The 138,272-nt window shown below is 48.2% G+C and overlaps 1 protein-coding gene, 1 long non-coding RNA gene and 1 pseudogene across 4 annotated transcripts; 1 reads left to right on the forward strand and 2 right to left on the reverse strand.

Moving 5' to 3' along the window:
* The first annotated feature begins 69,071 nt into the window (after window positions 1–69,071).
* Window positions 69,072–119,936, forward strand: MOCS1 (molybdenum cofactor synthesis 1). Of its 3 annotated transcripts, none has more exons than XM_040351840.1 (11): window positions 69,072–69,224; window positions 88,713–88,845; window positions 90,969–91,136; window positions 97,954–98,118; window positions 102,210–102,271; window positions 102,732–102,843; window positions 104,652–104,764; window positions 106,824–106,934; window positions 109,434–109,554; window positions 111,080–111,127; window positions 119,026–119,936. In XM_040351840.1, exons 1-11 carry the CDS (start codon window positions 69,117–69,119, stop codon window positions 119,820–119,822), a joined length of 1,938 nt encoding a protein of 645 aa, XP_040207774.1. In that variant the 5' UTR covers window positions 69,072–69,116; the 3' UTR covers window positions 119,823–119,936. The 3 variants fall into 3 exon arrangements, with proteins under 3 accessions (XP_040207774.1, XP_040207776.1, XP_040207775.1); XM_040351842.1 differs by having other exon boundaries at window positions 111,080–111,143; window positions 119,026–119,115; XM_040351841.1 differs by lacking the exon at window positions 111,080–111,127.
* Window positions 118,523–118,655, reverse strand: LOC120938741 (annotated as a pseudogene).
* A 13,358-nt stretch (window positions 119,937–133,294) lies between the features above and the next one.
* On the reverse strand, window positions 133,295–136,153 carry LOC120938124. Its single transcript, XR_005748784.1, has 2 exons — window positions 136,039–136,153; window positions 133,295–135,595 (listed from the first exon to the last, which is right to left on the reverse strand). It is a non-coding gene; the product is annotated as an uncharacterized LOC120938124 (long non-coding RNA).
* Window positions 136,154–138,272: the final 2,119 nt, after the last annotated feature.

The following is a 138,272-nucleotide window of genomic DNA, read 5'->3' on the forward strand; positions in this document are numbered from 1 at the left end:
GTACTTTCGTAAATATATTGCGGGATTCGCGGCACTTTCAACACGCGGCTGATCCATATTAACTATTGTTAAGCCCCATACACTTGGTCAGACTTTTTTAACAACAAACATAAAAACGATCGTTTTACCGAACGTTCGTTCGTTTTTAACCACTTGCCCACCAGGTAAATTCTGGAACTTCTCTCCTTCATGTGAAAATCACAATTTTTTTGCTAGAAAATTAATCAGAACCCCCAAACATTATGTATTTTTTTTTAGCAGACATCCTAGGGAATAAAATGGCAGTCATTGCAATACTTTTTGTCACACCGTATTTGCGCAGCGGTCTTACAAGCGCACTTTTTTTGGATAAAAATCACTTTTTTGAATTAAAAAATAAGACAACAATACATTTTGCCCAATTTTTTTATATATTGTGAAAGATAATGTTACGCCGAGTAAAATGATACCCAACATGTCACGCTTAAAAATTGCGCCCGCTCGTGTCATGGCGTCAAACTTTTACCCTTAAAAATCTCGATAGGCGACGTTTAAAAAATTCTACAGGTTGCATTTTTTGAGTTGCAGAGTAGGTCTAGGGCTAGAATTATTGCTCTCACTCTAACGATCGCGGCGATACCTCACTTGTGTGGTTTGAATACCGTTTTCATATGCGGGCGCTACTCGCGTATGCGTTTGCTTCTGCGCGCGAGCTCGTCGGGACGGGGCGCTTTAAAAAAATTTTTTTTGGTTTTCTTATTTATTTTTATTTAGTTTTATAATTTTTTACACTGAAAAAAAAAAAAAAAAAAATTGATCACTTTTATTCCTATTACAAGGAATGTAAACATCCCTTGTAATAGAAAAAAGCATGACAGGTCCTCTTAAATATGAGATCTGGGGTCAAAAAGACCTCAGATCTCATAATTAGACTTAAATGCAAAAAAAAAAATTAAAAAAAAAAAATGTCATTTTTTCAAATGACAAAAAAAAAAATGTTTCTTTAAGAGGCTGGGCGGGACTGACGTTTTGACGTCACTTCCGCCCAGCAGAGCTAGGAGGACGGGTGAAGGAGATTTCTCCTTCAGTCCCGTCCCCGCTCAGCTGCCGGACACATCGGATCCCCTCCGCCGCTACCGACGGCTCCGGTAAGCGGCGGAGGGCGCGGGAGAGCGGCGGGAGGGGGGGGGCCCCTCTCCCGCCACCGATAACGGCGATCTCGCGGCGAATCCGCCGCGGAGACCGCCGTTATCGTGTACACCACCGCCCCCTGAAAAGATGAATATCTCGGTTGTGGCAGCAGCTGCTGCCGTTATCGAGATATTCAACTTCAAAAAGGAGGACGTCTTTTTGACATGGGGCGGTGGTCAAGAGGTTAAACTCCATCAGAAAACCATTTTTGGGTTCCAGGTTCAAAAGTCTGGCCAACTGATCTCCCTTCAGACGAAAATCCACAGAAAAGTTTATTTGGCTTTACTGTACTCAGCACAAAAGAGAAGCTTCTTCACTAACTAACTACACTCACTGTCCATTCAAAAAAACTAAAATTACATCTATAACAAAAGATTTGCATTCTGTATTTTGAAACCAAATTATGAACAGAAAAAAGGAATTCAGAATACAGAATACAAATCTTTTGTTATAAGATGTCATATGAACATACAAACAGAAAAAGGATTCAAACAAAATACAGAATGAAAATCTTTTGTTAGATGTCATATGAACATACGGCTGAAAATCAAAATACGAACAGAACAAGGATTCAAACAAAATATCATTTTCGTTCTTTTGCTGTTTTCGTTTTGTCGTATTTTCGTCGGATCGTTTGTTCGTATTTGCGGTTGTTCGTTATGCAGCTCATTCGTAATCCCGTTGTTTTCGTATTTTGGTGCTTTAATTTTTTCGTATGTACACATTATTTTGCGGGTACGAAAATGAACATTCGTACGAACGGGAATGCACATATCTATAAAAGAGCAGTGTGTGACAGACAGCCCAGAAATCTCAAAGAACTGGAAGACTTTTGTAAGGAAGAATGGGCAAAGATCCCTCAAACAAGAATGGAAAGACTCTTGGCTGGCTACAAAAAGCGTTTACAAGCTGTGATACTTGCCAAAGGGGGCAGTACAAGATATTAACTCTGCAGGGTGCCCTTTTTTTTGTTTTCTGTAATTTTGAAAGTGTAAATGATGGAAATAAAATCTAACTTTTTCTGACATATTATCATGCCGCGTACACACCATCACTTTATGTGATGAAAAAAACCGACGTTTTTAAAAACGTCACTTTAATTGACCGTGTGTGGGGGAAAACGTCATTTTATGTCTTGTAAAAAACGACCAAAAAAAATTGAAGCATGCTTCAATTTTATGTGTCGTTTTTCAAAACGTCATTTTTTACTTCACAGAAATTGATCTTGTGTAGTAAAAAACGTCATTTAAAATGATTTTTTTTCACCCGCGCATGCCCAGAAGCTATTTATGAAGCGAGCTTCAATGGAAAACGTGGTGGAACGTAACCTCACTTTGCAAGAACATTGTGAGAAAACGATGGTGTGTAGGCAACTTCGTCTTTGAAAATTGAAGTTTCAAAAACGTCATTTTTTACTTCACAGAAAATGTTGTTTTTTTTTCATCACATAAAGTGATGGTGTGTACGCGGCATAAGAATGTCTATTCTGTAATTTGATGCCTTTTGGAGATTTTTCCATCTTTCCTTGGCTTCGTTATGCACATTAACACAAATTTTTATCTGGGGTGCCCAAACTTTCCATCCCCACTGTAATGGTCCGGGGCTGAAGTGGTTAAACTTGCAAACAAAAAGTGCTGGAAAAGGCCCAATCAGCAAGCAGCGTTCACTTACCGTATTTTCCGGCGTTTAAGACGACTTTTTGGATGCAAAAAAATGCATCCAAAGTCAGGGGTCATCTTATACGCCGGGTACGGTCTCCGTGCAGCTGCGATCGTCATAATTTCAAAGCTGCGCGCCATCTTCTCAGCGCGTCCTCGCTGTCCTGTGATAGGCGTTACAGAAATCTTCCCAGCAGCGCCTCTGTTCTGTTTTCCGCCTATCACGGATGCCTTCTCATCCTCGGACGAGATGAGAAGGCATCCGTGATTGGCGGAACATAGAACAGAGGCGCTACTGGGAAAATTTGTGTTCTGCCAATCACAGGACACGCTGAGAAGACGGCGCGCGGCTTTGAAATCATGGACGCTCGCAGCAGACGGAGACTGTCACCGGCCTGCAAAACGTGAGTGATGGCACAGTGGGGGGGAAAGTGGGGGCATGCAATGTGATGGCACTGTGGGGGCATGCAATGTGATGGCAATGTGGGGGCATGCAATGTGATGGCACTGTGGGGGAAAGTAATGTGATGGCACTGTGGTGGCATGTAATGTGATGGCACTGTGGGGGCATGTAATGTGATGGCACAGTGGGGGCATGTAATGGCACAGTGGGGGCATGTAATGGCACAGTGGGGGCATGTAATGGCACAGTGGGGGCATGTAATGGCACAGTGGGGCTTGGAAAAAAAGGGCGTAGTCTTATACAGTGAGTATATCCCAAAACCAAAATTTTTCCTGGAAAATTAGGGGGTCGTCTTATACGCCAACTCGTCTTATACGCCGGAAAATACGGTATTTTTTTTTTTTGCATGGAATTCCTAATATAAAACTCTGTGTGATCCGGGAAGACTGCAGGTGTGGAGGAGACCTGAAGCGCACTCACACCGTCCAATGATGCTTCTTGCCCTGGGGGGGGGGGGGTTTAATCCTTTCCGCTAATTTCCTTTTTTTTACAGAAGCGTAGAGAGATGGCCGCCCCCGCCGTCTGCAGGATTTGTAATGATCTCTGCTGAATCGTCTGTTTTCCGCCGCGCGTCCAGAATTATAATTGAGGTGCGTCCATTTTGGATGTGATGTTTGGATAAGACGGACCAATACCGTGCCAGCAAAGCATCTGTTTATTATGATGTGAAAGCCGATCCACATCTATTGATCAGACGCGATCAGTCTTCGTGGTCTTCGTTTTCCAGATCGGCCAACCGCTCAATCTTTGAAAGTTAAACAATAAATTACCATTTTTTAATATATAGATAAATAAAAATAAAAAAAAGTTGTCCCCTCAAAACAATACTTTTAATATTTGGTTTTATATATACAGTAAAACCTTGGTTTGAGAGTAACTTGGTTTGAGAGCGTTTTGCAAGACAAGCAAAATGTTTTTTATAAATTTTGCCTTGATATACAAGCGATGTCTTGATATAAGAGTAGCGTCATGTCACAACTGAGTATAAAAGAGAAGAGAGGAGCCTCTAAGTGTAGCAATATGGTTACATTTAATGAAGGGACAACATTTAGCAACTTATTGCTACACTTAGAGGCGCCTCCCTTCTCACTGTATATTGTTTATTTGTGTGTATACTGCAGATTGTGTGGATTTGCCCACTTACATAGAAATGAAGGGCCAGATTCACGTAGAGCGGCGCATATATAGACCAGCGTAGCGCATCTCATTTACGTTACGCTGGCTCAACTTAGAGACGCAAGTACCGTATCCACAGAGTATTTGCGCCCAAATATGCGCCGGCGTAACGTAAATTCCAAGGCGTAAGGCGGGGTAATTGAAAGTGGGAAGGAAGTGGGCGTGCTCCATTGAAATGAGCCGTGACCCCATGCAAATGAAGGGCCGGCCGTACTGCGAATGCGCATGACGCCGACTATGCTCAGAGCCTCTCTGCGCATGCTCAGAACTTGGCCCGGCGTAATCAGTTAGATAGGAACTAGGCCCGGCGTACTTAGTGAGATACGCCCAGTGCATAAATAGGCCCAGACATACGCCCTTCCATTGCAAAAGTACATCCATGTGTTTCCCTTCCTGAAGCAAGGTGCTTTTGCTCTGTTGTCTGTGGCTGTTTGTTGGTTTGTGTTGGAGTGTTCTTGGAAAGTTTTAGTGGAGATTGTTATAGGAGATTGTATTTGCTGTTTGTTTGTGCTGTCTGTTTTTTCTGTCTGTTTTTTCTGTCTGTTTTTTCTGTCTGTTTGTGCTGTCTGTTATTGGTGTCTGTTTTTTGTGTCTGTTTTTGGTGTCTGTTTTTTGTGTCTGTTATTGGTGTCTGTTATTGGTGTCTGTTAATGGTGTCTGTTATTGGTGTCTGTTTTTGGTGTCTGTTTTTTCTGTCTGTTTGTGGTGTCTGTTTTTTGTGTCTGTTTTTGGTGTCTGTTTTTGGTGTCTGTTTTCTGTGTCTGTTATTGGTGTCTGTTATTGGTGTCTGTTATTGGTGTCTGTTATTGGTGTCTGTTTTTGGTGTCTGTTTTTGGTGTCTGTTTTTGGTGTCTGTTTGTGCTGTCTGTTTTTGGTGTCTGTTATTGGTGTCTGTTTTTGGTGTCTGTTTGTGGTGTCTGTTTGTGGTGTCTGTTTGTGGTGTCTGTTTTTTGTGTCTGTTTTTGGTGTCTGTTTTTTGTGTCTGTTATTGGTGTCTGTTATTGGTGTCTGTTATTGGTGTCTGTTATTGGTGTCTGTTTTTGGTGTCTGTTTTTTCTGTCTGTTTGTGGTGTCTGTTTTTTGTGTCTGTTTTTGGTGTCTGTTTTTTGTGTCTGTTATTGGTGTCTGTTATTGGTGTCTGTTATTGGTGTCTGTTTTGGTGTCTGTTTTTGGTGTCTGTTTTTGGTGTCTGTTTGTGATGTCTGTTTTTGGTGTCTGTTATTGGTGTCTGTTATTGGTGTCTGTTTTTGGTGTCTGTTTTTGGTGTCTGTTTTTGGTGTCTGTTTTTGGTGTCTGTTTTTGGTGTCTGTTTTTGGTGTCTGTTGGTGCTGAGTGTTTGGTGCTGAGATGGCACCAAAGAAGAGAAAATTGAACTTCTCTGTTAGGGAGAAGGAAATTCTCACCAGGGCCATCACCCTACATAGGCGATATTTGCATGGCCCTGAGAGTCGTGACACCACCCCGGCCAGGAAGAAGCAGATCCTCCAGGAGATAGTTGATGATATCAATGTGCTGGGGGGGTGAGACCCGGACCCTCAGTGGGATCACCAAAAAGATCAACGATCTCAGGAGACTGGTCCGTGGGAAGCTGGCCAAGCTAACGGCACATTCCAGGGGCACTGGAGGGGGACCACCATGCACCATCCGGCTGACTGCTGAGGAGCGTGCGGTGACCCAGTGCTTTCAGAGGCAGCAAGTGGTGGGCCTGCCTGGCTTTGACTCCGATGAGGCCGTGAGGACAGGAACGTTTTTTTTTTTTTTTCTATCTGGTGAGTAGCATGTGTGGGGGGGGGGGGGGGAAGGGAATATGTGACAAGTGTGTGGATCCTCCAACCTGTGAATGTTTTGTGTCATCCACAGATGGGCAGGAGGGTGCTGGGCCATCTGGCCAGTCTGCACCATCCCCCGGACATCAGGCTGCTGAAGACCCCCAGGAAAGCCAGGAGGCCTCAGGGGAGGGGACTGGCCACAGCTCATCTCATGAGGAGGATGAGGAGGAGAAGGTTGAGGGGGAGGAGGTCACCTCTGGGAATGAGGTACTACTCCATTTGGAGGAGTCTCCCCCTAGGGCTGGCAGCAGTCAGGCCTCCATCATGGGTAGCCCCTCCCACTCCTCCCCCAACAGGGCCCCCCCCAAGGGGCTCCCCTACTCCCAGGCCACCAGCCTCATCTGGAGGCAGGAAGGCCACACTCAAGACTAGGGGGGGGTGGCAGAGCTTCTGCCGGCTAATCTGCGGGGGACCAGGCCCTTCAGACCCGCCATCTGGGTCAGGTCACCCAGACTTTGGCCCGGATGGAGGAGAGCCTGGCCTCCATAATGGACTCAGTCATGGACGTGAGCTGTAACTCCCTGGCTATAATAAACTGCTTCACTTACCTGCAGACCACCACAGCAGGCGTGGGTCAGGAGGTGTGTGCCCTGACCCAGGCAGTCCAGGCCAATATGGCAGCCCTCACTGTGGGCCTCAACAGAATAGCCGTGGCCTTGGAGGGCAGGTGGGCAGAGACCAGGGGAGGCTCCTCCTTCCCCTGATTCCCCCCCCCATGAGTCTCCCCTGAGGGGCCGGGGCCGTGGCCGGCCCAGGCGTGGGTCACGCCAACGTCGTTGATTTTTTGTGTATTTTTCTTTTTAGTGTTTTATTTTATTTTTTTGTTTTTACTGTGATTATGATTTGTTTTATGTTTGTGAATGATATAGGATTGTGGGGGTGACATTCCTGTCGGAAAAAGGATACACCCTCAGTTGTGGTGGAGTATGGTTCCCCAGGACCAGGGAGAAGTGATCCCAGGTCCGTGTGAATGGTGTATGAATGTACAGTGACATAATTGGAGCCTTGGCGTGGCGTTGCTGCTCCCTAGTACCGTGCGGTGTACTTTGGTCTAATCCAATTAGATGAGGATGTGGGGTGTGTGTGTGAGCTAGTCCCTAACTGTGTTGCTTTAGCTGACCTGCACACGTCTGGTGCAAAGTTACACCTGCTTTTATAAGGGGTAACTTTAGACCGGACATCCAGCTGATGCGCACAGCGCGTAGTTTGCGCCGCACAAATGTACTTTTGTGGATTGCCGTATCTCCCTCATTTGCATATTTGCATAGCAAAACAATGGTGTGTCTAGCGTATTTTTACGCCCCACGATGCGCCGGTGTAATCTTTTTACGTCGGAAAAAGCTGCTTTTCAGGCGTAACTCGTTTTGGGGATACGGCGCATAGATACGCACGGCGCATTTTTACACTTACGCCGCGCATCTCGAGATACGCCGGCGGAACTGCTTCGTGAATCTGGCCCGAAGGGTCTATAATTTTTATCATAGGTGTATTTTATATGATAGAGACAGAATATCAACCAAACATCCAGAAAAAAAACAAAGGATACAAATGTTATAAATGGAGTTGCAGTTCAGTGAGTACAATAAGTATTTGATCCCCGACCAACCAACCCCTGCCTGGGAACCCGAAAACTGGCACAGTGGGAAACCAGTCTTCCCTCCCCCCAGTAATCAGACAGTACATTGTAATGTTGTAGAAGAAAGAGGAGGCATTTCCTCAGTCTCCCCTGCCCACAGTGATCAGACTGTAGATTGTAACTTTGTAGAAGGAGGAGGAGGCATTTCCTCGCCTTTCCTCTCTCCGCCCCCTCATTTATTTTTTTATAGTGGGTGGAGCCTGTCTGGCCCCTCCCACAGCTCTGCTCTCTCTTATTGTACAGGTGGACTGGTCTTGTCCCCATCCTCTACTGTAGTTCCCTGCAGTGGGTGGAGCCTGTCGGGCCCCTCCCACAGCTCTGCTCTCTCTCCTTGTACAGGGTGACTGGTTTTGTCTCCGCCCCCTCCTGTAGTTCCCTGCAGTGGGTGGAGCCTGTCTGGCCCCTCCCACAGCTCTGCTCTCTCTTATTGTACAGGTGGACTGGTCTTGTCCCCATCCTCTACTGTAGTTCCCTGCAGTGGGTGGAGCCTGTCGGGCCCCTCCCACAGCTCTGCTCTCTCTCCTTGTACAGGAGGACTGCTCATGTCTCCGCCCTCTCCTGTAGTTCCCTGCAATGGGTGGAGCCTGTCGGGCCCCTCCCACAGCTCTGCTCTCTCTCCTTGTACAGGGGGACTGGTCTTGTCTCCGCCCCCTCCTGTAGTTCCCTGCAGTGGGTGGAGCCTACTGGGCCCCTCCCACAGCCCTGCTCTCTGCACAGACTATGTACAGCAAAGCGATGATGTCACTGCTAGATTTACAAGACAATACCTGGGTTTGCATAGGTAGTTGGTGAACACAAAGTGGTTTTATATCCTGTTTGGCTGCTAATGAACATATCTGGATGAAAGTTTTTCTACCCGGAGTTCCGCTTTAACAACGTTGCCCTCTTGGCTCCCAAACAAAAAGATTTGTTCCCAATGAAAATCCCGGGAAGATCTGCTCCCCTCCCCCCCCCCCCTCCCTTCCAGTGATTTAATATTCAGGTTTGCAGCTGCAGCAAAGGAGCAAAATCCCCCGATTAATCTATAAAAGCGATCACATCTGCTGTACGGAGATCCGGGGTGCCCTCGGGCTCCGCCATCGCGGCCCGCGTGTGTGTGTGTGTCAGGCATCACCACCAATGTAATTAAAATAAATAACACGGAAGCACAAAGCTGTCTGGGTGATCGATGGGCAGAAGACGCTAATAGATGGCGCAGAGCGATCGTCAGCTACAAATGTCATATTAGGAATATTCACAACGTTTAAAAATCTAATTATTTCCCGCGATGGCGGCCGGGGGAACAATAACCGCCAGCGTGTGATTTATCCCTCGGGGGGGGGGGGCGGAGAACGGGCACCTGGAGTCAGGGTGTCCTTATATAATCCCACAGCTTGATTCTTCACGGAGGATCGCAGTCATGTGACTGTGGCTGCGGGTGGAATAAATAAATCTGCGACTGAAGCGCCAACTTGTGGTTGTGTAATTAGAATCGGCCAATGACCAGAGGCATGACCAGTGGCGGCTGGTGCTCGAAATGTTTTGGGGGGGGGGGCGCAAACAAACAAAAAAAACAATTGCAGCCTCACTGTGCCCATCAAAGGCAGTCACTGTGCCATGCCATCAATTGTCGCCACTGTGCCATCATTTATCGCCACTGTGCCCATCAATTGTCACCACTGTGCCATCAATTGCTACCACTGTGCCATGCCATCAAACGCAGCCACTGTGCCATCAATTGCCACCACTGTGCCATGCCATCAAACAGCCACTGTGCCATCATTTATCGCCACTGTGGCCATCAATTGTCACCACTGTGCCATGCCATCGAACGCAGCCACTGTGCCATCAATTGCTGCCACTGTGCCATGCCATCAAACGCAGCCACTGTGCCATCATTTATCGCCACTGTGGCCATCAATTGTCACCACTGTGCCATGCCAACGCAGCCACTGTGCCATCAATTGTCGTCACTGTGCCATGCCATCAAACGCAGCCACTGTGCCATCAATGGTTACCACCGTGCCATCAATTGTTACCACTGTGCCATCAATTGTCACCACTGTGCCATGCCATCAAACGCAGCCACTGTGCCATCAATTGTTACCACTGTGCCATGCCATCAAACGCAGCCACTGTGCCATCAATTGTTACCACTGTGCCATCAATTGTCACCACTGTGCCATGCCATCAAATGCAGCCACTGTGCCATCAATTGTCACCACTGTGCCATGCCATCAAACACAGCCACTGTGCTCATCAATTGTTACCACTGTGCCATCAATTGTCACCACTGTGCCCATCAATTGTCACCACTGTGCCTTGTAAAATGCTGCCAGATTGACCCCCCCCCCACCCGGCACTTACTTGGAATAAAGCGCCACACCGTCATCATCGCCAGAGACAACTTGTGGTTGTGTAATTAGAATCGGCCAATGACCAGGGGCATGACCAGTGGCGGCTGGTGCTCAAATTGTTTTGGGGGGCGCAAACAAACAAAAAAACTATTGCAGCCTCACTGTGCCCATCAAAGGCAGCCACTGTGCCATGCCATCAATTGTCGCCACTGTGCTATCATTTATCGCCACTGTGCCATGCCATCAAACGCAGCCACTGTGCCATCAATTGTTACCACTGTGCCCATTAATTGTCGCCACTGTGCCCTGTAAAATGCTGCCAGATTGCCCCCCCTGCATGGCACTTACCTTTCTGTGGTCAGCCATCCTCCTTTCACGTCCCTCGATCTCTTCTCCCGCCCTCGATGATGCTTCAGCCAATCAGATTAGCGGTAACCAGAACCGGTGAACCCGATTGGCTCAGATGCCTGTCAGTGTTAGCCAGAGAACGCACCCCGCCCCCCCGGTTTACTATTTGGAAGCTGTAATCGGAAAGCCTATCAGAGCCGCTGGCTTTGATAGGCACTTCCAAAGCCAACCAGCTGCCGTTATTCAGATGGCCGGCTCTCACCAGTGGGCCGGCAATCTGAATAGTGGGCGGCAGCAACAATACATGGATTCATGCAAAGCATGAATCTATATATTGTTGATTAGTGGCGGTGCAGGAGAGAGAGGGAGCGGCGCTCCTGCGCCCTCTATGGACGCACCGCCACTGGGCATGACCCTTACTGACTGCATGCAGGACGAGCTCCTGGAGGATACAACCAACATTACAATAAAGAGAGATACGCCGTCGTAACTGCTCTCTGAATCCGGGCCATTGTTTCTTTTTTTTTCAAAATTGTCGTTCTTTTTTTGTTTATAGCGCAAAAAATAAAAACCGCAGAGGTGATCAAATACCACCAAAAGAAAGCTCTATTTGTGGGGGGAAAAAAAAGGACGTCAATTTTGTTTGGGAGCCACGTCGGTCGACCGCGCAATTGTCAGTAAAAACGACGCAGCGCCGAATCGCAAAAAGTGGCCCGGTCATTGGGCAGCCAAATCCTCCGGGGGTTAAGTGGTTAAAGTGTGACATGTTAGGTGTCTATTTACTCGACGTAACATAATATTTTTATATGTTACCAAAAATGTAATTAAATATATATATTTGTTTGCAATTAAAATTCATTCAACTGTATTATTTCCCAAAAAATTGCATTTGAAAAACCGCTGCCCAAAAAAAACGTGCGACATGCAAAATTGCAACTATCGTCGTTTTATTCTCTAGAGATATGGAACTGCAGAGATTTCCCGACCCCCCCATTCCTCAAGTAGCCCCCAACAGGTCATGTTTTGTGAATTTCCCTTTGAATGAATGAATGAGTAACTTGTTCGGCGCTAACAAACGCGAACGATATCGCCTCGAAGCGATTTGATAAAATTGTTGTCATAATCATCACACCGGTGACATTCATTTAAAGCCCAAACTCCAGGGAAATAAAAAATCCACTTTTGCAATTCCCCTCCCCCCACCCCCATCTACACAGCAGGGCAAGGGTCTCCAAACTATGGTACACGGGTCACAACAAGCCCGCCACAGGATTTTATTAGGGTGCAGCGCGGCGGCAATAACACGCGCGCATTTCACGTGCGATGTAAAGAACGTGTAATGAAGTAATTCAAAGACAGTTCATAATAAAAGCTGGAACAACCGGGAACACTGCCGAAAAAATAGTTATTTTTTTCATTTTTGTTTTATTCGTTTTTTTTGCTTTTACTAGCAAAATACGCGAATTCCCGAACGTACGTGCGGTCGACGCAGTGAAGATACGACGTTTACGTTAGATTTGCGACGCGTAAAGTTGCCCCTGGGTATATGAGGCGCAGTCAATGTTAAGTATGGCCGTCGTTCCCGCGTCGAAATTTTAAAATTTACGTTGTTTGCGTAAGTCGTCCGTGAATAGGGCTGGAAACCAATGACGTCCTTGCGACGTCATTTAGCGCAATGCACGTCGGGAAATTTTAGGTTCGGGGCGGGAACGCGCCTAGTTTAAATGATCCACGCCCCCTACCCGAATCATTTGACTTAGGCGGGCTTGTGCCGGGGGATTTACGCTACGCCGCCGCAACTTTACAGGCAAGTGCTTTGTGAATCAAGCACTTGCCCGTAAAACTTGCGGCGGCGTAACGTAAATGAGATACGTTACGCCGCCGCAGAGATGCGACGATCTACGAGAATCTCCCCCTTTATTCCTAACAAATTCTTCCACATCCCCCCCCCCCAAAAAAATTATTAATATGATTATAAAAAGGGTGATATAAAAATTCCACTGGTGACCTCCCCATGGTGGAAGAAAGCCATAAACCTTCTCTGGAAGTAGACGTTGTACATGGCTGAGCCGAGTTACTGAGAAATAGAAGCTAATTATTTACACAGAACATTAACCCAAAGAGATATTAATTCCATGCTTAATCTACCACTGATCGCAGGCCCATAAAACCAGGTAGGGTGTAATTAAAGATCAGAGCGATGTAATAACTGTAAATATAAACCTAAACTAAAATTCCAGAATAAAACGAATGAATAATTGTAAAAGAAAACAACGATGAAGAAACACACGCAGTCATTAGAATTAAAAACTTTCCATTGAGATTGTTTGAAAAATTAGACATGTGCACACTGAAATATTTTGTTTCGTAGTTTCGTTTTCGTCCGAAAAATTCATTTATTTAGTTGAATAAAGACAACAGTCCATCCAGTTCAACCTGTGTAGGTGGGGACAGAGTTCTGGATTGCTTTGCATGTTGTTGTTTGTAATTTAAATTGTATTTGTTGGATGAGCGGAAGCCAGTAAAACGATTGGCATAGAGGGATGGAGGACACTGAATGGAAGCCAGTGGAGGGATTGGCAGAGAGGGGTGGAGGACACTGAATGGAAGCCAGTGGAGGGATTGGCAGAGAGGGGTGGAGGACACTGAATGGAAGCCAGTGGAGGGATTGGCAGAGAGGGGTGGAGGACACTGAATGGAATCCAGTGGAGGGATTGGCAGAGAGGGGTGGAGGACACTGAATGGAATCCAGTGGAGGGATTGGCAGAGAGGGGTGGAGGACACTGAATGGAATCCAGTAAAACGATTGGCAGAGAGGAGTGGAGGACACTGAATGGAAGCCAGTGGGGGGATTTGTAGAGAGGAGTGGAGGACACTGAATGGAAGCCAGTGGAAGTATTGGCATAGAGGGGTGGAGGACACTGAATGGAAGCCAGTGGAGGGATTGGCAGAGAGGGGTGGAGGACACTGAATGAAGGTCAGTGGAGGGATTGGTAGAGAGGGGTGGAGGACACTGAATGAAGGCCAGTGGAGGGATTGACATAAATGGATGGAGGACACTGAATGGAAGCCAGTGGAGGGATTGACAGAGAGGGGTGGAGGACACTGAATGGAAGCCAGTGGAGGGATTGGCATAGAGGGGTGGAGGACACTTGAATGGAAGCCAATGGAGGGATTGGCATAGAGGGGTGGAAGACACTGATTGGAAGCCAATGTAGGGATTGGCATAGAGGGGTGGAGGACACTGAATGGAAGCCAATGGAGAGATTGGCATAGAGGGGTGAGAACACTGAATGGAAGCCAGTGGAGGGATTGGCATAGAGGGGTGGAGGACACTGATTGGAAGCCAATGGAGGGATTGGCATAGAGGGGTGGAGGACACTGAATGGAAGCCAATGGAGGGATTGGCATAGAGGGGCAGAGGACACTGATTGGAAGCCAATGGAGGTATTGGCATAGAGGGGTGGTGGACACTTGAATGGAAGCCAATGGAGGGATTGGCATAGAGGGGTGGAGGGCACTGAATTGAAGCCAATGGACTGATTTGTAGAGAGGGGGGGTAGACACTTAGCAGGCGGTGAGGTGGATAAATCTGACAGCAGCATTTATGACAGACTGAAGTTGGGATAACCCATGCTTATGTTATTTTACTTCATGACTTTCTGTTGATTGACAACTGGTGCCAGCATAGGCAGATACTATACTGGGTCAGCCTTGCAATTATTATTACTTTTCAGTACTCTATTTCAAGCCATGTGTTGGGGAGTAGGCATGTGCAAAAGGGAAAATTTCGTTTCGTTTCGTTTCGTTTTAATTCGTTATTTAATTAATTTCGTTAAGTTAGGTTTGTTACATGTGTTAAATTCGTTTTCGGAACTCGTTCGTTTTCGACCGAATTTCGAAAAATCCGGTCGAATTCGAAAATTCTCTCTTCGAATATAATTTCGAAATTCGATCGGAATTGGAAAAAAAAAAATTCGAATTCCAAATCGAAAACCCGCGGACGAAATTCGATCGGAATTCGAAAAAAAAAAAAAAATTTCGAATTCCAAATCGAAAACCCGCGGACGAAATTCGATCGGAATTAAAAAAAAAAAAAAAAAAAAATTTCCAAATCCAAATCGAAAACCCGCGGACGAAATTCGATCAGAATTCGGAAAAAAATAATAATTCGAATTCCGATCGAATTTCGTCCGCGGGTTTTCGATTCGGAATCGAAAACGTTCGTTCGGATTCGGTAAATTCATTAATATTGCAATTCGGGAATTCGTATGCATCCGAATGTCCGAATAATGAAAAATTCGTCCGAATTTCGATTCGGAACGAAACGAAATGCACATGCCTATTGGGGAGTGTTTCCACTACTCCCGGGAGTTGCGACGCATACCGGGGCTTTCCGCCATTGCCGCGATCCTTGTGACTGCGGGGTTGGGGGCGTGCACCCGCTATGCGTCGACGCCACGCCCATAGGCCGTACCTGTGACGTCATTCCTTGACGCCGCACATCGGCGTCTCTGTCTCCATCTGGCGTGTACCACGAGGGAATCTAGGCGCCTACTTAACAAGCGCTAGTCGCTTGATTTGGGCTGCCTTCTCTCTCTGTGCACGTCCTGCGTGACGTTGGTGGAGCTTTGTCGACAGATGGGCCACTTTTTCATTATCACACCACCATGGAGCACCTCCCTCAGTGTCCCTACATCACTCCACCTCTCAGGTACATTCATGCCCGGGTCTTTTCTTCTTTGGTGATTGGACTTTTCTATATGCACTATTGTTTTTTTAATATATTTCTCTCTGCACTTCACCTGGGTACCTATTGGTGGTTTCCTTGCGTCCTCCACCCTAACATTCTTGCTCCTTTCTGTGCTCTTTTTAGCCAGTCTATACTTACCACACGTTAATACCATTATCATTGTTTTTTCCAGACGCCGCCGCAAGTTTTACGTGCAAGTGCTTGATTCGCAAAGCACTTGCCTGTAAAGTTGCGGCGGCGTAGCGTAATTTCCCCGGCGCAAGCCCGCCTAATTCAAATCAGCCGGGTAGGGGGAGTAGAGCATTTAACCTCCCTGGCGGTATGATTCTGTCTGGAATTACGTACCAAAAGCGGTACAATTATTTGCAAGGAAAGTTGGCGTTTTATACTGTAGGCTTGTAATTCTTAGGAATAGCTCACTTAAATCTGACCAAACAAGAGTCTAGTAGGCATCCCGGGTATGACATTTTTTTAAAAACAAAATTATAAATTATAATATAATAAATACTTATAAATAATTATAACAAATAATAATATAATTATAATAAAAATTATTCAATAATGTAATCAACTCAAAATCACTGAAATTTGCTCAGTTGCAGAATTGTCGCTGTCATTACTTTTATTTTTTCGCACATTTTTTGCACAATTCTGCAAGTGTTTATAATTTATTATCGCTGTTTTCTAGCTGCTCTAAAACCATTTTTGACATAAAGGGACACTTTTGGTTGCTATGGACAATCTACAGTTTCCAGGCAGAAAGAATAGTTTTTATTATATAAAAGTACATGTAGGGCACTGGGCAGACCACTAGGGACAAGGGGGGTGTATTTTTTACATACAGTACTGTAATCTATAAGATCACAGTATACTGTATGTAAGGTGTTTGTTTACGTTTTTGAATTTGGCGCCGTTCTCCGCCCCCGTGCGTCGTAACGTCGCAGGGAACGGAGATCGGCGGCACAGGAGGACGCTGTGTGAATCAAGCGAGGTCCCGCTCGCTCACACAGCGCGGCGGCATCGCTGGATCCAGGGACAAGGTAAGTAAACACAGTCTGTGGATCCAGCGAGGCGAGCCCGAGTCTGACTCGGGGTTACCGTTCGCAGCACAGAAATCTAACCCCGAGTCAGACTCGGGAACACCGCCAGGAGGGTTAAATTAGGCGCGTTCCCGCGCCGAACCTAATGCGCATGCGCCGTCCCTAAAATTTCCCGACGTGCATTGCGCTAAATGACGTCGCAAGGACGTCATTGGTTTCGCCCTGAACGTAATTGACGTCCAGCCCTATTCGCGGACGAGTTACGCAAACGACGTTAAATTTCAAAATTTCGACGCGGGAACGACGGCCATACTTAACATAGGATACGCCACCTAGGGGGCATGTTTATCTTTACGCCGCGTAACTCTTACAGTGCCTAATTTAACCCTCCTGGCGGTGTTCCCGAGTCTGACTCGGGGTTAGATTTCTGTGCTGCAATCGGTAACCCCCGAGTCAGACTCGGGCTTGCCTCGCTGGATCCACAGTATCTTTACTGCGACGGGCAAGCGTACGTTCGTGAATCGGCGTAACTACTCATTAGCATATTCTACGCCGACCTCAATGGACGCGCCACCTAGCGGCCAGCGTAAATATTGCACCCTAAGATACGACGGCGCAGGCTGTCGTATCTTAGGCATGTTTAAGTGTATCTCAGTTTGAGAATACATTTAGACATACGACGGGCTTAGATTCGGAGTTACGTCGGAGTATCTGCTGATATCTACTGATATGCCGGCGTAACTCTTTGAGAATCTGCCCCTTTGCTTTTAAAAATAGAACCTAAATAAATTGAACTTTTTGAGTTTCACGCCTTGTGATGTGCTGGCTGTCCATGCAAAATGACTTGGCAGATGGGGGAGGGGTGTCAAGTTATTTGGAGTTCTTCCTCTTTACAACACAGGCTATTCACAGCAAAGCAGTAAAGCCTGCTAGGCTAGATAAAGGGAAACAACCTTCAGTCCCATCACTAGAAGTAAGTGGCAGATGCAAAATTCTAAAGCAGTTTTTTATATCTGAGTAGAAAAGGGAAATGTGACCATTATAAAGAAAGAAACTATTTATAAACTAAAAGACCGTAATGTTGTGTTCAGATACTTTACAGAAATGAGCACTTCACCTACACAGAGCTTCTTTCCATGTCAGTTGTTTTTCCGACTATTTCTGTAAAATTCAACCACTTAGATTGTCACCTCTGCCGCCCGTCTTGCTTTGCCACTTCATGTTTCAGCGACGGACCTGAATCTGTGTTTCTGTTTACTGAAAGAAGATTAGGGGCCAGATTCAGAAAGCCGCGCGCAAAGTTGCGGCGGCGTAACTTTTCTTATTTACGCTGAGCCGCCGCAACTTAACACGCAAGTGCTGTATTCACAAAGCACTTGCGTGTTAAGTTGCGGCGGCGTATCGTAAATTGGGCGGCCTAATTCAAAATAGGCGGGTAGGGGGCGTCTCCTATTTAAATTAGGTGCGTCCACGCGCCGAACGTACTGCGCTTGCGCCGGCCTTAGAAAAATCCCAGTGCGCATGCTACGAATTATGACGGTGTTTTCGACGTGAACGTAATCGACGTAAATCCCCAGTCACGGACGAGTTACGCAAACGACGTAAAAAATTTCAAATTTCCCGCGGTCACGACGTCCATACTTAACATAGGATGCGCCTGCTTTGGGCAGCTTTATCTTTACGCCGGGAAAACCCTTACGTAAACGACGTAAAGTGACTGCGTCGGGCCCGCGTACGTTCGTGAATTGGTGTATCTCGCTGATTTACATATTCTCTGCGTAAATCAGCGAGTAAGCCCCCAGCGGCCATTTTAAAATTGCAGTTAAGATCCGACGGTGTAAGACAATTACGCCTGTCAGATCTTTGCTGCAAACCGGCTTATCTTGTTTTCTGCATACAGAAAAACAGATAAGCCGGCGCAAAGTGTGAGTTATGCCGGCGTATCACTGATACGCCGGCATAACTCTTTCTGAATCTGGCCCTAGAAGTTTATGGATATCTGTGAAAAATTCTCCTCTGTTTTGCTGCATTTGTTGTTGCTAAAGATCTAGGGCCAGATTCACGTAGCTCAGCGGATCTTTAGATCCGCTCGATCTACGTGATTTTAGATCCGCTCCCGCAACTTTGAGAGGAAAGTGGCTAATTCACAAACCACTTACCTCCAAACTTGCGACGGTGGATCCTAAATCCCCCGGCGGAATTCAAATTCCGCGGCTAGGGGAGTGTACTATTTAAATCAGGCGCGTTCCCGCGCCGATTTAAATGCGCATGCGCCGTCCGGGGAATTTCCCGGCGTGCATTGCTCCCACTGACGTCGCTAGGACGTCAGTGGTTTCGACGCTTACGTAAACGACGTCCATCCGTATTCTAGAACGACTTACGCAAACGACGTTAAAATTTTTTAATTCGACGCGGGAACGCCGGCTATACTTAACATTGGCTGCGCCTGATGAAAGCAGGGGTAAGTATACGACGGGTACGCCGCTACGGAAACGACGTAAGAACACTGCGACGGGTCCGCGTACGTTCGTGAATTTGCGTATCTCGCTGATTTACATATTATTTATCGTAAATCAGCGGGAACGCCCCTGGCGCCATTTTTAAATGGTAAAAAAGATCCGACAGTGTAACACAGTGTAACACTGTCGGATCTTAGCCCTATCTATGCGTATCTGATTCTATGAATCAGGCGCATAGATAGGACCAGTGTAAGTCAGAGATACGATGGGGGATCTGTAGATATCTGTAGATACAACGTCGTATCTCTTTGTGAATCTGGCCCATTGTGTTCATTATTGGGCCAGATTCACAAAAGAGATACGATGGAGTATCTCAGATACACCATCATATCTCGGATTTTTACTGGTCCTATCTATGCGCCTGATTCATAGAATCAGTTACGCATAGATAGGGCTGAGATCCGACAGTGTCACACTGTGTTACACTGTCGGATCTTTTTTTTTATTTAAAAATGGCGCCGGGGGCGTTCCCGCTGATTTACACTGAATAATATGTAAATCAGCGAGATACGCGAAATTCACGACCGTACGCGGACCCGACGCGGTGTTCTTACGTCGTTTCCGTAGCGCGGTACCCGTCGTATACTTACCCATGCTAAAAGCAGGGGTAAGTATTGTTAAGTATGGCCGTCGTTCCCGCGTCGATTTTGAAATTCCCTACGTCGTTTGCGTACGCCGATTCACGAACACGCGCGTCGCAAGTCCCGCTCACGTCGCAACCACTGACGTCCTATTGACGTCAGTGGGAGCAATGCACGCCGGGAAATTCCCCGGACGACGCATGCGTATTTAAATCGGCGCGGGAGCGCGCCTGATTTAAATATGACACTCCCCTAGCCGCGGAATTTGAATTCCGCCGGGGGAGTTAGGATCCGCCGCCGCAAGTTTGGAGGTAAGTGTTTTGTGAATTTGACACTTTCCTCACAAACTTGCGAGGGCGGATCTTAAAACACATAGGTTACACGGATCTAAAGATCCGCTAACCTTTGTGAATCTGGCCCATCAAGTTCAGATTGGATCAAGGTACTCAAATGTTTGTCTGCAAGATCTTCCACTGTGGCTATATCTACTACACAGTGCTTAACCCAGGGCTCGACAAATCCCGGGCGCCAGGTCGCCATGGCGACTAGAAATAGGGTCCTGGCGACTTGAATTGGAAGGGGGCAAAAAAAAAAAAAAAAAAAAATTTTTTTTTTTTTTTTTTTTTTTTTGAGCTGGGGCCATCTGGTGGTGAGCCGTTGGTATTACAAGTTATTACCACCAGATGTGAGCTGGCGCCATCTGGTGGTGGCCGTTGGTATTACAAGTTAAGCATTACAAGTTAAACAGCAATTCTAATGTTGTTTTTCACTATTTTCACTGCCATCTTCTTCCCTCTAATTAGAACCCCCAAACATTATATATAGGGTTGTCCAGATACCGATACCAGTATCGGTATCGGGACCGATACCGAGTATTTGCGGGAGTACTCGTACTCGCGCAAATACCCCCGATACCTAAATAGAATACTTTCCCCCCCCTTTCCCCCCCCGCCGCTGCCGCCGCATCGTGCTGCCGCATCGAGGGACATGGCTAGAGGGACATTGCTGCATATGTGAGGGACATGGCTAGAGGGACATTGCTGCATATGTGAGGGACATGGCTAGAGGGACATGGCTGCATATGTGAGGGACATGGCTAGAGGGACATGGCTGCATATGTGAGGGACATGGCTAGAGGGACATTGCTGCATATGTGAGGGACATGGCTAGAGGGACATTGCTGCATATGTGAGGGACATGGCTAGAGGGACATTGCTGCATATGTGAGGGACATGGCTAGAGGGACATGGCTGCATATGTGAGGGACATGGCTGCATCTGTGGGGGACATGGCTGCATATGGGGGGGACATGGCTGCATTTGGGGACACATTTAAAAAAAGTATCGGCATTCGGTATCGGCGACTACTTGAAAAAAAGTATCGGTACTTGTACTCGGTCCTAAAAAAGTGGTATCGGGACAACCCTAATTATATATATTTTTTATCCTAACACCCTAGAGAATAAAATGGCGATCGTTGCAATACTTTCTGTCACGCCGTGTTTGCGCAGCGGTCTTACAAGCGCACTTTTTTTGTGAAAAAATTACACTTTTTTTCATAAAAAAATAAGACAACAGTAAAGTTATCCCCATTTTTTTTTTTATATTATGAAAGATAATGTTACTCCAAGTAAATTCATACCCAACATGTCACGCTTCAAAATTGCGTCCACTCGTGGAATGCCGACAAACTTTTACCCTTTAAAATCTCCATAGGCGAGGTTTAAAAAAAAATCTACAGCTTGCATGTTTTGAGTTACAGAGGAGGTCTAGGGCTAGAATTATTGCTCTCGCTCTACCAATCGCAGCGATACCTCACGTGTGGTTTGAACACCGTTTACATATGCGGGCGCTGCTCACGTATGTGTTCGCTTCTGCGCGCAAGCTCGTCGGGACGGGGCGTGTTTTCTGGCTCCTAACTTTTTTACCTGGCTCCTAGATTCCAAGCAAATTTGTCAACCCCTGGCTTAACCGATCCAGGATTGCCTCTTGTAGCCACCCCGAAGGTGTTCTATCATCATGATTGACGTGCCTGAGAAAAACTCCCCTCGGCGGATAAGGCGCGTCACGACTTTCCGAAAGTAGCCGAACCGAGAGTCGGCTCTACACGGCGCCTGCGCAGTCAGCTCTACACGGCTCCTAGTCGGTGCGCAGGCGCCGTATAAAGCCGACACGCGGTTCGGCTACTTTCGGAAAGTCGTGACGCTCTTTATCCGCCGGGGGGAGTTTTTCTCAGGCACGTCAATCATATGGGCGAAGTCCCAGATGACATTGCGGCACTGCACAGGAACGCCCACTCCCGCGGGAGCGAGTACCCGGAAGCCGGGAGGAAAATACAGATAATACCGTATGTACACCCCCCCCCCCAAAAAAACCTAAAAAACGGCATACTGTACATGTTTGAAATATACTTGGCCGGATTCAGATACCTGAGCGTATCTGTCTGGCCGGCGTAACGTATCTCCGATACGTTACGCTGCTCTAACTTTGGGCGCGAGTTCTTTATTCAGAAAGAACTTGCGCCCTTAGTTACGGCGGCGTAACGTATGTGTTGCGGCGTAAGGCCGCGTAATTCAAATGGGGATGTTGGGGGCGTGTATTATTTAAATTTGTCTTGACTCCGCGTTTTTTACGTTTTATTTGAACGGCGCATGCGCTGTCCGTAAAATATCCCAGTGTGCATTGCTCTAAATGGCGTCGCAAGGACGTCATTGGTTTCGACGTGAACGTAAATTACGCCCAGCTGTATTCGCGAACGACTTACGCAAACGACGTAAAAATTCAAAACTCGGCACGGGAACGACGGCCATACTTAACATTAACTACGCCTCATATAGCAGGGGTAACTATACGCCGGAAAAAGCCGAACGCAAACGACGTAAAAAAAAAGCGCCGGGCGGTCGTTCGTTTCTGAATCGGCGTAAATCCTAATTTGCATATTCCTTGCGTAAAAAATACGGAAGCGCCACCTAGCGGCCGGCCTGAAATTGCAGCCTAAGATCCGACGGTGTAAGACACTTGCACCTGTCGGATCTTAGGCCGGGTACACACGAACAAACATGTATGGTGAAAGCGGTCCGTCGGACCGTTTTCACCGTACATGCCTGCCAGAGGGCTTCTGTACGATGGTTGTACACACCATCGTACAGAAGTCCGCGCGTAAACAATACGCGGGGCGTGTCCGCGTCGTCGCCGCGACGATGACACGGAGACGTGGGCGGGCCTGCCATTTAAAGGCTTCCACGCATGCGTCAAAGTCATTCGACGCATGCGAGGGACGGCGGGCGCCTGGACATGTACGGTAGGTCTGTACTGACGACCGTACATGTCCGAGCGGACAGGATTCCAGCGGACGGTTTTAAAACACGTCCAGGAATATTTGTCTGCTGGGAAAAGGCCCGGCGGGCAAATGTTTGCTGGAATTCGGCCCGCTCGCGCCCACACACGACCGAACATGTATGCTGAAACTGGCCCGCGGACCAGTTTCAGCATACATGTTTGGTCGTGTGTACGGGGCCTTAGGGATGTCTATGCGTAACCTGATTCTATGAATCAGTCGCATAGATACGACCAAGCGCAATCAGAGATACGACGGCGTATCAGGAGATACGCCGCCATATCTCTTTCTGAATCTGGCCCACTGAATGTAATGTTATATACTTGTTTTTTGGGTGAACCTCCGCTTTAAGTACCCCTCCCCAGCACGCACAGCGGGACGATCAACCCCCACTGATTGGCTGCTGAGGGGAGACACCCAATATCACCCTGACTTAGCTGCTGCCACCCTTGGCCTGGGGTGGTAACAACACCCCAGGCGAACACCGGTGGTGACTCCCAGCACAGCCACGGCTGGAACAGAGGCAACATTTTGCCAAAATGATATGTGTCTGAGTCAACTAACACTCAGACTCCCTTCTAAATGTAAAGCAGTGCCAGCCCAACCGGAGCATTCCGCTACACAGGTCTCTTCCCAGGATGATAGTTGGAATAGTTGGTTCCTGAGCTGTGCTTTGGAAGGCGTCTCTGATACTTACCTACAACAAGGTAACCTTTTTGCCGCCTTTGGAACTGGAAATGGCTGAAGGTCACCTAATGGGCAGCAGTAAATCTCATACATTGGACGGGCTCTTGTATGCGGTGTGTTCCCCGTAGTGTATGAAATCCATTTTTATTAACATCGTTGACCCCTCACACTAAACCGGAAAGCGCAGTTGTCCCAAATCACACCGAGCTATACAGAACACTCAATACAATTTATAGCTTCGTCTCTTCCCCTGAGCTCCTCTACCAGGATAATAATTCTCTATAAATATCAGATCCGTACTCCCTGCCCTCCCCTCCTCCCGGAACATCCAATGGTGGAAGGCAAAAAAAAAATTGGGGTAGATTCAGGTAGCAATTACGCCTGCGTATCCATAGATACGCCGCGTAATTGCTAAGTTGCGCCAGCGTATCTACTTTCTGTATTCAGAAAGCAAGATACGCCGACTTTAGCCTAAGATACGACTGACATAAGTCTCTTACACCGTCGTATCTTAGGGTGCATTCTGACGCTGGCCGCTAGGTGGCGCTCCCGTAGTTTATGCAAATTGCCTACTTACGCCGTTTCACAAACGTACGCGCGCCCTGCATTCGTTTTTTACGTCGTTTGCGTTAAGACTTTTCCGGCGTAACGTTGTTCCTGCTATTAGGAGGCGCAGCCAATGTTAAGTATGGAGGTCGTTCCCGCTTCGAAATTTGAATTTTTTACGTCGTTTGCGTAAGTCGTTCGCGAATAGGGCTGGACGTAAATTACGTTCACGTCGAAACCAATACGTCGTTGCGGCGTACTTGGAAGCAATGCACACTGGGATATGTTCACGGTCGGGTCATCAAAAATTTAAATAAAACACGCCCCCCCTTCCACATTTGAATTACGCGCGCTTTCGCCGGCCCCTTTTACGCTACGCCGCCGCTACTTACGGAGCAAGTGCTTTGTGAATACAGCACTTGCTCCTGTAAGTTACGGCGGCGTAGCGTAAATACGAAACGCTGCGCCGCCGTAACTATGCGCGCCCGTACGTGAATCTACCCCAGTGAGTTTACTTTAAGCTGAACTGCGAGGCTTCCATTACTGGGATCTTAATCTAAAAAAATGCTATTTGCTTGGCTGGCATGATGTGGGCGGTGCGTCCATAGAGGGCGCAGGACCGCCGCCCCCTCTTGCTCCTGCACCGCCACTGAAAAACAATACATAGATTCGTGCATTGCTTGTATCTATGTTTTGTGCTGTTGCCCATTATTTAGATGGCCGGCCCCCCTGGTGAGCGCCGGCCATCTGAATAACGGCAGCTGGTTGGCTGTGGAAGTGTCCATCAGAGCCAGCGGCTTTCCGATTACAGCCTATCGGCTTCCAAATAGTTAACCAGGGGGGGGCGTTCCCTGGTTAACACTGACACGCATCTCAGCCAATCAGGTTCACCGGATCTGGTTACCGGTAACCTGATTGGCTGAAGCGACATCGAGGACGGCACTACATCGATGGATCGTGGAAGAGGATCCGAGGATGGCTGACCTAGAAAGGTAAGTGCCAGGTGGAGGGGGGGGGGCAATCTGGCGGCATTTTAAGGGCAAACTGGTGGCAATTGATGGGCACAGTGGAGACAATGGCATGGCACAGTGGCTGCGTTTGGCATGGCACAGTGGTGAAAAATGATAGGCACAGTGGCGAAAATGGCGTGGCACAGTGGCGACAATTGATGGGCACAGTGGCGACAATTGATGGGCACAGTGGCGACAATTGATGGCACAGTGGCGACAATTGATGGCACAGTGGCGACAATTGATGGCACAGTGGCGACAATTGATGGGCACAGTGGTGACAAATTGATGGCACAGTGGCTGCGTTGGATGGCATGGCACAGTGGCGACAATTGATGGGCACAGTGGCTGCGTTTGATGGCATGGCACAGTGGCTGCGTTTGATGGCATGGCACAGTGGCAACAATTGATGGGCACAGTGGCTGCGTTTGATGGCATGGCACAGTGGCGACAATTGATGGGCACAGTGGCTGCGTTTTATGGGCACAGTGGTGGCAATTGATGGGCACAGTGAGGCTGCAATTGATGTTTTTTTTTCTTCTGTTTGCGCCTCCCCAAAAACTACTCCTGCTGCAGCAGGGGCTGATCTGCGTCAAGTATTTGTGAACACATCATAAACTGCATAGACAGCAGAAATTTACATCACGTGTGTAAAAAACACAAGGCCTGCAGGCCAAGTACGACTCACCAGGCCTTGTCACGTTGCCCTCCCACCCAGTCTTGCAGCCGGAACGTAGCAGAAGCTCCATGTCGCCACCTCTGACTCTCGCCCTCCGCTCCCGCTTCCCACTGTCACTCGTAAACACGGAAGTCTTCTCTGTTTACAAGGTAAAGTTTTTCTCTCAGCCGCTCCCAGATGGTACAGATCCCTGCAAGGTGAGGCAGAACCGCCTACACAGGGAGGTACTAGAGCCGCCTACAGAGGGAGGTACTAGAGCCGCCTACACAGGGAGGTACTAGAACCGCCTACACAGGGAGGTACTAGAGCCGCCTACACAGGGAGGTACTAGAACCGCCTACACAGGGAGGTACTAGAACCGCCTACACAGGGAGGTACTAGAGCCGCCTACACAGGGAGGTACTAGAACCGCCTACACAGGGAGGTACTAGAACCGCCTACACAGGGAGGTACTAGAGCCGCCTACACAGGGAGGTACTAGAACCGCCTACACAGGGAGGTACTAGAGCCGCCTAGACAGGGAGGTACTAGAGCCGCCTAGACAGGGAGGTACTAGAGCCGCCTACAGAGGGAGGTACTAGAGCCGCCTACACAGGGAGGTACTAGAGCCGCCTACACAGGGAGGTACTAGAACCGCCTACACAGGGAGGTACTAGAGCCGCCTAGACAGGGAGGTACTAGAGCCGCCTAGACAGGGAGGTACTAGAGCCGCCTACAGAGGGAGGTACTAGAGCCGCCTACACAGGGAGGTACTAGAGCCACCTACACAGGGAGGTACTAGAGCCGCCTACACAGGGAGGTACTAGAACCGCCTACACAGGGAGGTACTAGAACCGCCTACACAGGGAGGTACTAGAGCCGCCTACACAGGGAGGTACTAGAACCGCCTACACAGGGAGGTACTAGAACCGCCTACACAGGGAGGTACTAGAGCCGCCTACACAGGGAGGTACTAGAACCGCCTACACAGGGAGGTACTAGAACCGCCTACACAGGGAGGTACTAGAGCCGCCTACACAGGGAGGTACTAGAACCGCCTACACAGGGAGGTACTAGAACCGCCTACACAGGGAGGTACTAGAGCCGCCTACACAGGGAGGTACTAGAACCGCCTACACAGGGAGGTACTAGAACCGCCTACACAGGGAGGTACTAGAGCCGCCTACACAGGGAGGTACTAGAACCGCCTACACAGGGAGGTACTAGAACCGCCTACACAGGGAGGTACTAGAGCCACCTACACAAGGGAGGTACTAGAGCCGCCTACACAGGGAGGTACTAGAACTGCCTACACAGGGAGGTACTAGAGCCGCCTACACAGGGAGGTACTAGAGCCACCTACACAAGGGAGGTACTAGAGCCGCCTACACATGGAGGTACTAGAGCCGCCTACACAGGGAGGTACTAGAACCGCCTACACAGGGAGGTACTAGAGCCGCCTACACAAGGGAGGTACTAGAACCGCCTACACAGGGAGGTACTAGAACCGCCTACACAGGGAGGTACTAGAGCCGCCTACACAGGGAGGTACTAGAGCCGCCTACACAGGGAGGTACTAGAGCCGCCTACACAGGGAGGTACTAGAGCCGCCTACACAGGGAGGTACTAGAGCCGCCTACACAGGGAGGTACTAGAGCCGCCTACACAGGGAGGTACTAGAGCCGCCTACACAGGGAGGTACTAGAGCCGCCTACACAGAGAGGTACTAGAGCCACCTACACAGGGAGGTACTAGAACCGCCTACACAAGGGAGGTACTAGAGCCGCCTACACAGGGAGGTACTAGAGCCACCTACACAGGGAGGTACTAGAGCCACCTACACAAGGGAGGTACTAGAACTGCCTACACAGGGAGGTACTAGAGCCATCTACACGGGGAGGTACTAGAGCAGCCTACACAGGGAGGTACTAGAGCCACCTACACAGGGAGGTACTAGAGCCGCCTACACAGGGAGGTACTAGAGCCGCCTACACAGGGAGGTACTAGAGCCGCCTACACAGGGAGGTACTAGAGCCGCCTACACAGGGAGGTACTAGAGTTGCCTACACAGGGAGGTACTAGAGTTGCCTACACAGGGAGGTACTAGAGCCGCCTACACAGGAAGGTACTAGAGCCGCCTACAAAGGGAGGTACTAGAGCCGTCTACACAGGGAGGTACTAGAGCCGCCTACACAGGGAGGTACTAAAACCGCCTACACAGGGAGGTACTAGAGCCGCCTACACAGGGAGGTACTAGAGACGCCTACACAGGGAGGTACTAGAGCCGGGCCAGGTAGGAGGGAGTAAAGATGTGAGGAAGCTTTGGTGGGAGGAGGGGGGTTGGAATTGGGATTCTACACTGTTTACTGGGAATAGCGCACCCCTAAACCTTGTACTCTGTACTCAGCACACCCTTGAACTCTGCACTCTGTACACAGATTACCCCTGAACTCTACACTCTGTACACAGAGTACCATTGAACTCTTCACTCTGTATACAGCACACCCTTGAACTCTGCACTCTGTACATATCACACTCCTGAACTCTGCACTCTGTACACAGCGCACCCCTGAACTCTGCACTCTGTAAAAACAATGTAAGCAAGAGAAAACAAAAATGTCACTCTAAAGAGTTAAGTTCCAATTTAATACGTATTGGGGCCCCTTGACTGTGCAATCTGTTGTCTGGAGAAGGTGATCTTAGCTGTTATATTGTAACAAATCGGCAGCCCGACATCCAATAACAAAGCAGCGCGAGGCTCCTAATGTCACATAATATCATTTCCCCCTCATACATTGTAGCGTTTATGAGTCTTATTTACCAGCCATGGAAAAGGTCATAGAGAAAGAAATGATAAAAGAGAAAAGTGGGAACATTCCGGGGAACAGATTGTCCTTCTGGGAGGAGAAATGGCAACAAACATTCAATGGAATAAAAAGTCGATCGTCCTTCCATTGTCATATCATAAGCACACCGGGGATTACAACTTGTGCCGCGTACAGACGAGCGGACATTCCGACAACAAAACCGCGGATTGGTTTTTTTCGACGGAATGTTCCGGAATGCTCAAACTTGTCTTGCATACACACGGTCGCACAAACGCTAGCTTTGAATCTGCCGCCAACAGGCTCCGTGACCGTGCCCGCGGGACCCGTTGTCTCGATGTCCGCCGGTTGCCCTGCGATCGTGTCACGGAGCGGCAAAACAGGGGGGGGTGCCTATGTAAACAAGGCATTTCCCTGTTCTGCCTAGTGATAGGAGACTGATCGTCTGCTCCCTGTCATCGGGATCAGTGGGGTAAATTCAACAAGCAATTGCGTCTGCGTATCCATAGATACGCAGCGCAATTGCTTAGTTGCGCCGGCGTATCGACTGCTCCTGATTCAGGAACCTCGATACGCCGACTGCAGCCTAAGATATGACTGGCATAAGGCTCTTAGCGGCCAGGCTGCATTCTTACGCAGGCCGCTAGGTGGCGTTCCCGTTGTGGTCAGCGTAGAGTATGCAAATTGCATACTCACGCCGATTCACAACCGTACGCGCGCCCGGCGTACACATTTTACGTCGTTTGCGTACGTCGGTTTCTGCGTAAGGCTGCCCATGCTATTAGCAGGGGCAGCCAACGCTACGTATGCCCGTCGTTCCCGCGTCGCGTTTTTGAAAAATAAGTGAATCGTGAATGGCGCCGGACGCCATTTACGTTCACGTTGAAGCAAATGACGTCCTTGCGACGTCATTTACCGCAATGCACGTCGGGAAAGTTTCCCGACGGAGCATGCGCACTACGTTCGGCGCGGGAACGCGCCAAATTTAAATGATCCACGCCCCCTATGGGATCATTTAAATTACGCGCGCTTACGCCGGGCAGTTTTCCGGAGCGCACACGCAAATTACGGAGCTACTGCTCCGTGAATCAAGCGTAGCGCAGGTAATTTACGGAGGCGCAGCGTAAAAACGGTACGCTGCGCCTCCGTAGTAGTGCGCGCCCATACCTGAATCCACCCCAGTGTCGTGTCGCAGGTAGCCCACCCCCACCCACACAGTTAGAATCACTCCCTAGGTCACACTTAACCCCTTCATCGCCCCCTAATGGTTAACCCATTCACTGCCAGTGCCATTTACACAGTAATCAGTGCATTTTTTATAGCGCTGTTCGCTGTATAAATGACAATGGTCCCAAAAGTGTCCGATGTGTTCGCCGCAATATCACAGTCACGATAAAAATCGCAGATCGCCGCCATTACTAGTAAAAAAAAAAATCCCAATAAAAATGCTATAAAACTATCCCCTATTTTGTAGACACTATGGCCCGGGTTCAGGTAACATTTACGCTGACGTATCTTGAGATACGCCGCGTAAGTGCACGGATGCGCCGTCGTATCTCTGCGCCTGACTCTTAACCACTTCCCGACCGCCGCATGTAAATGTACGTCCACAGAATGGCACGTACAGGCAAATGGGCGTACATGTACGTCCTTGCCTTCTAGCGGGTGGGGGCTCCGATCGGGACCCCCCCCCCCCCCCGCTACATGCGTCGGTCGGATTCCCGCGGGGAGCGATCCGGGACGACGCCGCGGCTATTCGTTTATAGCCGCTCCGTCGCGATCGCTCCCCGGAGCTGAAGAACGGGGAGAGCCGTATGTAAACACGGCTTCCCCCTGCTTCACTGTGGCGGCTGCATCGATCGAGTGATCCCTTTTATAGGGAGACTCGATCGATGACGTCAGACCTACAGCCACACCCCCCTACAGTTGTAAACACACACTAGGTGAACCCTAACTCCTACAGCGTCCCCTGTGGTTAACTCCCAAACTGCAATTGTCATTTTCACAATAAACAATGCAATTTAAATGCATTTTTTGCTGTGAAGATGACAATGGTCCCAAAAATGTGTCAAAGTTGTCCGAAGTGTCCGCCATAATGTCGCAGTCACGGAAAAAAATCGCTGATCGCCGCCATTAGTAGTAAAAAAAAAAATTAATAAAAATGCAATAAAACTTTCCCCTATTTTGTAAACGCTATAAATTTTGCGCAAACAAATCGATAAACGCCTATTGCGATTTTTTTTACCAAAAATAGGTAGAAGAATACGTATCGGCCTAAACTGAGGAAAAAAACATTTTTATATATTTTTTGGGGGGATATTTATTATAGCAAAAAGTAAAAAATATTGATTTGTTTTCAAAATTGTCGCTCTATTTTTGTTTCTAGCGCAAAAAATAAAAACCACAGAGGTGATCAAATACCACCAAAAGAAAGCTCTATTTGTGGGGGAAAAAAAGGATGCCAATTTTGTTTGGGAGCCACGTCGCACGACCGCGCAATTGTCTGTTAAAGCGACGCAGTGCCGAATCGCAAAACCTGGCCTGGGCATTTAGCTGCCTAAAGGTCCGGGGCTTAAGTGGTTAATGGAAGATAAGAGGGGAAGGTCTCTATGAGAAGTGTCAGAACTGGCCGGGCTTTGAAGTAGTTAAAGATATTCCTTCCTAACTTTCCATTTAGATGATATTTTCCCTCCGCCAAACTCCTCCCCCCTCACGTCGCCTCCTTCTGGACCAACAGCTGAAAATTGATGTCTCAGAATTGCGCCATAAAGCAGAAGCGCTGAGGTGTTCCAGATAAACACGACCACAACAACATAAAACTACAAGCTAATGAAAAGAAAAAAAAATTAAAATAATACAAAACCAAATACAATTTTATAAGCTAATCAAAAAAATCTTTCTTCGCAAACCCACTGAACGGTCCGCCGACGCCAAAACGAAATATTTAGCAGGTGGTCGGCCGTTAAAAAAGTCAGGCTCTTAATAAATTTTATTTTATTAGACGTCGATAAATTTTTTTAAGGTAGCGTTGGACTGGGTGGAAGTGACAGGAAAATCGCCCTGATTTGCATAATTAGATTTTTCTTTCTTTCCACAAAGTAACATAACTGTTATGTCTGAAAACAATTGCGCGGCCGCCGTTCTGAGCGACGGATTGCGAGATCTGTTTCGGTTTGATGAGCAGATGTCCGGAAAACCCGACGTGATTTGTAGACCTTTTATGAGGTTTCCTCCGGCAATAAAAATTGAAAAAAACCCCGGATATAAAAAGCGAAGGACGGACTTTTCACATCTTTCTGAGAACTTTATCAGAATTAATTAGACTGACAGTTGGCTGGAAAGAAATCCAACCGCCAAACTTTTTATAATGTCAGTGGCCTAGATTCAAGAAGCAATTGCGTCTGCGTAACCATAGTTACGCAGCGCAATTGCTTACTTGCGCCGGCGTTACAAATGCTCCTGATTCAGGAACCTCGTTACGCCGACGGCAGCCTAAGATATGCGCGGCATAAGGCTTCTTATGCCATCGTATCGTAGGCTGCATTCTTACGATGGCCGCTAGGGGGCGTTCCCGTAGTGGTCAGCGTATAGTATGCAAATTGCATACTCACGCCGATTCACAACGTTACGCGAGCCCTGCGTACGCAGTTTACGTCGTTTCCATCCGTCGGGTTTCGCGTAAGGCTGCTCCTGCTAATAGCAGGGGCAGCCAATGCTACGTATAGCCGTCGTTCCCGCGTCGAGAAGTTTACATTTTACGTTGTTTGCGTAAGTGAATCGTGAATGGCGCTGGACGCCATTCACGTTCACTTTGAAGCAAATGACGTCCTTGCGACGTCATTTGCCGCAATGCACGTCGGGAAAGTTTCCCGACGGAGCATGCGCATTACGCTCGGCGCGGGAACGCGCCTAATTTAAATGATCCACGCCCCTCACGGGATGATTTAAATTACGCGCCCTTACGCCGGGCAATTTTAAAGAGCGCACACGCAATTTACGGAGCTACTGCTCCGTGAATCGCGCGTAAGGGGAAAGAAATTTACGGTGGCGCAGTGTTAAAACGGTACACTGCGCCTACGTAAGAAAGGGGCAAGATGTACCTGAATCTACCCCAATGATTAGTGGGAATGCTCTCCAAGCGTTCCCAGTATTGTTATTTGTTTTTTATTATTCTTAATTTTAATTTTATTTTTAATTTTAATCCGTACGTTTTTTGGCTCTGCCTAACTTCTGCATACTTTCAGCTAGGGTTGTCCCGATACCGATACTGGTATCGGTATCGGGACCGATACCGAGCATTTGCCCGAGTACTTGCTCCTCCTTGTACATGCTCCTCCCTGCGGAGCGTGACCTAGGGGATCCCAGGGGTCGGGACCTGGATCCAGCTGCGCCAAAGGCCCTTCCTCACCACTAGAGGCTCTGGTAAACACAAAGCTGGGTCTAAGGCTGCATTCACACCTAGGCGTTTTCACGCCCGACGCTATTGCAGCCTGCAATACGCTGGAGGGGTGATTTTACATTGTCGGCTATGTAGATGGTTCACATCTCCACGCCGAACACCGAAACGCCTGAAGCTCAAAACAAGTCCCGGACCCTTTTTTTCGGGCGGCTTTGGCGTTCGGGCATAGCCGACAATGTTAAAATCACCCCTTCAGCAAAAAACAAGGCTAAAAACGCGGGACAAAACGCCTATTTTATGTCGCCGCAATACGCCGCATATCGCCTACGCAAAGGTGTGAATGCAGCCTTAGACTCTGCTCCCTGGGCGATCTTGGGTTCACACTTCCTCTCTTATCGCAGCAGTCGGTCATAGGTTTCACTACCCTGTGGTGCATCCCTGACCCCCACGGGGTGCACTTGTCACCTGGCCACAGGTGACCTGACACTGGGGTAGATTCAGATAGATCAGCGGATCTTTAGATCTGCGTAATCTATCTGATTTACGATCCGCCAGCGCAAGTTTTTGAGGAAAGTGCTGTATTCAGAAAGCACTTGCCTCTAAAGTTGCGCCGGCGGATCGTAAATCCCACCGGCGGAATTCTGCGGCTAGGGGGAGTTTACTATTTAAATCAGGCGCGTCTCCGCGCCGATCGTACTGCGCATGCGCCGCCGGCTAAATTTCCCACCGTGCATTGCTCCAAATGACGTCGCTAGGACGTCATTGGTTTCCACATGTACGGAAATTATGTCCATCCGTATTCGCGAACGACTTACGCAAACGTCGTAAAAAAAATCAAAACTCGGCGCGGGAACGACGGCCATACTTAACATAGGATACGCCGCATATAGCAGGGGTAACTATCCGCCGGAAAAAGCCGAACGCAAACGACGTAAAAAAAAAAACGACGGGCGGGCGTTCGTTTCTGAATCGGTGGATCTTTTCATTTGCATATTCCTCACGGATACAAACGGAATCGCCACCTAGCAGGCCAGCGGGAGATTGCAGCCTAAGATCCGACGGTGTAAGACACTTACACCTGGCGGATCTTAGGGAGATCTATGCGGAACCTGATTCTATGAATCAGGCGCATAGATACGACGGACGGAACTCAGAGATACGACGGCGTATCAGGAGATACGCCATCGTATCTCTATCTGAATCTGCCCCACTGTGTTTTCCCTTTTCCTTTGGCATATAATTGGGATGTGGTGCCTTTTCAGGCCCTTCACTACACTTAACGTTTGTTGAAGTTTCAAACATTGGGGTAGATTCAGGTACATTTGCGCAATAAATTGGAACTATAAATACCTATTGGGCGCACCTACCTTGATGCTTGCTCCGCTTGTCATCCCTCATATATAAGCGACCCCTTTCTCTCTATTGACGTCAGGCAGGATTACATGCCGGCGCGCGCCCATGGCGGTGCGCAGCGCGGTGATCGGTGATGCGGGGTGTCAGTCTGACACCCTGCATCTCAGATCTCGTTAAAGAGCCTCCCGCGGAGGTTCTTTGCCACGTGATCAGCCGTGTCCAATCACGGCTGATCACGATGTAAACAGGAAGAGCCGTTGATCGGCTCTTCCCCACTCGCGTCTGACAGACACGAGTAGAGGAGAGCCGATCGGCGGCTCTCCTGACAGGGGGGGTTCGCGCTGATTGTTTATCAGCGCAGCCCCCCCTCGGATGCCCACACTGTACCACCAGGAAGTGCCCCCGGTGCTCAATAGAGAAGAAAAAAACAAAAAAAAAACACTGTGACGGTATCGGTATGATATCCCCGTCAAGCATTCCCTCCTCTCCATACAGAACATCACAGGATCCCCCACACATGAGTCAAGACTGGATGCTGGAACCAAGACTGATTTATTGGCAGCTTGCTGCTGGTTATAAATACAGTTTTACAAGCTAAATCCTTAATCAAGGAACAATGGGAGCTCCACCCCCTTTTCACCCACTCTGGAGTTCTCATACAGAATATAGCCAGACAATTCGGAGCCGACCTGAAAACACATTTTCTTTAGATAAGGACATCAGCGGAGTTAATTACTAGGTGTAACAGCCTGACCACAATGAAGCAATCAGAATAATTAACATGAGCCACTTATCTAATCATTGTAAACAGTAAGGCCGGTCTCCTTCCCACACACAATAAATCAATTACCATTTGAACTAGGGAGCTGGCTGAGGAAGGGTCATTAACATATCAATCAGCCTGTAACACATGAACCCTTTTTACCTCTAACGCACACAATGGGCCTGATTTACTAAGCTATGTGCGCTGCGCTGGTTCATGCATTAATTAGTACTCCGGGTGGAGGCTTAATCAGGCGCATGAACCAGCGTAGCAGCCGGCGCATTGAAACTAATATGTAAAGCCGCGCCGAACTCCCTATAGAAGTCTATGGGAGAAATCAAAAGTGTTCATTTTAAAGGCTAATCTGCAAGTTTTGTCCTAAAAAGTGTTTGGGGACCTCAGTCCTGCCCCAGGGAACATGTATCAATGCTTTTTTTATTTTTTAAAACGGCCGTTTTTTCGGGAGCAGTGAAATTAATAATTCTTAAAGTGAAACAATAAAAGTGAAATATTCCTTTAAATTTCGTACCTAGGGGGGGTGTAATGTCAGCATGTGAAATAGCGCATTTTTCCCGCACTTAGAACTCCCCCTGCACAAAGTGACATTCTGAAGGAAAAAAGTCATTTAAAAATTCACACGCGGCTATAATGAATTGTCGGCTCTGACAATTCTAAAGGGATTCATTCATAAAACAAACAAAAAAATGTGTAGGGGTTCCCCCAAATTAAATTACCAGGCCCTTCAGGTCTGGAATGGATATTAAGGGGAACCCCGCCGTAAAAAACAAAAAAAAAAAAGACGTGCGGTTCCCGGCAAATATCCATTCCAGACCCTTCAGGTCTGGTGTGGATTTTAAGGGGAACTCCACCCCAAATTGAAAAAAAAAATGGCGTGGAGTCACCCTAAAAATCCACACCAGACCCTTATCCGAGCACGTTGACCTGGCCGGCCGCAGAAAAGAGGGGGGGACAGAGTGCGGCCCCCCCCCTCTCCTGAACCGCACCAGGCCACATGCCCTCAACATGGGGAGGATGTCCCCATGTTGATGGGGACAAGGGTCTCATCCCCACAACCCTTGCCCGGTGGTTGTGGGGGTATGCGGGCGGGAGGTTTATCAGAATCTGGAAGACCCCTTTAACAAAGGGGACCCCCAGATCCTGACCCCCCCCCTGTGTGAAATGGTAATGGGGTACATTGTACCTCTACCATTTCACCCCAAAAAAAATGTCAAAGTGATAAAAATGACAGTAGCCGGTTTTTGACAAATCTTTTAATAAAGTCTTCTTTTCTTCTTTCCTTCGGGGTTCTTCCGCTGCTTCTTCTCGTCCACATCTTGCCCGACATCTTCTTCTATCTTCTCCGTCCGTCCTTCCGCCTTCTGGTACCGCATCTTGCCCGTTGTCTTCTCCGTCCGCCTCCTCGTCCGCATCTTGGGTCTTCTGCGGTCTTCTTCTCGGTCCGCCACCTTCTCGTCCCCTGCGTTTGAATTGTAATTGGCCGCCGTTTTCCCGCTCCTGGGACCCGCCCCCCTCTGACGCCACAAGTAAACTCCTTAGAAGGTCATGTGCGTCAGAGGGGGGCGGGGTCACATGAGTGTGACACGGCGGGAACTTCTTCTCCGGGCGGCGCGATTGAAATTGAATTCCCCCGCTGTGTGACGCTCTGCGACCCCGCCCCCCTCTGACGCACATGACCTTCTAAGGAGTTTACTTGTGGCGTCAGAGGGGGGCGGGTCCCAGGAGCGGGAAAACGGCGGCCAATTACAATTCAAACGCAGGGGACGAGAAGGTGGCGGACCGAGAAGAAGACCGCAGAAGACCCAAGATGCGGACGAGGAGGCGGACGGAGAAGACAACGGGCAAGATGCGGTACCAGAAGGCGGAAGGACGGACGGAGAAGATAGAAGAAGATGTCGGGCAAGATGTGGACGAGAAGAAGCAGCGGAAGAACCCCGAAGGAAAGAAGAAAAGAAGACTTTATTAAAAGATTTGTCAAAAACCGGCTACTGTCATTTTTATCACTTTGACATTTTTTTTGGGGTGAAATGGTAGAGGTACAATGTACCCCATTACCATTTCACACAGGGGGGGGGTCAGGATCTGGGGGTCCCCTTTGTTAAAGGGGTCTTCCAGATTCTGATAAACCTCCCGCCCGCATACCCCCACAACCACCGGGCAAGGGTTGTGGGGATGAGACCCTTGTCCCCATCAACATGGGGACATCCTCCCCATGTTGAGGGCATGTGGCCTGGTGCGGTTCAGGAGAGGGGGGGGGCCGCACTCTGTCCCCCCCTCTTTTCTGCGGCCGGCCAGGTCAACGTGCTCGGATAAGGGTCTGGTGTGGATTTTTAGGGGGACTCCACGCCATTTTTTTTTTCAATTTGGGGTGGAGTTCCCCTTAAAATCCACACCAGACCTGAAGGGTCTGGAATGGATATTTGCCGGGAACCGCACGTCTTTTTTTTTGGGGGTTTTTACGGCGGGGTTCCCCTTAATATCCATTCCAGACCTGAAGGGCCTGGTAATTTAATTTGGAGGGACCCCCTTTTTTTTTTTTTTTTTAATGAGCAATGACTCTATTCTTTATAGCCATGAGTACTTTAACCACTTGCCCACCGGGTTAATTCTGGCACTTCTCTCCTTCATGTGAAAATCACAATTTTTTGGCTAGAAAATTAATCAGAACCCCCAAACATTATATATTTTTTTTTAGCAGACATCCTAGGGAATAAAATGGCAGTCATTGCAATACTTTTTGTCACACCGTATTTGCGCAGCGGTCTTACAAGCGCACTTTTTTTGGATAAAAATCACTTTTTTGAATTAAAAAATAAGACAACAATACATTTTGCCCAATTTTTTTCTATATTGTGAAAGATAATGTTACGCCGAGTAAAATGATACCCAACATGTCACGCTTAAAAATTGCGCCCGCTCGTGGCATGGCGTCAAACTTTTACCCTTTAAAAAACTCGATAGGCGACGTTTAAAAAATTCTACAGGTTGCATTTTTTGAGTTGCAGAGTAGGTCTAGGGCTAGAATTATTGCTCTCACTCTAACGATCGCGGCGATACCTCACTTGTGTGGTTTGAATACTGTTTTCATATGCGGGCGCTACTCGCGTATGCGTTTGCTTCTGTGCGCGAGCTCGTCGCGACGGGGCGCTTTAAAATTTTTTTTTGGGGTTTTCTTATTTATTTTTATTTAGTTTTATAATGTTTTACACTGAAATAAAAAAATAAAAAAAAAATTATCAGTTTTCTTCCTATTACAAGGAATGTAAACATCCCTTGTAATAGGACTAGTGTGTGACAGGTCCTCTTTATGGAGAGAGGCGGGGTCAATAAGGCTGGAAAGCATGGTATTGAAAAAAAAAAAAAAAGATCTCATGCTTTCAGCTGCAATCATGTTCGTTCACCACAGTGGTGTAGTGTATAGCACTTTGACCTAGCAGCAAAAGAGTCGTTGGTTCGAATCCCGCCCGTGACAGCATCTGCATGGAGTTTGCATGTTCTCCCTGTGCCTGCGTGGGTTTCCTCCCACAATATAAAAACACGCTGTAAATCGGTTCCGGTCTAAATAAGCCCTAATATGCAGTAGTATATTAAGGTTTGGTTCTGCCCTAGGCCTGACTACATATCTGCACCTCCTAATAGAAAAATGACCCACCCCTTCCTGTCAAGGTCACACCCTGTTTTTGTATAACCCCGCCCAGTAATTTTCAGGGGACCCACACACTAGTTCTGGGGGGGCACTGGATTCCCTTAACCACTTCCATACCAGGCACTTACGCACCTTCCCGCCCAAGCCAATTTTCAGCTTTCAACACTGTCGCACTTTGAATGGCAATTGCGCGGTCATACAACACTGTACCCAAACAAAATTGGCGTCCTTTTTTCCCCACAAATAGAGCTTTCTTTTGTTGTTATTTGATCACCTCTGCGTTTTTTTTTTGCGCAACAACTAAAAAAAGACTGCAAATTTTGAAACAAAAAAACCTTTTTCTTTTTTTAGGTTAATTTTTTTGTAAATAAGTTTTTCTCTTTCAATTACGGGCACTGATATGGCGGCACTGATGGGCCCCGATGAGATGGCACTGATGGACATCGATGAGGTAGTACTGACGGCACAGATGAGGTGGCATTGATTGGCGGCGCTGCTATGCGGCACTGATGGGCACTCATAGGCGGCACTGATGGGCACTCATGGGCGGCACAGATGGGCGGCACTTATGGGTGGCACTGATGGATACTTATGGGCGGCACTTATGGGTGGCACTGATGGATACTTATGGGTGGCACAGGTGGGCACTGATAGGTGGGCACTGTGCATGGATGGGCACTGTGGGGTGGCACTGATTTTCCCAGTCAGTGCCCATTTGTGGGCACTGATTGGCATCTTTTTTCTTATTTTTTAATGCTTTTTGTTTTTTTGTTCTATATTTTTTTTGTTTTTGCACACCCTGGTGGTCCAGGGTGGGCATCCCTGGTGGTCCAGTGTGGTGATCCGAGGGGGGGCTGCGCTGATAAACAATCAGCGCGAACGCCCCCTGTCAGGAGAGCCGCCGATCGGCTCTCCTATACTCGCGTCTGTAAGACGCGAGTGAGGAAGAGCCATCGATGGCTCTTCCTGTTTACATCGTGATCAGCCGTGATTGGACACGGCTGATCACGTGGTAAAGAGTCTCCGTCTCCGTGAGAGACTCTTTACCGAGATCGGAGATGCAGGGTGTCAGACTGACACCCCGCATCACCGATCGCCGCGCTGCGTGCCCCCACAGGCGCGTGCGGCATGAAATCCTGCAGGACGTCCTGTCAGGATTGTGTAACCACTTCCCGGACGTAAATCGGCCATAGGCTGGGCGGGAAGTGGTTAATTTGCATAGTTTTTCTCTCACTTCCTGTTTGGCTATGGGGCAGGAAGTGAAGGCAAATCTCCCCAATTGGACACAGATAATACAAAATAAACTGACAGGGCCTATAACCCTCCCTCACTCTATCCAAAATGAAAGAAAATAAAACTTGTTGATTATAGTTCTTGTCAGGGGCGGACTGACCATTGAGTCACTCGGGCACTGCCCGAGGGCCCCATGCCACTAGGGGGCCCCATCCGGGTTGCCAGGCTCAGTAAAACCAGGGACAGTATGTAAAAATCTGTGTTTTTTTTAGATCTGTCCCTGATATGTCCGAAAATGACATGCTTTTAATGTGAATATCCCAAGATTTTAGCTGCCCGCCTCTGCACTACCTCCTGGCGTGGTGGTCATCTGTAAGCCAGAGGGGCCCCATAATCTTCTATTGCCCGGGGGCCCCATGAGTTGTCAGTCCGCCCCTGGTTCTAGTTTAAGCACAAATTTCATAGAGTTTTATTGAGAGCCCTAAGAAAATATAACCATGCCAATAGGCCAGGATAGAGCGTTGCTAATATGTAGGAATGTGTGTGTTAGAGCACCCCACCCAATGTTAACTAAAAAATTATTAATTTGCAAATAAGTATTATCTGCTCATTTTTTTGGGGATGTCTGCACCCCTGATAGTGACAACATTTGTGAGGTGTCTTCACCCTTTCTAATTCATTCACTTCCTGTCACATAGCCAAACAGGAAGTGAGGGTAAAACCTTACTAATATATTTTCTTGTGGACACAGATCAATCTAAATAGTTTCCCATTATGTAAATTGCACTCTAGCATTTTGCTGTGTACACCCCAAATTATTAGGGATCTTGGACTTTGGGGTCCATTTACTAAAGGCAAATCCACTCCTACAAGTGCAAAGCAAGGAAGAAAGAAAACAAAACAACTTTGCTTCTACAGGATTGGATGTTAAAACCATCAGTGCTTCCTCTCTGATTTTCAGCAACTATGCTTGTACTGCAGAGTGGCTTTGCCTTTACTAAACCCCAAACTAAATAATCATTTGGGGCAGGGATCCTCAAACTACGGCCCTCCAGCTGTTGTAGAAATACACATCCCATGAGGCCTTGTAATGCACTGACATTCACAGACATGACTAGGCATGATGGGAATTGTAGTTCCTGAACAACTGGAGGGCCGTAGTTTGAAGACCCATGATTTGGGGTGTACACAGCAGTGCTGGAGTGCAATTTGCTTAATGGGGACACTAGTTAGATTGACCGGTGTCCCCAAGAAATGACACTGGTAGGGTTTTAACCTCACTTCCTGTTCAGCTGTGTGACAGGAAGTGAAGCCAATTTTAAGAAAAGGGACACAAAGCTCAACACAAAAATAAAAAAACACAAAGCAGGGGTTCTAACACTCACTTGGCTTCCCTCAAACACCCACAATTTGAATAGGATTGCCTTGCGCTAGATTTAAGCACAGTGCTGTAAATCAGCACGTCAAGCCTGTCCACCAATAGCAAACCCCCCCCCCCCACAGGCCATGTTTGCAGGTTTTCCTTCATCTTGCACATGTGCTTTAAAATAGTCTGGACAGCAATTCTTGATAAGAGAAATCCCCAAAACATGTCCTGTCGGGGGTACTTGAGGGCTGAGGACCACTGCAGAATAAATAAAATACTTACCAGTTTTTGTCTTTAAAGTCAGGGAGAATAAACATGGCAAACATTTCATGATTACACTCCAGGAAAGAAGCTTAGACAAAAATCACACATAATTTGTTAGGCCCAAACCTAGTTCAGCTGCAGCTGTCAACATATGTAGCATGAAAAAGTAACAAAAGACAAACTTAACAATTTTAAAGTAATTTTTATTGGTCAACAAAACAAGGAAAGCAAAAAAAGACAAACAAAAATACATTTCAAAATTCTAATTAACCATAGCTTTACACATTTTTCATAAAATAAGGCCACATAGACAAATACATCAAAGTGAACATTATTTAAAAATAAACCAAAACCATTGGCAAAATAAAACAAAACCCATGCAACAAACCACATTTGTGTTTAGCAACAGCATCCTGCCCCTTCTGAGGGCAGCTGAGGACTGATCGATCCAAGCTTTTTATAACAGTGCTAGTAATGAATCAATTGAAATCACATGAACAAATTGCAGTCTCTAGTTTGGGTGAGCTTGTAATTGGGCACACCTGCAATTAATCCAAACCACGCTCTATGAGCATCCAATGAGTGTTTTTCACCTTTTAAAAAGAAAGGATATTTTTTTTCTAAGTGTTTGAGCATGCTCAGTTCATCACACATGTAGGAACCAAGCTGCAATGGAATGAGAGCTTTTTTTTTTTGTTTCCCCTGATCTGATGCTTTCCAGCCTGAAGGGGAGGTGTTAAAGACAGAAGTAAACACGCACATTTAATAATCTATTTGTGTGAAAAAAAAGGTTGCCAATTTTGTTTGGGAGCCACGTCGCACGACTGCGCAATTGTCAGTTAAAGCGACGCCGCGCCGAATCACAAAAACTTGCCCGGTCATTGACCAGAAATATGGTCCGGGCTCAAGTGGTTAAAATTTAACAAAACACAAAAGTGAGCCCAATTTTTGGGGATAATGTGAAAGATGATGTTACACTGAGTAAATAGATACCTTACATGTCACGCTTTACTATTGGAAACACTCCTGCAATGGGGCCAAAATGAATTCCGTGAATATCCCCATAGGCGACCTTTTATATTTTTTTCCATGTTACCAGTTTATAGTTACAAAGAAAGTCTAGTGGTAAAAGTATTGCTCTCGCTCTAACGCACGCGTCAATACCTCACATGTGTGGTTTGAACGATGTTTATATATGTGGGCGGGACTTGCGTAAGTCCCGCCCACATATGTAAAAAATATTTTTACTTTTTGCTATAATAAATATCCCCAAAAATATATATTCAAAAAACTAAAAAACCCCTCAGTTTAGGCCGATACGTATTCTACATCTTTTTGGTTCCAAAAATTCGCAAATAGCGTTTAGTGTTTGGTTTTTGCAAAAGGTATAGCGTCTACAAATTTATTTTTTTTGTTGTTTTAACTAGTTATTGGGGCGATCAGCGATTTTTATCGGTACTGCGACATTATGGCGGACACATCGAACACTTTTTTGGAACCATTGGCATTTTTCTAGCGATCAGTGCTGTAAAAAATGCATTGCTTACTCAAAAAATGCCACTGGCAGGGAAGGGGTTAACACTAGGTGCGAGGGAGGGGTTAAATATGTTCCCTGGGTGTGTTCTAACTGTAGGGGGGGGGGGATGGGACTGACATGTGTAAATGACAGATCGCTGTTCATGAAGGGGAACTCCAGACCCCCCCAAAAAAAATAAGGTGGGTTCCCTCCAGGTGCATACCAGGCTCTTAGGCTTGGTCTGGAACATAAGGGGTTAAACCGGGGCCCAAAAAAATAGCGTGGGCCCCCCCCCCCCAAGATCCAAACCAAGCCCTTATACCAGGCACGCAGTCTGGTCAGACAGGAATGGGGGTGGGGACGAGCGAGCGCCCCCCTCCCTCCTGAGCCATACCAGACCACATGCCCTCAACATGGGGGAGTGTGTGCTGTGGGGGAGGGGGGCACTGCCCCCCCCACCCCAAAGCACTCTTGCCCCCATGTCGATAGGGACAAGAGCCTCTTCCCGACAACCCTGGCCGTTGGTTGTCGGGGTATGCGGGCGGAGAGCTTATCAGAATCTGAGAGACCCCTTTAATAAAGGGGTCCCCAGATTCCGGCCCCCCACCCTATGTGAATGAGTATGGGGTACATCGTACCTCTACCCATTCACATGGGGGAAATGTAAAGTAAAAAAAAAACACCACACAGAATAAAATATTTTATTAATCTGCTCCGGAGCCCCCCCTTTCTTCTTTAGCTCTCTTAGAAGGGGGGGTTTCTTCTCTCCCGATCTTCCGCCGGGACCCTGGGCTTCGGTGATTTCTGCCGGGGGAGGGCGCCATCCCTCGGTCCTCTCCGGAGCCTTCCGCCGGATGCCCCCACCCCATATAAGCTCTTTTTCATTAGGGAGGGGCATCCGGACTTCGGGGTCTTCTGCCGGGGGATGGCGCCTATCCCCCGGTCTTTCCGGTGCCTTCCGCCAGGGTTCCGGTCTTCCTGGTCTTCTGCCGGGGGTGCGCCAACTCCCCGGTCTTTTCTCTTCTGTCTTCTCTGCTCCCTCTTCTGCCTGGCTCCCCCGCGGAGCCAGGGCTTTCTTCCGTCTTCTTTCTTCTCTCTTCCTTCTTCTGCCTGTCTCCTCCGGGAGCCCAGGGCTTGTCTCCGCTGTCTTCTTCCTTCTCTTCCATTCGATGTTGACACGACGAGGTTCCGCGCTGACATGCCGTGTCAGCGGCGGGCATGGACTTATATAGGGTAATGCCACCATGTGACCTCAACCCATGTGACATCACATTCCCTGGGCATGATGGGAATGTGATGTCACATGGGTTGAGGTCACATGGTGGCATTGCCCTATATAAGTCCATGCCCACTGCTCAGACGGCATTCCAGCGCCGGACCTCGTCGTGTCAACATCCAATGGAAGAGAAGGGAGAAGACAGCGGAGACAAGCCCTGGGCTCCCGGAGGAGACAGGCAGAAGAAGGAAGAGAGAAGAAAGAAGACGGAAGAAAGCCCTGGCTCCGCGGGGGAGCCAGGCAGAAGAGGGAGCAGAGAAGACAGAAGAGAAAAGACCGGGGAGTTGGCGCACCCCCGGCAGAAGACCAGGAAGACCGGAACCCTGGCGGAAGGCACCGGAAAGACCGGGGGATAGGCGCCATCCCCCGGCAGAAGACCCCGAAGTCCGGATGCCCCTCCCTAATGAAAAAGAGCTTAAATGGGGTGGGGGCATCCGGCGGAAGGCTCCGGAGAGGACCGAGGGATGGCGCCCTCCCCCGGCAGAAATCACCGAAGCCCAGGGTCCCGGCGGAAGATCGGGAGAGAAGAAACCCCCCCTTCTAAGAGAGCTAAAGAAGAAAGGGGGGGCTCCGGAGCAGATTAATAAAATATTTTATTCTGTGTGGTGTTTTTTTTTTACTTTACATTTCCCCCATGTGAATGGGTAGAGGTACGATGTACCCCATACTCATTCACATAGGGTGGGGGGCCGGCATCTGGGGGCCCCCTTATTAAAGGGAGCTCACAGATTCCGATTAGCCCCGCCCGCATACCCCGACAACCAATGGCAAGGGTTGTCGGGAAGAGGCTCTTGTCCCTATCGACATGGGGGCAAGAGTGCTTTGGGGTGGGGGGGCAGTGCCCCCCTCCCCCACAGCACACACTCCCCCATGTTGAGGGCATGCGGTCTGGTACGGCTCAGGAGGGGGGGGGGCCGCTCGCTCGTCCCCTCCCCCATTCCTGTCCGGGCCAGACTGCATGCTTGGGATGAGGGCTTGGTTTGGATCTGGGGGGGACCCCCGCGCCGAATCGGCGCGGGTTTAACCCCTCACGTTCCGGACCAAGCCTAAGAGCCTAATGTAGCCCTGAAGGGGGACCCGCGCCGATTTCAAGTTTGAAATTTGGCGCCGAGTTCCCCTTCAGGGCTGAAAACAGCTCGGAGATTCCCGTGCGCCGCGTCACGCAGCGCATTCACGGGTACGCCGCTTGGTATTTACCAAGATTTTCACGGCGTACTGACAGGGCGCACGGGAATCCCTGACTTTTCTCTCTGCGCATGCCCAGTATGCAAATGAACCTCCCGAGGTTCAGGCGCACTGTGCAAGCGTACGGGGATCTGTTTTCAAAAAACACTTTCCCTTTCAATTCGGCCCGCCAAACACTTCAAAACACATGTCACTTCACTTCCCCTGCATCCCCCCACCTCCCCCCTTAATAAACTCCCGCCCGAACCCCCGCAATTTATAGTTTAATGTGCCGTGCGCCAGGTCTGTACTGGTGCACAATGCACCCTCTCCTGGGCGCACGGAGCACATTAGTAACTAGGGAAATACACTGCACTAGCAGCGTATTTCTTTAGTAAATGGCCAAACGGCTGCTACTCCTGCTTTTACTCCATGAGTCATGGAGTAAAGGCTTGGTAAATCAGGCCCATTATCTCTAAAACAAGCAGGGAGAATTACATGCTTCACAATGGCCCCCCTTTTTCTCCCTGCTCCGGCAAACCCGGTTGGACCTTCCCTGGTCCAGTAGGGTTGACGGGTTCAGAGCTTTTAGTCCGAGGTTAACTCCGTTTGGCGTGACTGACCTCCCTTGGCAACTGCTTCCGACTCAGGTATGTCACCGGGTCGTCGGATCACACGCCGGTCAGTCCCCAAGTCTTTGTGCGATCTGCAGAGTCACCAGAAGTCAGTGTGAAGATGGCGAATGGGTCTGTGCGCCGCCATCTAGGTGTCCCGCTATGGGAGGGGCAGGTTATGGCTCTGAAGTGACAATCACAGGAGATTCATAAAAAGAAAAAGTTATATTTGTTGAAATGCTGTAGCACTGGTGCTCAGAGTCCGGGGGGGGGGGGGAGGGGACTCAGAGCCCCATAAGGTCAGCCACCCCCTGCTCCCTCCGCATCCGCCGGTTCTCCTCTTTGAGCTTCTCCAGCTCCATCTCCAGTTCATGGAGCCTGGGGGGGTCAGCCCGCTGTGACCTCAGGTGGTTGTTCTCCTCCTCCATGCGGCTTATGCACTCCTCCAGCTCTATGTACTCACGGATCAGATCCTGCTTGCTCATGTCCTGCAGGCTCTCCACGTGGTCCTTCATCATCAGGAACTGGGTGGTGGTGTAAGGGGCCACAGGTGGGCCCTTGGCGAACATCTCGGCCCGCATCTGGGGCGCCCGCTGCGATTCCATCTCCTCCAGTCGCTTCTTCTCCTCCCAGGTCCGCTGGTTATATGACTTCCAGGACCTCTTCTTCTTGGAGGGTAGCTGGCGGTGCCTCTTTCTGCCCAGCTCCCTCCAAGGCCCCTCCGGCTCATGGCTGTCGCCCATGACCAGCTGACAATGGTGTTCCCTGTTGTCCGTAATAACAGATTGTACCATGAGGGCTTCGTAAGGGGTGCCCAATGGTTCTTCCTGACCCAGCTCCTGGGGATCCCAAGCCGAGTCTACACAATGGGCTTCTGCTGGTGGGCGGTACCCAGGTTGAGACCAATTTGACCTGGTGTTGTCACTCATGGGGCAATTCTGCTTGAAGTGACCGAGCTGTTTGCACCGGAAGCAGCGTTGTTCGTTGTCCTCCTGGCGTGGATAGCGAGGGCTCGATGTCATCGGTCTGTTAGGCGGTTGGTATCTAGCGGCTGGTGGGTGTGAGGGCGCCGTTGGTCGTGGAGGTTGTACCCGTGGTGTGACCTGGTTTGTCTTGCGAGTATCCGCATATTCATCCGCCAACTTCGCGGCCTCTGGTAGAGTCATGGGCCTGCGATCTCTCACCCAATCCTTGACGTCCGTCTGGATGTGATTGTAAAATTGCTCCAGGAGCATTAGTTGCAAAATGTCCTCTGCGGTGGTGGCCTGGCTGCTGTTAACCCAGTTAGAGGCCGACAGGGACAACTGGCATGCCCATTCTGCGTAAGAGTCGTTCGTGGTTTTGCGTGAGTCCCTGAACTTCTGTCGGTGGGACTCTGGGGTTACTGCATAACGAGCCAGGAGCGCTTCTTTAACCCTGGCGTAGCTATGGATATCCTGATCTGGCACGGTCCGGAAAGCATCAGAAGCTTTGCCTGACAGTTTGCCTGACAATATTGCAACCCACTCTCTTCTAGCTATTCGGTGCAGGTTACATTGTCGCTCAAAATCCGCCAGGTAGTTATCAATCTCACAGTCCTTTTCATCAAAAGCTTTAAAAGCGCTAAACGGAATCTTCCTTGTGTCTGCTGTGCTGTACTCACTGTTCGGAGAAGGTGCGGCTGCTTGTTGGACTGCTGCCAGTTTTAACTGTAGTTCTGCGTCTCTTATTTGTTTATCCTTCTGTAGTTCTGCGTCTCTTATTTGTTTATCCTTCTGTAGTTCTGCGTCCCTTATTTGTTTATCCTTCTGTAGCTCTGCGTCTCTTATTTGTTTAGCCTTCTGTAGCTCTGCGTTTACTAACAGGTCCATCACTTTCAGCACCACATCTGGCGTTGGGTTCGGGCCAAACCACGCTAGCTTCTCTCTCATTAGCTTGTTGGCTGGCGATTCCTCCTCCTGAATCACTGGTGTCTCCATCTCTTGTACTGCTGGCGTTGCTGCAATCCCGTCCTCCTGGTCTAGCTCCATTGATTCTGCCATGATGACCCGCTTGGTTTTGTTGCTAGCAATCCTTCCACGAACTTCCAGTAGTTCTTCCAGTGTCGGCTTGGAATCCGGGTGTGAAGGGGAGTAGAAGGGAAAATCCCGCTGCTACCAACCAATTGTGACGGTATCGGTATGATATCCCCGTCAAGCATTCCCTCCTCTCCATACAGAACATCACAGGATCCCCCACACATGAGTCAAGACTGAAGGCTGGAACCAAGACTGATTTATTGGCAGCTTGCTGCTGGTTATAAATACAGTTTTACAAGCTAAATCCTTAATCAAGGAACAATGGGAGCTCCACCCCCTTTTCACCCACTCTGGAGTTCTCATACAGAATATAGCCAGACAATTCGGAGCCGACCTGAAAACACATTTTCTTTAGATAAGGACATCAGCGGAGTTAATTACTAGGTGTAACAGCCTGACCACAATGAAGCAATCAGAATAATTAACATGAGCCACTTATCTAATCATTGTAAACAGTAAGGCCGGTCTCCTTCCCACACACAATAAATCAATTACCATTTGAACTAGGGAGCTGGCTGAGGAAGGGTCATTAACATATCAATCAGCCTGTAACACATGAACCCTTTTTACCTCTAACACACACAATATCTCTAAAACAAGCAGGGAGAATTACATGCTTCACAAACACCAATAAAAAATTTTAATTAACACAATCGATGCCAATCAGTGCCCACAAATGGGCACTGACTGGCAGCATGGGAACTGGCTAAAATGATGCCCAGCAATGCCATCAGTGCCACCCCTCAGTGTCCATCAGTGCCACCTCTTAGTGCCCATCTATGCCCAGTGCCCACCTATCAGTGCCCATCTGTGCCACCCATAAGTACCCATCAGTGCCACCCATGAGTGCCCATCAGTCCCGCCAAAGAGTGCCCAATGCCGCCTACGAGTGCCCATCAGTGCCGCCTATGAATGCCCATCAGTGCAGCATACCAGCGCTGCCTATCGGTGCCTATCAGTGCCGCCTATCGGTGCCCATCAGTGCCACCTCATCGGTGCCCATTAGTGCCGCCATATCAGTGCCCATAATTGAAGAAGAAAACGTACTTATTTACACAAAAAAAATAACAGGAAAAAAAAAAAACGGATTTTTTTTCCAAAATTTCGGTCTTCTTTTACTTGTTGCGCAAAAAATAAAAATCGCAGAGGTGATCAAATACCACCAAAAGAAAGCTCTATTTATGGGGAAAAAATGATAAAAATTTCATTTGGTAACAGTGTAGCACGACCGCGCAATTGTCATTCAAATTACGACAGCGCTGAAAGCTGAACATTGGCCTGGGCGGGAAGGTGCTTCAGTGCCCCCCGGTATGGAAGTGGTTAAAAGATTCATATTGTACTTTTCAGTCCATTATCCCCTCCCCCGCCCTAAACAACGGTAATTTATGAGCAGTGCAGCGGGGGAAGTGTTCTCCCGGGTGGTTCCTCCAGTGAAGATCTTCTCATCATTAATGTGCTAATGAACGCAATAAAACCAAAATGTGTGAATGAATGTTTGCAGGCCGGAGGATTATTACTCCGGCAGACAACGCGCTCGCTAGGTTTCCAGTCTCGGGCGCGTTCTACGGCTGAGGACACTTCCAGAGCGCCGCGCCGCCATAAAAATGGTCCGGAGTCACTCATGGGTAATTTTTATTGCGGATTTCCGGTGAACTCTCGCCAGGCTGCGGAGGTTCGGACCCTGCGGATGGAAGAATCCCGCCATCTAGAAGATATTAGGTGTCAATAATCCATCACGAGTCATTGGCTGTTCTTCTCCGGGAGCCTCAGGAACTGGAACTCAAGGCCCAAAACACTTTCCTCCAAACTTTTCAGATGTGCGCCACGTTCCACGTACGCACAATACCTCCCAAGCGTTTTGTAAATGACTTATAAACTTTGATACAGTGGGGTAGATTCACGCACCTTTTACGGCGGCGTATCTCCAGATACGCCGCCGTAATTTGAAATCCGCGCCCGCGTATCGTAACGCCGATTCTCAAAGGCAGATACTCTTAAAAAATAGGCTTCCTCCGCCGACGTAACTTGATTGCGGCGGCGTAGAATTGTGTGCAATATAACGTTGGCCGCTAGGGGGCGCTTCCGTTGTTGCCGGCGTAGAATATGCTAATTACCTAGATACGCCGATTCACAAACGTACGTACGCCCGGCGCAATTTATTTACGTCGTTTGCGTTAGGCTTTATCGGCGTAAGGTTGTTCCTGCTATTAGGAGGCGCAGCCAATGTTAAGTATGGACGTCGTTCCCGCTTCGAAATTTGGATTTTTTACGTTGTTTGCGTAAGTCGTTCGCGAATAGGGCTGGACGTAATTTACGTTCACGTCGAAAACCAATACGTCATTGCGCCGTACTTGGGAGCAATGCAGACTGGGATATGTACACGGACGGCGCATGCGCACAGAAAACGTACAGAAACTTACAAAACGTCAATCACGTCAGGTCATCATATATTTACATAAAACACACCCCCCCTTCCACATTTGAATTACGCGGGCTTACGCCGGCCCCATTTACGCTACGCCGCCGCAACTTACGGAGCAAGTGCTTTGTGAATACAGCACTTGCTCCTGTTAGTTACGGCGGCGTAGCGTAAGTACGATACGCTGCGCCGCCGTATGATTGCGCGCCCCTACCTGAATCTACCCCAGTATCTAGAGCAGTGGAAAAGTGGAAAAAAATTTGACTAAAATTCAAAATGTGACTGTAATTAGAAAAGTAGCGCTAAATATTGGGAGGGACCAAATCCCAAGTGAGATGAGCCCCCAAGGTGAATAATAAACGTTTATATAAATCAGGCATGTCCAAAGTCCGGCCCGCGGGCCAAATGCGCCCCCCCTGTTGATTTAATATGGCCCCCCTGGGGATTTGGATATGTGCCTTGGAGGGGACAGGGAGGGGGGCAGGACGAGTGCCATCAGATTAGAGAATCTCCTGTTTACTCATCAGCGTCTGTATTGGAAGTCCCGTCTCCTGGGATGCCATTGGACGACTGTTCTGTCTATCATAGGAAGCGGGACTTTGAATTAAAGAGGCCACAGAGTAAACAAGAGATTCTCCTGTTTGTAATCTGTCGGCACTCGTCCCGCCCCCCTCCCTCTGCCCTCCGAGGTTGCAGATGGGTATCGATCAGGCTGCACTGATGACAATGATAAGGTTGCATTCATGGCACATGTGAGGCTGCATTTATGGCACATGTGAGGCTGCATTGGTTGCAATGGTAAGGCTGCATTGGTTGCAATGGTAAGGTTGCATTGATTGCAATGGTAAGGCTGCATTCATGGCACATGTAAGGCTGCATTCATGGCACACGTGAGGCTGCATTTGGGCACATGTGAGGCTGCATTTATGGCACATGTGAGGCTGCATTGGTTGCAATGGTAAGGCTGCATTTGTTGCAATGGTAAGACTGCATTCATGGCAATGGTAAGGCTGCATTCATGGCAATGGTAAGCCCGTGCGTGTTATACGCCGATAAATACGGTATATCCAAATAACACACCCAAGCTCATTCTTAGTCCTAAGCAGCGCTCTGGGATTCGTTGGGGCCACAAAATAAATATATACAGTATATCCAAATAACACGCCCAAGCTCATCTCTTCAGCACACACAGCCACAGAGGCGAGGTAATTCTTGTCGGGCCATGTATTAGTGCTCAGACTGTGATGGACGTGCTAAAATGAAAATTTTATTTTGTGTTATGATTAGAATCACTGAAATGTTTCCCTTTCCTATATTCCTTATACTGTTTATTTGTTTTTATACGCATTATGCATATGTATGTATGGGAATGATCAATACTGCTTATTTTCCTTGAGGATTTTATATCAGATATTGTTTTAAAGTTATGAACTCAGCATTGAAAATACAAAGGACTTTTATCAAGAGCAGATGCTGTCATCCTCCATTTTCCCCTCATGTTACAAATGTGTTCAACCACCCCTCCCTTCTAAATTCCTCAATTGGAACAGGAAAGCCTCCCCCTCCTTCTCACTCGGACCTCTTGGAAAGGAGCTGAATGAACTTTTTTACACTGGATGTGTGTGCAGCCTTTCCAGGAATGGACTTGTGGGAGGAAACCATCCCTATATGAACTGACCAATGAGGGCTTCATGCCAAGGACAAGCCACACGGGGGGGGGGCAATAAGGGGCTGGGATGTATAATGTGAACCAATCAACTGTATGCCTTGTGATTTCATGTGGCTAATAAAACTATAGTGAGGAGGACTTCCTCGTCCTGTTGCTGGTGAATGCTGAAAGAGGTGAGATGTGAATCTTTTTGTCTGGTCCACATATTTCACCTTATAATTTGAATCAAACGGCAGAATGGAGTTAGCCCTGAGGTTGTATCAGGGGTCAATCGCTATCAAGACGAACACACTTAGACTGAATTTTAATGGTTCAAAGAATGTCAGGCAAAATAGTCGGCCCTCGCGCGCATGTTCACTTCATCAAATCTGGCCCTCTTTGAAAAAAGTTTGGACACCCCTGATATAAATGAATAAGTCCACATAGATGTCCATAAAGATGGTAATGGAATAAATGGTGAAACCAGACGTGTAACGATATGGGTCATCACATAAACCTTCTTTGAGGAAGAATGAGGAAAGATGTAATACTCTTACCGGAACCGGTGGATCTACCTATCAAGCAGATCGTTAGAACATATGAAATCCAAACGGCACGTCACAGCAAACTCAGCGAATTCGAGTCATTTCCTCATAAGGGCCTCCAGTCGTGGTCCGTTAGGCCAATGGGCTACATCTACGGTCTCCGTCAGGGCCGTCATCAGGAATTATGGGGCCCCTTACACAGTTTCAGGCATGGGCCCCCTGGAGCAGAGAACCCTGGGGCGGGGGTGCTGTCGCCTGAAATTGACAAGTGGGGGGCTGTCGCGAATTGAGAAGCGGGGGTAGTGGTGGGTTGGCCTGGGCCCTTTAATAAAAAGAAAAAAAAAATAATATAATATATATTTTTTTTTTAAAAGGGGGGGTTGCCATCTGGGGCCCTGGGGGCCTCTGGGCCCTTTAATAAATGTATTTATTTTTTATAAAAAGAAATTACAAAAAAAGGGGGATTGCCATTCGGGACCTCTGGGCCCTTTAATTTATTTACATATATATATATATATATATATATATATATATATATATATATATATATATATATATATATATATATATATATATATATAAAAAGAAAATAATATAAAAAAAATTGTCCCTTTAATAAAAAATAAAATAAAAAAATATATATATATATATATTTTTTTATACAAAATAAATAAAAAAAGGGGGGGGTTGCCATCCGGGGCCCTGGGGACCTCCGGACCTCTAAAACAAAAAAAATTGGCCCTTTAATAAAAAATAAAATAAAAATATATTAAAAAATATATATATTTTTTTTATTAAAAATAAATAAAAAAAAGTGGGTTGCCATCTGGGGCCCTGGGAGCCTCCGGGCCCCTTACATGTGTACTGCCTGTACCCCCCTGATGGTGGCCCTGGTCTCCGTCACCTAGAGTCTTCAGACAAGCCAATATGACGTGCCGTTTGGATTTCATATGTTCTAACGATCTGCTTGATAGGTAGATCCACCGGTTCTGGTAAGAGTATTACATCTTTCCTCGTGACCACGCTATATCAAGATACCTCTCAACTCAACTCAACATACTCTATTCCATGTGAGGATACAGAGCAATTTATGGATCTTTCCCTTGCATGAACCGATAGATGGTTTATTTAAACCAGGGGTCTCCAAACTTTCTACACAAAGGGCCAGTTTATTGAATGAATGAATGAAAACTTATATAGCGCAGCACATGCGAACTTAATCGCCTCTGGGCGCTTGTTGTTCCTGCCTCCTTTGGTATCAAAAGAGATGAGTCTTGATCTTTCTCCTGAACGTCAAGTGGTTCTCCTCCAACCGAATGCTGGTTGGTAAAGCGTTCCATAGTCTAGGCCCTTGGACCGCAAATCTCCTTTCTCCTTTGGACTTGTATCTGGCTTTGGGTATCTGGAGGAGATTTTGATTGGTGGATCGCAGAACGCGATTGGGATTATGAGCTTTTATTTTTTCGCATAGATAATGGGGAGCATTCCCATAAATACATCTATGCGTTAGACAGAGTGCTTTAAAAGTGATTCTGTCTTTTACTGGTAACCAGTGAAGGGTTCTCAGTGAAGGTGAGATTGATTCCCAAGGTTTTTTCCCAGTCACAAGTCTAGCGGCCGTATTTTGAACGACTTGTAGACGAGCGATTTGGTACTTGGGGAGTCCGAGGTAAAGGGCATTTGCATAGTCCAATCTTGAGTTTACAATAGCTCCCACCACGACCGCTATGTCTTCCTTGGGAATAAAAGGAGTAAGTCTGCGTAGTAGGTGCAGCAGATGGTGAGATCCGCTGACTACCGACCCTATTTGTGCGTCCAATGTCATGTGAGAGTCAAAGATGACCCCGAGACTTTTGACTTTGGCGCTAGGGGTGATGATTTTGCCCAGAATGGGCGGGGGGAGGTCCAAGTTGTTGCAGGTTGATTCATACGCTTGGCGTGAAACAGGAGAAGTTCTGTTTTCTCTCCGTTGAGTTTAAGATAACTCTTTGTCATCCAGTCCTCTATCAAAGAGAGGCTTGTCTCTAGATTGAGGTGATGATCCATTTTATTGCAAATACGGAAATATAGTTGCGTGTCGTCTGCATATGAGTGGTAGAGCAGTTTTTGACTGCTAATAATCTCAAAAAGAGGGCGGAGATAGATGTTGAATAAAACCGGCGACGGGGGATCCTTGAGGGACTCCGCACGATAATGTGCGTTTCTCAGAAGAGAAAGGTCCTAACTTCACTATTTGCGATCGGTTTTCCAAAAAAGAGGAGAACCAAGATAAATCGCCTTCTGCGACTCTAGCTACTTCAGCTAGCCGAGTCAATAAAAGCTTGTGGTCTACTGTGTCGAAGGCTGCGCTTAGGTCCAACAGAACCAGAAGACAAGATTCTCCTTCGTCTGCGGCCTCGAGAGCGTCGTCCCATATTTTGAGCAATGCGGTTTCTGTCCCGTGTCCAGGCCGGAATCCCGATTGTCCTTCAGACTTTAGGGGGGCCGGACTGTGGCCATTGGGAGTAGAAAATGCCCAAGCGTCAAAGGAAGTAAACCACACCCCATCATTCGTTTTAGTGGAAGCTTTATTGCCCTATGGTTGATATTAGTGGGAGGAATAGCACCCCATCCTTGGTGTCAGTGTGTGGAATAGTGCCCCATCATTATTATTATTTGTAAATGGAATAGTGCTCCAAGGGCTGGATAGAGGCAAGCAAAGTGCCACATCTGGCCCCAGGGCCACAGTTTGGAGACCACTGATTTAAACAACCGCATACATTGGCTTCATAACAAACTATAGCTTCAGAAACCTTTTCCTTTTCGAAGGTCAAAACCCATTTATATGGTTCTATGATTAATGGAAAGCCATCTAGTCAAATTTCTTAGGATTTGGGCCCCCTGAGTTATGAATTTACCTCCTTGGACCCAGCCACACTCTTATTTAGGGTTACTTTGGAACTCGGTTTGCGACCCTGACCCCCGCCTTCCTGCCCCCCCCCTCCTCTGGTCTCTTGCTGCTCCCCCCTTCTCCTCTCCCCGCCATTCTTTTCCTAAGCTCTTCTCTGCCTCGGATTCTCAGTCACTTGCAGTCTTTTGATTTATGTTACTCCTCTTCAAAAAGTATACTGACTCCTCTTTATCTTTAAAGCAGAATGTCACTATTTGATCGGTGTTAAGCCGATTGTTCGTTGGCTGTGGTCCCGGGCCCTGGAACCATGAGGCCATTTTCCAGGAGAGGAGAGAGGGAGTAAAGGAGGAGAGAAGAGAAAAGGAGAGAAAGAGAGAGGGAGGGAAGGAGGAGAGAAGAGGGAAGGAGAGGAGAGAAGGAGAGAGGGAGGGAAGGAGGAGAGAAGAGAGAAGGAGAGAGGGAGGGAGGGAAGGAGGAGAGAAGGAGGGGAGAGAAGGAGAGAGGGAGGGAAGGAGGAGAGAAGAGAGAAGGAGAGAGGGAGGGAGGGAAGGAGAAGAGAGAAGGAGAGAGAGAGGGAGGGAAGGAGGAGAAAAGGAGAGGAGAGAAGGAGAGAGGGAGGGAAGGAGGAGAGAAGAGAATAGGAGAGAAAGAGAGAGGGAGGGAAGGAGGAGAGAAGAGAATAGGAGAGAAAGAGAGAGGGAGGGAAGGAGGAGAGAAGAGAGAATGAGAGAGGGAGAGAGGGAGGGAGGGAAGGAGGAGAGAAGGAGAGGAGAGAAGGAGAGAGGGAAGGAGGAGAGAAGAGAGAATGAGAGAGGGAGGGAGAGAGGGAGGGAAGGAGGAGAGGAAGAGAGGGAGGGAAGGAGGAGAGGAAGAGAGGGAGGGAAGGAGAAGAGAAGGAGCGAGGGAGGGAAGGAGGAGAGAAGAGAGAAGGAGGAGAGAAGAGAGAAGGAGGTGGAAAGGAGAGAATGGGGGAGAGAGGAGAGAGTGGGGAGAGGGAGCAGAGGGGTAGGAAGAGGGAGGGGGAGAGAAAATAAGAGGGAAGAGGGAGGAGGGAGGGGGACATAGAGGGAGATGAGGGGGAGAGAAATGGAAGGGGGAGTGGGAGGGGGAGAGAGAGGAGAGAGAGGGAGGGAAGAGGGGGAGAGGAGGGGGAGAGGGGGTGAGGAGGAGGAGGTGGAGAGAAAATGAGAGAGAAGAGGTGGAGAGGACAGGGGGATAGAGAGGTGGAAGGGGAGAGAAGGAGGGGGAGAGGACAGGAGGGGAGGGGGAGGAGAGAAGGGGGAAAGAGGGGGAGATTGGAGAGGGAGGAGAAGAGAGAGTGGGAAGGAGGGATAGAGGGGGAGGAGAGGAGAAAGGGAGGGGAGAGGAGGAGGGGGAGAGAAGATGAAAGGGAATCAGGGGAGAGGACAGGGGGAGGGGGAGAAGAGAGGGGACCTGGATGTGTGAGCAGGGGAAAAGAGAGGGAGAGAGCGCGTGTAAGAGAGGGAGGGAGAAGTGGGATGGAGGAGTCCAGGGGGTGGGGAGATGAGGAGGGGAGAGGAGGGAGAGAGGGAAGAGGTGGCGAGGACAGGGGGAGGGGGGAGAAGTGGAGGGGGAGAGAAGAAGGGGGAGAGGACAAGAGGGGAGGGGGAGGGGGAGGGGAGGAGAAAGGGAGGGGAGGGGAGGAGTGTGGAAAAAAAGGAAGGAAGGGGAGAGGACAGGGTGAGGGGGAGAGAGCGAGTTGAAGAGGAGAAAGGGAAGGAGGAGTGGGAGGGAGGAGGACAGGGGGATGGGAGAGGAGAGGAGAAGAGGAGGGGAGAGGAGGAGAGGGAGGGAAGAGAGTGGAAGAGAGACAGAGATTTGAGATGGGGAGATAGGGGGAGTCAGCGTGGGAGAGGAGAAGAAGAGAAAAGGAGAGAAAAGATGAGATGAGTAGAGGGGAGAAAAGAGGAATATAGAAGTATGGGGGGGAGGGGTGGATATGAAAGGGGAGGGAGATGAAGTGAGATGAGTGGGGAGGAAAAGGATGAAAGAAATTAAAGCAGAGATAGGAGTAGAGAGAAGAGTGAGAGATGAGAGAGTAGATGATCGGAGAGGGGAGAGAAAGGATAAGATGAGAGGAGGAAGAGAAGGAATTATTAAAGTCTGTAATGTTCTTTGTAACACTTTGCATAGCTGAATATGGAGGGGACTGGAGGTTGGCTTGGCGCTCCTCTCTCGCGCTCCTCTCTCTCGCGCTCCTCTCTCTCGCGCTCCTCTCTCGCGCTCCTCTCTCGCGCTCTCCTTCCAATAATGTGAAATGTAACCCAGTCCTGATCCCGGCTCACTTATAATAATAATAGTCCCGTCTATATCACATCATTCCGGTCGTGTCTTACCGCGCCGGTGACCTTTCACCATCGGAGAGATGTTTATTGCGTTTTGTGGAAGTGAACTTTCACCCGAAAGATGAATACATTCATTGTATATAATAATCTTTATTCCAGTGTACATATAGACCCGCCGCTTCCCATAGACCCGCCGCTCGCCATAGACCCGCCGCTCGCCATGGAAATGAATCTTCGCCTCGTGCCGGGTGACCTTTCATGATATATATAATCTCCTCGGCAGCCCATAGGAAGATATTTAGTGAGCGATGTTACTGTAAACGTTACATTAGAGCGAATAAATAAATGTGATAATATTACGAGGAGCGCGCTCTGTGGATTATATGAAAGTCTATTGGTGTTGGGGGGGGAGGGGGAAGTATAGCCAAAGCCAAAACTTTCTGCATTTGCATAGATTGGAGAATTCTTAACCGCTTAAGGACCGCCGCACAAATTTATACTTCGACAGAATGGCACGGCTGGGCAGATGGGCGTACAGGTACGTCCCCTTTAATTTGCCGCCATGTGGTCGCGCGCGTGCCACCGGCGGCGCACTCCCGACCCTGTCATGAGCTCCCTGACCGTGCCTGCGGGACCCGCGGACTCGATGTCCGCCGGTGTCCCGCGATCGGGTCACAGAGCTGAAGAACGGGGAGATGTCAGTGTAAACACAACGGCCCAGATTCACAGAGTGTGGGCGCACATTACGCCGCCGTAGAATAACCACTGTACGCTACGCCAACGCAGCGAGGCAAGCATGGAATTCAGCAAGCCAGTGCTCCCAACGCTGCGCCAGCGTGGCGTGGCTTTCTAAGGCGTAAACCGGCGTAGGTGGAAGTGGGCGTGACCCATGCAAATGATGGGCTGAGCGCCAGACAAACTGCGCATGCGCCGTGACGTGGACACATCCTCCTGCCCCTGCTCACAACCACGTCGGAACAACTGCCTAAACTACGCCAGATCAGTGCGTACGGCGTGAACGTAACCTACGCCCAGCCAGACACACGTCCAACGTAAAATACGCCGGCTTGTGTTCCCTGGTGCAGACCTTTGCATGTCTGTTGCCGGGTTGCACCTCCTTTATGGGGAATAACTTTACGCCGGGCGTACAATTTACGCGCACTTCCCGTAGCCTACGTCGGGTGCACGTACGTTCGTAAATCACCGTATTTACCTCATTTGCATGTTTGAATGGCTAATCAATGGGAGCGGCACCATGCGCCCAGCGTAAATGTGCGCCCACTCTACGCCGGCGTAAGCAAGATACGTCGGCGGGGTGTAGCCTGGTTTTAGGCGCATATCTGTTTGTGGGTCTGGCGCACAGATATGACTGCGCACATTTGCACTTACGTCGGCGTAACACTTACGTCGGCGTAACTTGTTATACGTCAGCGTAAGTGCTTTGTGAATCTGGGCCAACATTTCCCCGTTCTTCCTAGTGACAGGACACTGATCGAATTTTCCCTCTCATTGTGAGCAGCGATCAGTGACGTGTCACTCGTAGCCACGCCCCCTCACAGTTATAATCACTCCCTAGGACACACTTAACCCTTTCAGTGCCCCCTACATGTTAACCCCTTCACTGCCAGTGTCATTTTTACAGTAATCAGTGCATTTTTATAGCACTGATCGCTATATAAATGTGAATGGTCCCAAAATGGTGTCAAATGTGTCCGCCATAATGTCGCAGTCATGATAACGCAAATTTTTTGGGGGAAAATTCACTTTTCACAATAAGACAACAGTGAACAACAATATATATTTTTTTTTATATATATATATATATATTATGAAAGATAATGTTACACCGAGTAAATTGATAGCCAACATGTCACGCTTCAAAATTGCCCCCCCGCTCGTGGAATGGCGACAAAATTTGACCCTTAAAAATCCCCATAGGCAATGTTTAAAAATGTCTACAGGTTACAGAGGAGTTCTAGTGCTAGAATTATCGCTCTCTCTCTCACCGTTTTGATATGCGGGCATGACTCACTTCTGCGTGCGAGCTCGGCGGGACGGGGCGCTTTAAATTTATTTTATTTTTTTCTTATTTATTTTACCTTTATTTTTTATTTTTTTACACTGTCCTTTAAAAAAAAAAACGGATCACTTTTATTCCTATTACAAGGAATGTAAACATCCCTTGTAACAAAAAAAAAAAAGCATGACAGGTCCTCTTATATGTGAGATCTGGGGGGTCAAAAAGTCCTCTAATATTTACACTAAAATGCAAAAAATAAAAAAAATATCCCCTTTAAGACCAATGGCCCAGATTCAAAGAGATCTGCGCTATATTTGCGGAGGCGCAGGGCAACGATTTTGCCCTGCGCCCACGCAAATATTTTGCGCTGCCCTCGATTCACGGAGCAGTAGCTCCGTAAATTGCGAGGGCGCGCCGGCAAAATTGCCCGGCGTAAGCGCGCGCAATGTAAATGATCCCGCCGGGGGCGGGAATCATTTAAATTAGGCGCGCTCCCGACGTGCATTGCGGCAAATGACGTCGCAAGGACGTCATTTGCTTCAAAGTGAACGTGAATGGCGTCCAGCGCCACGCCATTCACGAATCACTTACGCAAACGACGTGAAATTCAAATTTCACGTCGCGGGAATGGCGGGTATACTTTAGCATTGGCTGCCCCTACTATTAGAAGGGGCAGCCTTACGCTAAAGATGCCGTACGGAAACTCCGTACCTTGCGTACGCAGGGCCCGCGCAACATTGTGAATCGGTGTTAGTATGCAATTTGCATACTATACACTGAGCACAATGGGAACGCCCCCTAGCGGTCAACGCAAGAATGCAGCCTAAAATCTGCGTGGCATAAGAGCCTTATGCCACGCAGATTTTAGGCTGCAGTCGGCGTGACGAGTTCTCTGAATCAGGAGCATTCGTAACGCCGGAGCAAGTCAGCAATTGCGCTGTGTAACCTATGGTTACGCAGGCGCAATAGCTTACTGAATCTGCGCCATTGGGCGGAAGTGACGTTTAGAATGGTTCAGGAAAATACCACATTATGGCCACTAGATGGAGCTGAAGATCATAAAAAATTGATGGGATATGGGGAGTTAACTTTGGCCGCCATGCCCACCAATGCCCAGTGGGCAAGGGTTAACTTTCACTGCCACTGACCACCATACAGGGGGATGGGGGGGTTAAATTTCACTGCCATACCCACCAATGCAGAGGGAGAATGGGGGTGTTAACTTTTAATGTCACTGACCCCAATTCTGGGGGCTATTATTGCGTTCAATGACACCAATGCTGGGGGTTATTATTGCGTTCAATGACACCAATTCTGGGGGTTATTATTGCATTCAATTACACCAATGCTGGGGGTTATTATTGCGTTCAATGACACCAATGTTGGGGGTTATTATTGCATTTAATGACACCAATGCTGGGGGTTATTATTGCGTTCAATGACACCAATTCTGGGGGTTATTATTGCATTCAATTACACCAATGTTGGGGGTTATTATTGCGTTCAATGACACCAATGCTGGGGGTTATTATTGCGTTCAATGACACCAATGCAAGGAATTATTATTGTGTTCAATGACACCAATGTTGGGGGTTATTATTGCGTTCAATGACACCAATGCTGCGGGTTATTATTGCGTTCAATGACACCAATGCTGGGGGTTATTATTGCGTTCAATAAAACCAATGCTGGGGGTTATTATTGCATTCAATGACACCAATGCAAGGAATTATTATTGCGTTCAATGAAACCAATGCTGGGGGTTATTTTTGCGTTCAATGACACCAATGCTGGGGGTTATTATTGCGTTCAATGACACCAATGCAAGGAATTATTATTGTGTTCAATGACACCAATGCTGGGGGTTATTATTGCGTTCAATGACACCAATGCTGGGGGTTATTATTGCGTTCAATGACACCAATGCTGCGGGTTATTATTGCGTTCAATGACACCAATGCTGCAGGTTATTATTGCGTTCAATGACACCAATGCTGGGGGTTATTATTGCGTTCAATGACACCAATGCTGGGGGTTATTATTGCGTTCAATGACTGACATGCTGCGGGTTATTATTGCGTTCAATGACACCAATGCTGCGGGTTATTATTGCGTTCAATGACACCAATGCTGCGGGTTATTATTGCGTTCAATGACACCAATGTTGGGGGTTATAATTGCGTTCAATGACACCAATGCTGGGGGTTATTATTGCATAAGTCATATCTTAGGCTGCATTCTTGCGATGGCCGCTAGGTGGCGTTCCCGTTGTGGTCAGCGCATAGTATGCAAATTGCACACTAACGCCGATTCACAACCCTACACGTGCCCTGCGTACGCAGTTTACGTCGTTTCCGTCCGTCGGGTTTCGCGTAAGGCTGCTCCTGCTATTAGCAGGGGCAGCCAATGCTAAAGTATACCCGTCGTTCCCGCGTTGCGAAGTTTAAATTTTACGTCGTTTGCGTAAGTGAATCGTGAATGGCGCTGGACGCCATTTACGTTCACTTTGAAGCAAATGACGTCCTTGCGACGTCATTTGCCGCAATGCACGTCGGGAAAGTTTCCCGACGGAGCATGCGCCCTACGCTCGGCGCGGGAACGCGCCTAATTTAAATGATTCCCGCCGCCTACGGGATCATTTACATTAGGCGCCCTTACGCCAGGCATTTTTGAGGAGCGCCCATGCAAATTACGTGGCTACTGCTTCATGAATGAAGCGTAGCGCAGTTAATTTGCGGGGGCGCAGGGCAAAAACGGGACGCTGCGCCTCCGTAAGGAGTGCGCAGCGGTACCTGAATCTACCCCAGTATTGATCTCAGATATTCCATGAATGCCAATACCGGAGAGTGTGAGCCGCTCATTCGCTTTCTTGGAGCGCCATCTTGTGGAAACTTTCAAAAAGACATCTGAAAAAAGATTCTACATCATCAGCACATGGGACTGTCAGGCCCCGTACACACAACAGAGTTTCTCGGCAGAATTCACCGAGAAACTCGGTCAAAACCCGGATTCTGCCGAGAAACTCTGTCGTCTGTACACTTTTGGCCCGATGGAGCCGCCGAGGAGCTCGACGAGAAAATAGAGAACATGTTCTCTATTTTCTCGTTGTTCAATGGGAGAAGGCGGCCCGCCGAGCTCCTCGGCGGCTTCATCCCAGAACTCGACGAGGAACTCGACGTGCCAAGCACGTCGAGTTCCTCGGCCGTGTGTACGGGGCCTCACTTGTGTGTGAATGGCGCAGGATGGTTGGCGGTGTGGGCAGCGATACCCAATATATATATATATACGGCACAAGTGTAGTGTTTGTATGAATGTGCGTCCGATGTGACGGATCAGATCTATAAGGGGGGGGCTGGGGGGCTTTTATTAATTCCTGCACACGGGGTATTGTAGATGGCCGGTGTATTTTCCCAGCGCCTTCCTGTGATTGGCTGCGGGCCGCCAGATTTCCTTCCTTGTAGCACTTTTGGTCGGTCCGGACCTCTGCTTGCTCATTCTTGTACTTACCACTTCGGGGACAACATGTTCACTTGCTGCCCAATATATCCCACCTACTCTCAGATCCCATTGTAACGCCCTATAATCAATGTCATTCCCTTTATCTTAACTAGAGTTTGCACTGATCAGTGCCCATCAATGCAGCCTCGCCAGTGTCCATCAATGCAGCCTGATCAGTGCCCATTAGCGCAGCCCCACCAGTCACCAGTGCTCACTGCTCATCAGCACCGCCATGGGCAGGGGAGAGCCGCCGCCCACCGGTTTACATAGAGCGGGGATCTTCCGCTGCAGTGTCCAATAAGTCCCGCCTCCTGGAGCAGCGACTCCCATATTGGACATTACACATCCCGGCATTGGACCAGTGTGATGTCCACTGGAGGCGGGACTTCCTATGTCACTGGGCGGAGCCGGGTAGTCAGAACACCGTCCTCGTACAGTTCCCGGCCAACCCCGGGCCTTGGGACTCTGGGCTAATAGTTTGAAAGGACCAATATCAGACCCTGGGCTTTTTTGGGGGCCCACTTGGGGATATAGCCCCGGTCAGACCGCCCCCCCCCTCTCTCGACGCCACTGGTCCTTAGTAAAATATCGGAGAGAATCTGATTAGGGTGCCCAGGCACACCCCCTGCGCATGCCTATGGTGTGTGCGGTCTCATGCAATCTGAGAGCGATCCTGTCTCATGCGCTGTTCTGACAGGAGGGGAGCGCACAACACAGCGCGCAACACAGAGCACAACACAGAGCACAACACAGAGCACAACACAGCGCACAACACAGCGCACAACACAGCGCACAACACAGCGCACAACACAGAGCACAACACAGAGCACAACACAGCGCACAACACAGAGCACAACACAGCGCGCAACACAGAGCACAACACAGAGCGCAACCCAGCGCGCAACACAGCGCGCAACACAGAGCGCAACAGAGAGCGCAACACAGAGCGCAACACAGCGCGCAACACAGCGCGCAACACAGAGCACAACACAGAGCGCAACACAGAGCGCAACACAGAGCGCAACACAGAGCGCAACACAGAGCGCAACACAGAGCGCAACACAGCGCGCAACACAGAGCACAACACAGAGCACAACACAGCGCACAACACAGCGCACAACACAGCGCACAACACAGAGCACAACACAGAGCACAACACAGCGCACAACACAGAGCACAACACAGAGCGCAACACAGCGCGCAACACAGCGCGCAACACAGAGCGCAACACAGAGCGCAACACAGAGCGCAACACAGAGCACAACACAGCGCACAACACAGCGCACAACACAGCGCACAACACAGAGCTCTGTGGGTTTAACTCAACATTCCTTCTGTATTATTCCCCTTTAAGAGGGCGTGGCAGGGGGTGTGTCCTATGTCTACATACCTTTGCTAATAGGTGTCCCTCGTTCCCCATATCATAAAGTTGGGAGGTAGGTAACAAGGTTTGAATTATTTTCTAGTCCATTTAAGTATTTTTCATTTTCAGTGGCAGATTATGTTTTTTTTTTTGGGGGGGGGGGGGGGGGGGGGGGGGGGGGGGGGGGGGGGGGGGGGGGGGGGGGGGGGGGGGGGGGGGGGGGGGGGGGGGGGGGGGGGGGGGGGGCTGCAAACAGGGTCGGTACAAGGGGTGGGCAGAAGGGAACGGTGCCCTGGGCGGGACCATTTACTGGCGGAAGGGGGGCGCAGTAGAGGCCACGCGCTACATTATAGATATGACAACATACAGGGCCGAACTGGGATATCGGGAAATTTTCCGGTAGGCCGCCTGTCCTGGGGCCGCTTGGATCTGTGGCTGCAGTGCTCCCCGGCATTTATGGGTACAGTGAGGCTGCATTGATGAACACAGTGAGGCTGCTATTATGGGCACAGTGAGGCTGCATTGATGAACACAGTGAGGCTGCATTGATGGGTACAGTGAGGCTGCTATTATGGGCACAGTGAGGCTGCATTGATGGGCGAGGGGGGCGCAGTTTTTCATCTTTGCCCTGGGCACCCGATGACCTTGTTCCGGCACTGGCTGCAAACAACCCCCCCCCCCCCCACGCTGTCTGCCGGTCCACCAGCATCAGCATTTACCTCATTGGTGGCGGGGTACGGCGGGCACACAGCGGCGGGAATTGGCGGGCACTTTGGAGATTGGCCGGCACACAGCGGCAGGGATCAGCGGGCACATTGGGGATTGCCTGGCTACACAGCGGCGGGGATCGGTGGGCACATTGGGGATTGGTCGGTACACAGCGGCAGGGATCGGCGGGCACATTGGGGATTGGCCGGTACACAGCGGCGGGGATCGGCAGGCACATTGGGGATTGGCCGGTACACAGCGGCGGGGATCGGCGGGCACATTGGGGATTGCCTGGCTACACAGCGGCGGGGATCGGCAGGCACATTGGGGATTGGCCGGTACACAGCGGCGGGGATCGGCGGGCACATTGGGGATTGCCTGGCTACACAGCGGCGGGGATCGGTGGGCACATTGGGGATTGGTCGGTACACAGCGGCAGGGATCAGCAGGCACATTGGGGATTGGCCGGTACACAGCGGCGGGGATCGGCAGGCACATTGGGGATTGCCTGGCTACACAGCGACGGGGATCGGTGGGCACATTGGGGATTGGCGGGCACACAGCAGCAGGGATCTGCGGGCACATTGGGGATTGGCCTGTACCCAGCGGCAGGCACATCGGACAGGGGATCAGGCTGCGGCGGGCATATGGCAGCGTCTCTTATGTCAGAGATCACGGTGGGTTCCGCTGTCCATATCCTCCCCTCCTCCTAGGCGTCCAATAGGATCACTTAAACATTCAGCCAATTGGGAAATCGGTATCAGACCTGCACATCCTGATTGGTGGAGAGGCGGTTCAGTTTTAGAAAAGTGAATGAATATTCGCTTTTTTAACACACCTGGGTGGGCTCCGAGCGCAATGCTCTGCGCTTTGAGCCCACCCTATTTTGAAGCCTATTAGAGCCTCTGGCTCTAATCAGGTGCTTAAAAAAAAAACACCCCCTTTGGAATTCATGTGCCTGGTGCCCTGAATGGGGGTCGGACTCATGAATTGGGGGCGGCTGCGTCGGCCATGGATAGATTTATGCTATGCATGAATCTATCCATTGACCATATGGGGGGGGGGCTGTCGTAGATAGAGGGGGGGGTGACACCCGCGTGCCCTTAATGGACAGACCGCCCCTCAGGGGTGTTGCTAGGTGGCAAAAAGACCAGGGGCTTCAGTCCAAAGCCGGAACCGGGGGGGGGGGGTGTGGAATTAGAGGTGTTGTATGTGGCGTATCGTTTTTTTGGGGCGGTGGGGCCTATCTACACTGACCTACCTGCACTGACCTACTAGGGTTGCCACCTCATCCCTTTAAAAAGGAACACATCTGAATTACACAGATTCTGAGGCTAATTTAATGAAAATAAGGCACCAAGTGAGTTTAATTACCTCCTTAATCAGCCACAGAACCTGTGTAATTCAGATGTGTTCCTTTTTAAAGGGATAAGGTGGCAACCCTATGACCTACCCGCACTGACCTACCTACACTGACCTACCTGCACTGACCTACATACACTGACCAGTGACCTGCATGACCTAACACACACTGACCTACTGACAATGGCATAGATACACACACACTGACTTACCTGAGCTCAGCCGTGGTGTCAGTCACTCGTCACTGTCAGAGAGGAGAGGAGCTGCGCTGCCGAGGAGAGGAGCTGCCATGCCGAGGAGGAGGAGAGGAGCTGCCGTGCCGAGGAGAGGAGCTGCGCTGCCGAGGAGAGGAGCTGCCGAGGAGGAGGAGAGGAGCTGCGCTGCCGAGGAGAGGAGCTGCCATGCCGAGGAGGAGGAGAGGAGAAGAGCTGCCGAGGAGAGAAGCTGCCATGCCGAGGAGGAGGAGAGGAGCTGCCATGCCGAGGAGAGGAGCTGCCGTGCCGAGGAGAGGAGCTGCGCTGCCGAGGAGAGGAGAGGAGCTGCCGAGGAGGAGGAGAGGAGCTGCGCTGCCGAGGAGAGGAGCTCCGCTGCTGAGGAGGAGGAGAGGAGCTGCGCTGCCGAGGAGAGGAGCTGCGCTGCTGAGGAGGAGGAGAGGAGCTGCGCTGCTGAGGAGGAGGAGAAGAGGAGCTGCCGAGCCGATGAGCAGAGGGAGGAGAGCCGCCCGCCCGAGCAGGGATATTGTTTGGCGGCTGCATTTTGAAGTTCCCGCCTTCTGGAGACTCTGCAGGCTATGACATTGGATGCACCACGTCACACGTCCCATGGTCCTCCTGGCATTGGCGCTGCAGGCTCCAGAAGGCGGGACCTATGGCACTCGGCCGAACTCGGCCCCAGCCGCACTCGCCCATCAGATCGGTCCCGGGCCCCAGCGCTCAGGGGCCAACAATACAAAGCATAGTTAAATAGATTCTGGGCTTTTCGGGGTCACATTCGGAGCTCCAGCCCCCCCCAAGCCCGGGCCTAACGACGCCCCTGCCATCATTTTTATTGTTAATAATTGTAATAGTCATTTTTTTTTGGCTGATTGTATTTAGAACATTAGAGTGTCGGCTCCTCTAGTGTCATTAGTACAGTGACAGTGCATATTTTGGAGCACTGATCCCCATAAAGTGCCATTTAGTGCCCGCCGCAATCTCACAGTGCCGTTATAAGTCGCTGATGGGCGCCATTACTAGTAAAAATGTAATAAATAAATAACCAATAAATAAACAAAAAAATAAATTTGTCCCGTAGTTTGTAGACGCTATAACTTTTGCGCAGACCGATCAATATACGTTTATTGGGATTTTATTTATATTTTTACCAAAAAAATATGTAGCAGAATATATATATTGGTCTAAATTATTGAACAAATTCGATTTTTTATATATTTTTTTTTTTTAATGGATGTGTTTTATAGCAGAAAGTAAATTTTTTTTTTTAATTGTCGCTCTTTTTTTGTTTTTAGTGCAAAAAAATAAATAAAAAATAACGCAGAGGCGATCAAATACTACCAAAAGAAATCTCTACTTGTGGTAAAAAAAAAGGACAAAAAAAAAGTGATAAGTGGGTAATGATAATGAAAAAATAAAATGAATAATAATAATAAATAATTATAACAATATTGGTAATAGCAGTCCTGTATTCTGAAAAGTGTCCGGCAGGGGGAGCTCCTCCTCCTCCTCACAGTACAGGACACGTGCGATGCAAACACGTGGACTACATTTCCCGGCAAACGCTCAGGAATCTGAATCTCCGCCTCTGATTGGCTACAAGAGGAGGGGAAGGAAAAGTCACACGGCGGGGATTGGGTGTTCAGTGACAAAGGGGCGGGGATCAAAGCAGAAAGGGCAACGGGTTTGGGGAGAGACGTGAGTGGGGCGGAGCTTAGATAAAGAGTATAGCAAGGATTGGATGAAGAGTGACAGCGGGGCGGGTCTTTGGAGGAGAGACAGCGGCTGGGCGTAGGATTGGATGCGGAATGACAGCGGGGCGGGGTCTGGCAGGTTAGTGACGGTAGGCGAGGTCTGGTGGACGGTAGGCGGGGATAGGGGCCTCGGAGCTCCTGTGGTCCGGAGATGGCGGGGTGGTTGCGGTCGGTCCGGGGACGATGCGGCCTGTCCGGGGCCTGGAGGTCCGCCACTAGGGGGTGTGTGACCCGAGCCGCACCCAACCCGGAGAGCCAGGTGAGACTCCTCCCCCTTCTAATACTCCATACCCCTCCCCCAATAATATCCCACCCCCACCCAATAATAATAATCAATACCCCCCCCATAATACTCCACACCCTCCCCCAATAATATCCCACCCCATAATACTCCATACCCCTCCCCCAATAATATCCCACCCCCACCCAATAATAATCAATACCTCCCCCCCATTATAATATCCCACCCCCACCCAATAATAATCAATACCCCCCCCCCCACCAATAATACTCCACACCCTCCCCCAATAATATCCCACCCCCCACCCAATAATAATCAATACCCCCCCCCATAATACTCCATACCCCTCCCCCAATAATATCCCACCCCCACCCAATAATAATCAATACCTCCCCCCCATTATAATATCCCACCCCCACCCAATAATAATCAATACCCCCCCCCCCCCACCAATAATACTCCACACCCTCCCCCAATAATATTTAATGCCCCCCCATAATAATATTCCATACCCCTCCCCCTATATTATCCCACCCCCCACCCAATAATAATCAATACCCCCCTCCCTCATAATACTCCATACCCCTCCCCCAATAATATTTAATGCCCCCCCCATAATAATATTTCATACCCCTCCCCCTATAATATTCAATCCCCCCCCCCCATAATACTCCACACCCTCCCCCAATAATATTTAATACCCCCCCCCATAATAATGTCTCCCCATAATACTCCAACCCTCCCCCAATATAATTTAATGCCCCCCCCCCATAATAATATTCCATACCTCCCCCTATAATAACCCAAGCCCCACCCACCCCCCAAAATAATAAATAAGGCCTCCAAACAATACTCCACACGCTCCCCCAATAATGTTCAATTCCCTTCCCCCCCCAATAATATCCCATACTCAACCCCCCCCAAATAATATTCAACGTCCCCCCTCCATAATATCCCATACCCCCTCCCCCAATAATATTCACCCCCCACCCCAAAATATTCCATGCCCCTCCCCCTATAATCCACGCCCCACCCCAATATATTTTTCATGCCTCCCTCCCCATGATATCCCCCTCCCCCTTAATAATATTTATTGCCTACTCCCCACCCCCCCCCCATAATACCCCATACTTCCCCAAATAATATCCACCCCCCTAAAATATTCCATAACCCCCATAATAACCCATTCCACCCCCCTATAACATGCCATGCCCCACCCCAATAATATGTAAACCCCTCCCCCAATAATCCATACCCCCCCACAATAATATTCCATACTTCCCAAAATAATATCCAACCCCCCCCCCCCATATTCCATGCCCCTCCCCTATAATATTCCATGCCCCACCCCAATAATATTTAATCTCCCCCCCATAATATTCAATGACTCCTCCCCTCATCAATATTCCATGCCCCCCCATAAGGTCCCACTCCCCCTCAATAATATTTATTGCCTACCCTCCCCCATAATATCCCATACCCCCCCCCCCAATTAAAATACTCCATACCCCCCCCCCCAAAAAAAAAATATTCCATGCCTCCCCCTTCTAATATTCCATACCCCCAATAATATTCCATGCCTCCCCCACATATCCTTCCCCCATAATAACCCATGCCCCCCCCAATAATATGCCTTAATATTCCATCCCTCCCCCCCCCCTATATAGCCCATGCCCCCCCCCCCAATAAAATCCCATGCCTCATACCTCCCCCTCTGTTATTTATTATTTATATATTTTTATGTTTTTTTTTTTTTAAGTAAATCTTTTTTGTATTAATAATAAACGTTTGCTGGATCCTGATTGGCACATTAGAGTGTGAGCTCCTCTGCAGAAAACCTAGATGTATCAAAAAATAAATACAGTAATAATAATAATAATAATAATAATAATAATAGTATTAATAAAAGGGATGCATTGCGCAGAGTGTCCAGCAGGGGGAGCCCCTCCTCCTCCTCTCAGTACAGATCACATGTTGTGTAAATGATCAATATTCACATCCGATTGGCTTAAGGGGAGGTAAAGCTCAAGTGCAATGCAGAGAGGGGATTGGTTGTTGAGTGACAGAGGGGCGGGGATTGTTGTGACAAGGATTTGGGGGGAGGTGTGAGTGTTGTGGGATTGGTGCTGACAGGGGCCTCAGCACTCCTCTGCTCCGGAGATGGCGGGGTGCTTCTGGTTGCGGTCGGTCCGGGGGAGAGGCGGCCTGTCCGGGGCCTGGAGATCCGCCACCAGGGGGTGTGTGACCCGAACCGGGCAAGGCCCGGACACCCAGGTAAGACCCCATCATCCCCCCCCCCCAATACTCTAGACCTCCCCCCAATTATCAATACCTCTCCCAATACTTCATACCTACCCCCCACCCTAATATCTCATACCTCTGGAGTCTCTGGCGGTCTCCTGTAATGGGGCGGCAGTCTCTGGCGGTCTCCTGTAATGGGGCGGCAGTCTCTGGCGGTCTCCTGTAACAGGGCGGCAGTGTCTGGCGGTCTCCTGTAACGGGGCGGCAGTGTCTGGCGGTCTGCTGTAACGGGGCTGCAGTGTCTGGCGGTCTCCTGTAATGGGGCGGCAGTGTCTGGCGGTCTCCTGTAATGGGGCGGCAGTGTCTGGCAGGGCGGCAGTGTCCGGTGGTCTCCTGTAACGGGGCGGCAGTGTCTGGCGGTCTCCTGTAACGGGGCGGCAGTCTCTGGCGGTCTCCTGTAACGGGGCGGCAGTGTCTGGCGGTCTCCTGTAACGGGGCGGCAGTCTCTGGCGGTCTCCTGTAATGGGGCGGCAGTCTCTGGCGGTCTCCTGTAATGGGGCGGCAGTCTCTGGCGGTCTCCTGTAACGGGGCGGCAGTGTCTGGCGGTCTGCTGTAACGGGGCGGCAGTGTCTGGCGGTCTCCTGTAATGGGGCGGCAGTGTCTGGCGGTCTCCTGTAACGGGGCGGCAGTGTCTGGCGGTCTCCTGTAACGGGGCGGCAGTGTCTGGCGGTCTCCTGTAACGGGGCGGCAGTGTCTGGCGGTCTCCTGTAACGGGGCGGCAGTGTCTGGCGGTCTCCTGTAACGGGGCGGCAGTGTCTGGCGGTCTCCTGTAACGGGGCGGCAGTGTCTGGCGGTCTCCTGTAACGGGGCGGCAGTGTCTGGCGGTCTCCTGTAACGGGGCGGCAATGTCTGGCGGTCTCCTGTAACGGGGCGGCAGTGTCTGGCGGTCTCCTGTAACGGGGCGGCAGTGTCTGGCGGTCTCCTGTAACGGGGCGGCAGTGTCTGGCGCTCTCATGTAACGGGGAGGCAGTGTCTGGCGGTCTCCTGTAACGGGGCGGCAGTGTCTGGCGCTCTCATGTAACGGGGAGGCAGTGTCTGTCGGTCTCCTGTAACGGGGCGGCAGTGTCTGGCGGTCTCCTGTAACGGGGGGGCAGTGTCTGGCGGTCTCCTGTAACGGGGCGGTAGTGTCTGGCGGTCTCCTGTAACGGGGCGGCAGTGTCTGGCGGTCTCCTGTAATGGGGCGGCAGTGTCTGGCGGTCTCCTGTAACGGGGCGGCAGTGTCTGGCGGTCTCCTGTAACGGGGCGGCAGTGTCTGGCGGTCTCCTGTAACGGGGCGGCAGTGTCTGGCGGTCTCCTGTAACGGGGCGGCAGTGTCTGGCGGTCTCCTGTAACGGGGCGGCAGTGTCTGGCGGTCTCCTGTAACGGGGCGGCAGTGTCTGGCGGTCTCCTGTAACGGGGCGGCAGTCTCTGGCGGTCTCCTGTAACGGGGCGGCAGTGTCTGGCGGTCTCCTGTAATGGGGCGGCAGTGTCTGGCGGTCTCCTGTAACGGGGCGGCAGTGTCTGGCGGTCTCCTGTAACGGGGCGGCAGTGTCTGGCGGTCTCGTGTAACGGGGCGGCAGTGTCTGGCGGTCTCGTGTAACGGGGCGGCAGTGTCTGGCGGTCTCGTGTAACGGGGCGGCAGTGTCTGGCGGTCTCCTGTAACGGGGCGGCAGTGTCTGGCGGTCTCCTGTAACGGGGCGGCAGTGTCTGGCGGTCTCCTGTAATGGGGCGGCAGTCTCTGGCGGTCTCCTGTAACGGGGCGCAGTAAACCAGCTCTGTGGGTTGGGCGGAGTGGTCAGTAGGATGGGGGTGGGGGGGGGGGTCAGATTGGGGGTGTACACAGCAGGGGGTCCTCCTCTCCACGTTGGGGAAATCTCAGAACAGGAAATTATCTGACTTCTCCCCACAATCTCTGCAGAATCTCCCCCATAGTCTCTGACTATCTGTCTATGGACCGAGTTACAGAACTTTCCATGACTCTCCGGTCTTCACCCCCCCCCCCCTTCTGGTCCCAGTCATGTGATCAGGATTAGTAATGGAGATGGGAAGGTATTGTGCGCAGAGATTATATTCTATATGTTTTCATTGTTTGTCCATCGGATCACATGACATCACATCGAATGTTATTCATTGTCATCCCTCGCCGATTTCCTCTCTACCTTCACCTCTCATAAACAGATCATCTCCGGTGTACGGGACATGCAGTGTTTGCTGCAGAATCTGGTCAGAAAAGACATTTGTGATCCGGGGGAAGATGAAGTTGAGATCTTGTGATCAATCATAGTGCCGGCTCTAAGCCAATGAAAGGCTGTCGGTGATGTGTGAGGATTCCTGGAGACAGCTTGAGGTCCTCTGTGCCTTACCAGACCCAGAACATTCCAGAGGAGGCCGCTCTTGGTCTGGACCTCCTTGGCATTGGGGCTCCTTGTGTATAGGAATAAATACTGCGCTGGTCAATTCAAACATAAATGGTATGAGACCAGCCACAAATGAATAAAAAACATAAAAAATAACAAAATAAAAATAACTAGTGAAAAACAAAAAAACAAGCTGCTGCAACTCATATGTTAGATGGACATAAATACAAATGGTTGTGAAAAGAGCTGCGCTGCAAAATGTGAAACAATATCAACGTGACGTTCAAATATAAATAGGTGCTACATGCACAAAACACTAGTGAAATCTGAGAGAAACCAATGAATAGTGCAAAGTCCATATGAGTGGAGAAATCGCAGAGAAAATCAAAAAGAAGGCAGAAAATTCTCCAAATGGGTGAAAAGTATCCTGGCAGTATCCCGTGAATCTGTAAGACAGATGATAGTGTCCTCCACCAGTATATCCTAGCTGCTTACCAGATAATTGAAATAATCAAGCATGTAGCCAAGTAAAACCACCGAGACAGTTTCCAGGATCTCCAGGGTACGTTTTTCACTTTCACAAATCAGACCACTCAATCTCCATAGTGTAACCCAAAAGAGAGAAGCCTGACATAGTGTTTTACCATAAAAAGGGTTTTCATTAATAAAAAGTATTGCACTTACAATTATGCAGTAAAAATCGTGCGTGTCGTGTGTTTAGCCGGCCGGCTGTACTGTCCGCTCGTCCTTCCGGACAGACAGCGCAAACCGTGGCGACGTCAGCACGCCGCCCCTCCCAACGCCGTCCCGTCCAATGACCTCTTCCAGGGGTAGTACCGTGGCGACGTCAGCACGCCGCCCCTCCCAACGCCGTCCCGTCCAATGACCTCTTCCAGGGGTACTACCCCTGGAAGAGGTCATTGGACGGGACGGCGTTGGGAGGGGCGGCGTGCTGACGTCGCCACGGTTTGCGCTGTCTGTCCGGAAGGACGAGCGGACAGTACAGCCGGCCGGCTAAACACACGACACGCACGATTTTTACTGCATAATTGTAAGTGCAATACTTTTTATTAATGAAAACCCTTTTTATGGTAAAACACTATGTCAGCCTTCTCTCTTTTGGGTTACACTATGGAGATTGAGTGGTCTGATTTGTGAAAGTGAAAAACGTACCCTGGAGATCCTGGAAACTGTCTCGGTGGTTTTACTTGGCTACATGCTTGATTATTTCAATTATCTGGTAAGCAGCTAGGATATACTGGTGGAGGACACTATCATCTGTCTTACAGATTCACGGGATACTGCCAGGATACTTTTCACCCATTTGGAGAATTTTCTGCCTTCTTTTTGATTTTCTCTGCGATTTCTCCACTCATATGGACTTTGCACTATTCATTGGTTTCTCTCAGATTTCACTAGTGTTTTGTGCATGTAGCACCTATTTATATTTGAACGTCACGTTGATATTGTTTCACATTTTGCAGCGCAGCTCTTTTCACAACCATTGGGGCTCCTTGGTCTGGACCTCCTTGGCCTTGGGGCTCCTTGGTCTGGACCTCCTTGGCCTTGGGGCTCCTTGGTCTGGACCTCCTTGGCCTTGGGGCTCCTTGGCCTTGGGGCTCCTTGGCCTTGGGGCTCCTTGGCCTTGGGGCTCCTTGGTCTGGGGCTCCTTGGCCTTGGGGCTCCTTGGTCTGGACCTCCTTGGCCTTGGGGCTCCTTGGTCTGGACCTCCTTGGCCTTGGGGCTCCTTGGTCTGGACCTCCTTGGCCTTGGGGCTCCTTGGTCTGGACCTCCTTGGCCTTGGGGCTCCTTGGTCTGGACCTCCTTGGCCTTGGGGCTCCTTGGTCTGGACCTCCTTGGCCTTGGGGCTCCTTGGTCTGGACCTCCTTGGCCTTGGGGCTCCTTGGTCTGGACCTCCTTGGCCTTGGGGCTCCTTGGTCTGGACCTCCTTGGCCTTGGTGCTCCTTGGTCTGGACCTCCTTGACCTTGGGGCTCCTTGGCCTTGGGGCTCCTTGGTCTGGACCTCCTTGGCCTTGGGGCTCCTTGGTCTGGACCTCCTTGGCCTTGGGGCTCCTTGGTCTGGACCTCCTTGGCCTTGGGGCTCCTTGGTCTGGACCTCCTTGGCCTTGGGGCTCCTTGGTCTGGGGCTCCTTGGTCTGGACCTCCTTGGCCTTGGGGCTCCTTGGTCTGGACCTCCTTGGCCTTGGGGCTCCTTGGTCTGGACCTCCTTGGCCTTGGGGCTCCTTGGTCTGGACCTCCTTGGCTTTGGGGCTCCTTGGTCTGGACCTCCTTGGCCTTGGGGCTCCTTGGTCTGGACCTCCTTGGCCTTGGGGCTCCTTGGTCTGGACCTCCTTGGCCTTGGGGCTCCTTGGTCTGGACCTCCTTGGCCTTGGGGCTCCTTTGGTCTGGACCTCGTTGGCCTTGGGGCTCCTTGGCCTGGGGTGCCTCGTTGGCTTTGGGGGCCTCGTTGGCCTGGGTTTCAAATATTTTTTTTTTTAATATGAGACTTCTGCTGTGCTACAGGAGACTGGTAGAGGCTGCTGCTGTGTGGTACCAGAGACTGGCAGGGACTGGCACCATGCTAAGTGACGGGTATAGGCTTCTACCATGTTAGAGGATTGTTAGAGGCTGCTTCCTTGCTACAAGAGACTGGTAGAGGTTTCTGCTCTGCTACAAGAGACTTTTTCTAGTACCAGCCCCCCCCCCCCAGCCTGACCCGGTGACCTCAGAAAGTCCGATATATAACACGAATCGCCTTCCTCTGATGATTCCTTGGCAGGTGATTGGTGCTCCCGGCACACAGGACCTTTGGATTGCAGCACCTTGTATGCGGTACACTGCAGGTTAATGATTGTCAGCTCCTCGGGGCGAGAAGCCGGGAAAGTATTTTTTCTGTTTTACAGGAGATAAGAGGCAGAGGAACTTTCTGCGATACTTTGTTGCGAGTGATAAAGATCCCGGAGATGGCAATGTGTGGGGGGATTGTTCTCATTTCTGCCACCGAATATTCTATAATATATTGGGTGTGTGATGTCAGAATGCTGTACAACAACGGGGGGGGGCTCCAATCTGCAAGATTATGCGTGGCCCGCAGCCAGGGGCCCCCGTACACGGAGTGAGGTTCCCTTTGAGAGGATCGCCATGGATTTGGTAGGTCCAATAGTGAAGTCCGCTAGGGGGGCATCGGTACATTTTGGTGATATTGGACTATCACCGTTATCCGTAGGCGATTCCTCTCCGAAATATCTCGGCCAAACCCATAGCCAAGGGACCATCTCTTGTTTTTAGCCGCGTAGGGTATTTGTAAGGAACTGCTTACGGGCCAAGGAACGCCCTTTATGTCCCGGGTGATGAAAGAACTCTGCAAGTTGTTCCAAGTGACACCATTGCGTACATCTGTGTATCGCCCCCAAACAGACGGGTTGGTTGAAAGATTCAACAAAACCCTTAAACAAATGTTAAAGAAGGTGGTGGATAGAGATGGAAAGGATCGGGACCGTCTTCTTCCCTATTTAATGTTTGCCATTAGGGAGGCACCCCAATCCTCTACGGGTTTCTCACCCTTCGAGTTGCTCTATGGGAGACACCCAAGAGGGCTGTTGGATATCGCCAGGGAGAGTTCTCTCCACAGGAGTGTGATTGAGCATGTCGCCCTGATGCAAGATAGAATTGCACAGGTAATGCCTAGGGTTGTCCCGATGCCGATACTAGTATCGGTGCCGATACCATGCATTTGCCCGAGTATGCTCCGATGCCTAATCCGATACTTTGTCAGTGGTGCTTCTGTCCCCCTGCCAAGTACCGCTCTAATCCCCCTCCATGCTCTGCTCCTGTACCCTGCCATGCTCTGCATCGGTCCCCCTCCATGCTCTGCTCCTGTCCCCCGCCGTGCTCTGCTCCTGTCCCCCGCCGTGCTCTGCATCGGTCCCCTGCCGTGCTCTGCATCGGTCCCCCGCCATGCTCTGCATCGGTCCCCCGCCAAGTACCGCTTCGGTCCCCCTCCGTGCTCTGCTCTCCGCTCGGGTCCCCCTCCGTGCTCTGCTCTCCGCTCGGGTCCCCCTCCATGCTCCGCTCGGGTCCCCCTCCGTGCTCCGCTCGGGTCCCCCTCCATTCTCCGCTCGGGTCCCCCTCCGTGCTCCGCTCAGGTCCAATCACGGCTGATCACAATGTAAACAGGAAGAGCCATTGACCGGCTCTTCCTCACTCGCGTCTGACAGACGCGAGTAGAGGAGAGCCGATCGATGGCTCTCCTGACAGGGGGGGGAGTTTGCGCTGATTGTTTATCAGCACAGCCCCCCCTCGGATCCCCACACTGGACCACCAGGGAGTGCCCCCCAGTGCTCAATAGAGCACAAATAGATATATAAAAAATAAAACAATAAAAAAAATGTTTTTAATGCAAATAATGCCAATCAGTGCCCACAAATGGGCACTGACTGGCAACATGGGCACTGACTGTGCCCAGCAATGCCATCAGTACCACCCCTCAGTGTCACCCAGTGTCCATCAGTGCCACCCAGTGTCCATCAGTGCCACCTCTTAGTGCCCATCTATGCCCAGTGCTCATCTGTGCTGTCCATCAGTGCCGCCTATGAGTGCCCATCAGTGCAGCATATCAGTGCCCACCAGTGCCGCAATATCAGTGCCCATAATTGAAGAAGAAAACTTACTTATTTACAAAAAAATAACAGGAAAAAAATAAAAACGTAATTTTTTTCAAAAATGTCGGTATTTTTTTAGTTGTTGCGCAAAAAATAAAAATCACAGAGGTGATCAAATACCACCAAAAGAAAGCTCTATTTGTGGGAACAAAATGATACAAATTTCATTTGGGTACAGTGTAGCATGACCGCGCAATTGTCATTCAAATTGCGACAGTGCTGAAAGCTGAAAATTGGCCTGGGCAGGAAGGTGCGTAAGTGCCCCCCGGTATGGAAGGGGTTAAGGAGTTTGTGCTTCGCAACAAAGAGGTTTTCTCTGAGCTGCCGGGACAAACCTCTGGGGTAGAGCGCGATATTATTACCCCGCCCGGTGAAAGGGTGACGCTAAAACCCTATGGCATCCCAGAGGCCCGACGGGAGGAAGTGCAGAAAATGCTTAAGTTGGGGGTGATGGAGGAATCCCCAAAGTGATTGGTCCAGTCCTATAGTCTTAGGGGCAGATTCAGGTAGATCTGCGGCAGCGTAACGTATCGCATTTACGTTACGCCGCCGCAAGTTTTGCGGGCAAGTGCTTGATTCACAAAGCACTTGCCTGTAAAGTTGCGGCGGCGTAGCGTAAATTCCCCGGCGCAAGCCCGCCTAATTCAAATGATCCGGGTAGGGGGCGTGGATCATTTAAATTAGGCGCGGTCCCGCGCCGATCGTACTGCGCATGCGCCATCCCTAAAATTTCCCGACGCGCATCGCGGTAAATGACGTCGCAAGGACGTCATTGGTGTTGACGTGAACGTAAATGGCGTCCAGCGCCATTCACGGACGACTTACGCAAACGACGTAAAATTTTCAAATTGCGACGCGGGAACGACGGCCATACTTAACATTGGATACGCCACATAGGGCGCATGTTTATCTTTACGCCGCATATCTCTTACGGAAACAACGGAAATTTACTACGACGGGCAAGCGTACGTTTGTGAATCGGCGTAACGACTCATTTGCATATTCTACGCCGACCGCAATGGAAGCGCCACCTAGCGGTCAGCGTAAATATTGCACCCTAAGATACGACGGCGCAGGCTGTCGTATCTTAGCTAGGTTTAAGTGTATCTCAGTTTGAGAATACACTTAAACGTACGACGGGCTTAGATTCCGAGTTACGTCGGCGTATCTACTGATACGCCGGCGTAACTCTATGTGAATCCGGCCCAAAGTGCCTAAACCGGATGGGAGCTGGCATTTTTTTGTAACGATTTTGGACAACTGAACAAAGTCCTGAGACAAAACCATCCGGTTCCAGAGCGTCGGTGTGCGATTTCACTCTTGTATAACACGCCGGTCACATGGCACAGAGCCGATGAACAGGATTTCTCTCTCTAATCGGTTGGGTGCGGTGATTGCAGTCAGGCTGGATTACATGTGACTGTCTGCTTCTCCTTTACACTAATGACCCAGAAATCTGAGTATACACTCAGCGGCCACTTTATTAGATCCCCCTTGCTAGTAGTGGGTTGCAGCGGCGGTCCGTCCATAGAGGGCGCTGGAGCGCCGCCCCCTCTGGCTCTGCACCGCCACTGATAATAACATAGAATTATTGCATTGCATGAATGTATGTTATTGTTGCCGCTGCCGCTGGTCTATTCAGGTGGCCGGAAATTGGGCGCCGACCACCTGAATAACGGCAGCTGGTTGGCTGTGCGGAAGTGCCTATCAGAGCCAGCGGCTTTCCGAGTACAGCCCTCGTCTCCCGGATGTCTTATCCTCGAAACGTACGGGAGGTGCGTTCCTTGGATAAGACTGACGGCCGTCTCAGCCAATCAGGTTCACCGATTCTGGTTATCGGTAACCTGATTGGCTGAAGCGCCACCAAGGCGGGAGAAGACATCGAGGGACGTTGAAGGATTAAGGTAAGTGCATTTTACAGGGCACAGAGGCGACAATGGGCACAGAGGCGACAATGGGCACAGAGGCGACAATGGGCACAGAGGCGACAATGGGCACAATGGCATCAATGGTTACAGTGGTGACAATTAAAGGGCACAGTGGTGACAATTAAAGGGCACAGTGGCGACAATTAAAGGGCACAGTGGCGACAATTAAAGGGCACAACGGCTGCGTTTGATGGCATGGCACAGTGACTGCGTTGCATGGCACAGTGGTGCGAATTGATGGCATAGTGACTGCATTTGATAGGCACAGTGAGGCTGTTATTTTTTTATTTTTTATTTTTTTTAACGTTTGCGCCCCCCAAAAAATTTTGAGCACCATCCGCCACTGCTGGGTTGGACCCCCTTTATTAGGTCCTTTCTGCTAGTAGCAGGTTGGACCCCCTTTATTAGGACCCCTTGCTAGTACCAGGTTGGACCCCCTTTATTAGGGTTCTTTTGCTAGTAGCGGGTTGGACCCCCTTTATTAGATCCTCCTTGCTAGTAGCGGGTTGGACCCCCTTTATTAGGTCCCCCTTGCTAGTAGTGGGTTGGACCCCCTTTATTAGGTCCCCCTTGCTAGTAGCGGGTTGGACCCCCTTTATTAGGTCCCCCTTGCTAGTAGCGGGTTGGATCCCCTTTATTAGGTCCCCCTTGCTAGTAGTGGGTTGGATCCCCTTTATTAGGTCCACCTTGCTAGTAGCGGGTTGGATCCCCTTAATTAGGATCCCCTTGCTAGTAGCGGGTTGGATCCCCTTTATTAGGTCCCCCTTGCTAGTAGCGGGTTGGATCCCCTTAATTAGGATCCCCTTGCTAGTAGCGGGTTGGATCCCCTTTATTAGGTCCCCCTTGCTAGTAGCGGGTTGGATCCCCTTTATTAGGTCCCCCTTGCTAGTAGCGGGTTGGATCCCCTTTATTAGATCCTCCTTGCTAGTAGCGGGTTGGATCCCCTTTATTAGGTCCTCCTTGCTAGTAGCGGGTTGGATCCCCTTTATTAGGTCCTCCTTGCTAGTAGCGGGTTGGACCCCCTTGATTAGGACCCCCTTAATTGGGATCCCATTGCTAGTAGCGGGTTGGACCCCCTTAATTAGGATCCCCTTGCTAGTATCAGGTTGGACCCCCTTTATTAGGGTTCTTTTGCTAGTAGCGGGTTGGACCCCCTTTTTTAGCCTGGATATGCCTGGACCAGTGATGGTGAGCTTTGGACACCCCCTAGATGTTTTGGAACTACATTTCCCATGATGCTCCACTACACTGCAGAGTACAGGAGCATCATGGGAAATGTAGTTCCAAAACATGTGGGGTGCCAAGGTTCTCCATCGCTGCTCTGGTCATACATTGGTCCTCAGGGACGGGCGGACAGCTGCCAGCCGCTATGTTGTGTGATTGGCAACCTGAAGGACCTGCTTGGCTCCAGCCGAGTTGAACTTTCACTTCTTTAGCTGCTGAACTCGCTTCTCTCGGCTTCTCTGCTGCTCAGTGACGGGACTGTTCTGAAGATAATTGTGGTCGGCTTTATTCCCCCCCCCCCCCCCCATCTTTTCTGCCACATGTTAAATTATGCTGCAATGCAAGAAAACACTTTTCTGTGTGAGTTTGTAGCGTAATCCATCTAGCAATCTATCGGTGAGCGGTAATTATGTGCAGTAATCTCCAGCAACCAACCAGTGAGTGGTAAGGATGTGCAATAACCTCTAGCAACCAATGGATGAGCAGTAATGATGTGCAGTAACTTCTACAACCAATCAGTGAGCAGGAGTAGTAAGGATTTGCTATAACCTCTAGCAACCAATGGGTGAGCAGGGGTAGTAAGGATTTGCTATAACCTCTAGCAACCAATGGGTGAGCAAGGGTAGTAAGGATTTGCTATAACCTCTAGCAACCAATGGGGGAGCAGTAATGATGTGCATTAACCACTTAAGACCCGGACCATTACGCAGGTTAAGGACCTTGCCCCTTTTTTGCGATTCGGCACTGCGTCGCTTTAAACTGACAATTGCGCAGTCGTGCGACGTGGCTCCCTAACAAAATTGGCGTCCTTTTTTTTTTCCCCACGAATAGAGCTTTCTTTTAGTGGTATTTGATCACCTCTGCGTTTTTTTTCTTTTTTGCGCTATAAACAAAAATTCAATGGCCCAGATTCAGGTACATTTGCGCGATATTTGCGGGGGAGCAGGGCAACGATTTTGCTCTGCGCCCCCGCAAATATTTTGCGCTGCCCTCGATTCACGGAGCAGTAGCTCCGTAAATTGCGAGGGCGCGCCGGCAAAATTGCCCGGCGTAAGCGCGCGCAATGTAAATTCCCGGCGGGAATCATTTAAATTGGGCGCGCTCCCGCGCCGAGCGTACAGCGCATGCTCCGTCGGGAAACTTTCCCGACGTGCATTGCGGCAAATGACGTCGCAAGGACGTCATTTGCTTCAAAGTGAACGTGAATGGCGTCCAGCGCCATTCACGAATCACTTACGCAAACGACGTGAAATTCAAATTTCACGTCGCGGGAGCGGCGGCTATACTTTAGCATTGGCTGCCCCTACTATTAGAAGGGGCAGCCTTGCGCGACAGTTGCCGTACGGAAACTCCGTACCTGGCTTGCGCAGGGCCCGCGCAAGTTTGTGAATCAGTGGTAGTATGCAATTTGCATACTACACGCTGATCACAACGGGAGCGCCCCCTAGCGGCCCACGCAAGAATGCAGCCTAAGATATGCGTGGCATAAGAGCCTTATGCCGCGCAGATTTTAGGCTGCAGTCGGTGTAACGATGTTCCTGAATCAGGAGCATTCGTTACACCGGAGCAAGTAAGCAATTGCGCCGTGTAACTTATGGTTACACAGGCGCAATTGCTTCTTGAATCTGGGCCACTGTTTTTTACTTTTTGCTATAATAAATATCCCCAAAAAATCTATAAAAAAACAAAATTTCCCTCAGTTTAGTCCAATACGTATTCTTCTACCTATTCTTGGTAAAAAAAATCGCAATAAGCGTATATTGATTGGTTTGCGCAAAATTTATAGCGTTTACCAAATGGGGGATCGTTTTATGGCATTTTTATTAATATTTTTTTTTTTTACTACTAATGGCGGCGATCAGCGATTTTTTTTCGTGACTGCGACATTATGGCGGACACATCGGACAATTTTGACACATTTTTGGGACCATTGTCATTTTCACAGCAAAAAAATGCATTAAAAATGCACTGATTACTGTGAAAATGACAATTGCAGTTTGGGAGTTAAGCACAAGGGGGCGCTGTAGGGGTTAAGTGACCTCATATGTGTTTCTAACTGTAGGGTGGCGGGGCTGTAGGTGTGACGTCATTGATCATATTTCCCTATATCAGGGAACAGGCGATCACTGACACTGCCACAGTGAGGAACGGGGAAGCTGTGTTTACACTCACCTTCCCCCTTCTTCAGCTCCGGGGACCGATCGCGGGACATCGGCGGAGATCGGGTCCCGCGGGCGCGGTCACGGAGCTTCGGACTGGGTCACGAGCGTGCCACCGGCAGCGTGCTCGCGACCCCACGGCTGGGCTCTTAAAGAGGACGTACAGGTACGTGATTGTCCCCAGCCGTGCCCTTCTGCCGACGTATATCGGCGTGAAGGGGTCCTTAAGTGGTTAACCTCTAGGAACCAATCGGTGAGTGGTAATTGTGTGCAGTAACCTCTAGCAACCAATCAGTGAGCAGGAGTAGTAAGGATTTGCCGTAACCTCCAGCAACCAATGGGTGAGCAATAATGATGTACTGTAACCACTAGCAACCAATCAGTGAGTGGTAAGGATGTGTAGTAACCTCTAGCAACCAATAGATGAGCAGTAATTATGCGCAGTAACCTCTAGTAACCAATGAGTGAGCAAGAGTAGTAAGGATTTGCCGCAAAGACCGTAGTGCATAAAATCCCAAAAAAGAGAGCGTCACTCACGGGTCTTGAAAGGCGAACGCACAATGGCCGATCAATTTGACGTTTCGGCGAGGCACAAGCTCGTCTTCCTCAGGATCCCCTTCCTGAGGAAGACGAGGTTGTGCCTTGTTGAAACGTCAAAATGAAACCGCCATTGTGCGTTCGCCTTTCAAGACCCGTGGGTGCCGCTCACCTTTTTTTTGTTTTTTGGCATATATGTGTGTGTATATATACAGTATCTCACAAAAGTAAGTACACCCCCTCACATTTTTGTAAATATTTTATTATATCTTTTCATGTGACAACACTGAAGAAATGTAGATTTTACACGGCACCACAACTATTTTGGAATTGGGGTTGTATTATAGAAGAATCAGATGGCCAGATTCAGAGAGAGATACGCCGACGTAACTCGGAATCTGCGCCGTCCTAAGTTTAAGTGTATTCTCAAACTGAGATACACTTAAACCTAGCTAAGATATGACCGCCTGTGCCGTCGTATTTTAGGGTGCAATATTTAGGCTGGCCGCTAGGTGGCGCTTCCGTTGAGTTTGGCGTAGAATATGTAAATGCCTAGATACGCCGATTCACGAACGTACGCTTGCCCGTTGCAGTAAAGATACGCCGTTTATGTAAGGCGTTTTCCGGCGTAAAGTTATTCCATCAAAAAGCTGGCCTAGTCAATGTTAAGTATGGCCATCGTTCCCGCGTTGAAATTTGAAAATTTTACGTCGTTTGCGTAAGTCGTCCGTGAATGGGGCTGGACGTAATTTGCGTTCACGTCGAAACCAATACGTCCTTGCGGCGTACTTTGGAGCAATGCACACTGGGATATGTACACGGACGGCGCATGCGCCGTTCGTAAAAAACGTCAATCTCGTCGGGTCACCAAACATTAACATAAAACACGCCCCCTCATCCTCATTTGAATAAGGTGCGCTTACGCCGGCCCCATTTACGCTACGCCGCCGTAACTTAGGGGGCAAGTGCTTTGTGAATACAGCACTTGCCTCTCTGACTTAAGGCGGCGTAGCGTAAATACGATACGCTACGCCGCCTTAAACATGCGGCGCCGTATCTGAATCCAGCCACAAGTTCATTATTTTATCTTTACAAGTCATACGTTTTTTTTTTGTTCTCTTTACTTTTGTTATTGATCCATGAGAGCGCGCAGTCACATGTCTACAGAGCTGCCTGTAGCACCAGGATGGGCAAATGGCAATGTGACTCCGAACCTCAGAGTGTCAACATCCCATATACAGAGAAACCCAGGACTTGTAAAGATAAAAAAGAAAAATATATTTATATATTTAAGAAGAAAAACAAGGTGGTAAAAAACAAACAAACCAAAGAAATTCTAGAAAAAAAATAATATATATATATATATATATAAGAAAAACAAGGAGGTAAAAAACAAACAAACCAAACAAATTCTAGATTTTTTATTTTTTATATATATATATATATATATATATATATATATATATATATATATATATATATATATATATATCCTCACATTGCCTTCATGTATCAATATCAAGATCTAAAGAACTCGCGACTCGCTAAAAAAAAAAAAAAAAAAAAACAAACATACACACACACAAGAAAAAAGAAAAAAAAAAAAAGAAGAAAGACAAGGAGGTAAAAAAACAAATAAACCAAAGAAATTCTAGAAAAAAAATAATATATATATATATATATATATATATATATATATTTATATATAAAAAAAAAAGAAGAAAAACAAGGAGGTAAAAAACAAACAAACCAAAGAAATTCTAGATTTTTTATTTATATATATATATATATATATATATATATATATATATATATATATATATAAAAATAAAATCTAGAATTTGTTTTTTTTTGTTTTTTACCTCCTTGTTATTCTTCTTTTTTTTTTTTTTTATATATAAATATATTTTTCTTTTTTATATATATATATATATAATTTTTTTTCTAGAATTTCTTTGGTTTGTTTGTTTTTTTTACCTCCTTGTTTTTCTTCTTTTTTTATTTTTATTTTATCGTGTGTGTGTGTGTTTTTTTCTTTTTTTTTTTAGCGAGTCGCAAGTTCTTTAGATCTTGATATTGATACATGAAGGCAATGTCAGGATAGAGACACATTTTCTATAGTCCCGCTTTCTTTCTTGGGGTATGTATTTTTTTATTTTTGTTTCCTCCATGTCCCCCCCCCCCCCCCCCCCCCCCCCCATGGTTTTCCCTGCTGAGCTCCTAATTCTCAGATCGTTCCGACGTGTCGTCGCGGTTTGTTGTTGCAATGCACAGATCTCGCTCTGGCATACATTGTGGTCTTTCAAGTTCTGTGATCCTCTCCCCGCCCCCCCCTCCAGCGTTCCGTGTCCTCGCTTGGTGTGAACGGCGAGCCTTTTTACAACGCCCTCCGATCATTCACGGAGGAAATCATTTTACCTTCCAATTTTTCCTTTTATCTTATTAAAGGGAAGCGCACTTCTTCTTCAGGTAAATGGAAGAAGCCTAAGAGCTGAAACATGTTAGTTCATATACAGTACATGCCTGCAGTGCGGTGTAAGAAAGCGTTTTTTATAAATGTCCTGCTATTCGTGGGATTCAAACAAGCTCAGGGCCGCTGCAGCCATTAGCTCGGTATTTTTTATTTATATTTTTCAGACAACTTTCAGCTGTAGAGCCGCCTGATTACTTTTATTGTACATAAACCACTTAAGACCCGGACCTTTATGCAGGTAAAGGACCTGGCCAGTTTTTGCAATTCGGCACTGCGTCGCTTTAACTGACAATTGCGCGGTCGTGCGACGTGGCTCCCAAACAAAATTGGCGTCCTTTTTTCCCCCACAAATAGAGCTTTCTTTTGGTGGTATTTGATCACCTCTGCGGTTTTTATTTTTTGCGCTATAAACAAAAATAGAGCGACAGTTTTGAAAAAAAATTCAACATTTTTTACTTTTTGCTGTAATAAATATCCCCCAAAAATATATAAAACTATTTTTTTTCCCTCAGTTTAGGCCGATACGTATTCTTCTACCTAGTATTTTTGGTAAAAAAAATCGCAATAAGCGTTTATCGATTGGTTTGCGCAAAATTTATAGCGCCTACAAAATAGGAGATGGTTTTATTGCATTTTTATTTATTTATTTTTTTACTACTAATGGCGGCGATCAGCGTTTTTTTTTTTTTTTTTTTCGTGACTGCGACATTATGGCGGACACTTCGGACAATTTTGACACATTTTTGGAACCATTGTCATTTTCACAGCAAAAAAATGCATTAAAAATGCGCTGATTACTGTGAAAATGACAATTGCAGTTTGGGAGTTAACCACTAGGGGGCGCTGAAGGGGTTATGTGTGACCTCATCTGTGTTTCTAACTGTAGGGGGGCGGGGCTGGACGTGTGACGTCATTGATCGTGTTTCCCTATATCAGGGAACACACGATCAATGAAGCTGCCACAACGAAGAACAGGGAAGGTTTGTTTACACACACAGCTCTCCCCGTTCTTCAGCTCCAGGGGCGATTTCGGGACTCCGGCGGCGATCGGGTCCCGCGGCCCTGGTCACGGAGCTTTGGACTGGGTTGCGGGCGCGCGCCCGCGACCCACGGCTGGGCACATAAAGAGGACGTACAGGTACGTGCTTGTGCCCAGCCGTGCCATTCTGCCAACGTATATATGCAGAAGGCGGTCCTTAAGTGGTTAAACATAAAGCCCCTCCCCCTGCCACCGCCCTTCCTGGCGATCTGGAGGAATGGGAACACCTGAAAATGGATTCGGGGTGGAGAAGGGGAGGGACTTGGGGTACAATTCTACTCTGTGATGAATGAACCTGGAAGCAACGAGCATTTTTGTTACTTCCGGGTTCAGAGCTACCAGACTGACGCCCATCCAATCAAGACGTTTTGACATTTGCATAACCCCTCCCACCGCTTGCATCAGAACACACACACACACACACACACATTCATACACATACATATATATATATTAGATCTGTATGGCTAAAATGAGAATCCCATTTATTTATTTTGCTTGGAATAAAGATTGCGATTCTCGCTGTGTAGATCGCTGCGCATATACAGTGTGACATAAAATATTTCAAAAACTGCCACTTTATTCTCTAGGATCTCTGCACACAAAAAAATCTATCTATCCTATCTCATATATATATATATATATATATATATATATATATATATATATATATATATATATATATATATATATATATATATATATATATATATATATAATATAATGTGTATGTATACTATAGAGAGAGAATATATATATATAATATAATGTGTATGTATACTATAGAGAGAGAACAAATAATTGTCAGAATAAAGTGTCAGCTCTGTGGTCTCCTCTCGTCTCCTCAGGTATTGGCGAGCACAGAGAGGAAGAGCTTCATCAAGGGACATCCGCTGCCATTCTCCGCCTTCCTCACGGACAGCTTCGGCCGTCAGCACACGTACCTGAGGATCTCATTGACGGAGAAGTGTAACCTTCGATGTGAGTATTTTCGAGCCGCAACAAATTCTTCGCAGAGCTGTTAAGTTCTATCTTCTGCCGCCAGTTTCCCTCTTCCCCCTCCTCCCATTATCTTGTATCTTCCTCATTATTGAAGGGGGCTGTAAAGGCAGAAGGTGCGATATTGGGACTCTCCCTCCTGATTTGGTTTAAGACACAGCAGCGACACCATTGGCTCCCATTGCTGTCCATCAAAGCCAGTCAGCCAATGAGGAGAGAGGGGGGGTGGGGCCAAACCGGGGGCTCTGTGTCTGAATGGATACATGGAGCTGCGGCTCGGCTCGGGTTCCCCATTGCAAGCTGCTTGCTGTTGGGGGGGGGGGGGGAGGAGCTCCAGCAAGGGACCAGAGGAGAGGAGGATCCGGGCTGCTCTGTGCAAAACCTTCTACACAGAGCAGGTAAGTATAACATGTTTGTTATTTTTTATTTATTTTTTTAGAATAGAAAAAAAACAAGACTTTACTATCACTTCTATCCTTAGTTTACTCCAATTGTCCCCAATTAATGGCTTCTTCTCCTTCTCCCATTAGCTGTTATCTTCACTGGCCTCACAATTCGATTACGATTAGATTCAGTTCGATTCCGCAATGGATCACAATTACTGCGCAAGTGCGCAAGGTTAAAAACGTTTTTTCCAAAAATTCAAGCAGTCAGAAAAACTAAATTTTTTCTACAGTGGCAGAGGCACGGTGGGATCAGAGGCACGGTGGGATCAGACTGGGATCAGTGGCACGGTGGGATCAGTGGTACTGTGGGATCAGACTGGGATGGGATCAGAGGCATGGTGGGATCAGACTGGGATGGGACCAGAGGCATGGTGGGATCAGACTGGGATGGGATCAGACTGGGATGGGATCAGAGGCACGGTGGGATCAGACTGGGATGGGATCAGAGGCACGGTGGGATCAGACTGGGATGGGATCGGAGGCATGGTGAGATCAGACTGGGATGGGATCGGAGGCATGATGGGATCAGACTGGGATGGGATCAGAGGCACGGTGGGATCAGACTGGGATGGGATCAGAGGCACGGTGGGATCAGACTGGGATGGGATCGGAGGCATGGTGGGATCAGACTGGGATGGGATCGGAGGCATGGTGGGATCAGACTGGGATGGGATCGGAGGCACGGTGGGATCAGACTGGGATGGGATCGGAGGCACGGTGGGATCAGACTGGGATGGGATCAGAGGCACGGTGGGATCAGACTGGGATGGGATCGGAGGCATGGTGGGATCAGACTGGGATGGGATCGGAGGCATGGTGGGATCAGACTGGGATGGGATCGGAGGCACGGTGGGATCAGACTGGGATGGGATCGGAGGCACGGTGGGATCAGACTGGGATGGGATCGGAGGCACGGTGGGATCAGACTGGGATGGGATCGGAGGCACGGTGGGATCAGACTGGGATGGGATCGGAGGCACGGTGGGATCAGACTGGGATGGGACCAGAGGCATGGTGGGATCAGAGGCACAGGGTTGGATCAGACTGGGATGAGATCAGAGGCATGGTGGGATCAGACTGGGATGGTTGAATAAAATATATATTTTTTATATATATAAATTATATTCTAATGTGTGTGTGTATATATATATATATATATATATATATATATATATATATATATATATATATATATATATATATATATATATATATATATATATATATATATATATATATATATATATATATATATATATATTTTTTAATAATATTTATTTATATATAAATTATATTCTACTATTTTTTTTTAGATGACACACTGGCTCCTCCCATTGGTCCTCTGTATTTGTAATGATTTGAGGACATTGTTTCCCTTTTTTCGGTGGCAGTGCCCCCTTCATCCAGAATCGCCTGCCAACAATGTGAACAAACCAGAATTGAACCGGACCGCCAATGCCGCACCGCCTGGTTTTGTTCACATGGTTGCCAGTCAGGCCTGGGTGAAGGGTGGCTCTTGGACCCCCGAAACGCGTTGGGTCCTTTTTTTGTTTGAACTCCCTGACTTTTAAAGGAATGAATTTGTATGTGGACCTCTTATCCGTGGTGTGTGCGTCCTCTTATCGGTGATGTACTATGGAGAATATTCTTGTTTTGTAGGTCAGTATTGTATGCCGGAGGAAGGAGTCCCGCTGACCCCGAAGAGCGACCTCCTCAGCACTCAGGAGATCCTCGCTCTGGCCCGGATCTTCGTACAGCAAGGAGTGGACAAAATCCGCCTGACCGGTGGGGAGCCTCTGATCCGACCCGACGTGGTGGACATCGTAGGTGAGGATTGTATTCCTATCGCAGAGGTCGCTCCGTACGTTTGGCGTGTCTGGAGTGCGCCCAAAATTGCCCGCTTTACCGACATGCAGAGAAACGCACTGCCGTTTAGCGGATGCGGCGGCAAATTTGTCTCCGAGCTGCAGGGGTGGCTGCTTTCTCGGTTCACCTGCGCCTCCTCCCTCCCTCCTTCTTCTCCTGGCAGCCAATCCGATTGGATCTCCTTTTGGCCAGTTGGTTGACAGAGCCTATTCACCACTTTCTGACCAGCACACGACGATATACATCGGCACAATGGCAGGACTGGGCAAATGGACGTACCTGTACGTCCCCTTATAGAAGCGGCATTGTGGGGCGCGCACTGCGAGGTACGTGAGTCCAACCGCGGGTCCCGCGGCCTCAATGTTCCGCCGGGATACCGCGATCGTCTCACGGTGAGGAAGAATTGCTCATGTAAACAAGGCATTTCCCTGTTCTTCCTAGTGACAGCACACTGATCACAGCTCCCTGTCATCGGAAGCAGTGATCAGTGTCGTGTCACTGGTAGCCCCGCCCCCACACAGTTAGAATCACTCCCTAGGACACATTTAACCCCTTCCTCGCCCCCCTAGTGTCCAAACCCCTTCACTGCCAGTGTCATTTACACAGTAATCAGTGCATTTTTATAGCACTGATCGCTGTATAAATGTGAATGGTCCCGAAATAGCTTCGAAAATGTCCGATGTGTCCGCTGTAATGTCGCAGTCACGATAAAAATCGATAAAAATCCTTCTGCTCTGTGTCCCCCTCTGTGTTTCCTTCTCCTCCGTGTCCCCCTCGGTGTTTCCTTCTCCTCCGTGTCCCCCTCGGTGTTTCCTTCTCCTCCGTGTCCCCCTCTGTGTTTCCTTCTCCTCCGTGTCCCCCTCGGTTTTTCCTTCTCCTCCGTGTCCCCCTCTGTGTTTCCTTCTCCTCCGTGTCCCCCTCGGTTTTTCCTTCTCCTCCGTGTCCCCCTCTGTGTTTCCTTCTCCTCCGTGTCCCCCTCGGTTTTTCCTTCTCCTCCGTGTCCCCCTCTGTGTTTCCTTCTCCTCCGTGTCCCCCTCGGTGTTTCCTTCTCCTCCGTGTCCCCCTCGGTGTTTCCTTCTCCTCTGTGTTTCCTTCTCCTCCGTGTCCCCCTCGGTTTTTCCTTCTCCTCCGTGTCCCCCTCGGTTTTTCCTTCTCCTCCGTGTCCCCCTCGGTTTTTCCTTCTCCTCCGTGTCCCCCTCGGTTTTTCCTTCTCCTCTGTGTCCCCCTCGGTTTTTCCTTCTCCTCCGTGTCCCCCTCGGTTTTTCCTTCTCCTCCGTGTCCCCCTCGGTTTTTCCTTCTCCTCCGTGTCCCCCTCGGTTTTTCCTTCTCCTCCGTGTCCCCCTCGGTTTTTCCTTCTCCTCCGTGTCCCCCTCGGTTTTTCCTTCTCCTCCGTGTCCCCCTCGGTTTTTCCTTCTCCTCTGTGTCCCCCTCGGTGTTTCCTTCTCCTCTGTGTCCCCCTCGGTGTTTCCTTCTCCTCCTTGTGTCCCCCTCGGTGTTTCCTTCTCCTCCGTGTCCCCCTCGGTGTTTCCTTCTCCTCCGTGTCCCCCTCGGTGTTTCCTTCTCCTCTGTGTTTCCTTCTCCTCCGTGTCCCCCTCGGTTTTTCCTTCTCCTCCGTGTCCCCCTCGGTGTTTCCTTCTCCTCCGTGTCCCCCTCGGTTTTTCCTTCTCCTCCGTGTCCCCCTCGGTGTTTCCTTCTCCTCCGTGTCCCCCTCGGTGTTTCCTTCTCCTCCGTGTCCCCCTCGGTGTTTCCTTCTCCTCCGTGTCCCCCTCGGTGTTTCCTTCTCCTCCGTGTCCCCCTCGGTGTTTCCTTCTCCTCCGTGTCCCCCTCGGTGTTTCCTTCTCCTCCGTGTCCCCCTCGGTTTTTCCTTTTCCTCCGTGTCCCCCTCGGTGTTTCCTTCTCCTCCGTGTCCCCCTCTGTGTTTCCTTCTCCTCCGTGTCCCCCTCTGTGTTTCCTTCTCCTCCGTGTCCCCCTCGGTTTTTCCTTCTCCTCCGTGTCCCCCTCGGTTTTTCCTTCTCCTCCGTGTCCCCCTCGGTTTTTCCTTCTCCTCCGTGTCCCCCTCGGTTTTTCCTTCTCCTCTGTGTCCCCCTCGGTGTTTCCTTCTCCTCTGTGTCCCCCTCGGTGTTTCCTTCTCCTCCTTGTGTCCCCCTCGGTGTTTCCTTCTCCTCCGTGTCCCCCTCGGTGTTTCCTTCTCCTCCGTGTCCCCCTCGGTGTTTCCTTCTCCTCTGTGTTTCCTTCTCCTCCGTGTCCCCCTCGGTTTTTCCTTCTCCTCCGTGTCCCCCTCGGTGTTTCCTTCTCCTCTGTGTTTCCTTCTCCTCCGTGTCCCCCTCGGTTTTTCCTTCTCCTCCGTGTCCCCCTCGGTGTTTCCTTCTCCTCCGTGTCCCCCTCGGTGTTTCCTTCTCCTCCGTGTCCCCCTCGGTGTTTCCTTCTCCTCCGTGTCCCCCTCGGTGTTTCCTTCTCCTCCGTGTCCCCCTCGGTGTTTCCTTCTCCTCCGTGTCCCCCTCGGTGTTTCCTTCTCCTCCGTGTCCCCCTCTGTGTTTCCTTCTCCTCCGTGTCCCCCTCGGTTTTTCCTTTTCCTCCGTGTCCCCCTCGGTTTTTCCTTCTCCTCCGTGTCCCCCTCGGTTTTGCCTTCTCCTCTGTGTCCCCCTCTGTGTTTCCTTCTCCTCTGTGTCCCCCTCTGTGTTTCCTTCTCCTCCGTGTCCCCCTCGGTTTTTCCTTCTCCTCCGTGTCCCCCTCGGTTTTTCCTTCTCCTCCGTGTCCCCCTCGGTTTTTCCTTCTCCTCTGTGTCCCCCTCGGTGTTTCCTTCTCCTCCTTGTGTCCCCCTCGGTGTTTCCTTCTCCTCCGTGTCCCCCTCGGTGTCTCTCTCCCTCCGTGTCCCCCTCGGTTTTTCCTTCTCCTCCGTGTCCCCCTCGGTTTTTCCTTCTCCTCTGTGTCCCCCTCTGTGTTTCCTTCTCCTCTGTGTCCCCCTCTGTGTTTCCTTCTCCTCTGTGTCCCCCTCTGTGTTTCCTTCTCCTCCGTGTCCCCCTCGGTTTTTCCTTCTCCTCCGTGTCCCCCTCGGTTTTTTCCTTCTCCTCCGTGTCCCCCTCGGTTTTTCCTTCTCCTCTGTGTCCCCCTCGGTGTTTCCTTCTCCTCCTTGTGTCCCCCTCGGTGTTTCCTTCTCCTCCGTGTCCCCCTCGGTGTCTCTCTCCCTCCGTGTCCCCCTCGGTTTTTCCTTCTCCTCCGTGTCCCCCTCGGTTTTTCCTTCTCCTCTGTGTCCCCCTCTGTGTTTCCTTCTCCTCTGTGTCCCCCTCTGTGTTTCCTTCTCCTCTGTGTCCCCCTCTGTGTTTCCTTCTCCTCCGTGTCCCCCTCGGTTTTTCCTTCTCCTCCGTGTCCCCCTCGGTTTTTCCTTCTCCTCCGTGTCCCCCTCGGTTTTTCCTTCTCCTCTGTGTCCCCCTCGGTGTTTCCTTCTCCTCCTTGTGTCCCCCTCGGTGTTTCCTTCTCCTCCGTGTCCCCCTCGGTGTCTCTCTCCCTCCGTGTCCCCCTCGGTGTTTCCTTCTCCTCCGTGTCCCCCTCGGTTTTTCCTTCTCCTCCGTGTCCCCCTCGGTGTTTCCTTCTCCTCCGTGTCCCCCTCGGTGTTTCCTTCTCCTCCGTGTCCCCCTCGGTGTTTCCTTCTTCTCCGTGTCCCCCTCTGTGTTTCCTTCTTCTCCGTGTCCCCCTCGGTGTTTCCTTCTTCTCCGTGTCCCCCTCGGTGTTTCCTTCTCCTCCGTGTCCCCCTCTGTGTTTCCTTCTCCTCCGTGTCCCCCTCTGTGTTTCCTTCTCCTCCGTGTCCCCCTCTGTGTTTCCTTCTCCTCCGTGTCCCCCTCTGTGTTTCCTTCTCCTCCGTGTCCCCCTCGGTTTTTCCTTCTCCTCCGTGTCCCCCTCGGTTTTTCCTTCTCCTCCGTGTCCCCCTCGGTTTTTCCTTCTCCTCCGTGTCCCCCTCGGTGTTTCCTTCTCCTCTGTGTCCCCCTCGGTGTTTCCTTCTTCTCCTTGTGTCCCCCTCGGTGTTTCCTTCTTCTCCTTGTGTCCCCCTCAGTGTTTCCTTCTCCTCCTTGTGTCCCCCTCGGTTTTTCCTTCTCTGTGTCCCCCTCGGTTTTTCCTTCTCCTTGTGTCCCCCTCGGTTTTTCCTTCTCCTCCGTGTCCCCCTCGGTGTTTCCTTCTCCTCCGTGTCCCCCTCGGTGTCTCTCTCCCTCCGTGTCCCCCTCGGTGTTTCCTTCTCCTCCGTGTCCCCCTCGGTGTTTCCTTCTCCTCCGTGTCCCCCTCGGTGTTTCCTTCTCCTCCGTGTCCCCCTCTGTGTTTCCTTCTCCTCCGTGTCCCCCTCGGTTTTTCCTTCTCCTCCGTGTCCCCCTCGGTTTTTCCTTCTCCTCTGTGTCCCCCTCTGTGTTTCCTTCTCCTCTGTGTCCCCCTCGGTGTTTCCTTCTTCTCCTTGTGTCCCCCTCGGTGTTTCCTTCTTCTCCTTGTGTCCCCCTCGGTGTTTCCTTCTCCTCCGTGTCCCCCTCGGTGTTTCCTTCTCCTCCGTGTCCCCCTCGGTGTTTCCTTCTCCTCCGTGTCCCCCTCGGTGTTTCCTTCTCCTTGTGTCCCCCTCGGTGTTTCCTTCTTCTCCTTGTGTCCCCCTCAGTGTTTCCTTCTCCTCCTTGTGTCCCCCTCGGTGTTTCCTTCTCCTCCGTGTCCCCCTCGGTGTTTCCTTCTCCTCCGTGTCCCCCTCGGTGTTTCCTTCTCCTCCGTGTCCCCCTCGGTGTTTCCTTCTCCTCCGTGTCCCCCTCGGTGTTTCCTTCTCCTCCGTGTCCCCCTCGGTGTTTCCTTCTCCTCCGTGTCCCCCTCGGTGTTTCCTTCTCCTCCGTGTCCCCCTCGGTGTTTCCTTCTCCTCCGTGTCCCCCTCTGTGTTTCCTTCTCCTTCGTGTCCCCCTCGGTTTTTCCTTCTCCTCCGTGTCCCCCTCGGTTTTTCCTTCTCCTCCGTGTCCCCCTCGGTTTTTCCTTCTCCTCCGTGTCCCCCTCGGTGTTTCCTTCTCCTCCGTGTCCCCCTCGGTGTTTCCTTCTCCTCCGTGTCCCCCTCGGTGTTTCCTTCTCCTCCGTGTCCCCCTCGGTGTTTCCTTCTCCTCCGTGTCCCCCTCGGTGTTTCCTTCTCCTCCGTGTCCCCCTCGGTTTTTCCTTCTCTGTGTCCCCCTCGGTTTTTCCTTCTCCTTGTGTCCCCCTCGGTGTTTCCTTCTCCTCCGTGTCCCCCTCGGTGTTTCCTTCTCCTCCGTGTCCCCCTCGGTGTTTCCTTCTCCTCCGTGTCCCCCTCGGTGTCTCTCTCCCTCCGTGTCCCCCTCGGTGTTTCCTTCTCCTCCGTGTCCCCCTCGGTGTTTCCTTCTCCTCCGTGTCCCCCTCGGTGTTTCCTTCTCCTCCGTGTCCCCCTCGGTGTTTCCTTCTCCTCCGTGTCCCCCTCTGTGTTTCCTTCTCCTCCGTGTCCCCCTCGGTTTTTCCTTCTCCTCCGTGTCCCCCTCGGTTTTTCCTTCTCCTCTGTGTCCCCCTCTGTGTTTCCTTCTCCTCCGTGTCCCCCTCTGTGTTTCCTTCTCCTCCGTGTCCCCCTCGGTTTTTCCTTCTCCTCCGTGTCCCCCCTCGGTTTTTCCTTCTCCTCCGTGTCCCCCTCGGTTTTTCCTTCTCCTCTGTGTCCCCCTCTGTGTTTCCTTCTCCTCCGTGTCCCCCTCTGTGTTTCCTTCTCCTCCGTGTCCCCCTCGGTTTTTCTTCTCCTCCGTGTCCCCCTCGGTTTTTCCTTCTCCTCCGTGTCCCCCTCGGTTTTTCCTTCTCCTCTGTGTCCCCCTCGGTTTTTCCTTCTCCTCCGTGTCCCCCTCGGTTTTTCCTTCTCCTCCGTGTCCCCCTCGGTGTTTCCTTCTTCTCCTTGTGTCCCCCTCGGTTTTTCCTTCTCCTCCGTGTCCCCCTCGGTGTTTCCTTCTCCTCCTTGTGTCCCCCTCGGTGTTTCCTTCTCCTCCTTGTGTCCCCCTCGGTTTTTCCTTCTCCTCCGTGTCCCCCTCGGTGTTTCCTTCTCCTCCTTGTGTCCCCCTCGGTGTTTCCTTCTCCTCCTTGTGTCCCCCTCGGTGTTTCCTTCTCCTCCTTGTGTCCCCCTTGATGTTTCCTGCTCCCCCCGTGTCCCCCGCCGTGTTTCGCTCCGCTCCTTCGCTCCTGCTCCACCCCCCTGGAACTGTCAGGATGGAGAGTGGAGTAGGAGCCGGTAAATCCGGCTCCTTACTGCTCCGAATGGACAGAGTCAGTAATCACTGACTCTGTCCATTCACATAACTGAAACATCGTAAACTGTGATTACAATGTTTCAGTTTATGAATGAAGAGGAGCCGCTGTCTTCTCTCCATTCATTTTCAGCGCAGCTGAGGCTGCTGAGAAAGGGATTGGGGAATCGGTGTCCCTAGTCCCTTTCCCTGTCTCAGAGGGGAGATGTCAGAGGTCTGTTAAGACCCCTGATATCTCACCAAAGCCCCCCCAACAGGGCTAATTAAAAAAAAAAAAAAAAAAAATTGCAATGAATAATTTAAAAAATAAAATGTAAATAATAATAAAAAATAAACACACTGACAATCCACTACCCCCCCCCCTCAAAAAAAAAAAATATCACTGTAAAACAAAAAAAAATCACCATAAAAAAAAATAGTAATTATTTAAAATAAAGTAAAAGTAATTTTCGGTTTCGGCCTGACATTTTTTTTATTTTGGTTTTGTTTCGATTCTGAAATTTCCATTTCGGTGCACCTCTAGTATTTGTGTCTCCTTGCAGCCCAGCTCCGGAAACTGGAAGGCCTGAAAAGCATCGCCATTACCACAAACGGGATTAACCTGGCCCGGCAGCTTCCCCGGCTGAAGGAGGCGGGACTGGACGTGCTGAACATCAGTCTGGACACCTTGGTGCCGGCCAAGTTCGAGTTCATTGTGAGGAGGAAAGGTGGGTGCCTCCGATCTCCCTTGGAAGGTAGGGGGGGCGGGAGGGGCATGTGCCCCGTAATCATCACCCCCTGAGGACAAGGAGGGACAGAGACATATGCTCTCTCCTATGAATGTGTTCCTTGTCAGCATATTAGCAATGCAGGACATTGACTGTATTTGGCTCTTTGTCCTGCTTCTCCCTCATTCCATCTGAGCTCTGCTGTACAGGGACTGCAAAAGTCAAATTCAGATGTATTCACTGCTTGCATCAATTCTCAGTGATGTCATCGGTCTCTAGTGATTGGATAGGCTGCATTCTCAGTGATGTCACCGCTCTCTAGTGATTGGATAGGCTGCATTCTCAGTGATGTCATCGCTCTCTAGTGAATGGATAGGCTGCATTCTCAGTGATGTCATCGCTCTCTAGTGATTGGATAGGCTGCATTCTCAGTGATGTCACCGCTCTCTAGTGATTGGATAGGCTGCATTCTCAGTGATGTCATCGCTCGCTAGTGATTGGATAAGCTGCATTCTCAGTGATGTCACCGCTCTCTAGTGAATGGATAGGCTGCATTCTCAGTGATGTCATCGCTCTCTAGTGAAGGGATAGGCTGCATTCTCAGTGATGTCATCGCTCTCTAGTGAAGGGATAGGCTGCATTCTCAGTGATGTCACCGCTCTCTAGTGATTGGATAGGCTGCATTCTTAGTGATGTCACCGCTCTCTAGTGAAGGGATAGGCTGCATTCTCAGTGATGTCATCGCTCTCTAGTGAAGGGATAGGCTGCATTCTCAGTGATGTCACCGCTCTCTAGTGATTGGATAGGCTGCATTCTCAGTGATGTCATCGCTCGCTAGTGATTGGATAAGCTGCATTCTCAGTGATGTCACCGCTCTCTAGTGAAGGGATAGGCTGCATTCTCAGTGATGTCACCGCTCGCTAGTGAATGGATAGGCTGCATTCTCAGTGATGTCACCGTTCTCTAGTGATTGGATAGGCTGCATTCTCAGTGATGTCATCGCTCTCTAGTGAATGGATAGGCTGCATTCTCAGTGATGTCACCGCTCTCTAGTGATTGGATAGGCTGCATTCTCAGTGATGTCACCGCTCTCTAGTGAATGGATAGGCTGCATTCTCAGTGATGTCACCGGTCTCTAGTGAATGGATAGGCTGCATTCTCAGTGATGTCACCGCTCTCTAGTGAATGGATAGGCTGTATTCTCAGTGATGTCACCGCTCTCTAGTGAAGGGATAGGCTGCATTCTCAGTGATGTCATCGCTCTCTAGTGAAGGGATAGGCTGCATTCTCAGTGATGTCACCGCTCTCTAGTGAAGGGATAGGCTGCATTCTCAGTGATGTCATCGCTCTCTAGTGAAGGGATAGGCTGCATTCTCAGTGATGTCACCGCTCTCTAGTGAATGGATAGGCTGCATTCTTAGTGATGTCACCGCTCTCTAGTGAAGGGATAGGCTGCATTCTCAGTGATGTCATCGCTCTCTAGTGAAGGGATAGGCTGCATTCTCAGTGATGTCACCGCTCTCTAGTGATTGGATAGGCTGCATTATCAGTGATGTCACCGCTCTCTAGTGAAGGGATAGGCTGCATTCTCAGTGATGTCACCGCTCTCTAGTGATTGGATAGGCTGCATTCTCAGTGATGTTACCAGTGTCTAGTGATTGGATAGGCTGCATTCTCAGTGATGTCATCGCTCTCTAGTGAAGGGATAGGCTGCATTCTCAGTGATGTCACCGCTCTCTAGTGAATGGATAGGCTGCATTCTCAGTGATGTCACCGCTCTCTAGTGATTGGATAGGCTGCATTCTCAGTGATGTCATCGCTCTCTAGTGAAGGGATAGGCTGCATTCTCAGTGATGTCATCGCTCTCTAGTGAATGGATAGGCTGCATTCTCAGTGATGTCACCGCTCTCTAGTGAATGGATAGGCTGCATTCTCAGTGATGTCACCGCTCTCTAGTGAATGGATAGGCTGCATTCTCAGTGATGTCACCGCTCTCTAGTGAATGGATAGGCTGCATTCTCAGTGATGTCACCGCTCTCTAGTGATTGGATAGGCTGCATTCTCAGTGATGTCACCGCTCTCTAGTGATTGCATAGGCTGAATTCTCAGTGATGTCACCGCTCTCTAGTGATTGGATAGCCTGCATTCTCAGTGATGTCACTGCTCTCTAGTGATTGGATAGGCTGCATTCTCAGTGATGTCACCGCTCCCTAGTGAATGGATAGGCTGCATTCTCAGTGATGTCACCGCTCCCTAGTGAATGGATAGGCTGCATTCTCAGTGATGTCACCGCTCTCTAGTGAATGGATAGGCTGCATTCTCAGTGATGTCACCGGTCTCTAGTGAATGGATAGGCTGCATTCTCAGTGATGTCATCGCTGTCTAGTGAATGGATAGGCTGCATTCTCAGTGATGTCACCGCTCTCTTGTGAATGGATAGGCTGCATTCTCAGTGATGTCACCGCTCTCTAGTGATTGGATAGGCTGCATTCTCAGTGATGTCACTGGTCTCTAGTGATTGGATAGGCTGCATTCTCAGTGATGTCACCGCTCTCTAGTGATTGGATAGGCTGCATTCTCAGTGATGTCACCGCTCTCTAGTGATTGGATAGGCTGCATTCTCAGTGATGTCACTGGTCTCTAGTGAATGGATAGGCTGCATTCTCAGTGATGTCACCGCTCTCTAGTGAATGGATAGGCTGCATTCTCAGTGATGTCACCGCTCTCTAGTGATTGGATAGGCTGCATTCTCAGTGATGTCACCGCTCTCTAGTGATTGGATAGGCTGCATTCTCAGTGATGTCACTGGTCTCTAGTGATTGGATAGGCTGCATTCTCAGTGATGTCACCGCTCTCTAGTGAATGGATAGGCTGCATCCTCAGTGATGTCACCGCTCTCTAGTGATTGGATAGGCTGCATTCTTAGTGATGTCACCGCTCTCTAGTGAAGGGATAGGCTGCATTCTCAGTGATGTCATCAGTCTCTAGTGAATGCATAGGCTGCATTCTCAGTGATGTCACCGCTCTCTAGTGATTGGATAGGCTGCATTCTCAGTGATGTCATCGCTCTCTAGTGAAGGGATAGGCTGCATTCTCAGTGATGTCATCGCTCTCTAGTGAAGGGATAGGCTGCATTCTCAGTGATGTCACCGCTCTCTAGTGATTGGATAGCCTGCATTCTCAGTGATGTCACTGCTCTCTAGTGATTGGATAGGCTGCATTCTCGGTGATGTCACCGCTCCCTAGTGAATGGATAGGCTGCATTCTCAGTGATGTCACCGCTCCCTAGTGAATGGATAGGCTGCATTCTCAGTGATGTCACCGCTCTCTAGTGAATGGATAGGCTGCATTCTCAGTGATGTCACCGCTCTCTAGTGATTGGATAGGCTGCATTCTCAGTGATGTCACCGCTCTCTAGTGAATGGATAGGCTGCATTCTCAGTGATGTCACCGCTCTCTTGTGAATGGATAGGCTGCATTCTCAGTGATGTCACCGCTCTCTAGTGAATGGATAGGCTGCATTCTCAGTGATGTCACCGCTCTCTAGTGATTGGATAGGCTGCATTCTCAGTGATGTCACTGCTCTGTAGTGAATGGATAGGCTGCATTCTTAGTGATGTCACCGCTCTCTAGTGATTGGATAGGCTGCATTCTCAGTGATGTCACTGCTCTCTAGTGATTGGATAGGCTGCATTCTCAGTGATGTCACCGCTCTCTAGTGAAGGGATAGGCTGCATTCTCAGTGATGTCACCGCTCTCTAGTGATTGGATAGGCTGCATTATCAGTGATGTCACCGCTCTCTAGTGAAGGGATAGGCTGCATTCTCAGTGATGTCACCGCTCTCTAGTGATTGGATAGGCTGCATTCTCAGTGATGTTACCAGTGTCTAGTGATTGGATAGGCTGCATTCTCAGTGATGTCACCGCTCTCTAGTGAATGGATAGGCTGCATTCTCAGTGATGTCACCAGTCTCTAGTGATTGGATAGGCTGCATTCTCAGTGATGTTACCAGTGTCTAGGGAATACATTTTGTGACTGTGGCTCCTTTTTATAACCAACTACCTAACATTCCGTTTTCTCCTCCCTGCAGGGTTCCATAAAGTCATGGAGGGGATCAGCCGCGCGGTGGAGCTGGGATACAACCCTGTCAAGGTGAGGGGGACACCCGGGTTAATAATAATTGGGGCTACTACGCCATAATCGGTTGCAGTGCGCCCCATAGAACTGTATTTGTTTGTTTTTTGCTGAAATCACCTGGTTTAACGAACTCCTCCCCCCCCGAGACCCCCCTCCCCCCGGCTACAAGTGTAAACTAAGCTTTATGGTACTACAATCCTGACGCCACATCGGGAGTAAATCATGTTCCCAATCTGCTGTGAACCCTGAAGTGCTCAGCTATGAGCGCTTCCAGTTTCAGAGCTGTCAGAACCCAGACGGAAATGCCAGATTACAGTCCTGAGCTCACAGTACTCTTGGTCTGTGCGGCACTCACACATCCTTACATAAGTGACAACAAATGATGTTGCCAGGCCGGAGGATTTAATGTATGTATCAGGTCCAGACACTGATTTTTTTTTTGGGGACTGATTGATGGACTGTCTCTCCCCTCCAGGTGAACTGTGTGGTGATGCGCGGCCTGAACGAGGACGAACTGCTGGATTTTGTAGCGCTGACAGAGAAGCAGCCGCTGGAGGTGCGCTTCATAGAATACATGCCCTTTGACGGTAAGTCACCCTGAGAGAACTTTATGTGCCACCGTAACCGGCTGCCCAGTCAGCCGTTTTCTTTTAGGAATCTCTCCCAACACCAATGGATAACCAGTGATGGAATATCAGTGCCACCATCTTGGCAATGTGGGATCCCAGCTCTAGGTTGGTAGCTTTCAGCACAGATCTGTCCGGTACCCCATTAAGTAAGTGCGGCCGAGGGGTAGGCAGAAGAGACGTCACTTTGGGTGCAGTTTTTTTTTTTTAGGCTCCATTCACACTTGTGCGACTCCAAAGTCGCAACATTTAATTGTGCGACTTTGGTCTGAATTTACTCTCTCTGGACCTAAGTTGCATCAAAAGTGCTATCAAAGTAGTGCAGACACCTTTGACTATAAGTCGTATGGATCCAAACAAGTGCCATTTGAAAATAATGGGATGTGACTTGTCATGTTCAAAGTGTGAATGGAGCCTTAAATGAAGTGAAGGTTTTATAGAATACCACCCCCCCCCCCCCTCATTCTGTCTTGGGTCCCCCTGGGAAGCCCCCATCACATCCCAGGAGGCTGCAGGAGTCCATTCACAAAATGGCCAGTGGGGCCAGGCTGCTTTAGCCCAGAAGAGGCAGCCAGCTGAAGAGGACCAAGATGGTGGCATGGGACACCGGCACAGACTGGCTAATGCTGGATCCATTGGGCGGGGATAGTTGCTCCAGTTTGCCATAATTGGCATCCTTCACGCCTCCTTGTGAAGCAGGTTTTCTTCCTCTCCCAAAAGGGAGTCCATTTACAGAATAGTCAAGGAATCCAGGTTGCCTGAACCCAGAAGAGGCAGCCAGCTGAAGAGGACCAAGATGGCGGCATAGGTCACAGACTGGCCAACAATGGATCCACTGGGCAGGGATCGTTGCTCCAGTTTGCCATAATTGGCATCTTTCACGCCTTCCTGTGAAGCGGGTTTCCCCCCCCCCGCCCAAAAGGGAGTGCATTCACAGAATAGCCAGTGGGGCCAGGCTGCTTGAACCCAGAAGAGGCAGCCAGCTGAAGAGGACCAAGATGGCGGCAATGGATCCACTGGGCAGGGATCGTTGCTCCAGTTTGCCATAATTGCCATCTTTCACACCTTCTTGTGAAGCGGATTTCCTTCTCTGCCCAAAAGGGAGTCCATTCACAGAATGGCCAGGGAATCCAGGTTGCCTGAACCCAGAAGAGGCAGCCAGCTGAAGAGGACCAAGATGGCGACATAGGACACAGACTGGCCAACAATGGATCCACTGGGCAGGGATCGTTGCTCTAGTTTGCCATAATTGGCATCTTTCACACCTTCTTGTGAAGTGGGTTTCCTCCCCCCGCCCAAAAGGGAGTTCATTCACAGAATGGCCAGTGGGGCCAGGCTGCTTGATCCCAGAAGAGGGAACCAGCTGAAGAGGACCAAGATGGCCGCATAGGACACAAACTGGCCAACAATGGATCCACTGAGCAAGGGGATGGTTGTTAATGTTCCAGTTTGGTATAGTTGGCCTCTTTCCTGCCTCATTGTGAAGCGGTTTTCATCCCCCCCCCCATCCCAAAGGTGAACAGTTGATGTCTGCCTTGAACACATTCAATGGTATTTGGATGAGGGGGTAACCAAGTTACCCCAGTGGGTGCAAATGCCAGGATATGTTCCCAACACTAATTATAACTGAGTAATCCTCAGGATGAGCCACGTCTTCAATAATTGGGTCCACTTGAATGTGACCAACTACTACAAGCTATAATGCCTTTACTGTGCTTTGTGGAAACTTTTTTTTTTTTTTATAAATAAAGTTCTGTCTTTTTTGACAGGCAACAAGTGGAACTTTAAGAAGATGATGAGCTACCAGGAAATGTTGGACAGCATCCGGCAGAGGTGGCCGGACCTGGAAAAACTGCCCACCGAAACGTCCAGCACTTCCAAGGTACAGAATATATTAGTTGGGTATCGCAGATGTTCTGTTTTTCACAGACCTAAAACATAATATAACATTATTTTTTTTTTTCACAGATACATCGATGACCTTTTTTTTTATTCAGAAATTTATATTTTCTCTTGTAATTCCATGACCAGGTCTGATCCTTCTCCACCTGACTTTTTGGGTTGCCAGAAGCAGCCATGCTGGATCTTGGTGGCACCTATGGCTAATTTCATGTCCCCTGGATGTTGGGAGTGACTTGTGCCACCAATGTTGGCCGGCTCTGATGTACAGTGGAACCTCGAATTGCGAGTAACGCGGTTAACAAGCGTTTTGCAATACGAGCGCTGTATTTCTAAAAATCCTAACTCGGTTGTCTCGCAAAACTAGCAGGATTCAGGCCAATGCGGTGTGCAGTACCACATTTGGCCTGAGGTGGGGGGGGCATTCGGAAAGGCCCAAGGACAGTTCGGCTGACCTCGGCAAACCTCAGAAAGGCTTGTGTTAACGGAGTCTTTCCAAGGTTTGCCGAAGGTCAGCCGACCTGTCCTCTGGCCTTTCCGGCCGTTTCCGAGGCTCTCTGGGCCCCCCCCCCCCCCGCCTCTTGCCGCATGCGGTATTGCATGCCATTGAAGTCAATGCGCAACAAATTATTTTTGTTTTTATTGACTTCAATGGGGAAACTCGCTTTGATATGCGAGTACTGTAACGGAACTATGTATTCTGCCTGTACATCTAGAATAACCATGCAGTGGGACATACAAAGGACCAAATTACTTGTTACAATTGGATTTACCACATTATATTCTGAGCTCAAAGGGTTAATTGCAGAGTGACTCTTTCACTGCTAAATTCTAATGTACTCTTCTCCAGCTAATTGACTCTCTTTTGTGTATTGTACTACAAGTTAGCAGTCTCCTGTCAGGTGTATTGTATTAGCATATCAATTATGTTCAGAAGAACTTGTCAAGCTTTGCAGTGCCGAAATGGCTAAATACTGACAAGATTATCTGTGAGTGTGTATTATTCTAAAGGTTAATTTGAATTCTATTGATAAAGGAATGTGTCTGGTCAGGTCATGTTAAATATAGCTCGGGGCCGAAATGTCTGGATACTGATTGGTGATTAGCTCAAGGGGATGTCATTATCTAAAAGTATCTGTATTGAAGCCCCCCTCTGTGTGAGGAGGGGGCGGAGAGTTTCATTGTTCCTGTAACAGCTTGTAACTAGATATAAACCAGGAGAATGTACCATTAAAACAGTCCTACTTGACCCTTCAAAACGTAGCCCCGTCTCGTTCTTGAAAGGGCATTCTACTGGATTACTATTCTGCTCCTTTCACAGCTGAACCTGACTCTCTCTCTCTCTGGATCTCGTGGATGGGATTATACCGGCTTTACTTGCATACAGCAACTTGCCCGCAGAAAAGGACGTCTCCAACGGCTGATACCCTCTCACTACCTGGGTAGCCGTTACAAGTACCTTGGATTACGAGCATACTCCTGGAACGGATTATGCTCGTAATCCAAGGTTCCACTGTATTTTAGATAGAGCTAGGGCATTGTGGAGCTGGATTGGAAATGATTTGTCTTTTTTACAGTGGAACCTCGGATTACGAGCATAATCCGTTCCAGGAGAACGCTCGTAATCCAAAGCACTCGCATATCAAAGCGAGTTTCACCACTGAAGTCAATGGAAACGAAAATTATTTGTTCCGCATTGACTTTAATGGCATGCAATACCGCATGTGGTCAGAGGTTGGGGGGGCGCCAGAGAGCCTCGGAAACACACAAGGACACCTCGGCTGAACTCGGAAAGGCTCAGGAACTGAGCATTTTCTGAGATTTTCAGTTCGGCTCTGCTCAGCTCCGGCGTCCAGCGCTCTTATTGCGAAGCGCTCGTTAACCGCGTTACTCGCAATCCGAGGTTCCATTGTATTCTGTATGAAGTGTGCTCAGTCTGGAGGGGGGACCCCATAGAGGAGGACACAGCTGATAACATGGACGTGTATATATCTATCTGACAAATTCATTTCATTGTAGCCATCTTCTTCTTCCCTTGCTAGATGTATCGGGTGCCCAATTTCCAGGGGCAGATCGGCTTCATCACCTCCATGTCTGAACACTTCTGTGGCTCCTGTAACCGGCTGAGGATCACAGCGGATGGGAACTTGAAGGTACAGAGAAGATACGATTTGCTCTTTGTCTTGTATGGTCAGAACAGAAGTCATCCCATTGCCAAGTCCTGTCCTATTCACTTACATTCTATGGGCCCTATTCAGGGTCTAAATTGAAGCTATGAATGTCTCTCTCTTAGTAGACCTTCACTCCAAATGTGTAACAATCCTTCAAATGTTTGCTTTCAGCTAAGCCTGGACCAAATTGGTGTTCCCCCTGTCTCTGCCCAGCTCCTCCTACATCTGGCCCCTGAACCAAATGGGTGTTCTCCTGTCTTTGCCCAGCTCCGCCCACTGCAGGCCCCTGAACCAAGTGGGTGTTCCCCCTGTCTGCCCAGCTCCTCCTACATCTGGCCCCTGAACCAAATAGGTGTTCTCCTGTCTTTGCACAGCTCTTCCCACTGCAGGCCCCTGAACCAAGTGGGTGTTCCCCCTGTCTCTGCCCAGCTCCTCCTACATCTGGCCCCTGAACCAAATAGGTGTTCTCCTGTCTTTGCGCAGCTCTGCCCACTGCAGGCCCCTGAACCTCTGCCTCTCTCTCTCTTTCCCCCCTCTGAACCAAGCCTTCAACATGGGGAGGCTGCTTGTCCCCATGTTGATGGGGACAAGGGCCTCTTCCACGCAACCCTGGCTGGTGGGGGGCTTTCGGAATCTGGACGCCCCCAGATCCCAGCCCCCCATGGGTGTTGCTTGTCTCTGTCCAGCTCGGCCTACAGCTGGTCCCTGAACCAAATGGATGTTCCCTGTCTCTGCGCAACTTCGCCCACAGCTGGCCCCTGAACCAAATAGATGTTCCAGTCTGCCCAGCTTCACCCACTGCTGGCCCCTGAACCAAATGGGTGTTCCCTGTCTCTGCGCAGCTCCGCTCCCAGGTGGCCCCTGAACAAAATGGGTGTTCCCTGTCTCTGTGCAGCTCCACCCACTACAGGCCCCTGAACCTAATGGGTGTACCCCTGTCTCTGCCTCCACCCCCCCCCCCCCCAACGCTCTGAACCATGCCCTCAACATGGGGAGGCTGCTTTTCCCCATGGGAACAAGGTTCTCTTCCCCACAACCCTGGCTGGTGGCTAGTTGTGGGGGTCTGTGGGTGGGTGGGGCTTATCAGAATCTGGACGCCTCCACATTCCAGCCCCCCATGGGTGTTCCTTGTCTGCCCAGCTCTGCCCACAGCTGGTCCCTGAACCAAATGGGTGTTCCCTGTCTCTGCCCAGCTCCACCCACAGCTGGCTCCTGAACCAAATGGGTGTTCCCTGTCTCTGCCCGGCTCCACCCACAGCTGGCCCCAGAACCAAATGGGTGTTCCCTGTCTCTGCCCAGCTTCACCCACAGCTAGCCCCTGAACCTAATGGGCGTTTCCTGTCTCTGCCCCCCCCCCCCCCAACTCTTTGAACCATGCCCTCAACATGGGGAGGCTGCTTTTCCCCTGGCTGGTGGGTAGTTGTGGGGGTCTGTGGGGTGGGGGGCTTATCAGAGGAGACCCGGTGACATCACTAAGTGATCCTGCCCCCTCATGACATCGATCCAGCATGCCCCGTTTTTTTTATATTTTTGGCATGGGGTTCCCCTTAAAATCCATACCAGACCTGAGGGTTTGGAGGGGCCCCCCCCCCCCCCCACTGGCAATTCATTGTTTGGTTTTACATTCAGCTGTCAGCGGGGAACCCGGCTCCAACCTCCGATACTTCAGTCCAGCCCCCTGAACCTTTTTCTAGTTTGTAGGCCACACTTTCCAGCCCTCTCAAGGCTGGGGCTCCGGAGATCTGTGATGGGTGGATGACACTTGGTTTCCCTAGTGGCAGCATTTGAGGTGCTTTATGGGCAACCCAATTCCAACCATCTAGGCTTCATTGTAAATCCTCAACCCAACCCAACAACTCCCTCTAACCCAACCCAACACCCCCCCCCTAACCTAAACCAACCCAACCCAACATCTCCCCCTAAACTAACCTAAACCAACCCAACATCTCCCCCTAACCTAACCTAACCTAAACCAACCCAACATCCCCCCCCCCTAACCTAAACCAACCCAACCCAACATCTCCCCCTAACTTAACCTAAACCAACCCAACCCAACATCTCACCCTAACCCACCCCCCCCCCCCCCAAACTAAACCAACCCAACATCTCCCCCCAAACTAACCTAAACCAACCTAACATCTCCCGCTAACCCAATCCAACCCAACATCCCAACCCAACATCTCTCTCTAACCTAACCCAACGCAACACCCCCCCCAACCTAACCTAACCCAACCCAATATCCCCCCGAAACCTAACCGCACCCTTTTACTGACCTGGTAAAGTATCCAGAGGACCACTTTATAAGTTCACATAACATTTCTCTCATTTGGGGAGTCTAGAACCTTTGTGGGCCCCATTCCCCATATCTATTCCGACCCTACTGGAAATCTAGCCAGTTACGCTAGCAATAGTCAATCATTTCCTATGTGTATCATGTTCTGTATAGTGACCTGTCCCCCCCTCTCTGGTGTCCTCTAACAGGTCTGTCTATTTGGGAACGCCGAAGTGTCTCTCAGGGACTTGCTGCGGTCGGAGTCCAGCGAGGAGGAGCTTATTCAGACAATCGGAGCTGCTGTGGGCAGGAAAAAGAAACAACACGCAGGTAAGTGTCCGGGGTTCTCTGCTGGCCTTGTGTTTTTTTTTTTTTTTTTTTTCTATGATGTGATCTATTTGCACCCACTAGAAATGGCCAACTCCGTTTTTGTACAAGGGTCCCCCAGCAGGTTTGAAAAGCTCCTCGGGCTGCAATTCTTACCTTCTCTCCAGCGCTGCTAACCACAGTAAAAAAAAAATCCCAGTTTTGTGTTGTCCCCAATAGAAGTAATAGAGGGTAAATCTTTCAATGGGGACACTAGTTCTGGTGACCTGGGAGTCCCCAAGGAACTCCCTCTCACTTCCTGTTTAGCTATGGGAAAGGAAGTGAAGGGAAATTTCTGCACTGGGACACAGATGGCGAAAAAAAGAAATATCTGACAGGGGTTATAACCTTCCCTTGCTTTATAAAAAATTAGAAAAAAAAAAGGTTCTACTTTAACTTTATTGTTATCACAACAGATGAACAATAGCCCTTGCGGCAGCAATAAACATGTTACGCCGAGGAAGCCGAGGAGCCGAGCGGGGCTCATCATTCCCTCACTCGACTTCATGTCTCAGAAGGGAAAGGACGCGATCGTCTCCGCTGGTACCAACCGGAACGGGGAGGGAGGAGGTCCCTCTCCTGCCCCCAATTAAAGTGATCTTGCTGCGAATCCACCGCGGAGACCACTTTCCTCAGAGGACCACCCACCGTTTAAGAATATACCGGGGTTATGGCAGCTATCCGGTATTCTACGTCAAATTTCCAACATATGACGGCGGGCGGTCGGGAAATAGTTAACCTTTAAAGTGACCCCACCGCCTCTTGGGCTACCGCGCAAAGGCGACCGCGTACGCCGCTTCTCCACGCGCGCAGACGGCAAACGTCCCACACATGTAAGGTATCGCTGCAAACCTCGCTATCGCGGGCAGCAATTCTCGCACCAGACCTCCTCTGTACATCTAAAGTGGTCACCTGTAAAGGCTTTTAAAGCGTCGCCTATGGATAGGAAAATTTACGCCGTTTGACGTCGTCCGTTGCGCGGGCGTGCGCAATTTTTTAAGGCGTGACATCTTGTGTATCTAATTTACTCTGCGTAACATCATCTTTTTTTTTTTTATGTTTGACCAAAAGAAAAAAAAAAAAGGGTTATGTATTGTATTTTTTTGCATTAAAAATGTTTCTTCTTAAAAAAAAAAAAAAAAAAAAATATATATATATATAAAAAAAAAAAAAGGATCTGAGTAAAAAAAATTCAAAATAATAATAATTGGGTAATCGGCGTGCAAATACTGTGTGATATATAAAATTGTACAAAAGAACACCCACCAGTTTTTTAGGACCTCTGCTTAAAAAAATAATAATAATAATATATAAAAAAAAAATATATATATATATATATATATATATATATATATATATATATATATATTATAATGTTTGGGGGATTCTAATTTGTTAGCAAAAAAAAATATTGATTACATTTAAACAAAAAAGTGTAAAAAAAAAAAAAAATTCATGTGTGCACTGACACGTGTTTATTCACACGCAGGTATGTTCAACATATCACAGATGAAAAACCGTCCGATGATCCTGATTGGTGGGTGACACGGCCTGTACGTATGGGGTGGGATGGTCACTTTTTTTTGTTTTTTTTTTCTTGTGATTTGATCGCTCACTTTTTTCAGTTAATGCAAAGTGTTCTCTGATTGGATGAGGTGAAAATTGTGATGTCACCTCCTCTCCTCGTCCAATCAGAAAATGCTTTGTATTTATTGAGAAGGTGCAAGGTGTTCCCTGAATGATAAAGAGAGATTAGCTTTGCTCTAGATTAATGTAGACACTGCAATTTGTTTAGTTCCAAATCCTTTAATTTTTTTTTCGTTGTTTTTTTTTATTATTATTATTTTTATATTTTTACGAATTTCAACAAATTATTTTATATATATTATTATAATATAATTTGTTGAAATTCGTAAAAAATCAACAAAAAATTTTTTTTTGTTTTTTTTTTACAAATTCGTTTATTTGGAAATATACGAATTAACGAAAATCCATTTAACAAATTTTTCCAAATATTCAGGAAATTCGAGAATCTGAAATAATAACTAACTATTAAATTATAGGTATTGGAATTTCCTTTCAATTTTGGCTGTTAGTGCGACGTAACGAATACAAATTTATCCAAAATAATGAATACCTACAATTTAATAGTTATTAGTTAGTTAGTTATTTAGAATTTTCGGATTTCGTTCTTTCGAATTTTTGGATTTTCATTCTTATTTTAAAATGTACGAAATAAAATCGAAAGAAAATCCAACAATTCGAAAGAACGAAATCTGAAAATTCGAAATAACTAATAATGACTATTAATTTGTAAGTATTGGAATTTCCTTTCAAATTTGGCTGTTAGTGAACGTAAAAAAAAGGAATTTATCCGAAGTTTCCGAATTATCCAAAATAATAAATGCCGCATCTAAACAAAAGGAATGTAACAAATTAATAATAATAATAAATAACAATAATAACTTTTTATTATTATTTAATAATTTGTTCCGTTCCATCTGTTTAGATGCGGCATTTATTATTTTGGATAAATTCGTATTCGTTACGTTCACTAACAGCCAAATTTGAAAGGATATTCCAATATCTATAATTTAATAGTTATTATTAGTTAGTTTATTACTTCGAATTTTCGGATTTCGAATTTCTTGGATTTTTCTTATTTTAAAATTTTCGACATTTCGTAAATTCGTCAATTTTGAAAATTTTAAAATAAAGAAAATCCAACAATTCGAAATGAACGAAATCTGGAAATTCGAAATGACTAACTAATAAACTATAAAATTATAGGTATTGGGATTTCCTTTCAAATTTGGCTGTTGGAGAACGTAAAAAAATACGAATTTATCTGAAGTTATGCCGAATAACGAATGCCGCATCTAAACGAATGGAACGTAACAAATTTAACAATAATAACAACTTTTTATTGTTATTTATAAATGTTGTTCTGTTCCATTTATTTAGATGCAGCATTTGTAACTTCGGATACATTTTGTATTTGTTACGTTCACTAACGTGCCAAATTTAAAAAGGAAATTCCAATACCTATAATTTAATAGTTGGTTATTTCAGATTTTTGAATTCATGAGTTTGCAAATTTACAAATTTTCGGATTACGAATTGCGATCATAATGAATGACCCAAAAAACGAAGAAAAAAAAAAAAAAAAAAAGGGAATAAAACGAAAACAAACAAAAAATACGAAATTTCGTAAATTTGAAAATAAGAAAGAAAATCCAACAATTCGAAAGAACGAAATCCGAACATTCTAAATAATAACTAATAACTATTGAAAAGGTAATTCCAATACCTATAATTTAAATTTTGGCTGTTAATGAACATAAAAAAGAAGAAGGAATTTATCCAAAATAACGAATGCCGCATCTAAACGAATGTAACGTAACAAATTAATAATAATAAATAACAATAATAACTTATTATTATTTATTAATTTGTTCCGTTCCATTTATTATTTTGGATAAATTTGAATTAGTTACGTTCACTAACAGCCAAATTTGAAAGGAAATTCCAATACCTATCATTTAATAGTTATTATTAGTTAGTTTATTACTTAGAATTTTCGGATTTCGTTCTTTCGAATTTCTGGATTTTTCTTATTTTAAAATTTTCGAAATTTCGTAAATTCGTCAATTTTGAAAATGTAAAAATAAAGAAAATCCAACAATTCGAAATGAACGAAATCTGGAAATTCTAAATGACTAACTAATAAACTATGGGCTAGATTCAGGTAGGGGCACGTAAGTTTGTGCGGGCGTAGCGTATGTTATTTACGCCATGCCGCCGCAATTTACAGTATTCACAAAGCACCTGCTCAGTAAGTTGCGGCGGCGTAGTGTAAATCTGCCGGCGTAAGCGCGCCTAATTCAAATGAGGATGAGGGGGGCGTGTTCTATGTAAATTACTCGTGACCCGACATGATTGACGTCTTTTACGAACGGCGCATGCGCCATCCGTGGACATATCCCATTGTCCATTGCTCCAAAGTACGCCGCAGGACGTATTGGTTTAGACGTGAACGTAAATTACGTCCAGCCCCATTCACACGGACAACGTGCTCAAACGACGTAAAAATTTTCAAATTCCGTCGCGGGAACGACGGCCATACTTAACATTGACTAGGCCAGCTATTTGTTGAAATAACTTTACACCGGAAAAAGCCTTACGTAAACGATGTAAAAAAAGCGCACGTACGTTTCTGAATCGGCGTATCTAGTCATTTGCATCTTCTACGCCGAACTCAGCGGAAGCGCCACCTAGCGGCCAGCGTAAATATGCACCCTAAGATACGACGGCGTAGGAGACTTGCGCCGCTCGTATCTTAGCCTAATTTAAGCGTATCTGGTTTCCAGAATACGCTTAAATTTACGACGGCGCAGATTCAGAGTTACGACAGCGTATCTACTAATACGCCGGCGTAACTGTATCTGAATCTAGCCCTATAAAATTATAGGTATTGGGATTTCCTTTCAAATTTGGCTGTTGGTGAACTTAAAAAAAAAATACAAATGTATCCGAAGTTATGCCGAATAACGAATGCCGCATCTAAACAAATGGAACGGAACAAATGTAATAAATAATAATAAAAAGTTAATATTTTTTATTATTAATGCATTACGTTCAATTTGTTTTAGGTGCGGCATTCGCTATTTCGGATAATTTGTAACTTTCGGATAAATTTGTATTTGTTACGTTCACTAACAGCCAAATGTGAAAGGAAATTCCAATACCTATCATTTAATAGTCATTTCAGATTTTTGAATTTACGAGTTTTCGAATTTAGGAATTGCAACCATAGCGAATGACCCAAACAAAAAAAAAGCAGTGCAGGTCTACTAGAATGGCAAAACATTTTTCTTTTTCTTTTTTGTTTTTTTTTTTTCGGGTCATTCGTTATGGTCGCAATTCGAAAATTTGGAAACTCGTCAATTCTAAAATGGCTATTAAAATAATTAATAACTAAATAATATTTTTTCTTTCCCCTTTTGAATAGAGAAAGGGGAAGGTTATGTTATAACCCTTGTCGGGTTTTTTTTTTTTTTCCCTCTTTGTCCCATTAGGGAACCAAAACAGGAACCGAGAAATAATCCCTCTAAAGTGAGAGAATCCCTGGTTGTCACCAAGACTAGTGTCCCCATTGGAAGATTTCCCCTATTTTCCTGTTCTGGTGACAACCTAAAATTTTAGCCTTTTTTTAGTTGTATTTAATCACTTGAGTCCACCGGACTTTGTTCTCCTGAAATTAGGGTTGTCCCGATACCACTTTTTTAGGACTGAGTACAAGTACCGATACTTTTTTTCAAGTACTCGCCGATACCGAATACCGATACTTTTTTTTAAATGTGTCCCCAAATGCAGCCATGTCCCCCCACAAATGCAGCCATGTCCCCCCACAGATGCAGCCATGTCCCCCCCACAAATGCAGCCATGTCCCCCCACAGATGCAGCCATGTCCCCCCACAGATGCAGCCATGTCCCCCCCACAAATGCAGCCATGTCCCCCCCACAAATGCAGCCATGTCCCCCCCACATATGCAGCCATGTCCCCCCCCCCCATATGCAGCCATGTCCCCCCCCCCATATGCAGCCATGTCCCCCCCCATATGCAGCCATGTCCCCCCCCCCATATGCAGCCATGTCCCCCCCCCATATGCAGCCATGTCCCCCCCCCCATATGCAGCCATGTCCCCCCCCCATATGCAGCCATGTCCCCCCCCCCATATCCAGCCATGTCCCCCCCCCATATCCAGCCATGTCCCCCCCCCCCCATATGCAGCCATGTCCCCCCCCCCATATGCAGCCATGTCCCCCCCCCCCATATGCAGCCATGTCCCCCCCCCCATATCCAGCCATGTCCCCCCCCCCATATCCAGCCATGTCCCCCCCCCCATATCCAGCCATGTCCCCCCCCCATATCCAGCCATGTCCCCCCCCCCCATATCCAGCCATGTCCCCCCCCCATATATGCAGCCATGTCCCCCTTACCGTACATGCTGCCGCCGTTTGGTTAATACGCGCGGGGAACATTACAGCTTTCATTTGAATAGCTGTAGTCTTTCGCGCCGCGCTCCGTATAGACACTCCCCCTTGCTCGGGATTGGACAGTTCACCCGAGCAAGGGGGAGTGTCTATACGCGGCGCGGCGGGAAACACTACAGCTATTCAAATGAAAGCTGTAATGTTCCCCGCCCGTATTAACCAAGCGGCAGGATGCGGCGTAGCGGCGCAAGTATTCTATTTCGGTATCGGGGGTATTTGCGGGAGTACAAGTACTCCCGCAAATACTCGTAATTGGTCCGGTATCGGGACAACTCTACCTGAAATCCCAGAACATTTTTTTTCATTGGGATGATGTCTACGTTCAGCTCATTATAGATTTTTTTTATATTGTAGTTTATCGTAATGTATTTTACTTTTTTTTTTCCTTCTTATTTTTTTTATTTTAGGAGACCGATAGGACTTTATTTAACTTTTAATTTAACATTTTATATATATATATAAAAAAAAAAGCTTTCCGGTAGTTTTTCCCAACGGTTCCTTAACAGCCCTTCCTGCACATTCACAGAAGCCCTTGTATTATTATCCGTTGGCCATTCACAGAAGCCTTTGTATGTTGTGAATGAGTTCACAATAATACAAGGGCTTCTGTGAATGTGCAGGAAGAGCTGTTAAGGAACCGTTATGCCCGCCCCCTACCCTCTGTTGCCCATTTACAGAAGCCCATGTATTTTGTGAATGAGTTCACAATAATACAAGGGCTTCCATGAATGGGCAGGAGGGGCTGTAAAGGAACTGTTATGCCCACCCCCCTTCTGCCCATTCACAGAAGCCCTTGTATTGTTGTGAACTCATTCACAACATACAAAGCCTTCTGTGAATGGGCAACGGATAAGGGGGGTGGGCATTACCGTTCCTTAACAGCCCCTCCTGCCCATTTACAGAAGCCCTTGTATTGTTGTGAAGACATTCACAAAATACAAAGGCTTCTGTGGATAGGCAGCAGAGGGTAGGGGGGCGGGCACAGCTGCTCTGTGTGTATCTCCTCTTTCACAGCCACAGTGTGTCCTCCCAGGAGTGCAATAAACCTGTCGTATAATAAGTACTAGAGAGAAGTCCCAGAGGTGACATGCGCCTAATTGGACCTAACTCATAGTGTGCCGGCACTATTGTTTCCTGGAATTCAGCTTTAAGGGGGAAGTTCGCCTTTTTCACAAAATAGGTAAACCAATTCCAGATATCCTGGACACCAATTGACCAGTAACATACTCCAGCAACAATTGACCCCCTATCAACAAAAGATCCCCACCAACAATAGATTCCCATCAACAGTAGACCTCCCCCCAGCAAAAATAGACCCCCAATATAACTATACAGTACTGTAGATCTCCCAGTAGCCAACATCAACAGGCCCTTCCCTCAACAGAAAATCCCACCCAGCAACAATTGACCCCTGAGCAACATCGCAACAATAGATCCCCTCAACAACAATGGATCTCCCTGGCAACAATAGACCCCCCCCCCAAAATATAATGATACAGTAGAACTCTCATGCGGCCAAAATCAACAGACCTTTCCCTCAACCAGAAATGCCTCCCAGCAACAATTAACCCCCTGAGCAACAGACGATCCCCACCAGAAACGATAGATCTCCCCAGCAACAGCAAACCCCCACCAGTAACAATACAAAGGATCTCCCGGCAGGTAGTCTCTCTCTCTCTCTCTCTCTCTCTCTCTCTCTCTCTCTCTCTCTCTCTCTCTCTCGTTCTCTCTCTCGTTCTCTCTCTCGTTCTCGTTCTCTCGTTTTCTCTCTCTCGTTTTCTCTCTCTCGTTTTCTCTCTCTCGTTCTCTCATTTTCACTCTCTCTCTCTCTCTCTCTCTCTCTCTCTCTCTCTCTCGTTTCTCTCTCTCTCTCGTTTTCTCTCTCTCTCTCTCTCTCTGTCGTTTTCTCTCTCTCTCTCTCTCTCTCTCGTTTCTCTCTCTCTCTCTCTCTCTCTCTCTCTCTCGTTTTCTCTCTCTCTCTCGTTTTCTCTCTCTCTCTCGTTTTCTCTCTCTCTCTCTCTCTCTCTCTCGTTTTCTCTCTCTCTCGTTCTCTTGTTCTCTGTCTCTCATTCTCTCTCTCTCTCGTTTTCTCTCTCTCTCTCTCTCTCTCTCGTTTTCTCTCGTTTTCTCTTGTTCTCTGTCTCTCGTTCTCGTGTTCTCTCTCTCTCTCTTGTTCTCTCTCTCTCTCTTGTTCTCTCTCAGCAATAATTGACCCTCTAGCAAAATAAGATCCCCTCCAGTAATAATACAGTAGATCTCTAAGCAGCCAGCAACAATAGACCTCTCTCAATAGTAGATCCCTCCCAGCAATAATTGAACCCCTGCCAACAGAACCCCCCCCCCCCAAGCAAAAATAGATCTCCCCAGCAACAAATGATCCCTCCCAGTGACAGTAGATCCTCCAACAGTTGGCATCAGTAGACCCTCCAGCACTTCATTCGGTGCTGCAGGTGCCAGAACTACATTCCCCTGAATAGAAGCCGTGGACACATGCCCGTGATGAACAATGAGGAGTGGACTGTCACTCCAGGGGGGCACATTCACCACAGGCGAACACTGAGCGCCTATGGAAAGACCAAATTGGCGAAGCCTCCACCATCTAATTTATATTTGGTGGTACCGGCCAATTCCCCTCAATAACACCGAAAGAGGGCAGGCTTTCCCAGCCGAAAAAAAATGAAAAGGGCGGAAACTACACAAATCTAGGCCAGAAGGCCAGGGACCCGACCCTTCGGCCATACCCAATGGTTCTCCATCCTCATCAGGTGGCTTCCCTTTTGGCTTTCTCTAAAGGCGGCCTAGTAACGTCCCTCCGTTCATCGAGCAGTACGTTTTAGTCCGCCCTGATACTAACCGTCCAGGTTGCCGTTACGCCAAGAGGTTTTGCATAGCCACCGCCATCCCTAATCCACCGCCGTGGACCAGGGACGGTTGGCACAGCGCCACCTCTTGGCAACTGATAAGAACAGATACTACGCTTGATCTTAGCCAAAAGGCAGAGAAGCGGCCTACTCATTATTGTGATGACGGTCTCTATTGAAACATCCACAAGGCTAGTTGGTAAGCAGATAGCATGTGACCTTTGCCTTGGCCAGTTGTGGTGAACCTTGGCACCCCAGATGTTTTGGAATCCCATGATTCTCCACTACATACTGCAGAGTGCCTGAGCATCATGGGAAATGTAGTTCCAAAACATCTGGAGGAGCCTAGGTTCACCATCACTGGCCTAGGCTTTGGGTCATGTGAGGGTGGTTGAGGGCAGCCATATTTTTTTTTCCTCCACATTGATGCGATTGATAACGTTGATTTGCCCCCTATTGATCCACATGGAATTTGATGGACCCGTAGCTGATTTGACCCTGTTTTTTTTTTTTGCAGGTGACGGGAAGCTACCACAGAAAACGACGCAGGGGCCTTTAAATGAGCGAATTAAAAGACTCTATTCTAAAACCGGATCAAACACACACACTATACTGTTACGAAGTAATGGACGCTTCTACCTACCACTACCTGATTTTATAAAGACTAGACCGAAAATCCTGGTGCTTCCACTGCGGGGTTTCTGCAGCGACCCGAAAAACTTGAATCCCGACCCAACGTGCCTTAATAATAAACTGGAGTCTTCCGCTGAACCGACCACTGACCGCCAATCCGATACGCACAATCCCTCTTCGCGGGGAACCTCTGAACACTTGACGCATGTTGACCGAGAGGGGAAGGTTTTCATGGTGGACGTCGGGGCCAAATTAGACACGAGGCGCACGGCGGTCGCTACGGCCGTTGTCCGCCTGGGGCCCAAGCTCTTCCACATGGTCCGGGCCAACCAACTCAAGAAGGGCGACGTCCTCACAGTGGCGCACATTGCCGGCGTCCAGGGTGCCAAACTCACCAGCCAGCTCATCCCCCTTTGCCACAACATCCCCTTAAGCCAGGTCAACGTTTCCTTCAAACTGGACGACGCTCGGTTTGCCGTGACGATCGGCGCCGAGTGTAGCACTTACGGTAAAACGGGCGTGGAGATGGAAGCGCTGACGGCGGTCAGTGTGGCTGCTTTAACCATCTACGACATGTGCAAAGCCGTCACTCATGACATCGTCATCGAAGAAGTGAAGCTGGAGAGCAAAACCGGAGGGCAGAGAGGAGACTTCCACCGTCAACCAAAACCATCGAAATAAAAGGGCGTGACCCTTCAACTTTCAAAATGGACATTTGTAGGCTAGGGCAGTGATGGTGAACCTCGGCACCCCGGATGTTTTGGAACTACATTTCCCATGATGCTCCACTACACGAGCATTATGGGAAATGTAGTTCCACATCTGGGGGTGCCAAGGTTCACCATCACTGGTCTAGGGCTTCTTGCGTCTCTTGAAGGCTTCACTGCCGAGATCTCTTTGCCAACGTTTACGGCTCCACCCATCACCAAGGCAACCAACAAAGGGGTCTCACTCCTCCTTGTGCATTCTTTGTAATAACGATGATGCGCCAGACAAGAGCTACAGCCTTCGTTGCTGCCTTTGGGAGTTGGTGGAGTTGGAAACTCCGGGGGAGAAATATTTCGCAACTGGAGCAGTTTGAGAATCTTGTTTTTTTTGGATTTTTTTTTTTTTAGCTGCCTGAAGCTTTCTACAGAGCCAATCACTGCTATGCCGATCTTATAAAATGGTCCTAATAATGTGTTCTATTACATTTTGTCATTGGTGCTATGTACATGTTTAATGGCAACTGGATGATACGTTTATATTGGAATTATGCGACGTGTTATTCTTTAACCACTTCTCTACCGCGTGCCGTCACATGACGTCCTTGACTTTGTACAGTGATATCTGAATGATGGGGGCAGCTACAGGAATCCTTATGTTCAGCCGGCGATTCTGTGCACGATGAGAACAATCATAGTGGCAGTTCCGCCGCTTGATCGTTCTTATAGGCGGCGGGAGGGGAAACACCCCCCCCCCCCATCCGGGGCTCTACTGTGCCATCGGGGTCCCGGAGAAAGAATCTTCCGGTGCCGGCTGATGACCATAGAGATTTCCGGTGACCAGATATTCACCAGTCATAGGAGGCCCGGGCGCGATGTTATGACGTCACGCCCCGGGTTCCCGAAAAAGTAAACAAATCGGTGATCGGTGACATTTTTTGCAGATCTCATGCTTTCCAGCCTAGGAGGAGAGATGCATGGGTCTTATTGATCCCACGTCTCTCCATAAAGAGGACCTATCACTATTCCTATTACAAGGGATGTTTACATTCCTTGTAATAGGAATAAAAGTGATTAAAAAAAAATGAGAAAAAAAGTGTAAAAGTAATTAAGTAAAAAAAAAAAAAAAAACGCCCCTGTCCCCAGTAGCTCGCGCCCAGAAGCGAACGCGCACATAAGTCCAGCCCACGTATGTAAACACCATTCAAACCACACATGTGAGGTATCGCCGCGTGCGTTAGAGCGAGAGCAATAATTCTAGCACTAGACCTCCTCTGTAACACTAAGAGCCAGATTCTCGTAGGAGCACGTAACTTTGTGCGGGCGTAACATATCTGATTTACGTTAAGCCTCCGCAACTTAGACGGGCAAGTGCTGTATTCTCGGCGTAGCGTAAATCGGCCGGCGTAAGCGCGCCTAATTCAAAGGTTGGAAGAGTACAATGTCTTTAATGTAGTATGAACAGTACCGAAAATTCACTGGAGACACCCAAACTCTATAATATGGAGAAGTGTCCACATACCTTTGGCCCTTTGATGTATTTCTTAGGCCGGGTTCACACTTGGCCGACAAACGCTCCGACATTGGGATCTCATGTCGCATGTCGTGTGAAAATCAATGTTTCCCTATGAGAGCCTCTTAACTGGTCCGACACAAGTCGGTCCAACTTTGAAAATGCTCCCTGTACTCAGGGGCGGACTGACCATTTGGGACCTCGGCACTGCTTGACCATTTGGGCCCTCAGTAAAACCTGGGACAGTATGTAAAAAATCAGTGTTTTTGTTGTATGTATACTGTGTGGCCCCATAATCTATTGCCTGGGGGGTCCCATAATCTTATTGTCCGGGGGCCCCATAATCTCTTATTGCCCGGGGGTCCCCATAATCTCTTATTGCCAGGGAGTCCCCATAATCTCTTATTGCCCGGGGGCCCCATAATCTCATTGCCCAGGGGTCCCCATAATCTCTTATTGCCTGGGGGTCCCCATAATCTCTTATTGCCCGGGGGCCCCATAATCTCTTATTGCCCGGGGGTCCCATAATCTCATTGCCCAGGGGTCCCCATAATCTCTTATTGCCTGGGGGTCCCCATAATCTCTTATTGCCCGGGGGCCCCATAATCTCTTATTGCCCGGGGGTCCCATAATCTCTTATTGCCCGGGGGTCCCATAATCTCATTGCCCGGGGGTCCCATAATCTCATTGCCCGGGGGTCCCCATAATCTCCTATTGCCTGGGGGTCCCATAATCTCTTATTGCCCGGGGGTCCCATAATCTCTTATTGCCCGGGGGTCCCATAATCTCTTATTGCCCGGGGGTCCCATAATCTCTTATTGCCCGGGGGTCCCCATAATCTCTTATTGCCTGGGGGCCCCATGAGTTGTCAGTCCGCCCCTGCCTGTACTACTTTTGTCCAACATTGATCCTATTTCAGCCCATTGAATATCATTGAAGTCGGACCAAAGTAGGAGGAGCCTCGTCCTTACCATCCGACATGTGATTACAGCAGCAGTAAAAGGAATTTATATCACTCTGGGATTGTTTTAATTGGTCAAAGAACAAGTCAGACTACAACAAAGTCGGATCAAAGTAGTATCCTGTTCATGAAAGTTGGATGGATGTAGGACCAATGTAGGACCGATGTAGGATGAAAGTGGTACTGCTGTAGTGTGGTAAAGTGTGAACCCAGCCTGAGGGTCTCTATTGAGATTCCTGTGTCTGCACACCTGCTATGTCCATTATGAGAGGGCTGCCATCATCCCTTCCCTGTAAAACTGCTCTGGCCACAGGGGCGGACTGTCACGAGTCTCTCCAGCGCCCCCCCCCCCCCACCTCTGGCCGCATGCGGTATTGCATCCAATAGATGTCATTGTGGAACGAATTATGTTCGTTTCCATTGACTTCTATGGGGAAACTTGCTTTGATATGCGAGTGCTTTGGATTACGAGCGTTCTCCTGGAACGGATTATACTCGAAATCCGAGGTTCCACTGTATTTTTATTTTACTCCAGGAAGTATATAATGAGTTTGGAAATTCTAGAGAAATGCCTAACGTATTACAATTTAACTACACCCATTAGATTTTATTTGACTGAAATGTACTGGAGAATTTTAGTCGGCTAAAACTAAAATGCCATTTTAGTCCCAAGACCAAATCTAAATTTGCTGCCACAATGAACTGCTAAATGTATACTTTGGTTTATACCAGAGGGGGGGGGGGGTGGTGCAAACTGGAGTCCTCCAGCCGTTGTGGAAATACAAGTCCCATCATTGCCTCTTCTTCTGGAAGCGAATCTCAGAATGCCTCCATGGAATTTTTTTTTTTTTTTTGCTTTTTTCAGAAATTCAAAAAATGTATTTTTGTATCATTAGTATTTTTGGAAATTCCAAAAAAAAATAAAAAAATCTTTTTTTTCGGAATTTGGGAATTCGTAAATTCGAATTTCCGAAAAAGGAAAAAAAAAAAAAACGAAAGAACGCATTTTTCGAATTTCCGAGAAAAGCAAATAAAAAAAAAAACGGAAAAAATGAATTTTCGGAAATTCCAAAAATTTGGAGAATTTACCATTTTCGAATTTTAGAAATTTCGAATTTTTACATTTTTCGGGAATTCGAAAGTTAAAAAAATTTAAGATTCAAAAATTGCAAAATTTGAAAATCTAAAATTCGAAAATGGGAAGTTTCCAAATGCCAATTTTTTTGGATTTCCGAAACTCGGAAATACGAAAATTCGGAATTAATGAATTTCTTAAAATTCGTTAAACGAATTAGAAACTAAACATGTCCAATATTTGCCCATCCACACCCCCAGCAGCGGCAGGAGTAGGAGGAGGAGGATAGGCAACACCTTGAGGGGGACATGGACAGGAACATTTGAAGAAAAAATCTTGCAACTTAAAATTTAATTATATTATAAGCCAGAGTGACTCCGCCCACCATAATCCAACTGTTACATCACTCTTGGTGGGGGTGTGGCCTTTAAAAGGGGGAGTGTTCACTTTTGGTCATTGGTTCATACATTACTACATATGTTGTTGTTTAGCTCTTTTCATAATCTATTGTTGTTCTGAAATTGCCGCTCTCATCTCTGTACACAGTGAGGAGGACCTGTTTGTATCTCTAATTGATCAAATTAAAATTTTCTGACTTTTCCACCCTGTAGCCTCGTCTGTAATGAGACGGATCAATACTGTACCCGTCCCAGCAGCTGCAGTGCCGATCTTTGCTTTCTTCAACAGTTGGGACGCCATTCCCATTGGGTGTCTAGCTGCAGGTGGAGGGCATGGACATCGAGTCCAGTTTCCAGAAGCCTATCAAACCTCTCTCCTCCCCCCAATTTGACAGCTGCAGCTGGTTACATCAGTCAGGACGAGAGGAGGCTGATCACGTGAGCGCCACTCTGAAATCGGGTATAGACCGTTTTTTTATTTTAAAAAGAATAGTTGTTTATACGCAATTTCAGAGCGGCGCTCAGCCCTGCCCACTGCAGCTGTTAACCACTTGACAACCGCTCCCTATAGACAAAGTACGTCTACAGGGCGGTTGCTTAACTCCGGGAGGCCGTTCATTAACAACCTCCCAAAATCGCGATGGGGCGCGCACACGGAAGTGTCCGTGACCGCCGGGTCCTCTGCATTACGGAAAATCGCCGCTGATAGCGGTGGTTTACCATGTGATCGCTCCGTCCAATGACGGAGCGGTCACTTGTAAACAAACCTGCTTCTACCAACTCAACGATACGATCGAAGCCTAGAGATGAGATGTGGGGTCTTATTGACCCCATATCTCACTGTAAAGAGGACCTGTCATGCTATATTCCTATTACAAGGGATGTTTACATTCCCTGTAATAGGAATAAAAGTGATCCAAATTTTTTGTGGAAAAACGTGTCAAAGTAAAGTGAACAATAAAATATATATATATATATTTTTTTAAAAGCGCCCCTGTTCCCATGTGCTCGCATGCAGAAGCGAATGCACACACAAGTCCCGCCTACATATGAAAACGGTGTTCAAGCCACACATGTGAGGTATCACTGCGAACGTTCGAGCGAGCAATAATTTTGGCCCTAGACCTCAGGCCAGATCCACGAAGCATGGCGTTTCTTTACGGACGACGTAGTGCATCTCAGATACACTACGCCGCCGTAACTTACAGCGTATTTCCCGTATACTCAAAGAATTTGCGCCATAAGTTACGTCGGCGTAGTGTAACTGTGTCGGCGTAAGGGCGCGCAATTCAAATGGATGAAATGGGGGCACGTTTTATGGTAATACATCTTCAGTCGACCTAAATTAATTTTTTTCTGAACAGCGCATGCGCCGTCCATGGGGGTATACCAGTGCGCATGCTCGAAATTAACCCGCAACAAGCCAATGTTTACGACGTGAACGTCATTCTACGCAAAGCCCTATTAGCGAACGACTTACGCAAACGGCGTAAAATTTTCAAAATTAGACACGGGAAGGCGGCCATACTTAACGTTGAGTACGCCTCATATAGCAGGGGTAACGTTACGCCGAAAAAAGGCTTACGGAAACGACGTAAAAAAAAATGCGCCGGCCGGACGTACCATTCGTGGATCGCCGTATCTAGCTAATTTGCATACTCAACGCGGAAATCGACGGAAACGCCACCTAGCGGCCAGCGTAAATATGCACCTTAGATCCGACGGCAAACTAAGACGTACGCCAGTCGGATCTAGCCCAGCTTCAGGCGTATCTTGTTTTGTGGATACAAAACAAAGATACGACGGAGCAAACTAGAAGTTACGCGGCGTATCAATAGATACGCCAGCGTAACTGCTTCGTGGAACCTGCCCCTCCTCTGTAACTAAAAACATGTAACCAGTAAAAATATTTAAAGCGTCGCCTATGGGGATTTTTAAGTAGCGAAGTTTGGCGCCATTCCAAGAACGTGTGCAATTTTGAAGGGTGACATGTTGGGTGTCTATTTACTCAGCGTAACTTCATCTTTCACATTATGCAAAAACATTGGGCTAACTTTACCGATTTTTTTTTTTTTAAGCACAAAACTTTTTTTTTTAAAAACACGTTAGAAAAATTGCTGCGCAAATAAAGTACAAGATAAAAAAGTTGCAACGACCGCCATTGTATTCTCGAAGGTCTTTGCTAAAAAAAAAACATATATAATGTTTTGGGGTTCTATGTAATTTTCTAGCAAATAAATGATGATTTTTCCATGTAGGAGAGAAATGTCAGAACTGGCCTGGGTGCTCCAGAACGCCTGATGGTGCTCCCTGCATGTTGGGCCTCTCTATGTGGCCAGGCTGTGTAAAAGTCTCACACATGTGGTATCGCCATACTCGGGAGGAAAAGCAGAATGTGTTTTGGGGTGTCATTTGTGGATTGCATATGCTGTGTGTGAGAAAAACACCTGCCAATATGAAAATTTTGTGAAGAAAAAAAAAAAAAAAAGGAAAAGAAAAGAAAAAAAATCTTGATTTTGCAAAGAATTGTGGAAAAAAATGACAACTTCAAAAAACTCCCAATGCCTCTTTCTAAATACCTTGGAATGTCTTCTTTCCAAAAAGGGGTCATTTGGGGGGTATTTGTACTTTTCTGGCATGTTAGGGTCTCAAGAATTGGCCGTCAGTACTTCAGGTGTGATAAATTTTCAGATATTGGCACCATAGCTTGTGGACTCTATAACTTTCACAAAGACCAAATAATATCCACCAATTTTTACTTATTCTTACCAAAGATATGTAGCAGTATAAATTTGCCAAAATTTATGAAGAAAAAAATAGAGTTACGTACCGGTAACGTCTTTTCCAGTAGTCTTTCAGGACAGCCCACAATTGAGAGATACTCCTCCTCTTCCTCTAGGAAACACTGCGCCAGCCCATAAATTTCTCACTCCCCCTGCCAGACCTCAGTATTTATACGAGCACCTCCGGTCAGCTGGGGAGACACAAGAACATGTTAATAACATACAATTACATATCAACATCATGTCCTGGTCTTGAAATCAGACTTCCTCTATTCGGGTGGGTACCCAGGGCTGTCCTGAAAGACTACTGGAAAAGACGTTACCGGTACGTATCTCTATTTTTCCCCAACCGTCTTTCAGGACAGCCCACAATTGAGAGGATAACCGAGAACTTACCAACTAGGGTGGGACTATGGCTTGCAAAACCTTTCGTCCAAAGGCTTGCTCACCTGCCGAAACCAGGTCCACCCTGTAGTGTTTAACGAAGGTGGTGTAGCTGGACCATGTTGCTGCTTTGCAAATCTGTTCCGGCGTTGCTCCCGCTCTTTCTGCTTGAGAGGTTGCCAGCGCTCGAGTGGAGTGTGCTTTAATTCCTGTAGGGATATCCCTACCAGCCAAAGTGTATGCTTGCTCAATGCTTAGTCTTAGCCACCTGGCAATAGTGCGCCTGGATGCTTTGCATCCCTTCCTGGTTCCAGAAAATAAAACAAATAGTGAGTCTGACCGTCTAAACGGTTTAGTCACCTCTAAATAATGTAGGATACTTCTCCTAACATCCAACGTACTGAAACGTCGTTCCCTTTCCCCCGAAGGGTTGGAACAAAAAGAGGGTAAAACTATATCTTGACTCCTGTGAAACTTTGAGGTCACTTTAGGAAGAAAGGCTGGATCGGTCTTGAAAACGACCCGATCCGGGAAAATAACACAAAAAGGGGGTCTGATCGATAGAGCTTCTAGCTCGCTGACCCTCCTAGCAGTGGTCACTGCAACCAAAAAAGCTGTTTTTAAGGTTAAATCCCTTAGAGAACAATTATCTAAGGGCTCAAAGGGAGTACCCGTTAGGGTACGCAATACCAGAGACAGGTCCCAACTGGGGAAGGGTGGCCCTCGAGCTGGTCTCTGTCTGGATAGTGCTTTAAAGAACCTGACTATCCAGGGACTGGTGGCCAGAGGTTTTTCTAAATACACCGTAAGTGCCGAAACCTGCCCTTTAAGGGTGCTAACCGAAAGACCCTTATCTGCCCCACACTGAAGAAATTCTAAGACAGCCGTGGGGCTCTGTACAGAACAGGGGCAATTTACACACCATTCGTTGAAACGAAGCCAAACCTTCTTGTAAATTTTGCGTGTCTCCTTTTTTCTACTATTAAGGAGGGTGGCAATTAAACCTTCGGAAAATCCCTTGGATCTTAGTATGGCTTCCTCAGTAGCCACGCTGCTAGCCTCCACTTGTGGACTTGTGGACATAGGACTGGGCCCTGTGATAGAAGATCCTCCCGCTGAGGTAGAAATAAGGGTGGTTCTGCCGCTAATTGTTTGAGGACTGAGAACCAAGCCCTCTTGGGCCAGTAAGGAGCTACCAGGACTAGAGAGGTGTGCTCTAATTGGAATTTTCTCAGTACTGCTGGAAGAAGTACCGGAGGTGGGAATGCATAGCATCTTCCGAACTTCCAGCTTTGGGACAGGGCATCCACTCCCCTTGCTCCTTCTCCTTTGTTCAGGGAGAAGAAACAGGGGATTTTCGCATTTTCTCTTGAGGCGAAGAGGTCCACCTCCAGAGTTCCCCATCTCTTGTTCAGGAGATGAAAGACCTCCTGGTTGAGGGTCCACTCGCCCTCCCTCAGCTGCCTCCGACTGAGGAAGTCTGCTGTTACGTTTCTTTCTCCCCTCAGAAAGACCGCCGAAAGGGAGAGGGTGTGGATCTCGGCCCAGCCCAGAATCTCTGCTGTCAGGACCGACAAACTTTCGCTTCTCGTGCCGCCCTGCTTGTTTAAATAGGCTACGGCCGATGAATTGTCCGATCTCACCTGAATGTGGTGCCCCTGGAGTTCCTCCTGAAAGAACCTGAGGGCTAGGCCCACTGCCCTCAGCTCCTTCCAATTGGAAGATCTTTTTAGATCTTGGAGATCCCAGGTACCCTGCGCTGGAAGGGATCCCAGGTGCGCTCCCCAGCCCTTGCCGCTTGCGTCTGTGGTTACCACCCGAGACACCGGGATAATCCACAGACGTCCTTGGGTTATGTTGGTGGTCTTTCTCCACCACCAGAGGGATCTTTTTACCTGAAGGGGTACTAGAATCAAGGAGTCTAGGGCTTCTAGGCTGTGATCCCAGACCCTTAGTAGGAAGGCCTGTAGTGGGCGAAAGTGAATCCCTGCCCACTGTACGGCTGGGAGGGCAGATGTCAGCAGACCTAGCGTTGACATCAGGGACCTTAGTGACACCTGTTGATTGTTTTGGAGGGAAGCTACTGCTCTGTCCAATTTCTTGACTTTCTCTACCGGGAGGAACACTCTTGAGAGAGTAGAATCCAGCAGGTACCCTAGGTAAGTGATCTGTTGGGATGGAATTAAACTGGACTTGTCTAGGTTCAGTAACCACCCTAGGTCTGTTAAAACCTTCTTGGTCACTTCCAGGTCCCTGGATAGCTGCTCTGGCGAGGCTGCGAAAAGTAGCAGGTCGTCCAGATAGGCTATGATGGATATTCCCTGAAGTCGCAGAAACGCTAAGGGTTCTGCCAGGATTTTGGTAAAAATCCGGGGCGAGGAGGATAGCCCGAATGGCAGAGCCTGGAACTGGAGGTGTACAATCGTTCCCTCTAGGTCCACGGCCAATCGCAGATAACTCTGGGAATTCCCCGCGATCGGGACGTGTAGGTATGCGTCTCTGAGGTCCAGAGATACCATGAAACAATTGAGGGGAAGGAGGGCTCTGACTGTATAAATTGATTCCATACGGAATTTCCTGTATGAAATGGATCTGTTCAGAGGTTTTAGGTTTAGGATTAACCTGTATTTTCCCGAGGGCTTCTTTACCACAAAGATGTGTGAATAAAATCCCCTTCCTTCCTCTGCCCTTGGAACTCTGAGGATGACACTCTGATCCTCTAGTTCCCTTAGAGCTCCCAACAAGGCTTCGGATTTCTCCTTGTCCCTGGGTAGATGGGTGACTAGGTATCTCTGGGGGGGAGGTGATGAAAATTCCAGTCGGTATCCCCCTCTTATGACCGCCAGGACAAACTGGTTTGGGGAGATTGATTCCCATTGTGGGAGAAAGGTCCCCAGTCTTCCTCCCACCCTGACTAACGAGTCATGGGTTTTTAGGGGGCTGGACAGGAGGGTGAAAAATCGCTCCACCTCTGCCTCTGCCCCTGGGGGTCCAAACCTTCTTTTGGCCTGCTGGTTTGGCCCCTTTTTGCTTGTGCGGACGAAACCCCCTTCCTGCCTGTACTGTGACTCTCTTTTTAGGAGGAAAGGCTTTCTTTTTGTCCGCCGTGCGGTCTAGTACTGCTTCAAGGCCTGGGCCAAAAAGCAGGTCCCCTGTGAAGGGAATACCACATAACTTGGATTTAGAGGCGCTGTCGCCAGTCCAAGTCTTGAGCCAGAGGGCCCTTCTGGCTGAGTTAGCCAGAACCGCCGATCTGGCCGACATGCGGACTGACTCCGCTGAGGCATCCGCTATATAAGCGACTCCTTGCAGGATAGTAGGGAAGGAGGCTAAAATAGTTTCCTTATCCGTACCAGCTTCAATGTGCTCCTGAATTTTAGAGAGCCAATGTTCCAGATTGCGAGCCATTACTGTGACTGCAAGTTCTGGTTTAAGATTCCCCATAGTAGAATCCCAACATTTCTTTAATAGGGAATCCATTCTTTTGTCCATAGCATCGGACAAAACCCCCATGTCCTCGAACGCTAAATCCGTGTTCCTGGACACTTGGGAGAAGGCGGCGTCTAATTTGGGGCTTTTGTTCCAAACAGATAAAGGATCCTCTGAGAAAGGGAATCTCCTCTTTAGGGATCTGGAAAAAAAGGGTTTCCTTTCAGGATCCTGCCACTCCTTCTTAATGGTCTCAACCAGTATATCATGCACTGGGAAGACCTTTCTCTCTTGCTCCTCCAGACCCCTGTACATTCGATCATGGAGGGTAAGAGGTTTCTTGTCGGTTTGGATACCAAGGGTTGTGTAAACTGCCCCTAAGAGGTCCTCTACCTCATCCAGTGACAATTTGTACCTAGAGGGCTTCCTGGACTCCCCGTCCTGGTCCTCTCCCTCTGACCCCTCTTGAGAATCAGAGGTGGCACTATCTGGAGGAACCTGTTCCTCTTGGGAAGGGCCTGCGGAAACATCTGCCATAGCTGCTGCAATGGGTATGACAGGAGCAGAACCCTGAGCCTGTGGCTGGGTTGTAACCTGGGTAGGGACAGCCAAAGGCTGTAACCTCTCAAACAGAGATTTGAATGAGGAGAACGTGGATGACAGTTCTTTAACAGAGGCTGCAAGTCCTGACTCCTGTTCTAATTCATTTTCCCTGACCAGGGATTGAATGCAATCCCTACATAGGACCTTAGTCCATGTTTCTGGAAGGACATCCCTACAGGAGGCACACTTCCTCTTTGAGCTATGCCTTCCACTACCCGTTTTTTTCAATGGCTTTCTGAAACACAGAAAGGGCAGAAAACAACAGTTATAAAAATAAAAATTTAAACAAAATTTAGTTACAACCCTGGGAGTGCACCTAGCCCCCTATAAACCCTGGGACTAAGGACTCCCCCTCCCCTGGCCACCCAGGGGGCTTGCCTCCCCATGCATTGAACCCTACATGGAGAGGCAAACCTAAGCTAGAGAGCGCCCCTCCCCAGGGTACTCTTACCTTAGGCTCGCTGGAGGTAGCGTCAGTTGTCAGGGCTGGCTCTGGAGATGCTGCCGACATGACTGCAGGTGGCTGCTTGCTGAGAGCTTTCTCCTCGCCTGTGCGAGATCCGACTCCCTCCAGCGTCCGCCCGGACCTCCTATCAGCACCGCGACCCGGAACCGGAAGTCGCGGTTCAAAGGGGAGACATCCGCTCTACGCCGGAAATGACGTCACCCGCCGTCCAGCCCGCTCGGTTCAAAAAATTCTTTGCGGCCTGTAGTACAGGGCGAGCCTGGATGTCCCCCCCGCTGCGCCCCGCTGGACGAGATAGGGGTCCCCCGCAACCAGGAGCCGCGCTCGGCGTGGAAGGGGTGGCTAATGGTGGGCCTGCACCGCACCAGGATTCACCTGGAAGCCTCTGCTTCCTTAAGGTAAAATAGATGGCCTCAGTCCTCTGCCTGAATTGGCCTAGGTTCCCATGCACAGTGTCTCCCCACCGGAGGAAACACTAATACTGAGGTCTGGCAGGGGGAGTGAGAAATTTATGGGCTGGCGCAGTGTTTCCTAGAGGAAGAGGAGGAGTATCTCTCAATTGTGGGCTGTCCTGAAAGACGGTTGGGGAAAATACCAATTTGCTACATTTTATAACAGAAACAAAGAAACAATTTTTTTTATTTTTTACAGAATTTTCAGTCTTTTCTCTTATAGCGCAAAAAATAAAAAAACCCAACGGTGATTAAATACCACCAAAAGAAAGCTCTATTTGTGTGAAAAAAAGGACGAAAATGTCATTTGGGTACAGTGTTGTATGACTGAGTAATTGTCATTCAAATTGTGAGAGCACCGAAAGCTGAAAATTGGTCTGGTTATTAAAGCGGAGCTCCACCCTAATTACAACATTGCCGCATTTACACTTGCACTATCAACAATTCCAAATACGGATGTTTTCATTTTGTAAATATGTACAGTACCTGTACATTGCTGAGGCTTCCGGTCTGTGTCGTTGCGGGAATTTGACGGGCATTGCGTCACTTCCCGTTCGATGCTGTGGACTGTGGGAGCTTCTCTCCATAGCTCCCTGTCTTCACTGCGCAGCCGTCATATCAAATCTCGCGCTATTTCGTGACGCGCTGAGGCTGTGTTTACATAGTAAATCACAACGCCTGCCATTGCTATGGCAACACAGACGCTGACGCCCATGGTCCGCACTGCGTGAGCGGTGGATGCTGGGAACACAGCGTCACCGCAACCAGGAAGTCCCTGCCCGTATGTATTGCCAACACTCAAAATGGAAACGGAAGGAATATAAGTTATTTTTCAGCACAGAAAGAGAGCGGAGAGGACGTTTGAGCGGAGAGAAGTAAGTTTCTTTAAGCCCTGCACTTAGCTATGTAAATAGACTAAAAAAAAAAAACGTTATTGCATGGGAGATCCGCTTTAAGGGGGTTTAAGTGCCCAGTGGTCAAGTGGTTAAATGGGCAGAGGAGGTGGCCAGTCACGTGAGCGCCACTCTGAAATCAGGTATTGACAGAGCCGACAGAAGAGTTGCGGATGACGGAGAAACATAAACTGACTACGGTGTCAGGGCTCAGCAGCCATGATAAACCGTGGTCAGTTTAGAGGGGAGGATAGAAACCAGGCAGGATCAGCCAGGTATTTCAGGTGATACACGGTGCCAAATTACACAGCACATTATAACAAAGGAACAGGATCCATTATTTTTCCAGGGTAACAAACGCTTTAATGGGGTGTATTCCTGGTCCGACACGGTGATTACATGATCAGTAAGCGCTAAAGTCCCCCCTCCCCCATGCTAAATCTAAATAACTTGAGTCTTCCCCAGTGTAACAGACTGACAAACGGACATCAATTCATTTCAAAGATTTATTGGTATTTACAGACGAAGCGGTTTGATCGTATGAGCGCGGTCACATGATTGCGGGTTGAACACTAAAGGGTGGCTTCCGATAAGGCACAAAATTTGGTATTTCTCTCCTCTAATACTGCAGCTACGCCCCCCCGACATCCCCCTCCAAAAAAAAAAAAAAGGATTTCTCAGCTACTTTGTGTCCCTATAGGGCTTGTTCATACTGGCAGTGCCCACTACGGGCAGCACCCACGAGTGTGCCCTATAAGCAGCCCATTCGTGTCCCTATAGGGCTTGTTCATACTGGCAGCGCCCACTACGGGCAGCACCCATGAGTGTGCCCTATAAGCAGCCCCATCACATTGCAACCTTTATGAAAACATCAAAAGTGACATTTCATTCTAGCCTATTGGCCGCAACGCGTTTGGGCGGAGTTGTAAAACCTTGCTGTTGGGCCACTCTTACCACCCCTAATCGCTCCCCCCCTCCAGCGGCTACAGGTGTTCATTTGCCGCAGAAGAAATTATCTCCCCTGTTGCTTTTGGCGGGTGAAGCCCCTGCCGAACATGACCCATTCACGTGAATAGGGATGCTCTGTAGGCGTCCTACAACTGTGTGAAATCTGGGGCGCTTTTGCGTCAATCAAAGCAGGCGGTGAGGAGGTGAAACAACAACTCCTTCATCACCTATCAAATGTCCTCTGTAGAGTGATCTGAATGTTGATCGCTCTTCAGGAGACCAAAGCAAGTATGAACAAGCCCTTAGGGGTTAGGATTGGCTGAACAATGATGAGGTCATTGTGAGTCCACCCTACTGACCGTCCACTACCGAGGATTAGGATTGGCTGAACAATGAGGTCATTATGAGCCCATCCTACTGGACAGTCCACTACCGAGGATTAGGATTGGCTGGTTTACAGTCCACTACCAAAGATGGGGAGGGTTAGAATTGGCTGAACAATGATGAGGTCATCATGAGCCCTTCCTACCGACTATTCACTACTGAGGATTGGCTGAACAATGATGAGGTAGGTCATCATGAGCTCTTCCTATTGGCCCCCCCAAGCCTCAGTAGTGGACCGTAAGCCAGTAGAATGGGCTCATGATGATGGCAACATCACTGTTCAGCCAATCCTAATCCTCGGTAGTTAACCATGAACCATCCATGACAGTTGGGTCACAGTTTATTTGGGGGCACCAATGAAGCGTTGCCTCAAAGACTGACGCATATAAGTGGTGGCCAGGCGTTAAGCAATGATGAGGTCATCATGAGCCCTTCCTACCGACAGCCCACTACCGAGGATTGGGATTGGCTGAACAATGATGAGGTCATCATGAGCCCTTCCTACTGGACAGCCCACTACCAAGGATTGGGATTGGCTGAACAATGATGAGGTCATCATGAGCCCTTCCTTCCGACAGCCCACTACCGAGGATTATGATTGGCTGGTTCACAGTCCACTACCAAAGATTGTTAGGGGTTAGGATTGGCTGAACAATGATGAGGTCATAATGAGCCCACTACAGAGGATTAGGATTGGCTGGTTCACAGTACACTACCAAAGATGGGGAGGGTTAGGATTGGCATAACAATGACAAGGTCTTCATGAGCCCATCCTACTGACAGTCCACTACCGAGGATTATGATTGGCTGAACAAGGAGGTCATCGTGAGCCCATCCTATTGGCCCCCCAATCCGCAGTAGTGGCCCATAAGCCAGTAGAATGGGCTCATGATGATGATGACATCACTGTTCAGCCAATCCTAATCCTCGGTAGTGGACCGCGAGCCATCCATGACAGTTGGGTCACAGTTTTGGGTGCGCCAATGAAGCGTTGCCTCAAAACTGTGACGAATATAAGTGGTAGCCAGGCGTTAAGCCACACCCACCCCCCACACCGGGTATATACAGATTGCCGAGCTCTGGAGACAGCCGATAACGGCTTTCACACAAGTTGGAAGAACCCCGACCTCCACCATGACAGGTTCACATTAATTGAAATCACATTTACCAATCGTGGCCTGAAAATAATCCCACCGACCAGAATGCTGGGAGTTGTAGTTCTTCCCGCTCATTCTGGATCTTAAATAACTTTTAATGAAGAACGGGCATAGAAAGTATCTGATATAACAATGGCGGGACCCCAGGCGATGTGTTGGGGGGGGGGGGGGGGCGAGGCGTAGGCGCGATGCGACCAGCAGAGGGCGTCTGATCGTTAGACGATGGACATCATGGTGTTGGGGCTGAGAATTTCTATCCAGTAGCCATCGGGGTCCTGAATGAACGCTAATCCTTTCATCTTCCCTGGAAACAAAAAAAATAAATAAAAGCCATGTCACAGGAACTCAACATTGATACAAAACAAATAAATATTCCCCAATAAAGTAGAAGAGACGGGGGATGGAGATTTTAACCACTTCAGCCCCGAGCCTGTTTTTCAGATTCTGTGTTTACAAAAGGTAAAAACCATTTATTTTTTTGCTAGAAAGCTTCTTAAAAAAAAAATAATAATAATAATAATAATAATAAATATATATAATTTTTTTTTTTCTAAGTATCTTTCTAGCAAAAAAAATTTAATAAATTAATTTATTTATATATAGAGAGGGGGGAGGAGCTGGTACAACTGTGCAAGACTGAAGGGGGCGGAGGGAGGATTTAAATCCCAAAATGTGCGTTTACTGGAAACACTGGGAAGACAGGAGGGGGCGGGTCTAATAAAGATGGGGGATGAGAAGGGCGGTTACCATCATCGGGTTTCTTTATAAAGGTGACTCCGAGTTCTTCAAACCTCTTACAAGCAGCGTAAACATCGGGGACAGCGATTCCTATGTGACCTGCAAAGAGGAGGAGACAACACATCGATTATTGAGGGGGTCACACAGCACCCCCCCCCCCCCCCCGAGTCCCGGGGAATATATATATATATATATATATATATATATATATATAATTTTTTTTATAATAAAAAAAATTAAAAATTTGCAGATCACTGCCATTAGTAGTATAATAATAATAAAATATATAAAAAAAATATTAAAAACGGCATAAATCTTTGCCATAGTTAGTTTTTTTTATGCAAACTAATCAATAAACGCTTATGGCAATTTTTTTTTTTACCAAAAATATGTAGAATATATAATCAGCCTAAACTGAGGAAAAAAAAAAATAAAAAAATAATATATTTATATTTTTTTTAAATTTAGGGGATATTATAGCAAAATGTTTTTTTGTATGTAAAATTGTTGCTCTTTTTTTTGTTTATAGTGCAAAAAATAACCACTGCAGAGGTGATCAAATACCCAAAAAAAAAAAAAAAAAAAAGGACGCAACATTTTGTTTGGGTGCAGCATTGCATGACCACGCAAATATCAGTTAAAGTGACGCAGTGCCAAAAATTGTAAACAGTGCTCTGGTCAGGAAGGGGGTAAAACATTCCGGGGCTGAAGCGAGTAATAATAATAATAATACATTTTACATTTTTTTATTTGCCCAGCAGGTGGTGCTCCAAGCTCATTACACACACTCACAGGCCACTTTATTAGGTACACCTGTTCAATTGCTCGGTAACACAAATTGCTAAATCAGCCAATCACATGGCAGCAACTCCGTGCATTTTAGGCACCTAGATGTGGTGAAGACGACTTGCTGAAGTTCAAACCGAGCATCAGAATGGGGGGGGGGGGGGGGGGGGGGGGGGGGGGGGGGGATTAAAGTGACTTTGAACATGGGATTTATTTGGTGGCAGACGGGCTGCTCTGAGTATTTCTGGGATCTACACACACACACACCAACCATCTCTCAGGTTTACAGAATATATATATATATATATATATATATATATATATATATATATATATATATATATATATATATATATATATATATATATATATATATATATATATATATATATATATATATATATATATATGTATTTATTAATAAAAATATATATATATATATATATATATATATATATGTATTTATTAATAAAAAATATATATATATATATATATATATATATATATATATATATTTTGTTATTTTATATATATATATTTTTATTAATAAATACATATATATATATATATATATATATATATATATATATATATATTATATTATATATATATATATATGTATTTATTAATAAAAATATATATATATAAAATAACAAAATATATATATATATATATATATATATATATATATATATATATATATATATTATTATATATATTTATAATATATTTTTATTAATAAATACATATATATTTATATATTTTTTATTAATAAATACATATATATTTTTATTAATAAAAATATATATATAAATATATATGTATTTATTAATAAAAATATTATATAAATATATATGTATTTATTAATAAAAATATATTATAAATAATATATATTATATATATATTTTTTTTTTTTATTAATAAATACATATATATATGTATTATTAATAAATACATAATATATGTATTTATTAATAAAATACATTATATATATGTATTTATTAATAAATACATTATATATATGTAATTTATTAATAAATACATTATATATATGTATTTATTAATAAATACATTATATATATGTATTTATTAATAAATACATTATATATATGTATTTATAATAAATACATTATATATATGTATTTATTAATAAATACATATATATATATGTATTTATTAATAAAAATAAATAATATAAATAAAATAACAAAATATATATATATAAATATATATATATATATATATATATATATATATATATATATATATATATATATTTATAATATATTTTTATTAATAAATACATATATATTTATATATTTTTATTAATAAAAATATATATATAAATATATATGTATTTATTAATAAAAATAATATAAATAAATATATATAATATATATATATATATAAATAAAAAAAAAATAATATATATATATATATATATATAATATATATAT

Source organism: Rana temporaria, chromosome 4 (assembly GCF_905171775.1).
Source record: "Rana temporaria chromosome 4, aRanTem1.1, whole genome shotgun sequence".
Lineage (NCBI taxonomy): Eukaryota > Metazoa > Chordata > Amphibia > Anura > Ranidae > Rana > Rana temporaria.

Bases quoted from the DNA above. Each gene is read 5' to 3' on its own strand.
- MOCS1 (XM_040351840.1), top strand. From the start codon at position 69,117: ATGGCGGGGTGGTTGCGGTCGGTCCGGGGACGATGCGGCCTGTCCGGG. The intron at 102,272-102,731 runs GTGAGGGGGACA...TCTCCCCTCCAG, and splicing joins TGGGATACAACCCTGTCAAG to GTGAACTGTGTGGTGATGCG. The intron at 104,765-106,823 runs GTACAGAATATA...TTCCCTTGCTAG, and splicing joins AAACGTCCAGCACTTCCAAG to ATGTATCGGGTGCCCAATTT.